At 35.8% G+C, this 129971-nt stretch overlaps 7 protein-coding genes, 1 long non-coding RNA gene and 4 pseudogenes across 9 annotated transcripts; 5 read left to right on the top strand and 7 right to left on the bottom strand.

Moving 5' to 3' along the window:
* Positions 1 to 9155: 9155 nt before the first annotated feature.
* On the top strand, positions 9156 to 11700 carry LOC149402034 (uncharacterized). Its single transcript, XM_089609678.1, has 6 exons — positions 9156 to 9414; positions 9504 to 9983; positions 10760 to 10804; positions 10891 to 10977; positions 11065 to 11175; positions 11258 to 11700. Exons 1-6 carry the CDS (start codon positions 9376 to 9378, stop codon positions 11507 to 11509), a joined length of 1014 nt encoding a protein of 337 aa, XP_089465804.1. The 5' UTR covers positions 9156 to 9375; the 3' UTR covers positions 11510 to 11700.
* Positions 11701 to 19062: 7362 nt separating this feature from the next.
* LOC149402033 (Leucine-rich repeat protein kinase family protein) lies at positions 19063 to 23504 on the top strand. The gene is made up of 2 exons (XM_089609518.1): positions 19063 to 20836; positions 22564 to 23504. Exons 1-2 carry the CDS (start codon positions 19063 to 19065, stop codon positions 23193 to 23195), a joined length of 2406 nt encoding a protein of 801 aa, XP_089465644.1. The 3' UTR covers positions 23196 to 23504.
* A 2549-nt stretch (positions 23505 to 26053) lies between these two features.
* On the bottom strand, positions 26054 to 29602 carry LOC149402032 (MLP-like protein 31 pseudogene; annotated as a pseudogene). The gene is made up of 2 exons (XR_016295996.1): positions 29264 to 29602; positions 26054 to 26403 (listed from the first exon to the last, which is right to left on the bottom strand). The product of XR_016295996.1 is annotated as an MLP-like protein 31 pseudogene (transcript).
* A 2955-nt stretch (positions 29603 to 32557) lies between these two features.
* Positions 32558 to 34961, bottom strand: LOC149402031 (MLP-like protein 43). Its single transcript, XM_089609694.1, has 2 exons — positions 34595 to 34961; positions 32558 to 33055 (listed from the first exon to the last, which is right to left on the bottom strand). Exons 1-2 carry the CDS (start codon positions 34863 to 34865, stop codon positions 32778 to 32780), a joined length of 549 nt encoding a protein of 182 aa, XP_089465820.1. The 5' UTR covers positions 34866 to 34961; the 3' UTR covers positions 32558 to 32777.
* Positions 34962 to 50173: 15212 nt separating this feature from the next.
* On the top strand, positions 50174 to 51771 carry LOC149402030 (uncharacterized; annotated as a pseudogene).
* Positions 51772 to 52179: 408 nt separating this feature from the next.
* On the bottom strand, positions 52180 to 53505 carry LOC149402029 (putative 3-hydroxyisobutyrate dehydrogenase-like 2, mitochondrial pseudogene; annotated as a pseudogene).
* A 1946-nt stretch (positions 53506 to 55451) lies between these two features.
* Positions 55452 to 56372, top strand: LOC149402028 (receptor protein kinase-like protein ZAR1 pseudogene; annotated as a pseudogene).
* Positions 56373 to 61330: 4958 nt separating this feature from the next.
* LOC149402027 (uncharacterized) lies at positions 61331 to 62335 on the bottom strand. The gene is made up of 3 exons (XR_016295980.1): positions 62180 to 62335; positions 61978 to 62081; positions 61331 to 61540 (listed from the first exon to the last, which is right to left on the bottom strand). It is a non-coding gene; the product is annotated as an uncharacterized LOC149402027 (long non-coding RNA).
* A 7398-nt stretch (positions 62336 to 69733) lies between these two features.
* On the bottom strand, positions 69734 to 73649 carry LOC149402026 (MLP-like protein 31). The gene is made up of 2 exons (XM_089609251.1): positions 73384 to 73649; positions 69734 to 70553 (listed from the first exon to the last, which is right to left on the bottom strand). Exons 1-2 carry the CDS (start codon positions 73574 to 73576, stop codon positions 70276 to 70278), a joined length of 471 nt encoding a protein of 156 aa, XP_089465377.1. The 5' UTR covers positions 73577 to 73649; the 3' UTR covers positions 69734 to 70275.
* A 15150-nt stretch (positions 73650 to 88799) lies between these two features.
* On the bottom strand, positions 88800 to 92197 carry LOC149402025 (putative 3-hydroxyisobutyrate dehydrogenase-like 2, mitochondrial). Its single transcript, XM_089609419.1, has 4 exons — positions 92003 to 92197; positions 90565 to 90885; positions 90332 to 90355; positions 88800 to 89735 (listed from the first exon to the last, which is right to left on the bottom strand). Exons 1-4 carry the CDS (start codon positions 92195 to 92197, stop codon positions 88932 to 88934), a joined length of 1344 nt encoding a protein of 447 aa, XP_089465545.1. The 3' UTR covers positions 88800 to 88931.
* A 1174-nt stretch (positions 92198 to 93371) lies between these two features.
* LOC149402024 (receptor protein kinase-like protein ZAR1) lies at positions 93372 to 94084 on the top strand (the record flags this gene model as incomplete). The annotated part of the gene is made up of 1 exon (XM_089609418.1): positions 93372 to 94084. A coding segment is annotated over one exon (501 nt), but the record flags the coding sequence as incomplete, so codon positions are not given.
* Positions 94085 to 96788: 2704 nt separating this feature from the next.
* LOC149402023 (MLP-like protein 43) lies at positions 96789 to 100483 on the bottom strand. The gene is made up of 2 exons (XM_089609250.1): positions 100193 to 100483; positions 96789 to 97334 (listed from the first exon to the last, which is right to left on the bottom strand). The coding sequence occupies exons 1-2, from the start codon at positions 100461 to 100463 to the stop codon at positions 97057 to 97059; spliced, it is 549 nt and encodes a 182-aa protein (XP_089465376.1). The 5' UTR covers positions 100464 to 100483; the 3' UTR covers positions 96789 to 97056.
* Between the last annotated feature and the right edge of the window lie 29488 nt (positions 100484 to 129971).

Raw genomic sequence — 129971 nt, 5'->3', positions numbered from 1 at the left:
CCCTCGGAAAGATATGCCATCTTTACTGACTACTCAGTAGACACGTTGTCCTTGAACTGTTAGCCGTTTTGTATAAACGATAAACATATCCCCCACTGATATCTCCCTGGCACAGGTTCTGTTCTCATGGTTATGTTCATTTTGGCCCTGAACATCAGCCTGGTTCTGCAAGAGTTTCTAAAGAATTAAGCCCAATTAATTCTCCTTCGAAGCGGCCCCACTTCTCTCTCACATAGGTGATTCTTTTGTCAAGAGTAATCCCACATTACTAGAATCATTAAAAGCTCTAAGCTTAACCTCGTACGGGAGTCACTGTTTAAGATTTAGGAATAGGACTAGGGGTTTTCCCCCACAGTGACCTCACAAAGCCATTGACAATTAGGTTGTCCCTTTGAACCAAGATCTTGGGATCTCCAGTCATCATGGTTGGGTTTCCTTTGCCTTGGCTTTATTTGCCATGGGCTTTAGCCCCATTCCTTTGGTTGTCTTCTCTACTTGGTCCCTATTTAACCCTTTGGTTAGCGGATCCGCAATGTTCTCTTTGGACCTAACATAGTCAATACTAATGACACCAGATTAGAGAAGTTGTCTAATGGTATTATGTCGTCGACGGATATGTCTAGACTTACCATTATACATCACATTATGTGCCCTACCAATAGCAGATTGGTTATCACAATATACACATATTGCAGGCATCGGTTTTGTCCAATTAGGAATATCCTTCACAAAGTTCCTTAGCCATTCGGCTTCTTCCCCACATTTATCCAATGCAACAAACTCAGATTCCATCGTGGATCTCGTTATCACAGTTTGTTTGGAGGATTTCCAAGATATGGTTGCACCTCCCAGAGTGAATACATAATCACTCGTGGCTTTTGAATCTTGAATATCAGATATCCAACTTGCATCAGTGTAACCTTCAATTACCCCAGGATATCTCGTACAGTGTAGACCATAATCACGAGTGAATCGTAGATACCTCAAAACTCTAACGATTGCTTTCCAGTGTTCAGTACTTGGATTACTCGTATATCGAGCTAGTCTACTCACGGTGTAGGCTAAATCCGGTCTCGTGCAACTCATCAAGTACATGAGACTGCCTATCACTCTAGCATATTCAATTTGAGAGATGCTTTCACCTTTATTCTTAGACAAGTGTTGACTAATATCTATGGGAGTTCTCGAGACTCCAGAATCGTCATTTCCAAACTTGTCCAGAATCTTATCAACGTAGTGTGTTTGATCCAGTACAATCCCATCGGGTGTTCGGGTAATCTTGATCCCCAGAATTACATCAGCAATTCCCAGATCTTTCATATCGAACCTTGAGTTCAACATATCTTTTGTGGATTGGACCATACGATCATTACTCCCCACTATGAGCATGTCATCTACATATAAACACAAAATCACATATCTATATTCAGTGGTTTTAATGTACACACATTTGTCACACTCGTTGATTTTAAATCCATTTGACATCATCACGTTGTCAAATTTCTCATGCCATTGTTTTGGGGCTTGTTTAAGGCCATAAAGCGACTTGACAAGTTTACAGACTTTCTTTTCTTGTCCACGTGCGATACAACCCTCAGGTTGATTCATATAGATCTCTTCTTCGAGATCTCCATTAAGAAAGGCTGTTTTTACATCCATTTGATGAATTTCAAGATTGCGTAATGCAGCAACGGCAATTATCAATCTAATAGACGTTATTCTCGTCACGGGAGAATAAGTATCAAAGTAATCAACACCCTCTTGTTGTTTATACCCTTTGATTACCAGTCGTGCTTTGTATTTATCAATTGAGCCATCGACTTTCATCTTCCTCGTAAAGATCCACCTAGATCCAAGCGTTTTACTTCCAGGAGGAAGATCAACCAACTCTCAAGTGTGGTTTTGCATGATAGAGTCTATTTCACTTCTTATGGCTTCTTTCCATAAGTGACCCTCAACAGAGTTCACGGCCTCTTTATAATTTAGAGGTGGACCCTCCAACATATAGGTGAAATAATCAGAACCAAATGATTTTTCTACCCTCGCTCGCTTACTTCGTCTAAGTCCCTCAGACTCTATCTCTTCTTCGGACTCTTCATCATTATCGTGAGTTATTTCCTCAATATCCTCAAGAGAATGGTTTGATGAACTTGGTTCATCTTCCTTAGACTTATAAGGAAATACATGTTCAAAGGACGAAGCATTTTTAGATTCCATAATCGAATCATTGTGTATATCGGGGTTTTTCGAGTCATACACAAGGAATCTATATGCATTACTATGGTGTGCATACCCAATGAAGATACAATCTACAGTTTTTGGTCCTATCTTCATTTTCTTAGGAGCGGGAGCCATTACCTTAGCCAAGCACCCCCACATTCGCAAGTATTTATAAGAAGGTTTCTTTCCTATAAATAACTCAGACGGAGACTTATCCTCCTTCTTTCGGGGTATCTTGTTCAGAAGATAATTTGCAGACAAGATCGCTTCCCCCCACATTTCTTGGGGTAACCCAGAACTTAACAACATCGCATTCATCATCTCCTTGAGAGTGCGATTCTTACGTTCGGCCACGCCGTTTGATTGAGGAGAATAAGGTGGAGTGACTTCGTGAATAATAACATGTTGTGCACAAAAGGCACCAAAAGGTTCAACATATTCACCTCCTCGATCACTTCGCACTTTCTTAATCTTCTTATTAAGTTGATTCTCAACTTCCAATTTGTATATAACAAATTTCTCAATTGCTTCATCTTTGCTTTTAAGCAAATATACGTAACAATATTTTGTACAATCATCAATAAAAGTCACAAAATACTTATTACCACCTCTCGTGGGCATGAACTTTAAATCACATATATCGGTATGGATTAAGTCTAGAGATTCATTACTTCTTTCAACACTATGAAATGATGTTCTTGTGAGTTTTGCTTCAACACAAATTTCACATTTATGATTTGAGTCAATATTAAACTTTGGAATACATTCCAAATTAATCAACTTTCTCAGTGTGTCATAATTTACATGACCTAGTCTACCATGCCATAAATTAGACGACTCAATCATATACGAGGAAGAAGAAGCTTTATTAATATCTTTTGCCTTGATGGCCATTACATTCATTTTGACCATGCCATTCTTGACATAGCCCTTGCCCACATACATGCCATTCTTAGACAATACAAGCTTTTGAGACTCTAAAACCATCCTAAACCCATGGTTATCTAGCACAGTCCCAGAAATCAGATTCTTCCTCATATCAGGCACGTAGAACACCTTGGTGAGCTTCAATTCCTTCCCATAGGTCATCTTCAAGAAGACTTCTCCTTCCCCCTTGACTTCAGAAGTGGCAGAGTTGCCCATAAACAACCTCTCTCCATCTCCAGGTAGCTCAAGGGTGGAGAAGGAGTCAGTGCAGATGTGGCGGGTTGCTCCAGTGTCCAGCCACCACTCCTTCGGGTTTGAGTCAACCATGTTGACTTCGGAGACCACAGCGACGAGGAGGTCATTATCATCCTCCACTACATTGGCCTCCTTGTTCTTCTTCGGCTTTCTACAATCCACAGCTCGGTGACCGACCTTGTTGCAATTGTAGCATTTACCAACAATCTTTTGTTGGCCCTTCTTCTTGAACGTCCCACTCTTGACTCCAAGCTTGTGGGCGTGCTTCTTCCCCTTCGAGTTCTCGCCATGTTCGACGACGTTAGCTCGCTCGGAGACGGTTCTTAGTCTCCTATCGGATCCTCGGTTGTCTTCTTCGGAGGCGAACAACCAAGTCCTCAAGACTCATCTCCTTTCGCTTGTGCTTGAGGTAGTTCTTGAACTCCTTCCACCCAGGTGGTAACTTCTCTATCACGGAGGCAACTTGGAAAGACTCGCTAATGGTCATTCCCTCGGCTTGAACCTCATGAAAAATGAGTTGAAGCTCTTGGACTTGACTTACAACGGTCTTTGTGTCCACCATCTTGTACTCAAGGAAGCGACCCACAATATACTTCTTGGAGCCCGCATCCTCGGTTTTATACTTGCGATCCAACGAATCCCATAGCTCTTTAGAAGATACTTTAGAGCTATACACGTTGTATAAAGAGTCGGCGAGACAATTTAACACGTGGTTTCGACAAAGATAGTCGGATTCGTTCCACCCCACATAGGCCCGAAGCACTTGTGGGTCGGCTTCACCCTCTCGAGGAGTGGCCGGAGGATCTTCGGTTAAAAACCGTGCAAGTCCGATGGTTGTCAAAAAGAAAACCATCTTTTGTTGCCAACGTTTGAAGTTGAGCCCATCAAACTTTCCAGGCCTCTCGGCCGGCATCACCGTGGGAGGCCCTCGAGCCACGCCCACGTTTGAACCATCTAGGCCCAAACCCGCCATAGGTTGAACAAGACCCGCGGGTCCGTTCCCGGCCGTAGCCGCCATCGAGCCTTGTCCCAGAACCACGAGAATGTGGCCGATGTTGATTTGGTTTGGCGAGGTGTTCACCACGGAGGGGTTGTCTCCAACGTTCCCTCCAACATTCACATTCATCGAGTCGTTGTTGTTCACGTTAGTCATATTTTCTACAAAAGAAAATTTGCAAGTTAGTTATTTTCAACCAAATTCGAACACAAATCGGAAACAAAAACTGGAAAACCGAAAATCAAGGAAAATAATTATATTTCCCTTCCTCCACGCAACCTGTCTTCTAAAAGTAAAAAGCTTCAAGATTGTTAGCAATATTACATAAATAATATTGATATAGACGAATAAAGACAAATTGCTTGTTAGGAAAATACACGTAAATAAATTACAAAAAACCCGGTTACACCTTTGTACTAAGAACCGGAGAAAACAAAAACAGATCGGAAAAGTCGAGGCCCGTTGGACGGTTTCCTTGAAGCTTTTTATCGCCCTCCCACGGGTGCTGGAATTCGTGAGCGAAAGCCTCCCAGGATACAACGACTTCAGAGACAAGTTGAGCACCAACCACTTGACTCTCTCAGCGAACTAGAACCTGTGAGAATACTATCACCAAGACAAAGAATATTTTCTTGGGGAAAGAGGATTTTTCTCTATGTATATTTCGGTATACTTCCGTATGTATGAATGAGAGCTTAAACCTCTTTATATAGGCCAAGGCAGTGAGGTTTGAATTCCAAAACGTCCAGCCATAAAGGCAAAAACGCAGGTCATTACACCCAGTAATTACACAGTTTCAAACCATTCAGAGCGTCCAACGTTTCCAGCATTAATGGCATTGAACACAGCCATAAAGTGCGCTTAAAGCCCAAAAACCGTAGGCTTTAATTCGTCACTTCGTCTGGTCGAGCTCGTCCAGTTCGACCTCGCCAGTCGAGCTGATCAGTTCGACCTCGCCAGTCGAGCTGATCAGTTCGACCTCTCCAGTCGAGCTGATCCAGTTCGACCTCTAGTACGTTGGTCTCGCCCTTGTCGAGCTGAATGACTTCGTCAATACGTCCAGCTCGACCTCGCCTAGTCGAGCTGATCCAGTTCGACCTTGCCAGTCGAGCTTATTAGTTCGACCTTGCCAGTCGAGCTGATCAGTTCGACCCTGCCAGTCGAGCTGATTCAGTCCGACCTCTCCAGTCGAGCTGATTCAGTTCGACCTCTGCAGTCGAGCTCACCCGGTCGACCTGAAGTGACTCCGTCACTTCGTCCAGTTCGACCTATCTAGTCGAGCTGCCCAGCTCGTCCTATCTAGTCGAGCTAAGTGACTTTGTCCAGCTCGCCCCAGCTCGTCAATTTCTCATTCAACTTGGGTCCGATTTTGGCAAACAAAATCAGCCATCCACATGTTAATAAATATTATTTATTTATTTATTAACTTTATTCCAACACTTTATTCCAACAAATAAATAATATTTATTTATTTATTAACTTTATTCCAACATAGTTATTGTTTTATTTCTTAATTTTATCTATAGATTCTCCCAAATTAATGACACGACGACCTGCGTGAGCTGAGTGATCGAGGGCAGATGAGCTGAGACCTACACGGTCAGGAAGCCAGGTGTCCCTTGGAAAGCTGGGAGTTACGATTTTTCTAAGAACAATTTTGAACATCATAATTTTATAGAGGTCCCTTAGAAAAATTATGTCACGTCACATGTGTTTTATATTTTACCCGATAGATATATAAAATTCTCGATTTAATAGCCTAAACAACATGATATCACGTACAAGAGGTTCGCAAAAGGTAGTCAAACACAAGCTTCTATCCTAAAATTTTTAGATAAATTACAAGAATACCTCCTGAACTCGAAGCTCGGTAACAACTCACCCCCTAAACTCGAAATTTCCACAAAAATACTCTGATCTTTCAATTTTGTTGAATTGCGCCTCTTCCGTCTATTATTTTCAGTTACCATCCATGACAAACCCACGTTTTCGACACGTGACCCATCAGTGAGGTCAAATTATTTCATTTTATTATTATTATTATTAACATTAATCCAAATAATAATTTAATCTTTAAATATATAGACCTGCTAAATCAAATCTCTGTATTTTATTTAAGAAATAAAAAAAAGTAGATCTGAATAAGCTCAAAATTCCCAGATTTCCTATTTCTTCTACTTCTTCACCGACGTCTCACCATGGGTGGCGATCACGACTTCGCACCCTTGTCTGATCTTGAAGCCCTGCTCTTCGATCGACTGACCGCCCACGATCGACACCACTCTGATGCCGAGATAGTGCGCGAACTTGATGGTCTCGTCTTCGATCTGCTGTGCGAGCTCGGGGGTCGGCGCCATCACCACCACATCTTGCTCTCCTCCTACTTTCTCATCGACCGAGGGATCTTCGAGCCTTTCTCATCCCAGCGCGGAACCCTCGCCCGAACAAGAGCTGAGCCTCGTGGGGGTTCTGGTACAGCACGTTCATGTCCTGAGACGTGTCTTCTCTGTTTTCCCAGTCAAAGAGAACCCGAACTTCTCGATGGGCTTGATCACGCGCTTCTTCGGCTTCTTCGATCCCAGATACTGCTCCTTTATCGCCGCAAGCTCTTTCTCTTGCTCTCGCCCGATTTGCTTCGCCTTGCCTTCGTCTTCGCGCTCTCTCTCGCGATTCTTCCTATCGGAATCCCAGTCTCGATCTCTTTCCCTATCTCTGTCTCTGTCTCGAATAGACCTATTATCCCTATCTTCTGTTCCTGGAACTCATCTTGGCGGCGCTGGAGAGCCAATTGCTCGCGCTGTTCCTTCGTAAGGAACACTGGCTTCGGGAGTCCGCCGGCCGAGGTCGGCTTCGACGGGTCTTCCAACGGTCGTTTCATTGAGGGCTAGGGTTTGCTCTGAAGAAAATCTCCGAATCCGACTTTGCTCTGTCCAAATGGAACAGAGATGATTAGAGAGGATAGTTGGGGATCTTTTCTGATGTTCTGATGTTCTCGAAGCTGAGTAAGAGTGAGAGTTATTGAGAGGGATGATGGTTTATTTAATTATTTAAGCAATATTATTAATTTTCCCTTCAAATAATAATCACGTGAGAGTCATGTGCTCATTTTAACGGAATATTTTTGACAGAAGGGGCAATACTTTAACAGAATGAGAGTTCAGGTGATTTTTTGTGACTTTTTCAAGTTCAGGGGGCAGTTCGTTACCGACCCTTGAGTTAATTTATCCAAAAAAAAAAATACAAGCTTCTATGAAATTCTTTTCGAGAGCGATGCACGAACACAATTTTTTTACTTTTTTTTTTTTAAATCCAATTCGTACAATCGAGCTATCATAATATATTACTTATCCGAATATAAGTAGATGCTAAAACTGAATATAATCATAGAATAAAAAATAAAATAAAAACTGAATATAACCATAGAAAGAAAGTACTCTTAACCCAAATTTTTTTGTTAACTTTCACTAAATAAGAAATTATGTTTTCTTAATCTAATTTAAATAAGTCTTGAAATCCAAGTTCATAATATCTCGGTTGATTTTCTATCTAGACCATCTCCAATGAGTATCCTCAAACTTCAAAATGAGGGTTTAAAGGCCTTTTAGATGTTGCATATTAGTGCTCAATATTTAATAATATTATACTTTCATAAATTTTTTTAATTATCAAATCTATACTTTCATACATAGTATTAAAACATAGTCTACATAAAATCAAATTTTAATTAAACATAGATTAAAACATAAATTACACTCAACTAATAATAAAATAAAAAAAGTTACATTTTAATAAACATAGACTACATGGAAAATTACACACATATTAGTCGGTTTTAATTTTATTTAGCATAGTTGTATCTTGTGATTTTTTAAAAAAATTTGAGTACTAGTGTATTAAATTTTGTACTCTTTAATTATAGTTTTGTGTTAATTTAATTTATTATTCGTATGTGTGTGTTTTTTTTATTCATCCACTAGTAAATATATCAATTGATTAAAAAAGATCTAATTAAAAATATTTTTATGTTTATGTACCAAAAAATAAATCTTTTCACTAAATTTTGTAAAATAAAGTAATTTTTAACAAGTTATACAAAGAGTAGGGCTATAAATAATTAAACCATAATTTTTTTTGAGGATCCAAATAGTGCACCCTCAAATATGAGGGTGCACTATTCAAAATCTCATAATGAAAGTTTAGAGTTCTTCATTGGAGGTCCAAAAATCTTCTTTGAGGGCCTCTATTGAAGATGCTCCTACCAAGAGTCCCCACCTTCATAAATTGACTATTATTATTGCATACGCAGCTGTCGCACCTCCGCACTCACTCCATTAATTCATGGATGCCCAAATATCTCTACTTCTAGATGTGCAATAAATAATAAATACACACTCACACTCTTTTTGTCCTAATTAATTCTGCACAAAGTCTATAACAAGGGTTTTAGATACTATAGATAGGTTAGAGAAGGTTACCCGCCCCTAATTTTATTATATGTTTATTCTTATTGCAATCTGGATTATGATAATCATAACAATACCAATACCAATGTCCTAATCCTATTAGCTTACTTTCCTCCACCTAAACTAATTAGCATATTCCCCTACATTTCATTACCAGACGTAGTCTATTATGGTCCAGGTACTTACCTTCTAAAACTGTCGGCTTCCAACTCTTTTTATTTCTATTTTATTTTACTTTTAATTTTATTTTGTTATTGAGAAAAATAAATAAAAGAGGCCCCAGAAGATGAAGCAGCTAAATAATTTTGTGGTGTTTCCAAATTTTAGTGTGCTTTCGGTTGTGTGGATTAGAAGGTTGTTTGATTTCCATCTTTGTGGGTCAGTTGTAGAGATTTTATTGGGGAATTCAATGTCATTTGGTGTACATATCACATCACATATATACAAATAAATACAAGCGGATTTAATTAAGTTCATCATCAATTTTCCAGTTTTGCTCTCCACACGACGAACATGTCCCTTGCTAAATTCTCCTCCTACTTCAATAACCCAGTAAGTCATTACCATCGCTAAACATATATTTATCTTTTATTTTTCTTCTATAGATGTACATTTATATATCTATACATCGGCATGGACAGATTGCGGAGTTGGAGGAGGAGATAGGGAGGCTTGAGGTGGAGATTGTGAGTATGGAGCGCCGTCTTCTCGATCTCTATCGGACGGCTCTTGATGCTCGGATCATGAGCCCAATCGATATCGACGGTCCAAAACGCACAGGCCGTCGCAGCCTAGCGGACCACCTTGGTGGGGCCCGGAATGAATATCCGGACGCCAATCAACTTTCCGAGGAAATCTTGAGCTGCGTGGCCTCGGCATACTGCAAGGTCGGGGGCGGTATTACCGTCTCGCCCCTATCGTCATCATCGTCGCCGCCGTATGATATGATCCGTGTTATCGATGTGAGACTCGACGATGAACGCACTTTCAACCAATCCGCGGCAGCGTTGGAACGGTTGAGATCACTAGTGAGGAGTCTCGAGAAGGTGGATCCGAGGAAGATGAGGAGGGAGAGTAAAATCGCATTTTGGATCAACATCCACAACGCTCTGCTTATGCATGTGAGTTTTATTTATTATCGCAAATCGTACTATGGTGTCTTAGACCTGAACTATCTAACACAAGTGAAGTTTTTAAACAATAAAGAGTAATTATTTGTGTTCGTAAATATGTTTTAAGCGAAGTTTGAAACACTGCTTACAACTGTACTTTAGATTTTATTGGTAATCTGCGTATCGCTTAAGATATATCGCGGTTTTAAACATACCGTAACTATATATACATAATCTATTATATATATATTACATATAAAAATAAAAAATTATAATTAATTTTAATAGTTGTGGTATTTAAGATAAACATGTGGTATTTGATAAAATGTTAGTTTAAAAGTGCGGGATCTGCGGTATTTTATAAAATGTGTGGTATTTACAGTAATTAGAGAATTTATGCGGTATGTAAAGAATATCCCGGAAAACAACCCGTTTTTGCGAGATATTAACATATCGCTCCCCGCGAGTGTACGTACAAGAAACGAGAGCTCGCGCGAGATTTTAAATTTTGGTTTTAAATTCTTTTGGTGTTGAACTCATTGGGCAAAAAAGTATAAACACAAATAAAGAAAAGCTTATAATAAAATAACTTTAAGGTTTTAATTTTTGGTATTTGTAAATTCTATATTATTCCTTTTTAAAAAATGTAACTTCTACATTTGGTCTCTTTTTAGGCTTATTTTTTTGAAAGGTCACTCCTTTTAGTCTTTAATTCTAGCACTGGGCCCTAGTGATTGCACTGTAAAATGCTGAAAGGACTAAACTTAGTTTATGGGGATGTGCAGGCATATTTGACGTACGGAATCGGCAATCGTGCTTCGGCGTTTAAGGTAACCAAGTAATTTTTAATCAAAGATACAAAAATCACAAATTTTTTTCATACAAAATCTTTTAATGTAATGTTTTATTTTTTCAGGCAGTATACAACATAGGCGGGCACAAAATAAACGCGCAAATCATTCAAAGTTCAATTTTGAGAATCCGATCGCAGAACTCGGAACGGGTTTGTAATAATAATCTTTTCTCTAATCAAATATTTGGTGCGATGTTGTCGAATAATACACTGATACATTTTCGAACCCGGTTTCAGTGGCTCCAGGGACTACTCTCTGGAAAAAACGGCAGGCACGAGTATGCGTTGGACTGTCCAGAGCCACTTGTTCATTTCGCACTTACCTCCGGCGATCGCTCGGATCCTCCGGTATTTGATGTTTCCAATCTAATCTAAACTAGCATGTAGTTTGATCCCAAACAAACTCTTGATTTTTTATTATTTTGTACAGGTTCGAGTGTACACGGCGAAGGATATATTGGGCGAGTTGCGAGTGGCTAAGGAAGAGTTCATAAAAGCAAGAGTTGAGATATTGAAAGAGGAAAAGGAAACCAAGGTTTTGTTTCCGAGAGTTCTCTACTTTTATGCCAAAGACGCGTCTGTAGACATGAGAAGTAGGTTGGTCCAGTGGTTGCCCCAACAAAATAACAAATTTGGTTATCTAATCCATCAACGTTTGGCCAACAATATTGACTCAGCATGATTAGCTCTCCCTAATACAGGAATACATGCATATTATAATGGGTCCATTAGCTATATAGTCATATTTACATTTTAACAATATTGTTATGTAGTTAACTTTTCGTAAATACTAAGTAAATGGTCACATCTATGTATTCATACGCGTAAATTGACTTAAATATTCCACTCTTTTATTTCAATGAAAGGTAAACCAAAAATTACAAAGTTATGCTTATAATACGAATTGAAAACAAAAATTATTAGACTAACTATTCTAGTCAATAAGCACATGTATTTTTCTCGTTGCAAAATACAAAGTTATAATCTTAATTCTATCTAATGGAATAAGAAAAAGTAACTTATTTAAATATAATTAATATAACAAATAACTAAGCATACAAAAACCTCTTCAGATGTAATAAAAGAATGATTAAAAATATTAAAACAGAGTGTCTGAAATTAATTACAAAATCTAAATCCAACTATAAAAGAGACTGAAGATAGATGAAAGAAGATATTTAAAGACAAAACTCGTCAATTATTAACAAAAACGAAACCACCTTACGAAGCAAATCGAAGAATATCTCCTCATACATACTAAATTTCATTATGGTATAAAATAAAAACCAGGAACTCGGAACAGAAGAATTAACATATGATGTGGTTACATTTTCATAGTTGATCAACAAACATAGTGCTTATCGAAGTACATAGCAAATACATTATTACTAGGGGTGTAATCGGATTCGGTTAGTCGGTTTTTTCGCGTATTGTCAACCCGAACCGGTCAACTAAATTTTTAGATTTAAAACTCAAACCAACCTGATCAAAAGATAAAACCAAACTAAATCAAACAAAAAATAATCGGGTTGGTTTTTTTGGATTATTTTTCTCGACACATGACTTTATAAATCGAATGAAATCATGTGTGTTTATCATATCTAACACGATATGTCAAATAAAATCAAAATTTTGCTTATCTTTAAAAAATGTACACATTAAAATTAAATTAAAAATACTTTTAATAATCAATTCTTCATGTATTCACAATTAATAAATATAATAATAAGTATTCTTTAATTCCATTGTAATGTTTTTAATTCCTCATGAAGATGTAAGCTAGTTGGTCGTAGGAGTGAAGATAGGAAAGTGAAATAAGACCAAAGAGAATCTTTTCTCGAATGAACTAAGAGTCTATTTTAGTACTTTTGTGGAAGACTGGATTTTCAGCAATGTGAAGTGCCGCTTGATTATCACAATGTACACTAGTTGGTGCTGATGGAGGAAAACTAAGTTCGGATAAGAGAGAAGTGAGCCATTGAATTTTTGAAGTGACCGCAACAAGAAAACGATACTCAGCTTCAGCAAAAAGATTGAGCAACAATAGGTTGTTTCTTAGATTTCCAGTGAATTGGACTAGAACCAAACATAGTTAAATATTCCGTAGTTGAGCGGCGAGTGGTGGGATAACCAACCCAATATGAGTAAGAGAAACCGAAAAGTGAAAGGAAACCGGAGGCAGATAGAAATAAAGACCGTTGCCAACAGATCATTTTAGATAACGAAAGTACTTTTGGATTTGACTTTTGTCGCATCCAAAAGTCCAAAAGTCGCATCCAATGGTCAAAATGGATGCGACAAAGTCCCATCCAATAGTCCGCATTTGTTGACATTGGATGCGACTAAAAGTGGAGGCTTTTTTATGCGACTTTTTGGATGCGACAAGTCACATCCATTATCGCATCCGTAGCTATTCACTTTGACGGGATATTAGACTATTGGATGCGGAAAGTCGCATCTAATGATATATATATATTTAAAAAAAATTGAATTAATATTTACTAAATAAATAAGAAGATATTATTAATCGAAATAGGTATTCTAATTAGAAAATAAATTTCTTATAAAACGTAATATAAAATATTTTACATTCGAGGTGTTTTGTAAAATAAAATTAAACTAACGTTTTGTTCGCTAACAATAAATATACTACTTCTTCCGCGCTTGAAACCACTTTTCCGATATGGTGGCGTCAACTTCAGGAATGTCAAATATCTCAATGATTGCATTTCTCAACGATTTTCCATTCGCCACATTTGACAAGGTCTTTTATGTAAAAAAAAAACTTGATTCGCCCGAGTCGAGAGTATGTACGCCTCGTCCATAAACCACTATTTCGCGGTATAAGCACTTGTCGTTCCACAAATCATATCATCGTACACTCTTCTCCTCGCATCATACTTGTCACCATACCAAATGCATTTGAATAATACGACACGACAATTATATCTATAATTCAGCACGATGACGTCTTCCATCCGATCGTAGAAATAATACTCATCCACGGGCACACATACACCGCTGTTTTGAGTGATTCGTTGATTATCATGACAACAAGTGATGAACTTGACGCCGTCAACCACACAGCTCGGATACTGATGGACGATTTGAAATGACCTGGCAGATAACGCATAGAGCTCTTCAGACACGTCAGAACCACTAGCTTTCAGACCCGGGGACTAGTCGCACCCAATGCTCGTCGGAAGCTAATGACCGAATTTGTCCTTGTGGAAGTGCGAGGATTTCCTAAAAATAACCTAAGATTGTTAACAACATATTGAATATCAGGACGCGTAACTGTCAGATATAAGAGGCGTCCGATGAGTCGTTCCCAAGAGGTATGGGTGTGATTAGTCTAAAGAGAGATTGTCCCCGACCATGAGCGGTTAAGCCTGTGGTGCTAAATGGAGTAAATTTTACCTGAACCTGAAGAAGATAGCATGATTCTGTCTCGAGAAAAACCAATGCCATGACTCCAAAAGGTTCTTGTGAAAACTACGATGAGAAGTACTACAACCCAAAATCCTGAGAAGCTCAAGTTAGTCACACAAAAGGCGTAGCCTCAACCCCCAAGAGGTACCAACGAGCGTAGCCAAAAGAGTGACTAACTTGAGCTACAAGAGGTTCAAGTTGTTGCACTGCTCAAAGTATACTTCACTTGACGCCAAGAAAGTTGGGCCAAAGTTGAGTTCAGTCATCCTCCCCAACCACCTGCGGCCCATACCAGATAAACTTTAAGGATTCAGAGAAAAGCTCAAAGTCAGATCCATCGCGATCCAGAAAAACATTGCTCCAACAAGTTCAAAGTCAGATTTCTCGCGATTCGGACGAGCGCACACCAAGGTCATTGACGAAAAGGCAAAATAAAGAACTCCAGCGAGACAGTCAAATTTCTCGCACGACAAGTCGAACGAGAAAATGTGGGGATAATGTCGGGCTAGATTTTTTGGGACCCAAAACCTTAAGGCCCGCTCCAAAATAAAGGCCCAAAGCCTTCCTTCTGCCAGCCTTCACATGCATGACATGCTCAAGACATGCATGCCACCTGCCATCCTGCCACGTGCCAGCTGCCAGCCTTCCTTTCCGCCTCACTCTTCCTCTCACCCCTATTTGGCCACAGGCCCACATGGGCTTCCCGCCTAACACTTCTTTTTGTGCTGGGAACAAGGCTTCTCACTTTTTTTTTTTAAATTGCATCTGCCCAAGACCGAATTTACTCACCCATGAGCATTTTCCCACATCCTTTTGAAGCCATCTCGGTTGGAACCCACAAAGCACAATCTCAAAAACCCTCAACACAATCTCAAAACACTATAAATACCCCCTTCACCCAACCATTTTCTCTCAAGAAAATAAAATTTTAAGCAAACTCATGCCAAATTTCTCTCTCACTTCTCTCTTTTGATTATTCTCCCACAAGAACACTTTAGACAAAAAAAAAACAAAGAGAAAATAATAACACAAGAAAAAGAGAAACAATTTTCTTTCATCTCATCTCATCTCTCTCACCTAAAAAATAAAGAGAAATATTCTACTTCCATTCTCTCTAGAATGGGAGAAGAAATATTTACTCTCTCAAACAAACTTTCTCTCAAAAATCAAGGCTAACCAAGCCAAATTATATACCCTCTCCAAAAGTGTCAAAGAGCTTGAGAAACCAATTCTCATGTTCTTCATTTAATAAGGAGAATATCTCACCACATACTCCACGTTTTCTCTTTTCTTAGGAAACCACAGAGACGAACTCACTTTTGGCATGAAGTCGAGCAAGGAACCCACAACACGATTTAAGGACTCTCTGAAGCTCTTGGACGCGTTAGGCCCCGTGCTAACCTTTCTCGAGCCCTTTGGAATCCCGAAGATAGATTTTGGGCTCATCCAAGACTAAAAATGTGACTAATCCAAGCACACCACGTGTGCACAAGTGTTATCCAAAAAACGGCTTAACAAGGATCATCGAGGGTTTGTGTTCGAGATGCTGCCGTGTGCGAAGGCGTTGGAAGCGAGTTTAGGGTACATAATGTCATTGGAGTTGAGGATCAGAAAACGCCTCCACGAAGCCACGGTGGAAGACTTATTATTTGTGGTGGAAGACTTGTTATTTGTGGTGATATCCGGAGAAGAACAAGGTTGCAACGTGGATTGCATAAGAATTCATTCAGAGCAACACAACACTTTAAATTCAGGCCTTACATGTAGGAATTCAAAAACTATAATATTTTGAAGTGAACTTAGTTTTTCACCAAGGCTTTCGGCGCGTCAAAATAACTAGTTCTCATTTCGGAGGGCCTGGCAGAAATCGAGTAAATAAGAAGCAAATTAACTACTTACTATGAATCAAATTCTAATTCATCATGATGATAAATTTTTGTTGGGATAATGAATTAAAAAAAAAACACAAATTTGATTTGAATCGAGTAAATAGACATTGCACTATTAAATGAATCGAGTAAACAATTTTTAGACTATTCTTGCACCGTTTTGGCTACTAAAAAAATTGCTATATTTTATATTTGATTTTATGATAATAATCAAGAACAAGAACAAAATAAGTTCATTTACTATATTATTATTTGAAATGGTTTGGAATCAAATATTTTATTATCACAGTTTCATATTAGCCACTTCTTTTATTAAAAAAAAAAAAAAACCTTACAAATAAATTCATCAAAAAACATTTTAAGAAACAAATTTTGTTTTTAAATTCCCGGAATGAGAATTTCTGGGCTCTCAAAAAATTTCATTATGGGAATACCCGGATTCTGGTCCTTTGTCGGCACAAACCTTCTATTCTGGCTAGGCTAGGACCGGAATATATAAGTGTTCGACCGGATCTAGAGATTTGGTACCGGTCTGTATGAGGTACAAGGTCCTTTTTATTGGCTGAGTTAGCCACTGAGAATTAATAAAAATCTTCCATCTGTTCGACTGTTCCTCGAAAGAAAATAACAAGCTCTCTCTCTCTCTCTCTCTCTCTCTCTCTCTCTCTCTCTCTTATATAGAGTTAGCTTCTAAGCATGTACTCATGATTAGTGTAATCTAAAAATCAAAACTGCACGTTTTTCCCTCAAATATAGTAATCATATCTATAAATGATCGGTAATCATGTTTTAAGCCACGCATTTTTTTTATATATGCTGTGCGATGTGGATTCAATCCATTAAATATAGGACTCATGAAAAGGAAAGCGGTGCACATTACAATGTGTAGTACGAGACATGCTTATAAGAGTGGTAGTGGGACTGAAAGTGGAGTTGGTTGTGAGAAAATGACTTGTTCAACCTAATGTTTCAAACGGAGCATAAATATTTAAATAGGAAAAACCTATTTTTATCGTCCTACTAGTCTATTTATATTACTAAAATTGTTGATAATTTAAATTGTAAAATAAGGCATCTCCATATTTTTTTAAGGGCATTTACTGTTAAATGTGGATTGAATTTACGACCTCTACTTTATTTAATGGCCACTAGACCAAGCAAGATACTATAGGACATCTCCATTATAGTACAAAACAAATTACATAATAGCTCATTATTATTTTTTTCTTATTGAATAAATAATTTACATTGTAGTTACCCATTAACTTAGATACATTTTCATGTTAATCGAGCTTTTTTTTAATATATAATTCAATTTTTACATCATACGTTATATCATCGAATCACACTCAAACTTACAAAATCACATATTGAAGTACCGCTACTGATGTCATATCGGGACTCTGATTTTACTGCTATCCCGGGAGATACCAATGGTTTACCGGGATATGCAGTGAGAGTATAAGGGTAAACTGTACCGATGAAGTTACTGTTACTGACGTGATAAACCGATAAACATTAATATTTGTTAGTTTTAAATGTTGAACTATGTGGATGATGCTTCCACATGTCACCAGAATAATCAGTGAAAGTTGTGGTGGAGAGTTTTCGTTGTAAGCGGAAGATCCTTTATAATATGGGTATGAGTATTCCGCGGGAGATTGTGGTGATAGTACTCGTGCAGATGATTGTCACCCATAAAATTTTAAAAAATTGGCCCAAATTTTTTTTTTTTTTTAATTTAGAAAAAATTTGACCTGATTTTTGGGATTTCATTAATCGATCCGATTTTCTGCTGGTTATCGGAGGTTTCTCCGATATCTAGCGGTTTTGTTCATACCGCTATTGGGAAGTGTCAACAACTGGTATACCGACCGTTTTTCTCCCGGTTTCCACGGTATTTCAATCTCTGCTCATAACTAGTCACGATTCTCGCTTGAAAACTAGTTATAACTTATAAGTGTGAATGAATCACACTTATCAATTCATCGTCCACATCAGAGGGGGCTTGAGATTGACCCTTGGATTCGAGATTGAGGATAACTGTGGGAAAACTAAGGCTTCCACTACTGACGACAAAAACGCCATTTGGGAAGCATTTACTATAAGCAACCGATAGTTCCTTGGTCCTGAGTCCTGAGACTCACATCAGACTAAACTTGGCTATTGAAAGGAAACGGAAATACCATTTCCGTTAGTGTGCCTTCCGTGGCTTAACGGAAGTGGTATTTCCGTTAGACATTTTTTTGCCTTCCGAATCTTAACAGAAATTGTATTTTCCGTTAGGCATGATGAAAATAGAAATTTCCGATAATGATAAAGCAAAACGTTTTTGGACCTTTGATTCAGTACGGTTGCTTGATCCAAGGGTTCATATCTTAAAAAAGAAAAAAATAAATAAAAAAAACATCAAAAGAAGAAGTCGATCACCTGACCAACTCCCAGTTCCGTCAAGTGTCGGAAATCGCCTTATCAATTTTCGTGGCACATCGAAGTCGATGCTTCCATCAGACACACCAAACCATTCGGCACGCTTCCTTCCGTTGTCTTCCGTGCTGAATGTCAGGATGACATCATACAAGAAAAGGTTAAAATCGAGTGATGTCGGAAAGACATTGTCGAAATATAAAAAATATACGAGGCTCTTCTAGGTCGAGACAATGCCTCTAGTCAGCAGTTTGTTCGAAATAGGTTAAAGGGTTTTTAACCGTGGCGAGACAGAAAAATAGGAGGGAGGATAGATAAATAGTAAATACTAGACATATTTATTTTAATTTGCATAAACTATTGATTCAATAATCATTACATTTACACCAACAAGAACAGCAAAATTAAAAGAAATACAAACACCAAACATAAATGATGAAAAACATTAATTATCACGACATTATTACTGAGTAATCAGTAGGTGTGTATGTATATATGTATGTATCTATCTATGCATTGCTTCTCTTCTACTTCCATCTTGTTCCGTTGGAAAGTCGTCTGTATGTGTCTTTGGCGGGAAGTGGGTCCCACCAATCGAAATCCCGTCCATCCCAAGTCTCTTTCTCATAAATACCATCCTCTCTCCAACTACCTCTCAAATATCATCTCCACAAAGACGCCCTTATTCTTACATCTTACTCCATTTCCACTCAACACTCTCCAACTCTTTTTTTTTTTTTTTTTTCTGATTCACAAGACTATGCGTCGCCGCCGTACATTTCCTGATCAGTTCATTCTCTTTCCGGTTTTGCTCCGAATCCTCTCAGTTGCGCTTTCTCTCACTCCGGACGGACTCTCTCTCCTCTCCCTGAAGTCCGCCGTGGACCCCGCTTCCGCCGCCGCGTTCTCCGACTGGGACGAGAAAGACGCCACGCCCTGCAAATGGTCGGGGGTCTCCTGCGCCAACATCTCCGGCGGCCCCCGCGTCGTCGGGATCGCCGTCGCCGGAAGAAACCTCCGCGGCTACATCCCGTCGGAGCTCGGGAATCTGATCTTCCTCCGACGACTCAACCTCCACGGCAACGGCCTCCGAGGCCCCATTCCCTCTCAGCTCTTCAACGCCACGTCACTCCACAGCCTCTATCTCCACGGCAACAACCTCTCCGGAGAAATCCCGCCCACGATCTGCAACGCCCCGAGGCTCCAGAACCTCGACCTCTCCAACAACTCGCTCGCCGGCGGAATCCCGCCGGAGCTCGAGAAATGTAAGCATATCCAGCGCCTGATTCTCGCCGGGAACAAGCTATCCGGTCAGATTCCGTCGGGGCATTGGCCGGCGAGCCTGATCCAGCTAGACCTCTCCGACAACGAACTCTCCGGACGCATCCCATCGACCCTCGGAGAGCTGGAATCCCTCTCCGGGACCCTGAACCTCTCGTTCAACCACCTCTCGGGGAAGCTTCCGAAATCGCTGGGCGAATTGCCGGTGACCGTGAGCTTCGATCTCCGTCACAACAACCTGAGCGGAGAGATACCGCAGAGCGGGTCGTTCACGAACCAAGGCCCGACCGCGTTCCTCAGCAACCCTTTCCTCTGCGGCTTCCCTCTCCAGAAGCCCTGCCACGGAGATCAGAGAGTCAACTCGCCGGAGTCGAACCCAGCCTCGTTCCCGGGGCAGAAGAGAGGCCTCACACCAGGGCTGATCATCCTGATCTCGCTCGCCGACGCGGCCGGAGTGGCGTTCATCGGCCTCGTCATCGTCTACATATACTGGAAGAGAAAGGACAGTGCTAACAATGGGTGTAGCTGCGCGGGAAAGAGGAAATTCGGCGACCAAGGAAGCGACAGAACGCGGCTCTGCTGTTGCTGCGTGACCGGCTTCGGGCACAACAACGAGGACTCGGAGGCGGAGGAGGATCGGCCGCCGGAGGAGAAGCCGGGGACGGGGGATCTGGTGGCCATCGACAGAGGCTTCACTTTCGAGCTGGACGAGCTTCTGCGAGCTTCGGCGTACGTGCTCGGGAAGAGCGGGCTGGGAATCGTGTACAAGGTCGTGCTCGGGAACGGGATTCCGGTGGCCGTCCGGCGACTCGGCGAGGGCGGTGATCAGCGCTACAAGGAGTTCGCCGCCGAGGTTCAGGCCGTCGGAAAGGTGAAGCATCCCAATGTGGTGAAGCTCAGGGCTTACTATTGGGCTCCGGATGAGAAGCTTCTCATCAGCGATTTCATCTCCAATGGCAATTTGACCACTGCTCTTCGAGGTAACCTTTTTTTCTGTCTAATTCAATTCATTAAAAGGCCTAAACTTTCCTTGTAATTCAATGCCGTAAAATTGGACTGCAAGTCACATTTCTTTTAGTTCGTTCAAGTTTTGTTGTCCTTTTGCTGTTCGTTTGAGTCACATTCTGGGAGAAAATAAGGACTTTATTATGGTCTTGAGAGAGAGAGAGAGAGAGACTTTTTTCATGGCCGGGAAATTATTATACTATACATTAGTGGGCTAACTTCAATCAATTATAGCGTTTACTAGGGATTGCATAGGAGGGAAGTGATAATTTATATTTAATCATAATGTCTTAGTACAACAAATCATATCCATGTGGTGTAGTGATGACATGAAGCATGAGTAGGTAGAGTGGCAGATTATGATGGACTTAAATTTCTCTTTACTCAACAACCCCAAAGATTCTTTGCCTTTACCTTTTAATGTGGGAGAAATTGATTTCAAGAATTTTCCATTAACAACGTCTGTTTAGATCCTCTTCACTACATTACAAAGCTAGCTCAAATCCTCAATACCAAATCAAGAAACAGGAATATTTTACTTTTTGGTGGGAGATAAGAACAAAAACAAAAGTTCAGATCCCATGTGTTAGTGCCGCGACTGTTTCGGAAGTTATTTTAAGTTTTTGGTAAATTTGAAAATAATTTTTTGATATGGGATAAAGAGATCTAACTTATGGTTGGTCAATTGGCCTTCTTTAGAGGAGGTCAATTTGGCCTCCTCTAAAGAATTTTTTTATGCCCACGTAGCTCGGTAGGGTAGGTAGGGATGAATTGAGATGAGCATGGGCTGGGTTTCTGGGTATGAATGTAATGTGGATTACGAAGATGAACGGTTTTGTATCATGGTCTGTGGGGCCCATAAAATAATCCAGGTCATGCCTTTTGGCTCAGGGCATTGTGTTTCTTTCTTGATGACATTTCATTTATTGATGAATTAAATTCACGTCGACTTTCTTTTGCTTTATCTCTTTTTTCTTTTTTCTTTTCCGGAGCTCTTTTTGGTGTTTTGTTGTTCAGAGAAAATTTGAGTTTAAATTTCAAGTGACGATCAAAGTTGCTTTACTCAAGTCTGTCTTTATTTTTGTCTCTTGTGAACTTAACAAAAAGCCTGAAAGTGAAACTTTTGTTACTATGAAACAGAGGTTCTGCTTTTAATCACAAAAAAATTTAAAAAAATTCTCTAAGCAAAAGTATTTTGTTATTATTGCATCTTCAATTTTCATTGTGTGGACTGAGGTGCAAGCTTATAAAAGTCTCTCTTTCTCTCATATATAATATTTATAAAAAATTTAGGTAACTAGCCAGACGTTTGAGATTGTTATATATTTAACGTTTGGTAAATATTTAATAAATAGTCACAAACATTACGTGTCATTCATGATTTATGTCAATTTAAGCGTGTAAATACGTGGATGTGACTATTTATCAAACGTTGACTAAATAACAATCTCAAAGTGTAAATATGGTTATATATACATAATGGATTCATATATATAACTAAAAAAAACGATTTTCCAGTCAACCTCCATTCAGGTAGTCATTTAAATTTTCTAGAATTAAGCTACTAGCCACAAAGTTCGATCTAAAATCATGAAAAGTTTCGATGATATATATATATATATATATATATATATATAATATATATATATATATATATATATATATATATTTGTTTTAACACTTGATATTGGTAAATCCACAGGAAAAACTGGCCAACCAACAAACATCCTCTCATGGTCCACGAGGCTAAGAATCGCCAAGGGAACGGCGAGAGGATTGGCCTATCTCCACGAATGTAGCCCAAGAAAGTTCGTCCACGGAGACATCAAGCCCTCGAACATACTCCTCGACAACGAGTTCGAGCCACACATCTCCGATTTCGGCCTAAACAGACTCATCAGCATCACCGGCAACAATCCCTCCTCCGGGGGATTCATCGGTGGTGCCTTGCCCTACCTCCAATCGGCCCAGCCTGAGAAATCCAACAATTACAAAGCGCCCGAGTCCCGTGCCCCCGGAGCTAGGCCGGGCCAAAAGTGGGACGTGTATTCTTTTGGGGTCGTTTTGCTCGAGTTGCTCACAGGCAAGTCTCCCGAGCTTTCGCCCACCTCGTCGAACTCGTTGGAGATTCCCGACCTAGTGAGGTCGGTGAGGAAAGGGTTCGAGGAGGAAACTCCGCTATCGGACATGGTTGACCCTATCTTGCTTCAAGAATTACATGCCAAAAAAGAGGTGATTGCGGTTTTTCATGTGGCATTGGCTTGTACCGAGGCCGACCCCGAGATCCGACCTCGGATGAAAACAGTGTCGGAGAATCTCGAGAGGATCGGGTAATGACATCAGAAATTTGTCGTCTCAGAGATGTGGAATCGATCATAGTGAAGCATGATTTTTTTTTTGGTAGGTAAATAATTGTTATTCCAAATATTTTTCTTCCCCTTTTTCTGCTTTAATCAAAGTATAGCTATTATGGAAATACAACTTATTTTTCCTGACCATTCACGAAATTGCATTCCAATTCTAGCAATTTCAAGGTCTCCCCTTAAATTACAAACGTAGGTTCATTTTGTACTATAAAATTCTATATACGCGCAATCTTTCTAGCATGTTTGCATTTTTCTCCACATGAGAATGTTTTCTTAATAAGTTCTTATATATCTCATTTAGTGTGATTGAATTATTAAGCTAAACATCTCTGATAGACAAACATGTTTGGAGATAAATACTTCGTCTTTGTTAAAACTTGTCGTTTCATGTTTAATATCGAATACAACAAATAGTAGAAGGCTAAAAAGATATACTTGTTGGGGGAAAAAAAAACCTGAAAACAATGCAAAATATGATTTTCCTAACTTTCTTGTGAACAATTAAATTAAATAAGTCAAATCAAGCAAGCCAAAGCAAAAGCAAAAATAAATAATCAACGCAACAAATTTTACTGTCCAATACCCTCAAGACAAGTCAAGAGTATAAATCAACAATAAACCTTTCATTAACAATATGATATTTATACTAAAGTCATCTTCAACTGTTAGGGTATATTTGGTTCAAAAGTGAAACTAGAATGAGAGTAGCAATTACTGGCAATAGCAATAGAATGGAATAGAAATGGCATTACATTGTTTGGTTTAAACTTTTCAGGTGAATAGAATAGAAAGTCAAATTTACAAATTTAACCACCCTCAACTGTACCATCTTAGCTTATCTTCTTAAAAAAATTAAAAAGAAAAAAAAAATCGGCGAACTGATAGTTTAAACCATGGAATCCTTGTTCAGACCGATGGTTTCGGCGACGACAAGATCCACAAATTTTCTTGCTCCGACTTCTTTGAATCTGATAGCGGTAATTGTAATTTACCGGCACTCTCCCCGCACCTGAACTCTCCGTGAGTTTTGATCTGAAGTTTTTTTTTTTTTTTTTTAGCTTGAAAGTTTATGACGGTCAAGTTCAGAACAAGTATAAAAAAATATATTTTTTTAATAGTTAGGGATAATTTTGGAAAAATTGATAATGGAATGCCTACTGTATCTATTATGTGATGGAATGAAATTGATGTAATAACCATTGTGTAGAATCCTGATTCCAAGGTAAAAAAAAAATCTAAATAATTAATTTTTTTGGAATCCATTGGAATGGGCCTAAATCCCTCCAACTAAACATAGCCTTAGTGTCTATGGCTTACATGAATATTATGTAATCATTGTTTATAAAATTAATAAAAGAAGCATACATTTTTTATCATATATATGAATAAAAATAGAGTTGATTTCATCGAATTAAAGTAACATAACATTCATCCATACCCTTAGTCTTCTGCAATAACTATTTTGAATATTTATATCACAATATGAAAAATTCAAGCCTGGGTGGAACACTTAAATTGATCGGTGATTAATTTATGTTTAAGTAGCTAGATCATAAATCGCATATGCGGTTCACAAGTGTATGTTCACTTAGTGGTAACATTCTGTACATATAAAATATACAAGACTATGACAGATCTTAACTATGCATTGTTTACGATGCCGTTACGACAAACATGTCAGGGTAACAAATGATGGTTACAATGGAAATAGATCTAAATCCTGAAGTGGTCCTAGACATCACCGTCATATCTTTAGTTTCTTTGATTCATTCGCTCATACCTAGAAACGATGTCATTGTTGATGACAAGTTGACATGGTTGACGTCTGACTTCACGTATCTTACAAAGGTTGCTGGCTGTGGGTATTTGTCATTTTGTGTCAAAGCCCATTCAAGACACCATAGTAGAACTTTGCAACTTTCTTAAGTTCTTAATTAAGTTCTAAAACATTGCCAATAGATGATCTCGAGAAAGCGCAAGATGCTAACATAAAAATCCTGTGCAAGTTGAGAACCAATTGCTTGGTGACAAGCACGATGCTAAGAGAAGAGTACGTAAGGATAGCATTTTTAGAATGGCAAGTGCTTATGTTGTCAGGCCCGGCCCAACCATTAGGCCATTTAGGCAATTGCTTCGGGCCTCATAATATTTGGGGAAAAAGGTCCAAATTTGACGTTGAAAAGTCAAAATTTAGAAAGAAAGAAGCATCGTTTCATGCCAATTTGACCCAATTGTTTTAGACTTGTTCTGCGTGTGAATGAAACTGAAAAAGAAAGAAAGAGCATAGGATTTGAATTGAAAAAAAGCTTGCTGGTGAGATAAATTAAGCGGTGTAATTTATTAGACTATCACAAATTTGGAAAAAAAAAATTAAGTTCTTTCTTTCCTTATTTTTTGTTAGAGGGTTTGATTTTTCAAGGTTTTTTTTAGGCAGTTGTGATTTAGTTAGATTGATTCTTTTTTTTTTGTCTTAATTTCCTTCTAATCACATAGTATAATTTGAAAATATGCTTCGGGATAGTTTAAAAGGCCTAATTTTTTATTTTCATCTAAGGCCAGATAATATATTAGGCCGGCCCTGTATGTTGTAAGAATGATTCATGAACGAGCCATTTATAGTCGTGTCTCAAACAAAGCAAGTATTTTATGTGAATGGCATTAGATTTGTCAAGATTGGAATATTGCTAAAGATTGTATTCATCTCGGTTTGTGTGGGACGTTGCTGATAGACTATAAATTAGGAAGCATACAAGTACATAGTAGCTAAATAATAACACCAATATATATCTTAAACATGTAGAGAAACAACAGTAGCTTATCAGTCATTCATGTGTAGAGTATTACAAACCATGCATAATATGCTTCAATAAGCTGAACACAACTTGAAACATCAAACAAAATAAAATCTTGAAGGAGGTGGACATCGAGATCTTTTGTAACTTCATTCAGATATTCCACAAAGGTGTGGGGATCCACGATATCGCCGTGGTGTTTTTCATACTCGACGATCCAGTGCACCACACTTCCCTCACCATCAGATTTGGGGGTCACTTGAAGGGTGAGCACTATTCTGCTGTAGTGCTCCGTCAGATCTCCTTCTATCACTCTGAAGGTTATCGAATTTTTCTCGTCATCGATCGCCTCGATTACTTCCTTAGTTTTTCTGGGTTTACCATCTGAAATAACAATATATGCATGTATATGTGAGTTAATTTGTTACGTACAAACTTGAGAGAGTACTTGATACATTATGTAAGGTTATGAGTTGTTACAACTTGTATAACTATTTAATTATTGTAAATTGTGAGATAAAAATTCCTACTATAGACATTACTCCTAAGACTTTTTTATTTTCGGAAAAATTATATAAAATAATTATTTGAAACTAACCGACTAATAAAATTGACTAGTAAAATAGTCAAAGTTTCAAATTTTTAACAATATAGTCAAAATTACGTTGTCAAATTTTTTTTTTTGGCACCAAATTAAAATGTTTTACGATTATTTATAAGCAATTTCTTACTTTTAAAAAATTCAACCTAAAATTTAAAAGGCTTTAAAATCTGATTATTGTACATTTTGGATATTTCATTAATTTTAAATAAGTTTTTACTACTTTGCAAATCTATTATTTTAAAGATTAAATTTGTTATTTAACTAAATCACCTTTTTATAAAATATTACTCCTAACACTTATGACACAAATATAATCCATTTAAGATAACTGAGATATACTATATCCAGCGGGGCATGTTTAGCCTCAAGGTTTATCTAGTGAAATAGTTTAAACTTGTTAGCACCAAATTTTCATAATTTATGTTCACTTTGCGATTAAATTTGTTAATAAAAAGTGATAATTTGTTTATAGATGTTCTAGTAACAAAAACATTTGCAACGTACTTTTGGCTGTACAATTGAAAATTTTAAACTTTAAATATTTTGCTAGTCAATTAACTTCAAATAACTATTTATTTTTTCCACTGAATTATCAATGTGATTTTACTAGGGATAAGAATTTAGTCTGGACATAAAACACAAAACAGTTGCGATACAATATAAAGCGGATTTTGATCTCAATATATAGATCGATCTTAATTGGATCGAACACGTTAACATGATTAAATAATAGGTCAAAAGACACGATTACGATAACACGATTAAAATTTAATTAATACGATTATTAAATGGTTGACATGAAACACGATTATGACCCGCATGAATATGACCTAATTAAACACAACTATTATAGTACATATATATATATATATATATATATATACATGTATACATATATAAGTATAAATATAACTATGTATAAATGTGATGTAAAATTATAATTATGAAAACAAGAGATAACATTGTTACTACAAATAAAATAATATAAATAACTATATGGTTGAGATTTATATTCACGTAGATTTATGTTTATATTCAATTTTAATTAATTTTAAAAAGTCATAAACAATTTTATTTAAATTAAATATATCATATATTCAACTTTATTTAATTTTAAATCTTAAAGTCATATTCAATTTTAATTAATTTTAAAAGTCACACACATATATATATATATATATATATATATATATATATTTTATTTGAAATCAATGATATCATAAATTAATCTTTCGTAAAGAGTATAGTATTTTTTGGGTAGTATAGCAAAATAGCCAAAATGAAACTATGAAATTTGTTTTTAGTCTACGTTTCACAATTTTTAGGGAAATAGTCAAAGAGTTTATGTGACAATAGTTAAGGTCTGATTTGCCCTTATTTATTAACAAATTCGTCATTTTCTCTCTTTTACTTTTTTCCTACACTTTTTTTACATAAAAACTTCAAAAAACCATATCTATCTCATATGAACTCGAAATTGAGTGATTCTAAATCTTACGGATTCGTGACGCCGAGATCTTCAAAAATAGATCCATTATGTTTGATGAAAAATCATGTTTAATACCATAGATGTAGAAAAATCACGTTACTACCTTAAATATGGAAATAACTGAAATTTTTTGAAATTATCGACATAAATATAATTTTTCATCAAACACAATGGGTCTATTTTTGAAGATCTCGACGCCACGAATTTGTAGAATTTGAAATCACTCAATTTCGAGTTCGTATGAGAAAGATACGAATTTTTGAAGTTTTGATGCAAAAAAAATTATTTAAAAAAAAAGTAGAGAGAGAAAGTGACGAATTTGTTAATAAATAAGGGTAAATAAGACCTTAATTATTTCCATATAAGTCATTTGGTTATATTCCTAAAAATTGTCAAACATAGGCTAGATCCAAAATCACATGTTTAAAGTGGCCTAGTTAGTTACAAATCTCGTTATTTTTTTTACTCATGAATTTATTTACTTGGTGTATGCATGTATATGTATGTATTTGTTCTTTGTTCTAGTGATCCTATTTTGAGTACTATGTATTTACTTGGTGTATTATGTTCGTTAAGACTTTTTTTTCGTTTTCTATAATTTAATCACAATGAATTGAGTCCGAATATTTAAATATAATTAAAACACGATTAAATAAATTATTTAATACGACTATTAAATGGTTTAATTTAAACGAATATAGATCTGTAAAAAAATATATACGATTGGATTTGGATCTAAACTTCAAACATAATTAATAAATGATCAGATTTTATTTTAACAGTTATTTTTCAAAACACCGACTACCACTACACGATTAAGATATGAGCACGCCCAAAATGTCAACACTTTAAAAATATACAAATAGATCAGCTACAACCAAAAACCCACAAACTCAATGTCAGAAAAAAAAAATCGTACGAAGGAGGAAAAAAAATAAAGCCATACGAAACAAAATACGAAGGAGTTTTCAATCCAAAGAAATAATCTGTTTTTAGTTAATACTCTTATATAAAATCAACAAATTAACTCTCTCTCTCTCTCTCTTGTGTCCGTGTGTGTGTATATATATATATATATATATATATATATATATATATATATATATCAACTTAGTGCGTATGGAAGTTAACTACTTTCTTAACCTACTTACCGTGGAAGTAGTTCCATTCGATAACTGCTCCGACGGTCCCCCATTCGCCATCGTGCAATTCACAGCCATGAACATTTTCAGTGGTGCTGTGGATGTGGTTTGGTTTGTGTTTGAACATGTTGTGGAATTGCTCACATGTTGCTTTGATATCCACATCAAGCTCAAGCTTCCCACACAGATCCTCAGACGCCATTTTATTTCTCCAAGAAATTTGATTGCTATTTCGATTTTCAATATAGAATAGATAGGGACCTCTTCGCCCTTCGTACATCAGAAGATATATATTTATAGCAGCTATATTATATGCAAAGATATTCAAGCTTTAAACGTGGGGTAGCATATTTATCTCGACTTAAATATAAAAATTTAGATTTTTGCAAGATATATACTTAAAATTACATATTTGTTAAAGTAAGCGGTGACGTGATGGATCTAGAAAAATGGATCATCAAGGGCACACATAAATTTTTTATAAATATTTATTATACAATTTTCAACATTTTTTTAGTTAATTTTGAAAAAAAATCTTATAAAACAATTGAAGATCAATAATGAATACGATTATTACTTCTTAAAGCTGAATAATGGAATAATTATTATAGTTGATCGATGTACGATATTGAAAGTTCAGATCTACCGTATAATCTGTCTTGTTAGGTGTTGTTAAGAACAACTGCAAGAACAACAAGCAACAGATAATAAAAACAAGTAAATGACACCAAGAGTGGTAACCCAGATCGGCCTCAAATGCCTACTCTAAAGGGATATGTATCCCGGTGAAAAGAGTAACTCCACTAGACAATAGAATGAGTACACGACGGAATACAATTGATGATCACCTTACACTATTCCTAACTCCAAGCTATTCTATGGTGTTATTAACCTAGGCTCCCACTAGATTTGAGCTGCCCTCACTTTTCACTCTTACACTCTCCCAGTGTATCAGTGTATAACAAGAACAACAATAACAACAACAACTGTAAAACGCTAGGTTTGTCTTCGCCGAAAAAGAACCAAAACCTAGAGAACCAAACGCATACACTTTTCTCTTGAAGAGATTATTTCGGAGTGTAAAGTGTGATCCCCTTTCCTAGGGTATGGCATTCTCTTTTATATGAGAAAAGAAAAGATAATGTCCTATGATCATATTCCAGGACAGATGGCGCACATCAGGACGATGACAATTAAAAAGCTGTCAGCGAGGCCACGTTGTTTCCTGGCATAAAGTGATGAAAAATGTTCTGTACGATGCTAGAGACAACAATAGGAACAATAAAGTTGCCTGAACCAAAACATCAACCTCAATGTAACAACAATCTCCCCATTTGGCTTTGAGAAGGCAAAACTCTATACCTGCAAAACTGAGCGATCAACATACGCCATACTGTAAGATCACTCATGTAACAATGATTGACAGAGGAGAACAAGGCACTGCAAGATTCACTCATGTCACAGTGACTGACAGATGAAAGCACAAACACATAACATAGCAACTATAAGATAGCTGGGGCTTCAGACCCCAAGAACTCATGTATCACCTTTGGAGAGAACTTGATGCATTTGTTTCTCACAAACACCTTTAGGAACTTTGGAGAAGTGGCGTCATCGACTTGGTCTGGCAAATTCACAATGAATTCTCTCACAAGCCCAGCATGATAGGATCCCACAGAGGTGACTGAGGAGAACAGCCCGACATCCTTGAGAAGATCAACTATATATGTCTGTATAGGTACGCGCCTCATCAGACAGCACATGCTCGGGAGCAATGCTGCGAAGAATGACGTATTTCCATCTGCTGGCATTCTGGATCGTATGGAAGGATATGCCAGTGATAGGAACGTCAGGGACTTCTTGCCTTGAAGTCTTCTTCTTCTTATTCTCAGAGGGTCTTTCCTCTTCGACCTCTTCTTCCTCCATGATGTTCGTGACATGATCAGTCACGTCCTCCTCTTGACCTTCTTCCTCTGGAACTTCGTTGTTGGTCTTCGTCTCAGGCTGCCTCTTTCTCTTCTTGGGCTTCAACACCTTTTTCCCTTTCTTCTTCATCAGTTTCTCTCTCTTTTTGGGGGATGGCACAGGAGCAGTCTCTTCTTCGCACTCAGGAGGGAGACCAATGCTCATCACTTAAAAGTAAAGATATGCATATCGATGTGGCATTAGATCAATTAAAAGGTCTTGTTTCATATTTTGAGAGTTATAGAGAAAATGGATTCACATCTGCCATGATTTCGGCAAACGAAATTGCAAATGAGATGGGAGTAAAATCTCAATTTCGTGAAAGATGTGTGATTCGTAGGAAGATACAATTCGATGAGCCAATAGTTTCCGATGATACTAAATCTCTTGAAGAATCATTTCGAATTGATTATTTTTTATACATGGTTGATCAAGTTGTTTCCTCAATTCAAATTAGATTCGAGTAGTTTCAAGAGTATGATAAAAATTTTGGATTTCTTTTTGCTTTTGATAAGCTGAAATTATTGGACGAAAATGTTTTGAAAACATGTTGCTTGAATCTTGAAAATATTTTAAAACATGAGGAATCTTCGGATATTGATGGTTTAGACTTGTTTTAGGAATTAAAAATATTAAGAGTTGTTTTTCGAGAACAAACTAATGGTCCAATTGAAATACTTGATTACATAAAAAAGGTGGATTCTTTTCCGAATACGTGTATTTCTTACAGAATATTATTAACCATTCCTGTGACTGTTGCTTCTGCAGAGAGAAGCTTTTCAAAGTTGAAATTAATAAAAACTTACTTGAGGTCAACGATGTCACAGGAACGGTTATCTGGATTGGCTATGTTGTCTATTGAAAAGGATTTTTTGAAAAATTAGAATATAATGATTTGATCAATACTTTTGCATCGCAAAAGTCAAGAAAAGTAAAGTTTTGAAGTTGTGTGTGTGTGTGTGTGTTTTTTTTTTTTATTTGCAGGTTTCTCATGTTTTGTGTTGTGTGAATGAAGAATCTTGGAGCGAAGAGTTTGAAAATGAAGTTCATGGTAGAGATAGTTGTTGACAAACATATTTTTGTTGAATATTTGTACTATGTAATGGTATTATACATGATTACCATATTTGAAATTTATTTTGCGTGTGTTTAAAAAGGCCCGATTTTGTATCTTTGCTTTAGGCCTCTAATTTCGTTAAGCCAGCCCTGAAATATTGCTAAAGATTGTATTCATCTCGGTTTGTGTGGGACGTTGCTGATAGACTATAAACTACGAAGCATACAAGTACATAGTAGCTAAATATATAATAACACCAATATATATCTTAAACATATAGATAAACAACAGTAGCTCATCAGTCATATTATTTAGGACATATATATAGATTATTACAAATCATACACAATATGCTTCAATAAGCTGAACACAACTTGAAATATCAAACAAAATAAAAACCACACACATACAAATAAGATCAACACACATAGTTTCTAACGAGCTTGGCCTTTATTGGAAAGCAAATAGATATTAGCTCGTTAGAGTATGGAATTAAACTCATCACGAATCTTGAAGGAGGTGGACATCGAGATCTTTTGTAACTTCATTAAGATATTCCACAAAGGTGTGGGGATCCACGATATCGCCGTGGTGTTTTTCATACTCGGCGATCCAGTGCACCACACTTCCCTCACCATCAGATTTGGGGGTCACTTGAAGGGTGAACACTATGCTGCTGTAGTGCTCCGTCAGATCTCCTTCTATCACTCTGAAGGTTATCGAATTTTTCTCGTCATCGATCGCTTCGATTACTTCCTTTGTTTTTCTGGGTTTACCATCTGAAATATAACAATATATGCATATATATACATTATGTAAGGTTGTGAGTTGTTACAACTTGTATAACTATTTAATAATTGTAAATTGATTATGAGATAAAAATTCCTACTACAGACATTACTCCTAAGACTTTTTTATTCTTGTAAAGGAAAAATTATATAAAATAGCTATTTGAAACTAATTGGCTAGTAAAATAATCAAAGTTTCAAATTTTTTTAACAAAATAGTCAAAATTACGTTGTCAAATTTTTTTTTCTCACCAAATTGAAATGTTTTACGATTATTTATAAGCAATTTATTACTTTAAAAAAAATTCAACCTAAAGTTAAAAATGTTTTTAAATCTTATTATTGTACATTTTGGATATTTCATTAATTTTAAACAAATTTTTGCTATTTTGCAAATCTATTATTTTAAATTTGTTATTTAACTAAATCACCCTTTTATAAAACATTAATCCTAACACTTATGACACGAATATAATCCATTTAAGATAACTGAGATATACTATAAAACATTAATCGTAACACGTATGACACGAATATAATCCATTTAAGATAACTGAGATATACTATATCCAGTGGGGCATGTTTAGCCTCAAGGTTTATCTAGTGAAATAGTTTAAACTTGTTAGCACTAAATTTTCATAATTTATGTTCACTTTGTGATTAAATTTGTTAAAAAAGTGATAAATTGTTTATAGATGTTCTATAAAAAGTAACAAAAACAATTGCAACGTACTTTGGCTGTACAATTGAAAATTTTAAATTTTAAATATTTTACTAGTCAATTAACTTCAAATAATTATTTTTTTTCCCACTGAATTATCAATGAGATTTTACTAGGGATGGGAATTTAGTCTGAACATGAAACACAAAACAGTTGCGACACGATATAAAGTGGATTTTAATCACAATAAATAGACCGGTTCTTAATTGGATCGAACACAATAACATGATTAAATAATCAAAACGACATGATTACGTTAACATGATTAAAATTCAATTAACATGATTATTAAATAATCAACACGAAACACGATTATGACCCGCATGAATATGACTTAATTAAACACACAACTATTATAATATATATATATATATACATGTATATATATACATGTATACATATATAAGTATAAATATAATTACGATTAAAACACGATTAAATAAATGATTTAATGCGACTATTAAATGGTTTAATTTAAGCAGCCGTGGATCTGTAAAAAAATATATATGATTGGATTTAGATCTAAACTTCAAATATAATTAATAAATGTTCGGATTTTATTTTAACAGTTATTTTTTAAAACACGACTACCACTACACGATTAAGATATAAGCACTCCCAAAATGCCAACGCTTAAAAAATATATAAATAGATCAGCTACAACAAAAAACCCACAAACTCAATGTCAGAAAAAAAAAATGTATGAAGGTAAAAAAAAAAAAAAAGCCAAACCAAACAAAATACGAAGGAGTGTATATATATATCAACGTAGTGCGTATGGAAGTTAGCTACTTTCTTATACTACTTACCGTGGAAGTAGTTCCACTCGATAACTGCTCCGACGGTCCCCCATTCGCCATCGTGCAATTCACAGCCATGAACATTTTCAGTGGTGCTGTGGATGTGGTGTGGTTTGTGTTTGAACATGTTGTGGAATTGCTCACATGTTGCTTTGATATCCACATCAAGCTCAAGCTTCCCACACAGATCTTCGGACGCCATTTTATTTCTCCAAGAAATTTGATTGCTATTTCGATTTTCAATATAGAATAGATAGGGACCTCTTCGCCCTTCGTACATCAGAAGATATATATTTATAACAGCTATATTATATGCACAAAGTCATACTTCATCTTAGAGAAGTCTAACGCTACCATTAATCATATGTGACATTATTCACTTGTCAAAAAAAAAAAAGAAAAAAATGACATTATTCAACAACTGGCAACAACTATTATTGCACTGCCCGTCATTATATAATAAATATATTTTTACGGATCCATACTCCATATCTTATCGGATCTAAAAATAATAATAATAACGGAATGAAATAAAATAAAATAAATTTCTTAATTTATGTAAGTTTGACGATTTCAAAGATTGTGTATCCTGATATCTTGAACTTTAAATTCCTTTAATGTCAATATCTGACATTTCTTATATAAATTATAGTATAATTATAACGTAAAGCAAAGCCTTCACCTTTCTACTTTCTAAAAGTCTCTTTTAAAAGAAAACTATAGAATTCTCTCAATCATATGCATTTTGTTTGTCACTCCTATCTCTATTTTATGATTGACAGTTTAGTCGTTGTGATCAAAGTTTAAAGTATCGTAATCGTATCGCAAATTCAATTATATTTGTTTATTTTTTATCGTACTTGATATACCGTGATATTTAATAAAGATATACAGCAAACAATTACTTCAATAAATAAATTAAAATTATTGATTTACACAGTATTTGTTAAATTATCGCGATATCTGCGATATTTACTCAAATAATAGCGGTATTTGAGATATTTTATAAAACAATTGCAATATTTACAAAATAATTTGCAATATGTGTGAAATTTGCTAAAAGAGAAGACATTTGCGAATTATACCTTAACTGTTACCATGGGTTTGTAAGTTGCGGAATCCGCGCAAAAATTGCGGCGATTAAATCCTGGATCGTGATAACCAGCCATTGTTGTTTAGAAAAAATCAATTAATTCTTTCGAATTTTAGTCAAATGATGGATGTTTATTCTAAATTTTCAAATTTATTATAATCATCCCCGCAATTTCTTGTTTATCATTAAATTACCCACTCATTTTTACAAATCAGTAAAATATATCTTTACTTTAAATTTAAGTTGACTTTTACCTTTGAAATTATCATGAGTTTAGTTTATCCCCTAAATGCTCATCTGTGAAATTCAATAGGATCTATGGATCAATCCAAGGTTTGGCTTTCTTGGGGTTCCGCCCGGGAACCAGACGGGTTCCGGTGAACCGGAGGGGACCGGGACGGGACAGACAAAAACCGTTTCCATGAACTGAACCCAGTCGAACCGGACCAGAATCCTCTGGACCGGGTCTCGTTTTGCCTTTAAATACTTTGCTCCTCATTTCACGAAACCTTATTGTTCAAAGGCTGAAATCAACGGATGCCGTCCTGACCGAATACCTTTTCTTCTCTTCTTCATTTGCTCAAATTCTGGTCGGATCCCGCAAATTCGTTGTCCTGGTGCTTCCCGCCGGATCCCGCTCACCGCAAGCCATTTTTGTCCAGATCCCGGGGAACCCCAGAGGTATCATCCGAGGTTTTCATTTTTTAGGTTTTTTTTTTCAATTTTTTCTTATGAATTGATGATATTGTTGAATTTAAATTAATTTTGATATTATTTTATTATTGTCATGATGAAATTGAATTAAAATATTGATTAAAATTAATTTGATGGTTATTGTGATTGTTATGTTGATTTTTTTCGTATGAATTGATAATTATTGTGATGATATTGTAGAATTTTAATTAATTTCGAGATTATTTGATTATTGTAATGATGATGGTCTTGAAATGTTGAATTAATCTTCATTAGATTATGAATTGATGATTATTGTCATGATTAAGTTGAATTAAAATGTTGATTAAAATGAATTTGATAATTATTGTGATGGTTATGTTGAATTGAAGTTAATTTGATGATTGTTATGGTGATTTATGAATATGTGGAATTGAAATGATCAATGATTATGAGGTATGGCGTCCGACTCGACATACAAGTATTACGACCCCGTCTAAGGACGACCACGTGCACACAAATGCAAGTTTTGCAGGCACATCATTGGAGGTGATGGAATCACTCGTGTGAAGAACCACTTGACGAACGTGGACAAGACCAAAAGTATTAGGTTTTGTGACAAAGTTCCTCCTGAAGTAAAATTGGAAATGCAAGAGTTACTCCTCGGGAACTCTCAAAAGAAAAAGCAACGTCAGAGTTTGGGTGAGTCGATACGAGAAGACCTCTGAAAAATTCTAGGGGGGGTCGAGACTCTGACGAAGACGTAGACGAAGAGCAGGAACTTCGTCACGTAATGAAGAGCTCCCGAGAAGCACAAGCTGTCGAACAGTGGCGGAAAGAAGTGAAGGTCCCGGTGGATCCGCCGGAACTCCTGAGATAAGAAGATCTGTAACGACCGCACCGTCATTGTACCGGAGCGATAGTGCGCGCCAAATGAGAGTGGATGAAGCGCAACCCGGCATCAAGAAGAGGTTGGTCAAAGCCATCGGCCGATTTTTCATTCACTCGCAAGTCGCTGCAAACAAGACACTTGACCACCACTTCCTGAACATAATTTATGTTTCCGATGAAGTCGGTAAATAAAAACTTTTTATATCGATTTTACAAGTATAAATTGCAAAATTTTGTATTTGATATATTGATCTTATTTAACTGTAGGACCGAATGTCCCGGTGCCAGCCCGAAAGACATTCACGGTTGGATCCTCGACGAAGAGGTACGAGACATGCGAGCGTATGTCGAAGAACAAAAGGTCAAGTGGCAGACGTACGGATGCCCTATCATGGCAGATGGATGGATGGGACTCACGAGATTAAGCATAATAAACATTATGGTTTATTGTGGTGGGTCCGCCGTGTTCCTGAAGTCAATTGACGCGTCCGACAAGATCAAGAGTGCGGAGTACCTCAATGGGATACTCTCCGAGGTGATTGAACCAGTGGGACCCGAGAACGTCGTACAGACCGTCATCGATAACGGGTCGAACTACAAGTCTGCGGGGAAGAAGCTGATGAGGAAGTACAATTGTACTGGACCCCTTGCGCCGCACATTGCCTAGACTTGATGTTCGAAGATATCGGGAAGAGGCCAAGTGTCGACAACATGGTGAAAGTGTTGGTGATTAGTTCACCTTAATAACCGTGCGGAAAATATAATTACGCTACTCGAAAGCTAATTAAGGTGGTTATTAAACAAGAATCTATAAGCTAATTGTTACTATAAAAGTATGAGAACGAGCAAGCAACCGATAAAAAAATTAGATTAAGCTCTAGTGAACTTACACGTTGGGCTCACGAATTGAATCTTTAAGCTTTGACAAATCCGTCTTCAGTCTTTATAAGACTACTCCTTCATGTTGTTTCTGAAACTTCGGGATCAGCTTCAAGCCGTCGTTTATGACACCGCTGTCTTCCGAAACATAATCTCCGAGACTAATAGGAAATATATGTGGGCACAATCTTTATCTCACTACGACCTTGAACAATGAATTCAGGTCGCACCGTGTTTATGGGATTGGAATAACGGAGTTCCGAGGGCAAGGGAGAGAAAGAAATTTTCGTCCATCACAGAGAGGGAATGGATGAAAATTCTAGAGCAATTAGGTACATTATTTTCTATTCCCTTGAACCCCTATTTATAGTAGTAGAATGGGGAGGTTTTAGGAAACCCTAGTCTCCAATTAAAGATCAACCGTTAGATCTTTATTTAAATTCCTACTTTCTCTCTTAACCCTTAGATCATAATCTAGGATATATTATTCCATAATATTTTCCTTTAAATAAGAAATCTATTTATAAAAAAAAAGTAATATTTAATTCCCTTTTAGATAGTGAGATAATATTAAATCTAATATTATCTCCTATATATTAGAAATTTAAATATAGAGAGAATAAAGGCAAATGTCTTATTTCCTTTTAAATATTACTCTCTCTTTATTTAATACATGAAAGACAAAAGTTGGGCGTTTTCCCGATATACCCAATATGGGTATTTCGAATTTCATGTGCCCATGAGCAAAGGATTTCGTTTTTGGGCGTTTTCCCAATATACATGGACAAATTAATTGCTTCTCCATGGACCAAGGAATTTCGAATTTTGCAATGCCCATAAGGCCCAATTCAAAATTCAATTAAATATTTACTTGATCCAACAACAAATAATTAACCACTATAAATAGTTAATTCGACAAATAAACAAATTTTCGAATGTATGCTCTAATCATATTACAACATGTGAGATTATAATAAAAATATTATTATTAGAAAGTTCTTATTCGTCTTTATCGAAGCCGAATCGGGGACTATGGACCCAGTAGTTTTCGTCTCTTATAAGTTTGGAAACAAATTTCCTAGTTATAGAGCGATAGAGTGGACTTCTAGTAAGGAATCCTAGATCTTCATGTTCAAGGAAGAGCAGTATTAGTGTATAAAAGCACAAGGTACATACTCGGACAGTTTCCTATTTTCTATTCGGATTCGAGTGTGAACTTCAACTCACTCGAACACTTGAAAGTTTGAGATTAAACATCTTTTCTTTTTCGGCTCGTCTACGGGGAGACCTCCCACTCAAATTTTCAAGAGCATATAGATTTTGAACATACGTGATATAGATATAGTTTTGGAAAAATTTTGAAAACTTATTTGATTTGGATGACAAAATATTTTCAAGTTTGAAAGCAAAAACGGTTTTTCAAAATTTAAACTAGTTTTGTAAAAATTCAATTTCAATTAAACTTTCAAAAATCAAAACATTTTAATATTTCACATTATGTTTATTATCTTATAAAAAAACAATTTTGCTGAAGGATATTTTCTCATTATAGTTCTATAACTCATGGAGTGGGGTCCTAAATCCGGAATTCAATAATTCTAAAAAACTTGACTTTGGGAACAGTCGCGCACCTCGGAGTAAAATCGCCATAACTGGTGGCTCCAAGGTCCTTTTGACCTAAAACAATTTCATTGGAGAGAGGACAAACAGACCTTTAATTTGATTTAAGAATCATTAAATTTCGAATTTTGAGCAGAGAGTTATGCCACTTTTACTGCGGGTTTTTCTCGAACTCGAAAAAAACTGGAAATAATTAAAGTTTGGACTTGAGTGCAAAAGAATCGAGTGTAACGGAACATTTTAGAGAGTTGTTAAAACTTTTATATGTGTTTTATTAACATGGTAATAACATAGTATAAAAGTAAATAACAAAAAACGTAAAACGAAACGAGTAAATAAACGAAACTAGCAAGACAATATAACTAGTCACAAAATTACCCGAAATTTCTCAAACTTAAAAAACACATTTATCTTAATCGGCCAGGCACATCCACAACCACAAAGCGAATTCTATTCTTTTGAGAGCATTTCTTTCCACAACGCGTAGGAAATAACAACCGCTCAACAAAAAAAAAATAATAATAATAACAATCGCTCAGTCATGTGTAATAATGTTTACTGTGACGTATAACAACTCAATTAAACATAATTTTACGATTCATCACTTTGATAAAAATAAAAATAAAACTAATGCAGATATGCTTAAGATGATTATTGTAATAAATACTTGAATTTGTTTTCCGTAAAATCTATAGCTCAAGAGAACAAAAAAAGAAATTAAGAAAGAAGGTTTAAACACAAAAAAACACTAAATTTAATAAGATATGATGATTTAGTTCACAAATATTAATTAGCGAAAAACATACCCAACTCCGATGGAATGTGGTCCAATAATTTGGCCTTCGTCGTCTTGCAACAAGTAGGTCATAGCCCCGTGGTAGACTCCGAGTTCTCCTCTTGCCAGCGTGGCATAGTGGAGCCCGCTCTCCAACCCTTTTCCGGCTCCTTCCACGCCGATCAACCTCACGTCTTTGTATCCAACGAACTCGTGTAATAGGCCGAGCGCGTTGGATCCACTGCCAACGCACGCGATTAGCACATCTGGTTTCCGCCCAAACTTCTCCACGGCTTGCCTCCTCGTCTCCTTCCCGATCACCGACTGAAATTCCCGCACCATGCTAGGGCACGGGTGCGGGCCCACGACGGTCCCCGAAAGGTAATAGCTAGTGTCCAAATTATTCACCCAATTCTTGAAGGCCTCCGACGTGGCATCCTTGAAACTCCCTTCAACTGACTTGACCTTTCAGTTCACCAAGTAGTGTCAATCATATGAGTTATTGGCTTAGAATAAACGTTTCTTAAGTTGAACATTTTAAAAATAATATTTATTTTAAATCATTTCAAAAATAATAAAAAATTAAAAACTTTTAGAATTGATTCTAATGTGTTTTAATAACATCCCAAAGTCATAGAAAATCAACATGATTTTTAATTTAAAGGCACGAGCAATAAATTTTTTAAAAAAATCTAAGGTAACAATCCTAACTTGTCAAAAAAACGAGTAATCTTTCGAAAACAATTTTCAAGCTCATAGTTTTAATTACATGTACATGCTTATCTTTGACCATAGCTCTGATACCATTTGTTGGAATTGATCTAGGGTAAGAAGAGATTTAACGCTTCGAGCAAGCGGCGGAAAATAAAAAATTTATTTTAAACAAGTAAAACGATTTTACTAACATAGACAAAGTGCAAGCACATGTTATTATTAAAACTATCTAAAAGCGATTACACGTTTAATAACCTTTGTGAAGCTTGATCGTTGAGAAGCTTGTGGAGGTTTAAACGCTCGTCACCCCACGCAGCTCATCTTTCTTCGTTCTTCGAGAACTCGAGTAACCACAAAAGTTTCTATCACATAAATCACTCGAGGTAAGAAGGAATTAGTGTGTGGGCACTTTTAAACACGACGACTCAAGAACAAGTCTAAGAGTCGAAGAGCTAAAACACTAGGTCAAATGTGGACCTAGGTGCCGAAACAAAAACGAAAAGAACTAGAGAGGGAGAGGGAGTTGGGCGGCCACAAGGTCTAGAGAGAGAAGCTCTCAATATCTAACTTATGTGGAATGAGAAAACAATGAGAATGAGGGCCCTATTAATAGGAGAGGAATTACCTTCAATAAGGTAGTTTCCTCTTCTATAGAATATCACATATTCATGAGCAAATATTTCCCTTATTCCTCTTAAGTCACATGGCCAAGGAGAGCTTCTAGAAGCCCTTGGATTTGTTTCCTCTTTTGTTTTGCTTCTCTCTTGCCTATAGTTGCCGCCCACTTTCTTTCCTCATAGAGGAAATTTGTTTCCTCTTTTTCTTTTGGCAAGTATCTTCATACACCAAAAATTTTGTCTCTCTTCCTTGGGTTTGGACGGCTAAAAGAGCTTCGAGAAGGTGTTTCTATATTTTTCTTCATTTGTTCATGACAACATAAAAAAAGCCCATTAAGAATTTTCAAGTAAAATTCCATGAAATGAAATTAATTCTCCATGCCCAAAAATCTTATCATGGCCGAGTATTTCATTTTTCATCATATGACAATGTCAAAAAAATTTATTGACATTTATTTCGTCCTATGTCCAAAAAGACAAAAATACTCTTTAGACAATTTTCGTAAAACTTGTCTAGTTCTTTTTTTTTTTAACTTAGCTTCTAGTTTAACTATTCGTACTCGATATGACTTGTGATAGTGACCTCATGGATCCAGATGAACAAAACTTGAGCTAACACACTTGGACTCAAAAATTCACAAACTTTTCCCAAGTTTAGCTTAATGTCAACTGACTCCATTAAAGAGTAGATACTGAGAATCTCTCGGTTCAAATGAATTTATTTTCTACTCAAGAATTCAACTTAATTGCGATGAGTGGATCCACTGAATATTATCTATGTTTACCCTTCATGAATATCATTAACTAGTCGGGATAGTCGGGATTTACAAAATTACCATTTTACCCTTTTAGCTGTTATTTCCTCAACTCCTTTGTCGCTTGTGAATAAGTTAGAAACAATGTATTGACGAAGAGCTAACAAGTCACATTAATTCATCCAAAAGAGTCATGACTCAATTTGGATACTGGCCAGTTCATTTATTCACATTCCAAGGAACAAAGCATGAGGTGATATACATTGCATTTCAGCAATCTTGTACATGAATTCCATATCTACGAGAACTTCAAAAAGTTATTTATGACATCTTCATAACTTAGTACTTCACCAATAGGTCATGTTCAGAATTACATAGTGAATCCGAACTCTGACTTTCTCAAATGAGAATACGTAAGCTATGAAATGACATGTCTCATTTCAGAATTGAGGTAAGCATGACCCAATTCATACGTAGTGACTCCGAGGCATAAGAGGTTAAATGGTTTGTTCTTATTCTGTCTCTAGAAGTGCACTGGTCAATTCAGTACCTTCAGAAGATACCTAGAAGAACTATAGAGTCTTCAACTCTCAATGTCCCATAACCAGACATCATAGATTCTCCTAACAATCGTACTGAGATCAATAGTCCTTTGATCCCTAGATTGCGAATATATCGTTTTAAGCAAGCCATGAAGAGTTTGTTCATGCAAATCTACATTTGTCTCTTCATATATTGTTTGGTTTGTTTAAAGACTAAAGAATACAGATTATCATAAAGCTGCAAACAGACAAGGAAGAATGAATGAACGTTTCAACTTTTATTAATGATTTAGCATTTACAAGCAAGAGTCTTCATGAGACTATATGACATCAAATGTACATAAATAGACACTACTACTCTTCTTGTGGGCACCATTGACAACAGATGTACATCAGATGTCAACAATTAACGTCTATTATTGACATCTGATGTCAACAATTGAGGAGTGAGATATGAACGGGATATGGAGAGAGTTGGTGTGAGTTGTAAGAAAAAATTTGTGGATGGTAAAAAGGTAGTTGTACATTTGAGTTAGTGGCATTTGTGGCCAAATTATGACTTTAGTGGGAAATTGGAAAAAGATAGTGATTTAGTGTAGATGTGGCAATTTCTCAACAAAAAATTCAAGTGAATTACATATATACCACTTAATACTTTAATTATAATGCAAAAGTGATGACAATTTTGTAATTTTAGTACACAAAACATCAATCCTTCCTCTCTATTTTAATTTATACCAAACACACAAATGGATAGATTCTAATCTTTCCTCACATTATACCAATCAGCTTTTTAGAAATTTATAATTCATCACTTTCTTTTATTTTCTTTTCCATCTTAGTTAATCTATCCACCCATTTTTCTCTCCTTCCTACCAAACAAAGTCGTGGTTGAGTAGGCCATCGTTGGTCATTACCAAGTGATCTGATAACCCTACCTACCTACCTACTATACAAATATCTGAAAAAATGTATTTAATTTAGAAACAAACAATTTAACAAAATTATGTGAAAAAAACAATGACCTCACGGGGATTCTTGACAATAATGATATCGTACAGGGAAACAAACACGGAGTGTAGCGATGCGGAATGACAACGAACCGCATCGATGAGGTGGCGGCAAGGAACATTCCTATGGATTCGTAGGAACATTTCCATATGAGGCGCCCGATTTGATCTTTAACTCGTTCGATCCTATCGTCTTGAGGGCCAGGCGTTCATCTCGAGAGTGACCTCACTATTGTCTTGCTTGACATAGTGGTTGTCCAGCTCGTCGTCGACTACGACGATTTCGTTTATTTGTCTCGAGTAGGCTTGAGTGTTCGAGACCATGGCACCGTTGTGCATAGAGGCACCTCATTTGGAGACACTATTGTTGTCAATGGTGCCCACAAGAAGAGTTGTAGTTTTTACTTATGTACATTTGATGTAAAAAGTCTCACGAAGACTCTTGCTTGTAATTGCTTATTTATTAATAAAAGTTGAAACGTTCATTCATTCTTCCTTGTCTGAAGCTTTATGATAAAACCTTAGTCCTTAGTCCATAAACAAACCTAACAACATATGAAGAGACAAATGTAGATTTGCATGAACAAACTCTTCATGGTTTGCTTAAAAGAATATATTCACAATCTAAGGATCAAAGGACTATTGATCTCAGTACGATTGTTAGGAGAATCTATGATGTCTGGTTATGAGACATTGAGAGTTGGAGACTCTATAATTCGTCTAGGTATCTTCCGAAGGTACTGAATTGATCAATGCACTTCTAGAGACAGAATAAGAACAAACCATTTAACCTCTTATGTCTCGAAGTCACTACATATGAATTGCATCATGCTTACCTCAATCCTTAAATGAGACACGTCATTTCATAACTTACATACTCTCATTTGAGAAAGTCAGAGTTCGGATACACTATGTGATTCTTAACATGACCTATTGGTGAAGTACTAAGTTATGAAGATGTCATGAGTAACTTTGTGAAGATCTCATAGATATGGAATTCATGTACAAGATTGTTGTAATTCAATGTATATCACATCATGCTTTGTTCCTTGGAATGTGAATAAATGAACTGGCCAGTGTCCAAATTGAGTCATGACTCTTTTGGATGAAACAATGTGACTTGTTAGCTCCTCGTCAATACATTGTTTCTAACTTATTCACAAGCGATAAAGAAGTTGAGGAAATAACAGCTAGAAGGGTAAAATGGTAATTTCCTGACTAGCTGATGATATTCATGAAGGGTAAACATAGATAATATTCAGTGGATCCACTCATCACAATTTAGTTGAATTCTTGAGTAGAAAATAAATTCATTTGAACCGAGAGATTCTCAGTGTCAACTTTTAGTGGAGTCAGTTGATATTAAGTTAAACTTGGAAAAAGTTTGTGAACTTTTGAGTCCAAGTATTTTAGCTCAAGCTTTGTTCATTTGGATCCATGAGGTCACTGTCACAAATCATATCGAGTAGGCATAGTTAAACTAGAAGCCAAGTCAAAACAAGAACGAGACAAGTTTTACGAAAATTGTCTAAAGGGTAATTTTGTCCTTTTGGACATAGGATGAAATGAATGTCAATAAATTTTTTGACATTGTCATATGATGACATATTATCACTCGGCCATAACAAATTAATTGGACCTTGATGATTAATTTCATTTCATAGAATTTTACTTGAAAATTCTTAATGGGCATTTTCTTATGTTATCATGAACAAATTAAGAAGCATCTAGAAGCCCATTCTAGATGTCTTGGCTGCCCAACATAGAAAGAAAAAAGAGAGATTATTTTTTGCATTAATGTATGAAGATACTTGCCAAAAGAAAAAGAGGAAACAAATTTCCTCTATGAGGAAAAGGGGATTTCGGCCAAGCAAGAGGGAGAACAAAAGAGGAAAAAAAATCCAAGGCTTCTCGAAGCCTTATTTGGCCGTGTGACTTGAAGGGAAGGAGAGCAAATTTTGATCATGAATATGTGACATTCTATAGAAGAGTAAACTATCTTGTTGAAGGTAATCCCTCTCCTATAAATAGAGCTCTCATTCCCTTCATTCTATTCATTCCAAAGTTTTAGAGATTGAGAGCTTCTCTCTCTAGAACCCTTGGCCGCCCCCCGCCCACTCTCTCTCTCTCTAAGTTTTCTTTCGTTTTTGTTTGGGCACCTAGGTCCACATTTGACCTAGTGTTTTAGCTCTTCGAATCTTAGACTTGTTTTTGAGTCGTCGTGTTTAAAAGTGTCCACACTTTAATTCCTTTCTTTCTCGAGTGATTTTTGTGATAGAAACTTTCGTGGTTGCTCGAGTTCCCGAGGAGAGAAGAGAGACGAGCTGCGTGGGGAGATGAACGCTTCAACCTTCCTAAGGCTTCTCAACGTTCAAGCTTCACAAAGGTTAGTAAACTAATAATGCTCTTTAATAGTTTTAGTTTAAATGTACTTGCTCTTTGTCTAGGTTAGTAAAATTGTTTTACTTGTTTAAAATAACATTTTTAAATTCCGCCACTTGCTCGAAACGTTAAATATTTTCTTAACCCTGCTAGATCAATTCCAACAACTATGGGGTCTGATCATGGCTCGTCTGTTGAGGATCTCGTGTGAGATTGAGGTATGTGTATGGCGAGAACACGTAAGTGTTTTTGTGCCCTCTCATTCTAGCGCAAAATATTAACGCTAAGTTTCAAGCTATAGCACTTGAGATCCGTTCGCGGTTCAACCCAAAGCCGGACCCTAAGGCATGCAAGACCTGTTTCATTAGGCAGGATCTCGGTAAGGTCTGCGAGACTTGCCTTTTGAGGCTGGGTCTCGTCCGTAGCCTGCGAGACCTGCCCTTTTGGGATGGGTCCTGCCCGTAGTCCGCATGACCTTCACGAGGTCTCACACCGTCTTTGTCGGAGATTGACTCTGTGGTGGTCATGAATGATTCATTTCATTGTATTCTGTTGTCGCCGTTTGTAATTATGAGGGGTGGTTTTCCACCATATAACAAATAGATTGATGAAAATATTTTTTAAATGATATCATAATTTTCTCTGAGAGTATATTTAGAACGAGTAGTTTCTCTATATTTGGTATCAATTGCGATCTTTACTTTATAACAAGATTTGAACAATATAAAGTATTCAGAAAATATTTTTTTAACTTTTATGATATTAAAGTTATTGGTTTCAAGATATACTAAGGAAAAAAAAAAGTTTATTTAACCTTTCGAATATTCTTATGCTACGATGAATATTCTAATGTAGATGGCTAATATTTATTTTTTAAAATTAAAAAGACTAAAGAGATGTTTTCCAAAAAGATGATAGTATGTCAATGGTAACAATCAATTTTTTAAAAAATAATTTTTTAAAAAATAATTATTTTCTTGTAGGATAACGTTCACGACTCCGGTTATCTTTGTTTTCACAATAATATGAATGAATATATTAACGTATTATTTGAGAGTATCTATGTCCCAAGAAAGATGTTATAGAGTTAGATAAATTTGATTACATAAACTATTTAAATCTGATTTCTTTGAAATAGTTGGTACATATAGTTGGTGTTGGTTTCATAGAAATTATCAAATTAGTTGACTAATGTTAGGAGTCTCTAGAATAGAAGCTAACGAGACTTGTAAAAGTCGCGAGTTGCTCATCCCATTACCAATTCGTTTTGAGATGGAAATCTATGATACTTTTACGTGGTATCATAACAAGCTTAGTTGGCATCCGATCTAAGTCATTGAGATTCGGCTCAAGATAATGATTCATTCTTTAACAAACCTTTATTTTGTGGAGGCATGTCAATTCTCCATGAAAAAGATAATGAACAAGTTTATAAATGTTATGGGTTGCTTCTCTCATTACTCTTACTTAGTATTCCAATTTCGGTTCAATGTAGTTTGCATGGACTAATTTTACCATCAAAATTTACCACTCTAGGCAGTGTCGGCCTTGGGCTAAGGCGGGCTAGGCCCAGGCCTAGGGCCCCATATTTGGATGGGCCCAAAACAAAAATTCTGTATTTAATCTGCTCTCCGCCTCCGCGCGACCCAAACGAACGACGGAACGAGTCTTTCACTGCGCGCGACCCAAGACAACCCTCTCCTCCGCGCCGTCTCCTCTGCCTCCGCGCGACCTAAACGACCCTCTCCTCTGCGCCATCTCTTCCACCTCCACGCGACCCAGACGAACGCCGAACGCGCCATCTCCGCACGACCCAAATGACCCTCTCCTCCGCGCCGTATCCTCCGCCTCCGCGCGACCCAAACGACCCTCTCCTCCGCGCCATCTCCTCCGCCTCCGCGCGACCCAGACGAAGGCCAAACGCGCCATCTCCGCGCGACCCAAACGAACGAGCTCCGCCTCCGCGCGACCTAAACAAGCCTCTCCTCCACGCCATCTCCTCCGCGCCGTGTCAAGTCCGACCGAGCGCTGCTAAATCAAGGTGAGGAATTAGAAAATTCTACCCAAATTTTTACTTGAAAATTAGGGATTTGAAATATTGAGAATGGTTTAAAGAAAATAGTTATGAGCTTGGCTGATCCAGTGATCCTTCTGCAACTGAAAATTGTAAATCAAAATATATAGATGATAAATCAAAAGTAACGATATAATACTGCATATAATTAACTTTCTCATATTATCAGTCTGCAAAAAAGTATAGATGATAACTATTTTTATGTATGTAAAAAAGTATGCTTTTATGTATGTATGGATTTGAAATATTGAGTCCTGGCTGATCCTTCTCTCTGGTTTGGATATATGTGAAAATTAGGGATTTGAATGGATATGAGCTTGACCTGGCTGCTTAGATTTGAGATCGAGTACACATGACAATTAGAATTCGCGTGTGAGCTTGGCTGCTTGGATTTGAGTTTGAGTATACACGGGACAATTAGAACTGGAGTTTGAGTTTCAGTGTACATATCAAGCAATTAGAATTTGCTTTAATCTCATTCGTCAAGTGAGTATACAGAAATTAGAATTTGTATTTCATTATGCTTTTTTTTGCATTTTATATATTTATTAACTTATTTTTAATTGTTTTCACCAGTTAATTTAAAGAGATCAATTAGAAGATACAAGTAGGGTGCAGAAAAAAGAAAAGAAAAAGAGAAAAAAGAAGTTTTACATAAGAGTCAAATTGGTTCTCTCGATAAGTATTTTAAAAAAGATATGGTTACGGATGAAACAAGAGCTGAAGTCGGGATTGAGAACGAACAAACTAGTCAAAACTAGAACGAGAACGAATAAACTAGTCAAAACGAGAATAAGAACGAGAACGAGAACAAGAACGAGAATGAGACCCCGAATGAGAAGGATAAAGAAAAAGAACACGATAATGAAATAGGTTCCATTTGTTTTAACGAGGATGATCCGGCGAATTGGAAGCAAATAAATCAAAGTCTTATCGATTTTCTTGTTGAAAAAGGTCCTAAAAGAAACATTGATATGAGATTTCCTAAAGATGAGTCTGATAGAAGTTTCTCTTTAAGTCATTATTGGCAAGTTTTACCGAATGGAGAGAGAAAAGACAGGAGGTGGTTGGTGTATTCAACTTCAGTCGATAAAGTTTTTTTGCTTTTGCTGTAAGTTATTTGCAACGAATCGTCATAATGTAGGCCTCTTAGGTGATGGAGGTATAAATGATTTGCATAATATTTCTGCACGACTTTATAGCCACGAGAAAAGTAAGTTACACGTTGACGCTATGGCTAATTGGGTGGATTTGGAAAAAAAGGCTTAAACAAGTGTCAACCATTGATTCGAGTTTACAAGAACATATCAACAAAGAAAAAGAACATTGGAAACAGGTTCTACAAAGGATACTTGATGTTTTAAAAAGGCTTGGGAGAAATGATTTGGCATTTCGCGGGGATAATGAAAAAATATATGAAGAGAGGAATGAGCTTTTTCTACAGATGATAGAATTGCTTGCAGAGTTTGATCCCACGATGCAAGAACATGTTCGCCGTATCTCGAAAAATGAAATTAATTATCATTATTTGAGTCACAAAATTCAAAATGAATTGATTCAATTGATGGCAAACGAGGTGAAACTCTCAATTATTTCTACAATCAAAGAAGCAAAATATTTTTCGGTTATACTTGATTGTACGCCGGATGTTAGCAATGAAGAACAAATGTCTCTAGTAGTGAGGTGTGTGAATATTTCCAAAAATCCAATTGTGGTTGAAGAATTTTTTATAGAGTTCATAAAGGTAGATGACACTTCAGGACTTGGACTCTTTAATGAACTTCTTCATGTTTTGGAGGCTCTTCATCTTAATGTTGATGACATAAGAGGGCAGAGATATGATAACGGTGCTAACATGAAAGGAAAAAATAAAGGTGTACAAAGTAGAATGCTTGAAAAGAATCCTAGAGCATTTTATTCACCTTGTGTTTGTCATTCTCTAAATCTTATGCTTTGTGATATGGCTAATTATTGTCCCAAAGCTGTGTCATTTTTCGGTGTCATACAACGAATATACACATTATTCTCAGCTTCTATGAAGAGATGGAAAGTCTTTAATGATCATGTGAAAGATCTCACTGTCAAGCCATTGTCGGAAACACGTTGGGAAAGTCGCATTGATAGCGTTAAAGCAGTAAGATACCAAGCACCGCAGATAAAAGAAGCTTTAATGTTTTTGGCAAATAGTAATGAAGATGCCAAGACAAAAAGTGATGCTGAGACTTTAGCCGTATACAATATCCAGAATTATGAGTTCTTGTTGGCATTAATTATTTGGCATGATCTGTTATTTGTTGTTAACAACGTGAGCAAATTTCTCCAAACTAAAGATATGAAAATGGATGTTGCCATCAAAGAATTAGAAAGTCTACTTGGCTTTTTGAAACAATACAGGGAAATTGGATATGATCAAGCTAAATTGCAAGCTACAACGATAGCAATTGAGATGGATATAGAGCCCGTTTTCATTGAAAAACGAAGAGCACAAAGGAAAAGACAATTTGATGACAACGCTAGTGACGCGCTCTCACAATCCGAGGAAGAGTCCTTCAAAATTAACTATTTTTTCTACATTGTTGATCAAGCTATATCGTCATTCCATAGCAGGTTAGATTATTTAATATTATTATTCAATACTTACTATATCAACAAATATTTTTGTTCATAATTAATTGTCATAATTATCTTTATCAATAGGTTTGTACAGTTTCAGGATTTTGAAAAACAGCTCGGGCTTTTATTTGATTTGAAGAAATTAAAGGTCGCCGATAAACACACTTTAAAGAGTTTTTGCGACAATCTTGCATCATCGATGGAGCATAATGAGATTTCAGATTTAGACAAGAATGATCTCTTCAAGGAACTGGAAATGTTGAGCCGTAGTGTCCCGGAAGATATAAACATAAAGGACTTGGATTGCATTTATCCAAATGCGTGGATCGCTTACATAATTATGCTAACTTTACCGGTCACGTTTGCCCAGCAGAAAGAAGCTTCTCCAAGTTAAAATTGATCAAGTCTTATCTTCGTTCAACTATGTCGCAAGAAAGATTGAGCGGTTTAGCTACTCTGTCTACTGAAAAAGATATGGTCGAGAAACTTGATTATAGGAATTTGATTAGTACTTTTGCATCTAAAAGTGTTAGACATGTTATGTTTTGATGAATGAAAAACTTGATTATAATTTTTTTGTCTTATATTTAATTTTTTATTGTTATCAAAAGGCCCCAAAATGTTTATTCACCTTAGGGCCCCGGATGAGTTCGGGCCGGCCAAAACTCTAGGTATGTAAGATAAACAATGCAAGGATAGTACAACAGAACCACTTGTTTTTTTTATGTTAGAACACAGCATCAAAATATTTTCTCACTAGACCTCAAGATTAAAGTCGGTACCCCTCATTGACCGGTGATTCTATTTTACGGTAGTAATGGCAGTTGATGGAAATCTAGACGGAAATTTTAAAGTATTGACTTCGAAATTCTTTGGTTCGCAACATCAATTTATAGTATCGACTTCAAATTCAGTCCAACTTTCAGTTGCAGGACGGTGGCTGCTGCAAGAAAAAACTGGCAAAACATATGCAGCATTCATTCATTTATCACACAACCACATAAGAAATGAATCTCTAGTCATGCCAAATTCTAAAAAGAAAAACAAAAACATCAGTCTGAATTCCCATTAAGTCTGTCAATAACGGTGATGAGACCGTGAGTCCCAAGCTTGCCGTCCCCATTGGCCACCATAGCCGAGAACAACTGCTTACAAATGGCCGCACCGGGCAATACAACGACTCTCTCGTCGCCTTCTCCGCCTCCGACGAAACCCACTCCCATACCCAAGTCCTTGACCATATACTCCGCAAACCCGCCCGGCCCAAAGTCCCGATCCACCATCCTCTCCCCGAAGAGCTCCATCACCGCCGACCCGGCCGCCCCGCCCCGAACGGCGCCGAGGAACCTCTTCCGGTCCAGCCCGACCCGACCCGCGAACGCCAGCCCCTCGCTCAGCCCCAGCAGGCTGCCGCCCACCGCGATCTGGTTCGCGATCTTGCAACTCTGCCCGCAGCCGGGCCCGCCGACGCGCGAGGCCTGCCCGAGGACGCCGAACACCAGGGCGAGCCACGTCACCACGCCCTCGTCGCCTCCGGCGAGGACGGCCAGCCTGCCCTCCCTGGCGCCGGCGTCGCCGCCGGAGACCGGAGCGTCGACGGACCAGCAGCCGCGGGCGGGCGCGCGCGGCGGAGGAGATCTACCGGGCCAGCGCGGGGCTGCTGCTGGTGCAGTCGACGGCGACGCAGCCCGGGGAGAGGGCGGAGAGGAGTTTCTCTAAGACAATCTGTCGAACATCTGGTGGGTGGCCGAGCATGGTGAAGACGACGTCGCAGGAGGCGGCGAGGGAGAGGAGGGAGTCGGCGACGATGGCTCCCTGGGATCGGAGGAGATGGGATTTGGATGGGTCGAGGGCGAAGACGGTGACGGAGTAGCCGGCGGAGAGGAGTCGGGAGGCCATGGCGCCGCCCATCACGCCGATGCCGATCCACCCGATTCGGGTCTGGCCTGGACTTATGGGGATTGGGTAAAGATTCCTTACCATCATCACACACGGAGAGGAACAGATCGCGGTGCTCCCAAGTGGAAATTGTAACGAGGAATCATTACAACTGCAAAGGTTTAGTTTTTTACAAAGTGAACAGTAATTTGTTTGAAAAAGAAACTTTCGAGCAACCAAGTCCCTTTAAGCTTTAAAAGTTACGTTTTGAAAACATATATATAATAATAATTATTATTATTATAAGTAAATAAGTCATCAAAATTTAGATTTGTCAAATAGAGGATTTTTTTATAAATTTTAAATAAATAATCATTAAGAATTAGCACAAATGAAGTTCAAAATGTGTTATAGATCAAAGTTCAAAATCAGTTTTGAAATCAACTTATTCATTTTGGGCCAAATTTTCTTTTATAGCCAAAATATTGTATTTGAGCACACACCTACAATGCATCTCTAAATTGAAGATAGAGATAGAGATGACGTTGCAATACATCTTCAAACATATCTCTATTCTTCATATTTAGAGATGAATTGAATAGTGTATCTCTAAATATAGAGATGCACTATTCCATCTCTATATTTGCTCAAAAACTTTAAAAAATTATATTAGTAGCCCAAAATTTAATGTATAACTATAATTTAATACTTTATATGTATTATGTATCTATTTGTAAATTATGTGTATTCTAAAAATTATTAATCAAAAAACAAATCGAACTTGAAAAAAAAATTAAAATTACTACAATGGAAATCACAATATTTTACATAGACAATTAAAAAAAACATCAAGACATTTAAAAATTACATAATTAAAAAACTTAAGTCACAATACTACATAGACAACAAAAAAAAAAAATGAGATCAAGACACAAATATAAACTCAAAGACACAATAAATAAAAACAAACTACTTAGACTTATATGAAAGTCTAATAGCTCGGAAAATCACTTCCAGAATCTCCAATATTATCAAATATTATCCCAATCACATTCGTGGAATTAGAAGTATCAGATTGTTGTAGTTGTTTCTCACATATTTTATGTATAACACGTGCTTGTTCTTGAATAATATAAGCACGTCGGCGTGGATCAGAAATAGTATTTGGGTCTTGTATCATGATTTTGATCTCCATATCTTTCTTTCTGGGCTCCATGTCTTCCGCTTTCATTTCCAAGAGACGACGTGCAATTTCCAACTGTTGCTGCTGAGCTTCTAATTGTGTTTGCTTTTGATAGTTGCTCTGTTTCAATAACTCTTTTAGTTCGTCATCGCGTTCTCTTTGTAATTTTTCACTAGCTGAAGTCTCTTGGTGCAATTTTCTCTTAAGTTTTACCTTTTTCACCCCAGTTGGTTGAGTTGCGAACCACCAGATGTGTCGTCATCTAAATTAATTGAAAAAGAGGAAATTCCCAGACTTGTCTCACACAATTTTTCAATTGTTTTCAGCACAACAATTATAATATGCATTCGGCATCTAAGAGAGTCGAGGGTACGATACTCCTGACTCTCTTAGTTCTTGGATGCGACCCCATAAACATTCGGCATTATTAAACCTACCGGATATAGGGTCTTGTGAAATTTCTAAGTAGGCCATATAAAGGGATATATCTTTTGAACTAGAATAACCAGAACCTCGACCTTCCATTTTTAGGATGGAAGGCAAGTGTTTGGAATGGAAGTGAATTTTTTGAGACAAGCTTGTATTTCATAATGAAAGTGAATGTTATGAAAATGCTTGTATCTCTGAATGGAAGTGAATGTTATGAAATGACTTGTATTTATAGAAAAAGTATGAAGTAGACAAACGAATCTCGTTCTTTGGATTAGATTTCTTTATCTCAACTATCACATTTGGATTAGATTTCCTTATTTTATCTATGAATTAATATCTTGTGGTGTGTTTTATTTATTTTTATTAATATAATGCATTTACTTATGTTGTAGTGTGTTTTATTTTATTTTATTATGAAATGTAATATTTTAATTTATGTACTCTATTTTCAATTAATATATTGTCATATTTATGTAATTAATGAATATATTTATGTAATTAATGAATATTTTCAAACGTTGGCTAAATAGCAATCTCTGGCTATATATCTAATGGATTCATATATATAACTGAAAAAACAATTTTCTAGTTAACCTCTATTCAGGTATAGTCATTTAAATTTTCTAGAATTAAGCTACTAGCCACAAAGTTCAATCTAAAATCATGAAAGTTTCGATGATATATATATATATATATATATATATATATATATATATATATATATATATTTGTTTTGACACTTGATATTGGTAAATCCACAGGAAAAACTGGCCAACCAACAAACATCCTCTCATGGTCCACGAGGCTAAGAATCGCCAAGGGAACGGCGAGAGGATTGGCATATCTCCACGAATGTAGCCCAAGAAAGTTCGTCCACGGAGACATCAAGCCCTCGAACATACTCCTCGACAACGAGTTCGAGCCACACATCTCCGATTTCGGCCTAAACAGACTCATCAGCATCACCGGCAACAATCCCTCCTCCGGGGGATTCATCGGTGGTGCCTTGCCCTACCTCCAATCGGCCCAGCCTGAGAAATCCAACAATTACAAAGCGCCCGAGTCCCGTGCCCCCGGAGCTAGGCCGGGCCAAAAGTGGGACGTGTATTCTTTTGGGGTCGTTTTGCTCGAGTTGCTCACAGGCAAGTCTCCCGAGCTTTCGCCCACCTCGTCGAACTCGTTGGAGATTCCCGACCTAGTGAGGTCGGTGAGGAAAGGGTTCGAGGAGGAAACTCCGCTATCGGACATGGTTGACCCTATCTTGCTTCAAGAATTACATGCCAAAAAAGAGGTGATTGCGGTTTTTCATGTGGCATTGGCTTGTACCGAGGCCGACCCCGAGATCCGACCTCGGATGAAAACAGTGTCGGAGAATCTCGAGAGGATCGGGTAATGACATTAGAAATTTGTCGTCTCAGAGATGTGGAATTGATCATAGTAAAGCATGATTTTTTTTTGGTAGGTAAATAATTGTTATTCCAAATATTTTTCTTCCCCTTTTTCTGCTTTAATCAAAGTATAGCTATTATGGAAATACAACTTATTTTTCCTGACCATTCACGAAATTGCATTCCAATTCTAGCAATTTCAAGGTCTCCCCTTAAATTACAAACGTAGGTTCATTTTGTACTATAAAAATTCTATATACGCGCAATCTTTCTAGCATGTTTGCATTTTTCTCTACATGAGAATGTTTTCTTAATAAGTTCATCTGCTTCTTATATATGGATTTGGTGTGATTGAATTATTAAGCTAAACATTTCTGATAGACAAACATGTCTGGAGATAATTACTTTCAGTCTTTGTTAAAACATGTCGTTTCATGTTTAATATCGAATACAACAAATAGTAGAAGGCTAAAAAGATATACTTGTTGGGAAAAATTAGCCTTCTACTTTCATGTTTCATGTTTCTTTTAGACCGTTTTGGACCGGACCGTCTTAGACCGTACCGTTTTAGACATATTTTTTTATTAATTTTTTTTTTAATTTTATACTAAACCGGAGGTTTGGTCTAAACCGCGGTTTTAGACTTTTTAGATCGGACCGGACCGTTTAAAAGTTTAAATCGGACCGGACCGGACCGGTGAAATTTTAAACCGTTTAAAACTGGACCAACGGTCTAAAAACCAACGATTCGGTCCGATTTACGGTTTTACCGATTTTTTTGCGCCGCCTAAGACAAGAGTACAAATCCAATGGCCCCGTAGATCTTTTCATAAACCTTTCATTAACAATATGATACTTGTACTAAAGTCATCTTCAACTGTTAGGGTATATTTGGTTCAAAAGTGAAACTAGAATGAGAGTAGCAATAGTAATGGCAATAGCAATAGAATGGAATAGAAATGACATTTCATTGTTTGGTTTAAACTTTTCAGGTGAATAGAATAGAAAGTCAAATTTACAAATTTAACCACCCTCAGCTGTACCATCTTAGCTTATCTTGTTAAAAAAAAAAAAAAAAAAAAATTGGCGAACTGATAGTTTAAACCATGGAATCCTTGTTCAGACCGATGGTTTCGGCGACGACAAGATCCACAAATTTTCTTGCTCCGACTTCTTTGAATCTGATAGCGGTAATTGTAATTTACCGGCACTCTCCCCGCACACTCTCCGTGACTTTAGATCTGATTTTTTTTTAGCTCGAAAGTTTATGACGGTCAAGTTCAGAACAAGCATAAAGAAAAATGTTTTTTTTAATAGTTAGGGATAATTTTGGAAAAATTGATAATGGAATGCCCATTGTTTCTATTATGTGATGGAATGAAATTGATGTAATAATCAGTGTGTAGAATCCTGATTCCAAGTTATATAAAAAAAAAAAAACTAAATAATTTTTTTTTTTTGGAATCCATTGGAATGGGCCTAATTCCCTCCAACTAAACATAGCCTTAGGGTCTATGGCTTACATGAATCTTATGTAATCATTGTTTATAAAATTAATAAAAGAAGCATACATTTTTTATCATATGAATAAAAATAGAGTTGATTTCATAAAATTAAAGTAACATAACATTCATCCATACCCTTAGTCTTCTGCAATAACTAGTTTGAATATTTATATCACAATATGAAACATTCAAGCCTGGGTGGAACACTTAAATTGATCGGTGATTAATTTATGTTTAAGTACCTAGATCATAAATCACATATGCGGTTCACAAGTGTATGTTCACTTAATGGGAACATTCTGTACATATAAAATATGCAAGACTATGACAGATCTTGACTAGATGCATTGCTTACGATGCCGTTACGACAAACATGTCAAGGTAACAAATGATGGTTACAATGGAAATAGATCTAAATCCTGAAGTTGTTCTAGACCTCACCGTCATATCTTTAGTCTCTTTGATTCATTCGCTCATACCTAGAAACGATGTCATTGTTGATGACAAGTTGACATGGTTGACGTCTGACTTCACGTATCTTACAAAGGTTGTTGGCTGGGTATTTGTCATTTTGTGTCAAAGCCCGTTCAAGACACGATAGTAGAACTTTGCAACTTTCTTAAGTTCATAATTAAGTTCTAAAACATTGCGAATGGATGATCTCGAGAAAGCGCAAGATGCTAACATAAAAATCTTGTGCAAGTTGAGAACCGATTGCTTGGTGACAAGCACGACGCTAAGAGAAGAGTACGTAAGGATAGCATTTTTAGAATGGCAAGTGCTTATGTGGTCAGACCCGGCCTAACCATTAGGCCATTTAGGCAATTGCCTTGGGCCTCATAATATTTGGGGGAAAAAAGGCCCAAATTTGACGTTGAAAAGTCAAAATTTAGAAAGAAAGAAGCATCGTTTCATGCCAATTTGACCCAATTGTTTTAGACTTGTTCTGCGTGTGAATGCAACTTAAGAAAAAGAAAGAAAGAGCATAGGATTTGAATTGAAAAAAGCTTGCTGGTGAGATAAAATAAGCGGTGTAATTTATTAGACTATCACAAATTTGAAAGAAAAAAAATTAAATTCTTTCTTTCCTTTTTTTTTGTTAGAGGGTTTGATTTTTCAAGGTTTTTTTTAGGCAGTTGTGATTTAGTTAGATTGATTCTTTTTTTTTTTTTTTTTTTTTTTTTGTATGTTAATTTCCTTCTAATCACATGGTATAGTTTGAAAATATGCTTCGGGATAGTTTAAAAGGCCTAATTTTTTATTTTCCTCTAAGGCCACATAATATATTAGGCCGCCCTGTATGTGGTAAGAATGATTCATGAACTAGCCATTTATACTAGTGTCTCAAAGAAAGCAAGTATTTTATGTGAATGGCATTCAGATTTGTCGAGATTGGAATATTGCTAAAGATTGTATTCATCTCGGTTTGTGTGGGACGTTGCTGATAGACTATGAATTACGAAACATATAGTAGCTAAATAATAACACCAATATATATCTTAAACATATAGATAAACAACAGTAGCTCATCAGTCATTATTTAGGACATATATATATATATATATATATATATATATATATATATATATATATATATATATATATATATATATATATACTAGTCTGAAACACGTGCTTCGCACGTGGTGACTATAGATAACTGGTAAATTTATTTTAAAATAGTGTTATAGGAGAATCTTGAACTTTTTTCGAGCGGTATTGCACACCATATTTTTAAGGAATTAACTATCCTGAATTTGTACATTATTTGAATGGCGGGTAATGTTAAATATTAACTTGGTGTTATAGGAGATTTGGAAGGCTCGTTGCAAGAGCTGTCATGACGATGTTGATATGAATTATCTCTATAGAAAAAGGCTACTATTATGAACTATGACGATCTTCAATACAATCGACAATGTACTTTATTATACACGTAAAGCATAAATATAACATTATCCATTTTGATGAAATCATTCGGGACATTGCTCCAAGTCCCTCTGCTTGGTTAAAGTAGTTATCTCATCCCGATAGTTTGAAACTTATAACTAATGGTTCTTTTTCCGATGGAAAATGTACGATAGAGGGCTTAATTATTCATAAACAGTGTTGGCGATTTGCATTGCCTGATATATTGGTTCTATTATGGCAAACTCTAATTTTGTAGTTGAAGTTAAAAGTTTAATTTGGAGTATTCACTTATTATCTCTTTATTGGTGGATATATATCAATATATTGAAAGTGTAACCAAGTGATGATTGATGCCGTTATCGGTAATTCTCAGTCTCCGTGGTTGATGGGATGCATATGGAATTTCACAACGGAGGCGCTCAAAAACATGAAACATTGGGAGAGGAACTTTGCGGCGAGTTCTTTAAGCAACATGAAACATAAAATAATAATATTCAACCATGGTTTTGGCATTAATTAAATAAGCTAATCACGTTTGAAAAATGCTATAAATAACTTAATAATCAAGCCACAAACCGACAAAATCTTTATCCGATCACGATCAAACCTGAATAAGCTACACAAGCCACACAGACTTGAGCAACCCTGTTTTATTGCAAATATAGAATCCCCAAAATTAAGTACTTGAAACGGTTGAAGAATTTGATAATCGGAACCAGCGAGCTAGATATAAGGGAGTAATGTTGTTGGAGAGCTAAACAAGATCTTTTGTTCTTGTAGAGCAACATCTGACATGCATAGAATTAAAATAAAATAAAAATAACAAATGAAAGATTACAATATCATTCCAATCTAAAGCAAACCCTAAATCTTCTGGAGCAGGCAACAAAGGACATCATAGTAACTGTGAATTCAATTGATAAATAAAACTATGAATTCAAAATGAAATTGAGAGAGATAGACTTGTTGTCAGCTGGTATCAAGCAAAGTCGCACCAGAGCCCAGCAAAAGCAGCAGTGCATAAGGAATAAGAGAAATACATACGAGGTTGAGTAAAAGAAATTGTGTTGATATGGTTTTATACGCACCCTTTCTAAATGTGAGAAATACATATGAGGTCGAGTAAAAGAAATTGTGTAATTAAAGTAAACTTTATTTTGAAAGAAAAAAGACTGAAATTTTATAACTTTAAACTGAAAAATATGCAAGTGAGAGCCTCTTAATATAGACGAAATAAGATTCAATCCCAATGAACCCGATATTTTTTTATGGAATTTAGTCTTCGTACAAGAAAGTAACACCAATAAAATGACGATGTGCCAATGTAAGATTCCGCAAAATAAGAAATACCGTTGCGGTTTACCAATAAAATTTTAGGAAAAAACATCAGACCTTCAGCACAACGAACTAACGGATTCAATCCAACCCAAACTTTTTATGGCACAAAGTTTCTCGTCCTTTCTGAAAACGTAGCTTTCTGATGTCAAAAAAGTGGTTCCAGCGTTATCCACAATCTCGTCTAAAAGACGGGAGAAAGTAGCTTGAACATTGAAAGCTCTGCAGAGGTTACCACAAAACAGAAAGAAAAAATGTGTTATCAATACTTCGCACGTGGTGATTATAGATATTAGTTGGTAAATTTATTTTAAAATAGTGTTATGGCTTCTTAATACATGTTAAATTTTTTTACCAAAATTCATCAAAGTAAAATTCAATTGAAAAATAATATGAAATTGTACTATCTATCCATGACCGTGGGAGTAAAATATTTCATAATAGAAATAGAAAAGAAAAAAAAATCAAATTAAGAGATAATAAATTTGGATTCTTCGTCGTACTCAGCCGCAAAAAGATCCAACAGGTAGGAACCCATCTCCGCCTTGTAGCTCTTGTCCTTGCTCCTCTCCGCCTCCTCCGACTTGTTTAGAGTCCTCCGGATGATTGCCTCACATTTCGGGATCGGCTTGTCGTCTTCCGCTCCGAACACGTTCCTTGCGTTCAGAGGAACCAACTCTCGGAACCTGTAAAAAAGAAATGGTACATATGACTTACAAGATCGCGAGCCACTCATTTCATCACTTTGGTTTCGAAAATAGAACCAAAATGACTTCTGACCTTTATTTTACATGTAAATTTTACTTTCTAGAACCCTAAGATTGTGTATTCCAAATTCCAATTAGCTACTCGTAATAAACATCATTTGTCACGGTACATCATATTCATCAGAAAAGATAAAGGACTATTTGTTAGTTGAGATTCTTAGTTATTCATTTTATTGCAGTTGGCTTTTAAAAATTGGTTCAAGTACTGTAAACCCATGAAGAGTGAGACCAGATTGGATACATAATTCTGAGAAAAAGAAAAAAAAATTGATACAGAATTTATCAACTCTCATTCACTGTTTCGAAATGGGGAAGTTTAAATATCCCATCTTCAAGCTTTATCCCTAATGACTCACCTAATGAAGATGTCGGAGGGGTCGTCGACGGTGCAAAGTCAATCCTCGATGATATCTTCACCAAGAACACTCTTCCTACAACATTCCAAGTGCCAATTGTCACCCTACAACAACAAAGAGTCCCCCGAACATCGTACCAGTGAGAAACCCCTGCGATTGAAACATCGCAAAAAAATGGTAAAAGGGCTCGGAAGAACAAAACCTCACGTCCTTCGTGTTTATGTGCTAAGCCCGGAGCGTCTACGATTTTTCTCTCAAGTGTTGTAGACACCCCTTCGAAGAAGCCGCAATAATTTCACTATTAAAAGAGAGAAAATTTTTGCATGGGCTAGCGTGAGAGAGAAGGTGGCCACAATCAGGACGGTCATGTCTTGCAAGCTGAGCTACGACTTGACCGGCGAGAGGATCGACTTGACCGCGAAAGGAACAATTACTCCTCTCTGGATCTTCAGCTCTTCTTGAGAACTGCAAGTCTCGGTCTTTGTCAATTGTTTTGTTTTTCGTAATCAGAGAAAAAGGAAGAAAGAAAGCAAACTCTCAAGCTCACACTACACCCATCGCAAAAAATAGCAAAATCAAAAGGCACAAGTAAAAAATTCCAGAAAAACTCACAATATTAGTCACGTGTCTTCCTCCAAATTTCATCGTAAAGCCATGAGAACACTCAAAATCGTCACAAAGTGTTCACTCATTCAAACACTTCTACCATATATCACAAAATGAAAAAAAATGAATTAGATACTATACAAACTAATACCATAAAGCCAAAAAGACATTAAAAAAATCCAACCTGATCCTCGGTGGGGGCAATAATTCACACATTTAGATAACGAGTTTGGATCGCTTCACTAACTTTTGGAGAGTTGTTGCAGCAGAGTATGAGACGGCAATAAGCACTATATTTTTCTATTGTTCTTCGCAGAGAGTGTTGTGCTTCTCTTGAGAGCCTTTGCATATTCTTAGCGCGTGCTCTTCAAAATTTTATCTGACATAGAACACTCAAGTCAAGAGAAATCCAAAAAAAAAAAAAAAACAAATACAATGACAATCAACAATTCTTAACGCGTGCTCTTCAAAATTTTATCTGACAAAGAACACTCAAGTCGAGACAAATCCAAAAAACCAAAAAAAAAAATAATAAGAAAGACAAATACAATCAACAATTTTGAATGATGGTTGAATCTAAAAAAAAAACATAATTTCAAAGTATCAAATCAGTTTTGAATTTCAAACCCAAAAAATCCAAAAACCCCAAATTTGATTTCAAGTGAAACATTAAACAATATAAAAAAGCTGCATAACACTTGCACCAAAGAAACCCCTGTGTGTTTCACCTAGAAACCAAATGTAGTCATTAAAGATGTTTACTAAATCTGGATTGCATCACGATTAATGGTACTGAGAGAGTGTGCAAGCTTGTGTTTGATATACAACAATATTCATATTCTTTTACGACCCCAGGTCCTTCCTCTCTCCCTCTATGTAATTTCGGAAGTCTGGATAAATACAATTATTTAGCAAAATAGCCAAATCAAACTTTTAAAATTGCTAAATAGCCAAAGTTTTGTAAATACTAAGTAAATAGCCAGATATCATTTAAGACACTTCTAAATTTACCAAAATGCCCAGACTTTCCCGCCCATAACACACGGTTGACTTGAAAAAAAAACAATAAAATAGGTAACGTGATTCCGAGAATCGAGGGAGTAATAACTGCATTTAAAACCGATCATCTCCCCACCGATTTTTACTCTACCATTAAAAAAAAATCGCTCCCAGATTTATTTTCATAAACCAGCTCCTCTCTCCGACGAACTGCAATTATTTTGGCGACTTCCGACGAACTGTAACTATTTTTCAGACCAGCTCCTCTCTCCGGCTGTAACAGGAATGCATGTGTGATTTTTTTTCGATTGGAACTCTTATTTATTAATGTTCAACCTCGATTTACATATTAAAATTTTTAAAATTTTTTTTTAATCGATTTTGAAATTAGATGGTATTGAACATTCCTCTCCTTATGTGTAATGAATCCGTGGATTATTGGTCATTAATCCTAAAATTTACACAAAACTCTTTTCATCACAATGAAATTTGGGGGATCCAACTATGGTGATTTAAATACAAAATCATGTGTCATTCAGTGATTATTATGTTTATTGTAAATCCTTTTGACTGTTTAAATGTTGTTGGAACGGGTTTGATGTATAAATCTTGATGTGTTATATCTATATCTTGATGCGCAATAAAATAAAATCATGTATCAGTGTGTTAGTTTTCCCGATATACCATTGTGAATGCGTTTAGAAAATTGGGTGTTTGGGTGTTAGAAGAAAAAATTGGAGTCGACATATTTTGCAGTAAATCTGAGTAAATATTGGATAGTCTAAGTTATTTGGACCTTTTCTTTATTTACACATATTTACTGCTGAGTTTGGATGTTAGAAGAAAATAATAGTAGTCGACATATTTTGCAGTAAATCTGAGTAAATATTGGATAGTCTAAGTTTTTTGGATCAAATTTTTATTTACACATATTTACTGCTGAGTTTGGATGTTAGAAGAAAATAATAGTAGTCGACATATTTTGCAGTAAATCTGAGTAAATATCACACAATCTAAGTTTTTTTTACCTTTTCTTTATTTACACATATTTACATCTCAAGAAGAACGGCGAACCAGTTGCAGTGAAGCTTGCCATCAATGAGAGACCAAAACGCGTTATAAAGAAACCAGCAATGCTACATTCACCGTATGTCACGAAGAAGAAAGTAACAAAGCAGGTTGATGAGAATCCAAGCAGCCAGCCTAGTTTCTCACTCAACATCGACGATGTCTAAACCGTTTATCTTGCTTTTTAATTCACCATCAGGATTTCAAAATTTATTCTATTACTTAATGATGTGTATTTTGAGATTTATGTTTGCTAACTCTTTTGGTACTTTGGATTCTTCGTTAATCCAAAGAAACATATATATGAGTAAACTTTGTCATTACTAAGACCTATATATTTTGATGTTATTGGTTAAACTGAAACATGACTTATGTAAATCTGGGTAAATAACCTATCGACGCAAATGTAAATGAACACTCAACCAACATTATTTACATTAGTTTACTGATCCCTACAGAAATCAAGAATGCAATATAAATCTGGACGAAAAATATAAGAATAATATATAAAAAGAAACAAAAAAATTACAACTGCCACGTCCATTTAGTTCCTAAAATAAATGGATCATTAATAGACTAAATCCTGTTCACACTTATATCAGGAAATACAATTCCAAAAATTTCGGGAATTAATTTCATCCGAAAATTCAAATTAGTAATTCAAAATTCAAATGCTCATGGGCAATTTTCGGAAATAAAAAAACCTATTATTGGGCCACGTCATCGGAATGGCTATTTACTTAGTATTTACAAAACCTTGGCTATTTAGCAATTTTAAAGGTTTGAGTTGGCTATTTCGCTAAATTACCGGGATAAATATTAGTGGAGATCAATTGTGGGTCTCTCCCCCTCTCTCTCTCTCTCACACTCACTCTATCCACACGCTCATTCAAATCTCTCTCTCTCTCAGTCTCCATGAATTTCCCAGCCCAAGCTTCTAGATTTTTAATTTTCCTCTTTGTTTCCCTACCAATCTTACAGGTTACGGAGCAAGATTGTCCTTATTTACTCGTCTATAGACCCCTGGTTCCAGCAAGAAAACCCTAATTTTATCTGACAAAGAACACTTAAGACAAATACAATCAACAATTTTGAATGATCGTTGAATCTCAAAAAAACAAACCTAATTTCAAAGTCATCAAATCAGTTTCAAATTTCAAACCCAAAAAACAAAAAAATAAAAACCCTAAATTTGATTTCAGAAAGTTCGACCTAGCCACAGAATCGAGAAGAGATGACAAAAAATTCCATGTTATCCATTCAAATCGTAGAATCCAAATTAAAAAACCCTAAAACACTCTGAAAAAGCCACGAAATTCGGAAAAAAAAAAAAAAAAAGAACTCGAGGCTTTTCTGACCTCTAGTCAAATATGGACTCTGGTTGTTTGATTCCATGTTCACCTCACTGAATGTCGGCCATGCCCTAAAAAATCAACGATAAATCCCAATAAACACCGAACCCTCTTTCTGAGTAAAAAATAGAAGAAGAATACCTTTGAGATAAATGCAATCCGACCTTTCTTATTCTTCAATCTTGGATTCTCTCTCTCTCTCTCTTTCGGTCTCTCTAGGCCCGAATTAATGTCGTCGACGAAGACTCAGTCGAGACACCACAACGTTGTTTCGGAATGATATAGCAAGAAGGAGACAAGGACGGAGCTACCTTCCTTCTTCGTCGGCGACAATGACGGAGCTGAGGTCGGCTACGGGGAGGGAAGGGGCTTGGCGCAGGCGGGCGAGAGCGGATGAATTTTTTGAAGTGATGAATTGATTTGTGAGTTGTGACGATCGGAAAGGAAATGGTTTTTTTTTTACGATTGGAATTAAAGATAAGAAAGGGTTTTTCCTTTGTTTGATAAATAATTAGGATACGAAGAGTTGCCTCTCTAAATGATGAAAAAAAAGCTATGATGATATACCATTGTGAATGCGTTTAGAAAATTGGGTGTTTGGGTGTTAGAAGAAAAAATTGGAGTCGACATATTTTGCAGTAAATCTGAGTAAATATTGGATAGTCTAAGTTATTTGGACCTTTTTTTTATTTACACATATTTACTGCCGAGTTTGAATTTTAGAAGAAAATAAAAGTAGTCGACATATTTTGCAGTAAATCTGAGTAAATATTGGATAGTTTAAGTTTTTTGGATCAAATTTTTATTTACACATATTTACTGCTGAGTTTGGATGTTAGAAGAAAATAATAGTAGTCGACATATTTTGCAGTAAATCTGAGTAAATATCACACAATCTAAGTTTTTTTTACCTTTTCTTTATTTACACATATTTACATCTCAAGAAGAACGGCGAACCAGTTGCAGTGAAGCTTGCCATCAATGAGAGACCAAAACGCGTTATAAAGAAACCAGCAATGCTACATTCACCATATGTCACGAAGAAGAAAGTAACAAAGCAGGTTGATGAGAATCCAAGCAGCCAGCCTAGTTTCTCACTCAACATCGACGATGTCTAAACCGTTTATCTTGCTTTTTAATTCACCATCAGGATTTCAAAATTTATTCTATTACTTAATGATGTGTATTTTGAGATTTATGTTTGCTAACTCTTTTGGTACTTTGGATTCTTCGTTAATCCAAAGAAACATATATATGAGTAAACTTTGTCATTACTAAGACCTATATATTTTGATGTTATTGGTTAAACTGAAACATGACTTATGTAAATCTGGGTAAATAACCTATCGACGCAAATGTAAATGAACACTCAACCAACATTATTTACATTAGTTTACTGATCCCTACAGAAATCAAGAATGCAATATAAATCTGGACGAAAAATATAAGAATAATATATAAAAAGAAACAAAAAAATTACAACTGCCACGTCCATTTAGTTCCTAAAATAAATGGATCATTAATAGACTAAATCCTGTTCACACTTATATCAGGAAATACAATTCCAAAAATTTCGGGAATTAATTTCATCCGAAAATTCAAATTAGTAATTCAAAATTCAAATGCTCATGGGCAATTTTCGGAAATAAAAAAACCTATTATTGGGCCACGTCATCGGAATGGCTATTTACTTAGTATTTACAAAACCTTGGCTATTTAGCAATTTTAAAGGTTTGAGTTGGCTATTTCGCTAAATTACCGGGATAAATATTAGTGGAGATCAATTGTGGGTCTCTCCCCCTCTCTCTCTCTCTCACACTCACTCTATCCACACGCTCATTCAAATCTCTCTCTCTCTCAGTCTCCATGAATTTCCCAGCCCAAGCTTCTAGATTTTTAATTTTCCTCTTTGTTTCCCTACCAATCTTACAGGTTACGGAGCAAGATTGTCCTTATTTACTCGTCTATAGACCCCTGGTTCCAACAAGAAAACCCTAATTTTATCTGACAAAGAACACTTAAGACAAATACAATCAACAATTTTGAATGATCGTTGAATCTCAAAAAAACAAACCTAATTTCAAAGTCATCAAATCAGTTTCAAATTTCAAACCCAAAAAACAAAAAAATAAAAACCCTAAATTTGATTTCAGAAAGTTCGACCTAGCCACAGAATCGAGAAGAGATGACAAAAAATTCCATGTTATCCATTCAAATCGTAGAATCCAAATTAAAAAACCCTAAAACACTCTGAAAAAGCCACGAAATTCGGAAAAAAAAAAAAAAAGAACTCGAGGCTTTTCTGACCTCTAGTCAAATATGGACTCTGGTTGTTTGATTCCATGTTCACCTCACTGAATGTCGGCCATGCCCTAAAAAATCAACGATAAATCCCAATAAACACCGAACCCTCTTTCTGAGTAAAAAATAGAAGAAGAATACCTTTGAGATAAATGCAATCCGACCTTTCTTATTCTTCAATCTTGGATTCTCTCTCTCTCTCTCTTTCGGTCTCTCTAGGCCCGAATTAATGTCGTCGACGAAGACTCAGTCGAGACACCACAACGTTGTTTCGGAATGATATAGCAAGAAGGAGACAAGGACGGAGCTACCTTCCTTCTTCGTCGGCGACAATGACGGAGCTGAGGTCGGCTACGGGGAGGGAAGGGGCTTGGCGCAGGCGGGCGAGAGGGGATGAATTTTTTGAAGTGATGAATTGATTTGTGAGTTGTGACGATCGGAAAGGAAATGGTTTTTTTTTTTACGATTGGAATTAAAGATAAGAAAGGGTTTTTCCTTTGTTTGATAAATAATTAGGATACGAAGAGTTGCCTCTCTAAATGATGAAAAAAAAAAGCTATGATGATATACCATTGTGAATGCGTTTAGAAAATTGGGTGTTTGGGTGTTAGAAGAAAAAATTGGAGTCGACATATTTTGCAGTAAATCTGAGTAAATATTGGATAGTCTAAGTTATTTGGACTTTTTTTTATTTACACATATTTACTGCTGAGTTTGAATTTTAGAAGAAAATAATAGTAGTCGACATATTTTGCAGTAAATCTGAGTAAATATTGGATAGTCTAAGTTTTTTGGATCAAATTTTTATTTACACATATTTACTGCTGAGTTTGGATGTTAGAAGAAAATAATAGTAGTCGACATATTTTGCAGTAAATCTGAGTAAATATCACACAATCTAAGTTTTTTTTACCTTTTCTTTATTTACACATATTTACATCTCAAGAAGAACGGCGAACCAGTTGCAGTGAAGCTTGCCATCAATGAGAGACCAAAACGCGTTATAAAGAAACCAGCAATGTTACATTCACCATATGTCACGAAGAAGAAAGTAACAAAGCAGGTTGATGAGAATCCAAGCAGCCAGCCTAGTTTCTCACTCAACATCGACGATGTCTAAACCGTTTATCTTGCTTTTTAATTCACCATCAGGATTTCAAAATTTATTCTATTACTTAATGATGTGTATTTTGAGATTTATGTTTGCTAACCCTTTTGGTACTTTGGATTCGTCGTTAATCCAAAGAAACATATATATGAGTAAACTTTGTCATTACTAAGACCTATATATTTTGATGTTATTGGTTAAACTGAAACATGACTTATGTAAATCTGGGTAAATAACCTATCGACGCAAATGTAAATGAACACTCAACCAACATTATTTACATTAGTTTACTGATCCCTACAGAAATCAAGAATGCAATATAAATCTGGACGAAAAATATAAGAAATAATATATAAAAAGAAACAAAAAAATTACAACTGCCACGTCCATTTAGTTCCTAAAATAAATGGATCATTAATAGACTAAATCCTGTTCACACTTATATCAGGAAATACAATTCCAAAAATTTCGGGAATTAATTTCATCCGAAAATTCAAATTAGTAATTCAAAATTCAAATGCTCATGGGCAATTTTCGGAAATAAAAAAACCTATTATTGGGCCACGTCATCGGAAATAAAAAAACCTATTATTGAACAATCTATGAATAGTGATTTTGTGATTCTGACTTATAATATATATATATATATATATATATATATATATATATATATATATATATATATATATATAGATTATTACAAACCATACACAATATGCTTCAATAAGCTGAAACACAACTCGAAACCTCAAACAAAATAAAAACCACACACATACAAATAAGATCAACATATATAGCTTCTAACGAGCTTGGCCTTTATTGGAAAGTAAATAGATATTAGCTCGCTAGAGTATGGAATTAAACTCACGCAACTTGAAGGAGGTGGACATCGAGATCTTTTGTAACTTCATTTAGAAATTCCATTAAGGTGTGGGGATCCACGATATCGCCGTGGTGTTTTTCATACTCGACGATCCAGTGCACCACACTTCCCTCACCATCAGATTTGGGGGTCACTTGAAGGGTGAGCACTATTCTGCTGTAGTGCTCCGTCAGATCTCCTTCTATCACTCTGAAGGTTATCGAATTTTTCTCATCATCGATCGCTTCGATTACTTCCTTAGTTTTTCTGGGTTTACCATCTGAAATAACAATATATGCATGTATATGTGAGTTAATTTGTTACGTACAAACTTGAGAGAGTACTTGATACATTATGTAAGGTTATGAGTTGTTACAACTTGTATAACTATTTAATTATTGTAAATTGTGAGATAAAAATTCCTACTATAGACATTACTCCTAAGACTTTTTTATTTTCGGAAAAATTATATAAAATAATTATTTGAAACTAACCGACTAATAAAATTGACTAGTAAAATAGTCAAAGTTTCAAATTTTTAACAATATAGTCAAAATTACGTTGTCAAATTTTTTTTTGGCACCAAATTAAAATGTTTTACGATTATTTATAAGCAATTTCTTACTTTTAAAAAATTCAACCAAAAATTTAAAAGGCTTTAAAATCTGATTATTGTACATTTTGGATATTTCATTAATTTTAAACAAATTTTTGCTACTTTGCAAATCTATTATTTTAAATTTGTTATTTAACTAAATCACCTTTTTATAAAATATTACTCCTAACACTTATGACACAAATATAATCCATTTAAGATAACTGAGATATACTATATCCAGCGGGGCATGTTTAGCCTCAAGGTTTATCTAGTGAAATAGTTTAAACTTGTTAGCACCAAATTTTCATAATTTATGTTCACTTTGCGATTAAATTTGTTAATAAAAAGTGATAATTTGTTTATAGATGTTCTAGTAACAAAAACATTTGCAACGTACTTTTGGCTGTACAATTGAAAATTCTAAACTTTTTAAATATTTTGCTAGTCAATTAACTTCAAATAACTATTTATTTTTTCCACTGAATTATCAATGTGATTTTACAAGGGGATAAGAATTTAGTCTGGACATAAAACACAAAACAGTTGCGATACAATATAAAGCGGATTTTGATCTCAATATATAGATCGATCTTAATTGGATCGAACACGTTAACATGATTAAATAATAGGTCAAAACGACACGATTACGATAACACGATTAAAATTTAATTAATACGATTATCAAATGGTTGACAGGAAACACGATTATGACCCGCATGAATATGACTTAATTAAACACAACTATTATAGTTTATATATATATATATATATATATATATATATATATATATACGTGTATACATATATAAGTATAAATATAACTATGTATAAATGTGATGTAAAATTATAATTATGAAAACAAGAGATAACATTGTTACTACAAATAAAATAATATAAATAACTATATGGTTGAGATTTATATTCACGTAGATTTATATTTATATTCAATTTTAATTAATTTTAAAAATTCATAAACAATTTTATTTAAATTAAATATATCATATATTCAACTTTATTTAATTTTAAATCTTAAAGTCATATTCAATTTTAATTAATTTTAAAAGTCACATATATATATATATATATATATATATATATATATTTTATTTGAAATCAATTATATCATAAATTAATCTTTCGTAAACAGTATAGTATTTTTTGGGTAGTATAGCAAACTAGTCAAAATGAAACTATGAAATTTGTTTTTAGTCTACGTTTCACAATTTTTAGGGAAATAACCAAATAGTTTATGTGTCAATAATTAAGGTCTGATTTGCCCTTATTTATTAACAAATTCGTCATTTTCTCTCTCTTACTTTTTTCCTACACTTTTTTTACATAAAAACTTCAAAAAACCATATCTATCTCATATGAACTCGAAATTGAGTGATTCTAAATCTTACCGATTCGTGACGTCGAGATCTTCAAAAATATATCCATTATGTTTGATGAAAAATCATGTTTAATACCATAGATGTAGAAAAATCACGTTACTACCTTAAATATGGAAATAACTGAATTTTTTTGAAATTATCGACATAAATATAATTTTTCATCAAACACAATGGGTCTATTTTTGAAGATCTTGACGCCACGAATTTGTAGAATCTGAAATCACTCAATTTCGAGTTCGTATGAGAAAGATACGAATTTTTGAAGTTTTGATGCAAAAAAAATTATTTGAAAAAAATTTGGAGAGAGAAATTGACGAATTTGTTAATAAATAAGGGTAAATAAGACCTTAATTATTGCCACATAAGTCATTTGACTATATCCCTAAAAACTGTCAAACATAGACTAGATCCAAAATCACATGTTTAAAGTGGCCTAGTTATTTATAAATCTCATTTTTTTTACTCATGTATGTATTTACTTGGTGTATGCATGTATGTATGTATTTGTTCTTTGTTCTAGTGACCCTATTTTGAGTACTATGTATTTACTTGGTGTATTATGTTCGTTAAGACTTTTTTATCGTTTTTTTATAATTTAATCACAATGAATTGAGTCCGAATACTTAAATATGATTAAAACACGATTAAATAAATTATTTAATACGACTATTAAATGGTTTAATTTTAAACGAATATAGATCTGTAAAAAATATATACGATTGGATTTGGATCTAAACTTCAAACATAATTAATAAATGATCAGATTTTATTTTAGCAGTTATTTTTCAAAACACCGACTACCACTACACGATTAAGATATGAGCACGCCCAAAATGGCAACACTTTAAAAATATACAAATAGATCAGCTACAACCAAAAATCCACAAACTCAATGTCAGAAAAAAAAAAAAAAATCATACGAAGGAGGAAAAAAAATAAAGCCATACGAAACAAAATACGAAGGAGTTTTCAATCCAAAGAAATAATCTGTTTTTAGTTAATTCTCTTATATAAAATCAACAAATTAACTCTCTCTCTCTCTCTCTCTCTCTCTCTCTCTCTCTCTCTCTTCATAACGTAGTGCGTATGGAAGTTAGCTACTTTCTTAACCTACTTACCGTGGAAGTAGGTCCACTCGATAACTGCTCCGACGGTCCCCCATTCGCCATCGTGCAATTCACAGCCATGAATATTTTCAGTGGTGCTGTGGATGTGGTGTGGTTTGTGTTTGACCATGTTGTGGTATTGCTCACATGTTGCTTTGATATCCACATCAAGCTCAAGCTTCCCACACAGATCTTCGGACGCCATTTTATTTCTCCAAGAAATTTGATTGCTATTTCAATTTTCAATATAGAATAGATAGGGACCTCTTCGCCCTTCATACATCAGAAGATATGTATTTATAACAGCTATATTATATGCAAAAGATATTCAAGCTTTAAATGTGGGGTAGCATATTTATCTCGACTTAAATATAAAAATTTAGATTTTTGCAAGATATATACTTAAAATTTCATATTTGTTAAAGTAAGCGGTGACGTGATGGATCTAGAAAAATGGATCATCAAGGGCACACACAAATTTTTTATAAATATTTATTATACAATTTTCAACATTTTTTTTAGTTAATTTTGAAAAAAATCTTATAAAACAATTGAAGATCAATGAATACGATTATTACTTCTTAAAGCTGAATAATGGAATAATTATTATAGTTGATCGATGTTCGATATTGAAAGTTCAGATCTATTGTATAATCTGTCTTGTTAGGTATTGTTAAGAACAACTGCAAGAACAACAAGCAACAGATAATAAAAACAAGTAAATGACACCAAGAGTGGTAATCCAGATCGACCTCAAATACCTACTCTAAAGAGATATTATTTGATGGTAATGACGGGTTTTGATGAACACCCCTAGTTGGCAATTTAAAACTCCATAATTATTTGAGCAATTGTACTGATATATTGACACCAACATTTACCAATATTATACTATAATAATAATATATTTATTGTTATCTATTTATTTTTATCTTATTTGAGCAATTGTACTGATATATTGACACCAACATTTACCAATGTTTTACAAATATATATATATATATATATATATATATATATATATATATTACATATATTGCTTAGGGACATGAAAATAATCTTATATAAAGTACTATATTTTTTTATGATGTACTAAATGTGAGCAACTCTTAACATTTTTTTTTAAGAAGTGTGGATGTTACCATGAGATTTGTTTATCTAAACACTCACGTATGGCGGAGGAAAATCATTGTTACATATTTAAAAATAAGGTGGAAAATAATTGAATAACCATCTCATCAAATATATAGTAATTTCAGTTGGTATCCGAGAAGGACACTCAATTCATAGAGTGTGATCTGATATGTCTACTAACGATTATGTTTTGAAATGATCATAAAGGAAGGACAAAGCATAGGTCGACCTCTACTCTTGGAGGGACCCGATTATGGCTACTTGAAAGCAAGCATAAATTTTTTCTCAAAGCGATCGATGAATAGCTTGACGAGTTGTTCAGAATTCTTAGTGTGATCCAATCGTAACAGATGAAAAAGGTGTTACCACTTTGAAGCCGGAAGACAAGTGGACATAAGATAAAGAGAAAGCTACTATTGAGAATTCTAAAACCATGAATGTCATATTTCTAGCAATTGATAAAACCATCTTCAAGTTTATCTCAAACTGTGCGATTGTCAATGAAGCACAGGATATCCTTTAAATTGTTTAGGAAGGAATGATAAGGTCATAACATCTCGCATTCAGATGCTCATAACCGGGTTTGAAAATTTGAGAAATTTTGAGAATGAAAGAAGATGAAACACTCTATGAGTTCAATGTTATGTCTCCTGCTATTCTCTTTTCGTTATTATTATTTTCCACCTTATTTTTAAATATGTAACAATGATTTTCCTCCGTCATACGTGAGTGCTTAGATAAACAAATCACATGGTAACATCCACACTTCTTAAAAAAAAATGTTAAGAGTTGCTCACATTTAGTACATCATAAAAAAAATATAGTACTTTATATAAGATTATTTTCATGTCCCTAAGCAATATATGTAATATATATATATATATATATATATATATATATATATATATATATATATATATATATATTTGTAAAACATTGGTAAATGTTGGTGTCAATATATCAGTACAATTGCTCAAATAAGATAAAAATAAATAGATAACAATAAATATATTATTATTATAGTATAATATTGGTAAATGTTGGTGTCAATATATCAGTACAATTGCTCAAATAATTATGGAGTTTTAAATTGCCAACAATACATATGCGTACTCCATTGGAGAAGTTGATGTAACTTGAGCGTGAAAGTTCAATTGAAGATATGATCAAAATAAATAAATAAGCGGTGGGACGTCTCGATACAATTTATTTCTTCTTTAAATCATCCACTCAATTTATTGCACAAAGTCATACTTCATCTTAGAGAAGAGAAGTCTAACGCTACCATTAATCATATGGTCTTATCTTATATGACATTATTCACTTGTCAAAAAAAAAAAATGACATTATTCAACAACTGGCGACAACTATTATTGCACTAATTATATGATAAATATTATTTTTACGGATCCATACTCCATATCTTATCGGATCTAAAAATAATAATAATAATAATAATAATAATAATAAGGAAATAAAATAAAATAAAAATAATTTCTTAATTTATGTAAGTTTGACGATTTCAAAGATTGTGTATCCTGATATCTTGAACTTTAAATTCCTTTAATGTCAATATCTGACATTTCTTATATAAATTATAGTATAATTATAAGGCAAAGCAAAGCCTTGACCTTTCTAAAAGTCTCTTTTAAAAGAAAACTATAGAATTCTCTCAATCATATGTATTTTGTTTGTCACTCCTATCTCTATTTTATGATTGACAGTTTAGTCGTTGTGATCAAAGTTTAAAGTATCGTAATCGTATTGCAAATTCAATTATATTAGTTTATTTTTTATCGTACTTGATATACCGTGATATTTAATAAAGATATACAGCAAAGCATTACTTCAATAAATAAATTAAAATTATTGATTTACACATTATTTGTTAAATTATCGCGATATCTGCGATATTTACTCAAATAATTGCGGTATTTGAGATATTTTATAAAATAATTGCGGTATTTACAAAATAATTTACAATATGTGTGAAATTTACTAAAAGTGAAGACATTTGCGAAATATACCTTAACTGTTACCATGGGTTTGTAAGTTGCGGAATCCGTGCAAAAATTGCGGTGATTAAATCCTGGATCGTGATAACCGGCCATTGTTGTTTAGAAAAAATCAATTATATCTTTTGGATTTTAGTCAAATGATGTATGTTTATTCTGTATTTTCAAATTTATTATAATCATCCCCGCAATTTCTTGTTTATCATTAAATTACCCGCTCATTTTTACAAATCAGTAAAATATATCTTCACTTTAAATTTTAGTTGACTTTTACCTGTGAAATTATCATGACTTTAGTTTATCCCCTAAATGCTCATCTGTGAAATTCAATAGGATCTATGGATCAATCCAAGGTTTGGCTTTTTGGGGGTTCCGCTCGGGAACCGGACGGGTTCCGGCAAACCGGAGGGGACAAGGACGGGACAGACAAAAACCGTTTTCGTGAACTGAACCCGGTCGAATCGGACCGGAATCCTCTGGACCGGGTCTCGTTTTGCCTTTAAATACTTTGCTCCTCATTTCGCGAAATCTTATTGTCTCGAGGCTGAAATCGACGGATCCCGTCACGACCGAATACATTTTCTTCTCTTCTTCATTTGCTCAAATTCTGGCCGGATCCCGCGAATTTCGTTGTCCCTGGTATGCTTCCTGCCGGATCCCGCTCAGTGCAAGCCCTTTTTATCTAGATCCCGGGGGACCCCAGAGGTATCATCAGAGGCTTTCATTTTTTAGGTTTTTTTCAATTTTTTCTTATGAATTGATGATTATTGTGATGATATTGTTGAATTTAAATTAATTTCGAGATTATTTGATTATTTTCATGATGAAGTTGAATTAAAATGTTGATTAAAATTAATTTGATGATTATTGTGATGGTTATGTTGATTTTTTTTCATATGAATTGATGATTATTGTGATGATATTGTAGAATTTTAATTAATTTCGAGATTATTTGATTATTGTCATGATGATGGTCTTGAAATGTTGAATTAATCTTCATTAGATTATGAATTGATGATTATTGTCATGATTAAGTTGAATTAAAATGTTGATTAAAATGAATTTGATAATTATTGTGATGGTTATGTTGAATTGAAGTTAATTTGATGATTGTTATGGTGATTTGTGAATATGTGGAATTGAAATGATCGTGATTATGAGGTATGGCGTCCGACCGGACATACAAGTATTGCGACCCCGTCGAAGGACGACCACGTGGATACAAATGCAAGTTTTGCGGGCACATCATTGGAGGTGATGGAATCACTCGTGTGAAGAACCACTTGGCGAACGTGGACAAGACCAAAAGCGTTAGGTTTTGCGACAAAGTTCCTCCTGAAGTAAAATTGGAAATGCAAGAGTTACTCCTCGGGAACTCTCAAAAGAAAAAGCAACGTCAGAGTTTGGGTTAGTCGATACGAGCAGACCTCCGAAAAAGTCTAGGGGGAGTCGAGACTCTGACGAAGACGTAGACGAAGAGCATGAACTTCGTCACGTAATGAAGAGGTCCCGAGAAGCACAAGCTGCCGAATAGTGGTGGAAAGAATGTGAAGCTCCCGGTGGATCCTCCGGAACTCCTGAGATAAGAAGATTTGCAACGACCGCACCGTCATTGTACCAGAGCGATAGTGCACGCCAAAGGAGGGTGGATGAAGCGCAACCCGGCATCAAGAAGAGGTTGGCCAAAGCCATCGGCCGATTTTTCATTCACTCGCAAGTTGCCGCAAAAAAGACAATTGACCATCACTTCCTGAACATGATTCATGTTTCTGGTGAAGTCGGTAAGTAAAAACTTTTTCTATCGATTTTACAAGTATAAATTGCAAAATTTGGTATTTGATATATTGATCTTATTTAACTGTAGGACCAAATGTCATGATGCCCCGCCCGAAAGACATTCACGGCTAGATCCTCGACGAAGAGGTACGACACATGCGAGCGTATGTCGAAGAACAAAAGGTCAAGTGGCAGACGTACGGATGCACTATTATGGTCGATGGTTAGACGGGACTCGCGAGATTAAGCATAATAACATTATGGTTTATTGTGGTGGGTCCGCCGTGTTCCTGAAGTCAATTGACACGTCCGACAAGATCAAGAGTGCGGAGTACCTCATTGGGATACTCTCCGAGGTGATTGAATAAGTGGGACCCGAGAACGTCGTACAGATCGTCACCGATAATGGGTCGAACTACAATTCTGCGGGGAAGAAGCTGATACGGATGCACTATTATGGTCGATGGTTAGACGGGACTCGCGAGATTAAGCATAATAACATTATGGTTTATTGTGGTGGGTCCGCCGTGTTCCTGAAGTCAATTGACACGTCCGACAAGATCAAGAGTGCGGAGTAACTCATTGGGATACTCTCCGAGGTGATTGAATAAGTGGGACCCGAGAACGTCGTACAGATCGTCACCGATAATGGGTCGAACTACAAGTCTGCGGGGAAGAAGCTGATGAGTTAGTACAACTTGTACTGGACCCCTTGCGCCGCACATTGCCTAGACTTGATGTTCGAAGATCTCGGGAAGAGACCAAGTGTCGACAACATGGTGAAAGTGTTGGTGATTAGTTCACCTTAATAACCGTGCGGAAAAAATAATTACGCTACTCGAAAGCTTATTAAGGTGGTTATTAAACAAGAATCTAGATTTACTTGTGTGTACTATAAAAGTTTGAGAGCGAGCAAGCAACCGATAAAAAATTAGATTAAGTTCTAGTGACACTTACTCGTTGGGCTCACGAACTGAATCATTAAGCTTTGACAAATCCGTCTTCAATCTTTATAAGACTACTCCTTCGTGTTGTTTCTGAAACTTCGGGATCAGCTTCAAGTCGTCGTTGATGACAGCGCAGTCTTCCAAAATGTAATCTCCAAGACGAATAGGAAATATGAGTGGGCACAATCTTTATCTCACTACGACCTTGAACAATGAATTCAGGTCGCACCGTGTTTATGGGATTGGAATCACGGAGTTCCAAGGGCAAGGGAGAGAGAGAAATTTGCGTCCACCACATAGAGGGAATGGATGAAAATTCTAGAGCAATTAGGTACATTATTTTCTCTTCCCTTGAACCCATATTTATAGTAGTGGAATGGAGAGGTTTTATGAAACCCTAGTCTCCAATTAAAGATCAACCGTTCGATCTTTATTTAAATTCCTACTTTCTGTCTTAACCCTTAAATAATAATCTAGGATATATTATTCCATAATATCTTCCTTTAAATAAGGAATCTATTTTAAAAAAACAATATCATATTCCCTTTTAAATAGTGAGATAATATCAAATCTAATATTATCTTCTAGATATTAGGAATTTAAATATAGAGAGAATAAAGGCAAATATCTTATTTCCTTTTAAATATTATTCTCTCTTTATTTAAATCATGAAAGAGAAAAGTTGGTCATATTCCCAATATACCCACTATGGGTATTTCGAATTTCATGTGCCCATGAGCAAAGGATTTTGTTTTTGGGCATTTTCCCAATATACCCACTATGGGTATGGACAAATTAATTGCTTCTCCATGGGCCAAGGAATTTCGAATTTTGCAATGCCCATAAGGCCCAATTCAAAATTCAATTAATTATTTACTTGATCCAACAACAAATAATTAATTCCATTATAAATAGTTAATTCGGCAAATAAACAAATTTCCGAATGTATACTGCTAATCAGATTACAACATGTGAGATTATAATAAAAACATTACTATTAGAAAGTTCATATTCGTCTTTATCGAAGCCGAATCGGGGACTATGGACCCAGTAGTTGAAGCTTAACGAATCCGATCAAAAAGACGAAATAGTCATTTCTCTTTTTCGATCGATTCGTCTAATTTTAGTCAATACTCCACCGTGTAAGCTAAGATTGAACTCTCCTTTAATACTGGAATTATATTTACTCATCGTGACGAGTGTCCACTGATATAGTCAGTACGTGATCAAGATCCTCCAGGTTCAACAATAGATGTCTACTGTTTACATATATGTCTACTATCAATGTCAACAATAGATGTCAATTGTTGACATCTATAGTTGACAAATATTGTTGATGAAATTGATTAAAAAAGAAGAAAAATTAGTACCTTCAGCTGTGGCTTCGTCGTCGTGTTCTTCCTCACAATGTACTCCTCGGCGCCTAGGGGTTTGAACTCCAAATCCTCGGATTGGAAATCGATGTTTTGGAATTTGATGTCAACGACATGTGTCACCAATTTCCACCGACGCAAAAGTAGAGATGCCATCTCTGAAACTTTCTCGCAATACGAGAGAGACGTGAGCACGAGCATTGTTTCAAACGCCCATATCTGTAATGGATACAGAAATGAAGGGAAGTTGATCTTTCCTTTAGAGGCTGCCTTGGAGGAGACGTTCTTTATGTACTTCCTGGCACAGTCCAAGAAGAACTTCCAGACCACGTTACCCTACGGATGGGAGTTAAATTGGTCTAGGTCTTCTACCAACCTCACGTATGCCCAGTCTGGAATGTTGGTATGTGGTGCGGCAGCGAGAAGCACATTGATGAGAAAATGTAGAAGCAAGATCTTCACTCGCTTCTTCAGATTTTGTCAACCCTTGCTCTCTTTGAGCTGCGAGGTTAGCACGCCATGAGTCTTGTACGTCCCGTTGTTGAAGACACTCGTGAACGATCCGTCTTCAACAACTTCTGTATAGCTGTCGACTATACAAAGACCCGTGATCTCCGCGAAATGGTGGATGGTAAAGGCCCGAGGTTCACCCTCGAGCTCAATGAAGAGCGCATCCTCACTCATGTGCCCTTCAAACTGACCGACCCTCATCAACAAGTGGTTGATAATCTTGGACGACCTGTTGATCTTTGGGAGCTTCAAAAACTAGCCGAAGCAAGACTCTTGAAAAAGAGCCGTCTCCTCCGCTGTCATGTCAGCGGCTTCTTCGAATTTATCTAGTTAACCATAAAAACTGAAATTATTGTCCACTATGTCCCCGAAGACCTCTCCCATCCCTGAAAACCATTACAAAAAAAAAGAATGAGAAAATCAGAACACAACCTTCAAACACTAAGATGGCAATTGTTGACATCCATATGTCAACAACTGGATGTTTGTTGACATTGATGTAAACTATTAATGGCAATTGTCGATATCTATACGTCAACAATTGATACCAGTTGTTGACATATAGATGTCAACGATTGCCATCAACAGTTGACATCAATGTCAACAAACATCCAGTTGTTGACATTGATGTCAACTGTTGATGGCAATTTTTGACATCTATATGTCAACAACTGGATGTTTGTTGACATTGATGTCAACTATTGATGGCAACTGTTGACATCTATAGGTCAACAATTGATACCAGTTGTTGACATATAGATGTCAACAATTGCCGGTTGACATCAATGTCAACAGACATCTAGTTGTTGACATTGATGTCAACTGTTGATGACAATTGTTGATATCTATACGTCAACAATTGATACCAGTTGTTGACCTATAGATGTCAACAATTGACAATGGTATCAATTGTTGATGTATAGATGTCAACAATTGACATCAACAGTTGACATCAATGTCAACAATTGGTTCAACAACAACAATATTCATTCAACAACAACAATATTCAATCAACCCAATAACAAAATCGAGATAGCCCAATGCAAACCAAGATAACCCAAAACTAGTTAACCAAAACTAAACCGAAATTAAAACAAGTCTATCCCCAAATCAATCAACAAATCAACCGAAAACCCCCAAACTAACCTGAATATTGGCGAACTTGGGGGGTTGCTCTTCTTCCTCAGCGTCAGACGTAACAAGCATGGGCTTCACCTTCCCACGTCGAGGCTTCTTCGCCGAACTCTTCACCGGTTTAGGTGAAGTTGTTGTTTTTCTTTTCCGGGACGCTTTGGGTGAAGACAGTTTGGGTGAAGACGGCGAGTCCTCCGGCGCCTTCGTCTTTGTCCGAGGACTCCGTCTAACAACTTTATTTAGTTTTTTCCCGGGTTGTTTGGGTGATTGAAAGTCGTTATTGTCCATTTCCGGGACGGTTTAGGGTTAGGATTTGGGGGTTCGGTGAGAGAGGGAGATTGCGACAGAGCACTACAACAAATCTCACCATTACCGACGATTTTTTTCGTCGCTAATGACCCCATAATCGTCGCTAAATCTCTTTAGCGACGATTTTTATCGTCGCTAAATGCCCGTGCCTAAATATATTTAGCGACGAATTAATCGTCGCTAAATATTTACCGACGATATTACCGACGATTAAATCATCCCTAAATGTTTAAACTAGGAGTTTTTTTTAATTATTTATCGTCGCTAATTCCCGCGGGTGAATTTCGCGCGCGAATTAGCGACGATTAAGTCGTCGCTAATACGTTAATTTTTTAATAATTAGCGCTAATTACAAACTTTTTTTTTCAATTTCTAAAATTATTAATTTTTATCGTCGTTAATTATTTATTTTTTATTTTGTTTTTCGTTTATGAAATTCTAACATTAAAAATCAAATAAAAATCAAATTATATTATCGAAATGAACTTATATATAAAATACGATTACGATTTCGATTATCGACAAATATGCAAATAAAAATCTACTATGTACAAAATATGTAATAAAACACTAGTCGCGACCTTTGCTTCGTCGTCCCGCCACTCGTTTTCCCCCGCCTCGACGTGAAACGCTCTTCTGCTGGCGCTGAAACTCTGCATGGTGCGGCACAAAATCCTTGTCAAGACAAGTCACACAACCAAACACGAATCAAACTATAACTTGTCACAAAATCCTTAGACTTGTCATAAAAATTTCTAGACTTGTCATTAAAATTTTCTAACTCGTCATAAAATTTAAATTTCAACTTCAAGATTAACTAGCAAAAAGCCGAGCCCGAACAAAAAAAAATCAATCTCAAATCATTATTCATTGATTTCAAAACTCAACTGTCAAATCCATTTTCAAATTAATTCCTAATCCAATCACAACTTCAAAAATCGAACGCGAAACGGAATAATCACATTTCATCAATCTCATCAAAATCACAAACAAGCGAATCCTCATCAAAATCACCAAAATAAATAACCCGCGGCTCAGAATCACAAAACGCAATCGGTCAAGACAAGTCCTCGGCCAAAAATAACAACACGGCTAACTCAAATCCTCGGCCAAGATAACACATGGCAAAAACGAGCACTCGGCCAAGACAACAAACAAGTCTCAATAATTCGAAATTCACAACAATCATCACAGCCTCATAATCAACAGAATTTTAAATAGCATTCCAAACAAAACCTCAAAATTCACATCTCCAACACAATTCCAAACCAAAATTCGTCCAAAAAAATTCAACAAAAATTAAAACATGCCCTACAATCATCACCCAACCATTAAACACTCTCATAAACGTCTCATGATCACAAACAAGCCTTAAGAAATAAAAAAGCCCAAAAAATTAACAAATATTTATAAAACTAATTTCAATATTTATAAAATTTATAACAAATATATAATTCATTTATAACTAATTACTTCATTTATAATTTATAAAATTTATAACAAATATATAATTCTAAAAATATAAATTATGTAAATATAACTAATCAAAATAAATTTATAACTAATATATAACTAAAGTTATATATATATATATATATATATAACTAATATATATAACTAATTAATATATTAATCCTATATATATAAAGTTTAAAAAAAAAAAACTTACCGATCACGTACGGCGAGGGAGAGCGCGCGTGGCCAAAGAAGAGGAAGCGGCCAAGGACGGCGTCGGCGGGGAAGTGGCTATGGCGTCGGCGGCGGAGCGGCGGAGGAGCTGCAATGGGAGAGAGAGAGGCCGGTAAGGAGAGAGATGTGAGGAGAGAGAGAGAGAAGTGAGGAGAGAGAGAGAGTTACCGGGTACGACGAGGTCGGCGTCGGCGGCACACGGCGGAGGAGGGCACGGCGACGGCGGGAGAGAGAAAAAGAGAGAGAAATCGATTTAGGTTTGAGAAAGAGAAATGGGGAAGCTGGGTCGCGATCTGGTATTTAAAGACATTTAGCGACGATTTTGTCGTCGCTAAATGATTTCATTTCGTCGCTAAAAGAACTTAAATCGATATTTCATTTAGCGACGATAAATCCGTCACTAAATCATTTCGTTGTAATTAAATGTGAGGGATTTTTCCCTCTTTAAAATTCGTCAAAATTCAAAAACATTTAGCAACGATTAAATCGTCGCTAAATGATTAAAATTCGTCGCTAAATCATTTCGTTGTAATTAAATGTGAGTGATTTTTCCCTCTTTAAAATTCGTCAAAATTCAAAAACATTTAGCGACGATTTTATCGTCGCTAATTGTATAGCGACGACAAAAAAACATTTAGCGACGATATTATCGTTGCTAATTATTTTCCCGGGAACTTAGCGACGACAAAAAAGAATTAGCGACGATAAATTCGTCGCTAATTATCTTTGCCGCCAAACTTTATATTTTTGGCACCAAAAAATTAGCGACGATAAAATTGTCGCTAAAAGGGTGATTAGCGACGATTTATTAGCGACGATTAAGTCGTCGCTAATAGTTTCGTCGCTAAATGTGGTATTTCTTGTAGTGGAGGGAGAACACGAGAATGAGAGAGAGCGCGAGGATGAGAAAGATGGAGAGAGAACGCGACAGATGATGGAGGAGGGAGAGTGGAGATGACGATGGTTAGACGGGGAAATGAGGAGAAGTGTGCGGTTTTAGGAGAGAAGAGTGACAGTTTGAGGAGAGAGAATTTTGAGGAGAAAACGAGGGATATGAGCGGGAATAAAGATGAGCGAAAATGAGGAGTGAGATATGAGCGGGATATGGAGAGAGTTGGTGTGAGTTGTAAGAAAAATTTAAGTGGAGGGTAAAAGGGTAGTTGTACATTTGAGTTAGTGGAATTTGTGGCCAAATTATGAATTTAGTGGGAAATTGGAAAAAGATAGTGATTTGGTGTAGATATGGCAATTTTTCAACAAAATATTCAAGTGAATTACATATATACCACTTAATACTTTAATTATAATGCAAAAGTGATGACAATTTTGTAATTTTAGTACACAAAACATCAATCCTTCATCTCTATTTTAATTTATACCAAACACACAAATGGATAGATTCTAATCTTTCCTCACATTATACCAATCAACTTTTACGAAATTTATAATTCATCACTTTCTTTTATTTTCTTTTCCCTCTTAGTTAATCTATGCATCCATTTTTCTCTCCTTCCTACCAAACAAAGTCGTGGTTGAGTAGGCCATCGATGGTCATTACCAAGTGATCTGATAATCCCTACCTACCTACCTACTATAGAAACACCTGAAAAAAAGTATTTAATTTAGAAACAAACAATTTAACAAAATTATGTGAAAAAAAAAACAATGACCTCACGGGGGTTCTTGACAATAATGATATCGTATAGGGAAACAAACACGGAGTGTAGCGATGCGGAATGACAACGAACCACATCGGTGAGGTGGCGGAAAAGAACATTCCTATGGATTCGTAGGAACATTTCCATATAAGGCGCCCGATTTGATCTTTAACTCGTTCGACCTTATCGTCTTGAGGGCCAGGCGCTCATCTCGAGAGTGACCTCACTATTGTCTTGCTCGACATAGTGGTTGTCCAGATCATCGTCGACTATGAAGACTTCGTTTATTTGTCTCGAGTGGGCTCAAGTGTTGGAGACCATGGCACTGGTGTGCATAGAGGCACCTCATCTGGAGACACTATGGGGTCTGACCATGGCTCATCTGTTGAGGATCTCGTGTGAGATTGAGGTATGTGTATGGCGAGAACACATAAGTGTTTTTGTGCCCTCTCATTCTACCGCCAAAATATTAACGATATGTTTCAAGCTAGCACTTGAGATTCGTTCGCGGTTCAACCCAAAGCCGGAACCCTAAGGCATGCAAGACCTGTTTCATTGGGCTAGGTCTCGGTAAGGTATGCGAGACTTGCCTTTTGAGGCTGGGTCTCGTCTGTAGCCTGCGAGACCTGCCCTTTTGGGATGGGTCCTGCCCGTAGTCCGCATGACCTTCACGAGGTCTCACACGGTCTTTGTCAGAGACTGACTCTGCGGTGGTCATGAATGATTCATTTTCTTGTATTCTGTTGTCGCCATTTGTAATTCTGAGGGGCGGTTTTCCACCATATAACAAATAGATTGATGAAAATATTTTTTAAATGATATCGTAATTTTCTCCGAGAGTATACTTAGAACGAGTAGTTTCTCTATATTCGGTATCAATTGCGATCTTTACTTTATAACAAGATTTGAACAATATAGAGTATTCAAAAAATATTTTTTTTAACTTTTATGATATTAAAGTTATTGGTTTCAAGATATACTAGGGGAAAAAAAAAGTTTATTTAACCTTTCGAATATTCTTATGCTATGATGGATATTCTAATATAGATGACTTATATTTATTTTTTAAATTAAAAAGACTAAAGAGATGTTTTCCAAAAAGATGATAGTATGTCAATGGTAACAATCAATTTTTTCAAAAATAATTTTTTTAAAAATAATTATTTTCTTGTAGGATAACATTCACGACTCCGGTTATCTTTGTTTTCACAATAATATGAGTGAATATATTAACGTATTATTTGAGAGCATTCCCAAGAAAGATGTAATAGAGTTAGATAAATTTGATTACATAAACTATTTAAATGTGATTTCTTTGAAATAGTTGGTATACATAGTTGATGTTGGTTTCATAGAAATTAGTTGACTAATGTCAGGAGTCTCTAGAATAGAAGCTAAGGAGACTTGTAAAAGTCACGAGTTGCTCATCTCATTAGCAATTCGTTTTGAGATGGAAATCCATGATACTTTTACGTGGTATCATAACAAGCCTAGTTGGCATCCGATCTAAGTCAGTGAGATTCGGCTCAAGATAATGATTCATTCTTTAACAAACCTTTATTTTGTGGAGGCATGTCGATTCTCCGTGAAAAAGATAATTGAAATTCTGATTCGACGCACAGACAAGATGTCGCACACAATGTGTTGACAATGTGTCCGACAACTTGCTTGAGCACAGATTATGGATAAACAACAAAACAGTGCAGTAAACAAAGTACACACGATATGGTTACCCAGTTCGGTGAAACACACCTACATTTGGGGGCACGCTGCCAGTGGAAAGGTTTTTCACTATCTTGTAGTCAATAGTACACACAAGGTTTATATCTAATTACAATCAACAAATCAATAAAACCTAGAGACTATTACCACCAGTGATCACCTAGTCAGGGACTCCCCCTGAATTTGAGCTCTGTCTCAATTCCACCCTTCGAGCAACCTCCTGGCTCGGATGACCTTTAGTCTTCAGCTGTACGTGAACCTTCAATCACGAGAACACAAAACCCTACTCTCACAGACACTCAATCTTTGTGGAATAGTGTTTGAGAGAAAACACCGCTTATCACCAAAACACACAGCCTCCCAGTCCGCCGGTCTTGCACGTCTAAGAGCTCTGAGTGTTTGATGAAAAACGTCAAGGCTGCTAAGGGGAAGCGTATGGCTTTTATAGCAGCTGCACAATCCTGGAAGGTATCTCGGGTTTCCTTACCCGGCCTCAAGTGAATATCACAAAGTAAAGACTCCAGCGAGGCGTATAATGTGCAATGAAGACAGCAGCAGCGAGATATCTTGAAATGAAGGCAGAAGCGAGAAGATATCTCGAAGTAAAGACAGCAGCAAGGCAATATTTCTTAATCAATTCACCAGCGAGGCAATCTGTCAAAACCGGAAACTTGCCTGAAAAAGAGTCTGCACACAGGAGGAAAGATGTCATACCAAAAGAGGAAACATAACGACCGACATCTTTCCACACATCTTGCACTAAAAAATAAAGCCAATAAATAACGTATCAACAATAATGAACAAAGTTTATAAATGTTATCGGTTGCTTCTCTCATTACTCTTACTTAGTATTCGAATTTCGGTTCAATGTAGTTTGCATGGACTAATTTTAGCATCAAAATTTACCACTCTAGGTATGTAAGATAAACAATGCAAGGATAGTACAACAGAATCACTTGTTTTTTATGTTAGAACACAGCATCAAAATATTTTCTTAGTAGACCTCAAGATTAAAGTCGGTACCCATCATTGACCGGTGATTCTATTTTACAGTAGTAATGGCGGTTGATGGAAATGTAGATGGATATTTTATAGTATTGACTTCGAAATTCTTTGGTTCGCAACATCAATTTATAGTATCGACTTCAAATTCAGTCCAACTTTCAGTTGCAGGACGGTGGCTGCTGCAAGAAAAAACTGGCAAAACATATGCAGCATTCATTCATTTATCACACAACCACATAAGAAATGAATCTCTAGTCATTCCAAATTCTAAAAAGAAAAACAAAAACATCAGTCTGAATTCCCATTAAGTCTGTCGATAACGGTGATGAGACCGTGAGTCCCAAGCTTCCCGTCCCCATTGGCCACCATAGCCGAGAACAACTGCTTACAAATGGCCGCACCGGGCAATACAACGACTCTCTCGTCGCCTTCTCCGCCTCCGACGAAACCCACTCCCATACCCAAGTCCTTGACCATATACTCCGCAAACCCGCCCGGCCCAAAGTCCCGATCCACCATCCTCTCCCCGAAGAGCTCCATCACCGCCGACCCGGCCGCCCCGCCCCGAACGGCGCCGAGGAACCTCTTCCGGTCCAGCCCGACCCGACCCGCGAACGCCAGCCCCTCGCTCAGCCCCAGCAGGCTGCCGCCCACCGCGATCTGGTTCGCGATCTTGCAGCTCTGCCCGCAGCCGGGCCCGCCGACGCGCGAGGCCTGCCCGAGGACGCCGAACACCGGGGCGAGCCACGTCACCACGCCCTCGTCGCCTCCGGCGAGGACGGCCAGCCTGCCCTCCCTGGCGCCGGCGTCGCCGCCGGAGACCGGAGCGTCGACGGACCAGCAGCCGCGGGCGCGCGCGGCGGAGGAGATCTCCCGGGCCAGCGCGGGGCTGCTGCTGGTGCAGTCGACGGCGACGCAGCCCGGGGAGAGGGCGGAGAGGAGTTTCTCTAAGATAATCTGTCGAACATCTGGTGGGTGGCCGAGCATGGTGAAGACGACGTCGCAGGAGGCGGCGAGGGAGAGGAGGGAGTCGGCGACGATGGCTCCCTGTTTTCTGAATTTATAACCAAACAGTTTTTCTAAAACTGTTTTCTAGAATTTAGAATCAGAAAACAGAAAACAAAAATAGAAAAGTTAACCAAACAGGGGCTAAGTTTTTTTTTTTACTAAGTGGAGTGAGTAACTTGTTTTAAAAAGAAACTTTCGAGCAACCAAGTCCCTTTAAGCTTTAAAAGTTAAGTTTTGAAAACATATATATAATAATAATAATTATTATTATAAGTAAATAAGTCATCAAAATTTAGATTTGTCAAATAGAGGATTTTTTTATAAATTTTAAATAAATAATCATTAAGAATTAGCACAAATGAAGTTCAAAATGTGTTATAGATCAAAGTTCAAAATCAGTTTTGAAATCAACTTATTCATTTTGGGCCAAATTTTCTTTTGGGCATTGTAGCAAAATAGCCACTTTGAAACTATAGATTTTGTTTTTAGCCTATGTTTCATAACTTTTAGGGAAATAGCCAACGTACTTAGGTGTCAATAATTAATAGACTAATTTGCCCTTTTACTTAATCAAATGGAAATAATGAATATAATTATATCAAATAATAGGCAATAATAATATAAAATAACAGACAATTTCAAAATTTTTATACGTGGCGCGCTAATCTAGAACGGCTCACCAATAGGACGTTACTGTTGGGAACCTGTCAACACGGATAATAAACGTAAATTACTGGAAATTATCTCATTCTCCACATTCATTTAAGTAATTTGAATGGAAATAAATGGAAATAACTGTAAATAAATCATCTGTAAACAACACACTCAGTACTATTTTTTATAAAACTAGATCTGAGATCTGGGTTGAAAAAAAAACCCAGATCTGGTTTCGAGGAGAGAGAAAGAGAGATGCAGCGGTGGAGTCGCTCATCTGGCAGGCGGAGGAGAACCGCACGGCACTGCTGCGGACCCACCGGCAGCGGCGCGTCTCCGTCGGGGGCCGGTCGTCCCAGACGCTCCTGCGCAAGGCCGCCCGCGAGACCAAGTACTGGAGCGCGTGCGCACCGCCATCCACCAGAAGCGCGCCACCGCCGACAAGAAGCGCCTCGCCCTCCTCGACGCCGACCGCCGCCGCGCCCGCGTCTCCCGCGTCCTCCGCGTCGCCAACTCTTCGGTGTTTCTGATGCCGTCGGGGATGCTCGGGATGTTGCTCTCTCTGGTCGACGTGTTGCCTCTGTTCTCGAACACGGGTTGGGGTCAGAACGCGAATCTAGCGTTCTTGAAGAACCACATGGGAGCGAATTTCGTGAAGAGGCCAAAGCCTTGGGCCGCGATCGTGGACCCTAAAAGCGTTCACTCCGGCGATTTCTTGGCGGTCTCGAAGATCCGCGGGTGGTGGGGCGGGTTCGAGACGCTGGAGGAATGTGCGCGCTGTCATTAAATTTGACAAAAATTGGTCATGGGAAAAAAATAAGAGATCTTGAGAGTTGAGATTCGCTTTCCCACGTGAGAGATTTTGACACAAGTTGGTGATATGGGCACTATAGCACGTGGATACTAGGTTCAAAATCTGATAACTGCCTCCTACGTATTAGGAACTATTAACGCACAAAAAAAGGAAAAAAAATATGCTAATTAAAAAACTGCCTTAATTATTGAGGACAAAAAAGTAAAAAATATTTTGCCACCTATTACGTTTGGCTATTTCCCTAAAAATCTCCAAACATAGGCTAGATCCCAAACCAAACGTTTTAGGTGACCTAGTTACTTAGAAAACTCTTTTCTTTTATAGTCAAAATATTGTATTTGAGCACACACTAAGAGCAACTACAATGCATCTCTAAATTGAAGATAGAGATAGAGATGACGTTGCAATACATCTTCAAACATATCTCTATTCTTCATATTTAGAGATGAATTGAATAGTGTATCTCTAAATATAGAGATGCACTATTCCATCTCTATATTTGCCCAAAAACTTTAAAAAATTATATTAGTAGCCCAAAATTTAATTTATAACTATAATTTAATACTTTATATGTATTATGTATCTATTTGTAAATTATGTGTATTATAAAAATTATTAATCAAAAAACAAATCGAACTTGAAAAAAGAAATTAAAATTACTACAATGGAAATCACAATATTTTACATAGACAATTAAAAAAACATCAAGACATTTAAAAATGACATAATTAAAAAACTGAAGTCACAATACTACATAGACAACAAAAAAAAAAAAAAACAAAAAAAAAAAAAGAGATCAAGACACAAATATAAACTCAAAGACACAATAAATAAAAACAAACTACTTAGACTTATATGAAAGTCTAATAGCTCGGAAAATCACTTCCAGAATCTCCAATATTATCCCAAACACATTCGTGGAATTAGAAGTATCAGATTGTTGTAGTTGTTTCTCACATATTTTATGTGTAACACGTGCTTGTTCTTGAATAATATAAGCACGTCGGCGTGGATCAGAAATAGTATTTGGGTCTTGTATCATGATTTTGATCTCCATATCTTTCTTTCTGGGCTCCATGTCTTCCGTTTTCATTTCCAAGAGACGACGTGCAATTTCCAACTGTTGCTGCTGAGCTTCTAATTGTGTTTGCTTTTGATGGTTGCTCTGTTTCAATAACTCTTTTAGTTCGTCATCGCGTTCTCTTTGTAATTTTTCACTAGCTGAAGTCTCTTGGTGCAATTTTCTCTTAAGTTTTACCTTTTTCACCCCAGTTGGTTGAGTTGCGAACCACCAGATGTGTCGTCATCTAAATTAATTGAAAAAGAGGAAATTCCCAGACTTGTCTCACACAATTTTTCAATTTTTTTCAGCACAACAATTATAATATGCATTCGGCATCTAAGAGAGTCAGGGGTACGATACTCCATAGATTCACAAAAATTTTCTTGGATGCGACCCCATAAACATTCGGCATTATTAAACCTACCGGATATAGGGTCTTGTGAAATTTCTAAGTAGGCCATATAAAGGGATATATCTTCTGAACTAGAATAACCAGAACCTCGACCTTCCATTTTTAGGATGGAAGGCAAGTGTTTGGAATGGAAGTGAATTTTTTGAGACAAGCTTGTATTTCATAATTGAAGTGAATGTTATGAAAAGGCTTGTATCTCTGAATGGAAGTGAATGTTATGAAATAGCTTGTATTTATAGAAAAAGTATGAAGTAGACAAACGAATCTCGTTCTTTGGATTAGATTTCTTTATCTCAACTATCACATTTGGATTGGATTTCCTTATCTTATCTATGAATTAATATCTTGTGGTGTGTTTTATTTATTTTTATTAATATAATGCATTTACTTATGTTGTAGTGTGTTTTTTTATTTTATTATGAAATGTAATATTTTAATTTATGTACTCTATTTTCAATTAATATATTGTCATATTTATGTAATTAATGAATATATTTATGTAATTAATGAATATTTTCAAACGTTGGCTAAATAGCTATCTCAAAGTGTAAATATGGCTATATACCTAATGAATTCATATATATAACTGAAAAAACAATTTTCTAGTCAACCTCCATTCAGGTATTGTCATTTAAATTTTCTAGAATTAAGCTACTAGCCACAAAGTTCGATCTAAAATCATGAAAAGTTTCGATGATATATATATATATATATATATATATATATATATATATATATATATATATATATATATATATATATATATATATTGTTTTGACACTTGATATTGGTAAATCCACAGGAAAAACTGGCCAACCAACAAACATCCTCTCATGGTCCACGAGGCTAAGAATCACCAAGGGAACGGCGAGGGGATTCATCGGTGGTGCCTTGCCCTACCTCCAATCGGCCCAGCCCGAGAAATCCAACAATTACAAAGCGCCCGAGTCCCGTGCCCCCGGAGCTAGGCCGGGCCAAAAGTGGGACGTGTATTCTTTTGGGGTCGTTTTGCTCGAGTTGCTCACGGGCAAGTCTCCCGAGCTTTCGCCCACCTCGTCGAACTCGTTGGAGATTCCCGACCTAGTGAGGTCGGTGAGGAAAGGGTTCGAGGAGGAAACTCCGCTATCGGACATGGTTGACCCGATCTTGCTTCAAGAATTACATGCCAAAAAAGAGGTGATTGCGGTTTTTCATGTGGCATTGGCTTGTACCGAGGCCGACCCCGAGATCCGACCTCGGATGAAAACAGTGTCGGAGAATCTCGAGAGGATCGGCTAATGACATCAGGAATTTGTCGTCTCAGAGACGTGGAATCGATCATAGTGAAGCATGATTTTTTTGGTAGGCAAATAATTGTTATTCCAAATATTTTTCATCCCCTTTTTCTGCTTTAATCAAAGTATAGCTAGCTATTATGGATATACAACTTATTTTTCCTGACCATTCACGAAATTGCATTCCAATTCTAGCAATTTCAAGGTCTCCCCTTAAATTACGAACGTAGGTTCATTTTGTACTAAAAAAATTCTATATACGCGCAATCTTTCTAGCATGTTTCCATTTTTCTCTACATGAGAATGTTTTCTTAATAAGTTCATCTGCTTCTTATATATGGATTTGGTGTGATTGAATTATTAAGCTAAACATTTCTGATAGACAAACATGTCTGGAGAAAATTACTTTCAGTCTTTGTTAAAACATGTCGTTTCATGTTTAATATCGAATACAACAAATAGTAGAAGGCTAAAAAGCTATACTTGTTGGGAAAAATTAGCCTTCTACTTTCATGTTTCATGTTTCTTTTAGACCGTTTTGGACCGGACCGTCTTAGACCGTACCGTTTTAGACATATTTTTTTATTAATTTTTTTTTTAATTTTATACTAAACCGGAGGTTCGGTCTAAACCGCGGTTTAGACTTTTTAGACCGGACCGGACCGGACCGTTTAAAAGTTTAAATCGGACCGGACCGGACCGGTGAAATTTTAAACCGTTTAAAACCGGACCAACGGTCTAAAAACCAACGATTCGGTCCGATTTACGGTTTTACCGATTTTTTTGCGCCGCCTAAGACAAGAGTACAAATCCAATGGCCCCGTAGATCTTTTAATAAACCTTTCATTAACAATATGATACTTGTACTAAAGTCATCTTCAACTGTTAGGGTATATTTGGTTCAAAAGTGAAACTAGAATGAGAGTAGCAATAGTAATGGCAATAGCAATAGAATGGAATAGAAATGACATTTCATTGTTTGGTTTAAACTTTTCAGGTGAATAGAATAGAAAGTCAAATTTACAAATTTAACCACCCTCAGCTGTACCATCTTAGCTTATCTTGTTAAAAAAAAAAAAAAATCAGCGAACTGATAGTTTAAACCATGGAATCCTTGTTCAGACCGATGGTTTCGGCGACGACAAGATCCACAAATTTTCTTGCTCCGACTTCTTTGAATCTGATAGCGGTAATTGTAATTTACCGGCACTCTCCCCGCACACTCTCTGTGACTATAGATCTGATTTTTTTTTTTAGCTCGAAAGTTTATGACGGTCAAGTTCAGAACAAGCATAAAGAAAAATGTTTTTTTTTTAATAGTTAGGGATAATTTTGGAAAAATTGATAATGGAATGCCCATTGTTTCTATTATGTGATGGAATGAAATTGATGTAATAATCAGTGTGTAGAATCCTGATTCCAAGTTACAAAAAAAAAACTAAATAATTTTTTTTTTTTGGAATCCATTGGAATGGGCCTAATTCCCTCCAACTAAACATAGCCTTAGGGTCTATGGCTTACATGAATATTATGTTATCATTGTTTATAAAATTAATAAAAGAAGCATACATTTTTTATCATATGAATAAAAAAGAGTTGATTTCATAGAATTAAAGTAACATAACATTCATCCATACCCTTAGTCTTCTGCAATAACTAGTTTGAATATTTATATCACAATATGAAACATTCAAGCCTGGGTGGAACACTTAAATTGATCGGTGATTAATTTATGTTTAAGTACCTAGATCATAAATCACATATGCGGTTCACAAGTGTATGTTCACTTAGTGGGAACATTCTGTACATATAAAATATGCAAGACTATGACAGATCTTGACTAGATGCATTGTTTATGATGCCGTTACGACAAACATGTCAGGGTAACAAATGATGGTTACAATGGAAGTAGATCTAAATCCTGAAGTTGTCCTAGACCTCACCGTCATATCTTTAGTCTCTTTGATTCATTCGCTCATACCTAGAAACGATGTCATTGTTGATGACAAGTTGACATGGTTGACGTCTGACTTCACGTATCTTACAAAGGTTGTTGACTTCACGTCTGACTTTGCAACTTTCTTAAGTTCATAATTAAGTTCTAAAACATTGCGAATGGATGATCTCGAGAAAGCGCAAGATGCTAACATAAAAATCTTGTGCAAGTTGAGAACCGATTGCTTGGTGACAAGCACGACGCTAAGAGAAGAGTACGTAAGGATAGCATTTTTAGAATGGCAAGTGCTTATGTGGTCAGACCCGGCCCAACCATTAGGCCATTTAGGCAATTGCTTTGGGCCTCATAATATTTGGGGAAAAAAAGGCCCAAATTTGACGTTGAAAAGTCAAAATTTAGAAAGAAAGAAGCATCGTTTCATGCCAATTTGACCCAATTGTTTTAGACTTGTTCTGCGTGTGAATGCAACTTAAGAAAAAGAAAGAAAGAGCATAGGATTTGAATTGAAAAAAGCTTGCTGGTGAGATAAAATAAGCGGTGTAATTTATTAGACTATCACAAATTTGAAAGAAAAAAAATTAAGTTCTTTCTTTCCTTATTTTTTGTTAGAGGGTTTGATTTTTCAAGGTTTTTTGTAGGCAGTTGTGATTTAGTTAGATTGATTCTTTTTTTTTTGTGTGTTAATTTCCTTCTAATCACATGGTATAGTTTGAAAATATGCTTCGGGATAGTTTAAAAGGCCTAATTTTTTATTTTCCTCTAAGGCCACATAATATATTAGGCCGGCCCTGTATGTGGTAAGAATGATTCATGAACTAGCCATTTATACTAGTGTCTCAAACAAAGCAAGTATTTTATGTGAATGGCATTCAGATTTGTCGAGATTGGAATATTGCTAAAGATTGTATTCATCTCGGTTTATGTGGGACGTTGCTGATAGACTATAAATTACGAAACATATAGTAGCTAAAAAATAACAACAATATATATCTTAAACATATAGATAAACAACAGTAGCTCATCAGTCATTATTTAGGACATATATATATATATATATACAGATTATTACAAACCATACACAATATGCTTCAATAAGCTGAACACAACTCGAAACCTCAAACAAAATAAAAACCACACACATACAAATAAGATCAACATATATAGCTTCTAACGAGCTTGGCCTTTATTGGAAAGTAAATAGATATTAGCTCGGTAGAGTATGGAATTAAACTCACGCATCTTGAAGGAGGTGGACATCGAGATCTTTTGTAACTTCATTTAGAAATTCCATTAAGGTGTGGGGATCCACGATATCGCCGTGGTGTTTTTCATACTCGGCGATCCAGTGCACCACACTTCCCTCACCATCAGATTTGGGGGTCACTTGAAGGGTGAACACTATTCTGCTGTAGTGCTCCGTCAGATCTCCTTCTATCACTCTGAAGGTTATCGAATTTTTCTCGTCATCGATCGCCTCGATTACTTCCTTAGTTTTTCTGGGTTTACCATCTGAAATAACAATATATGCATGTATATGTGAGTTAATTTGTTACGTACAAACTTGAGAGAGTACTTGATACATTATGTAAAGGTTATGAGTTGTTACAACTTGTATAACTATTTAATTATTGTAAATTGTGAGATAAAAATTCCTACTACAGACATTACTCCTAAGACTTTTTTATTTTCGGAAAAATTATATAAAATAGTTATTTGAAACTAACTGACTAGTAAAATTGACTAGTAAAATAGTCAAAATTTCAAATTTTTAACAAAATAGTCAAAATTACGTTGTTAAAATTTTTTTTTTGCACCAAATTAAAATGTTTTAGGATTATTTATAAGCAATTTCTTACTTTTAAAAAATTCAACCTAAAATTAAAAAGGCTTTAAAATCTGATTATTGTACATTTTGGATATTTCATTAATTTTAAACAAATTTTTGCTACTTTGCAAATCTATATATTATTTTAAATTTGTTATTTAACTAAATCACCTTTTTATAAAATATTACTCCTAACACTTATGACACAAATATAATCCATTTAAGATAACTGAGATATACTATATCCAGCGGGGCATGTTTAGCCTCAGGTTTATCTAGTGAAATAGTTTAAACATGTTAGCACCAAATTTTCATAATTTATGTTCACTTTGCGATTAAATTTGTTAATAAAAAGTGATAATTTGTTTATAGATGTTCTAGTAACAAAAACATTTGCAACGTACTTTTGGCTGTACAATTGAAAATTTTAAACTTTAAATATTTTGCTAGTCAATTAACTTCAAATAACTATTTATTTTTTCCACTGAATTATCAATGTGATTTTACTAGGGATAAGAATTTAGTCTGGACATAAAACACAAAACAGTTGCGATACAATATAAAGCAGATTTTGATCTCAATATATAGATCGATCTTAATTGGATCGAACACGTTAACATGATTAAATAATAGGTCAAAACGACACGATTACGATAACACGATTAAAATTTAATTAATACGATTATTAAATGGTTGACATGAAACACGATTATGACCCGCATGAATATGACCTAATTAAACACAGCTATTATAGTATATATATATATATATATATATATATATATATATATACATGTATACATATATAAGTATAAATATAACTATGTATAAATGTGATGTAAAATTATAATTATGAAAACAAGAGATAACATTATTACTACAAATAAAATAATATATATAACTATATGGTTGAGATTTATATTCACGTAGATTTATATTTATATTCAATTTTAATTAATTTTAAAAAGTCATAAACAATTTTATTTAAATTAAATATATCATATATTCAACTTTATTTAATTTTAAATCTTAAAGTCATATTCAATTTTAATTAATTTTAAAAGTCACACATATATATATATATATATATATATATATATATTTTATTTGAAATCAATGATATCATAAATTAATCTTTCGTAAAGAGTATAGTATTTTTTGGGTAGTATAGCAAAATAGCCAAAATGAAACTATGAAATTTGTTTTTAGTCTACGTTTCACAATTTTTAGGGAAATAGTCAAAGAGTTTATGTGACAATAGTTAAGGTCTGATTTGCCCTTATTTATTAACAAATTCGTCATTTTCTCTCTTTTACTTTTTTCCTACACTTTTTTTACATAAAAACTTCAAAAAACCATATCTATCTCATATGAACTCGAAATTGAGTGATTCTAAATCTTACGGATTCGTGACGCCGAGATCTTCAAAAATAGATCCATTATGTTTGATGAAAAATCATGTTTAATACCATAGATGTAGAAAAATCACGTTACTACCTTAAATATGGAAATAACTGAAATTTTTTGAAATTATCGACATAAATATAATTTTTCATCAAACACAATGGGTCTATTTTTGAAGATCTCGACGCCACGAATTTGTAGAATTTGAAATCACTCAATTTCGAGTTCGTATGAGAAAGATACGAATTTTTGAAGTTTTTATGCAAAAAAAATTATTTAAAAAAAAATTAGAGAGAGAAAGTGACGAATTTGTTAATAAATAAGGGTAAATAAGACCTTAATTATTTCCGTATAAGTCATTTGGTTATATTCCTAAAAATTATCAAACATAGGCTAGATCCAAAATCACATGTTTAAAGTGGCCTAGTTAGTTACAAATCTCATTATTTTTTTTTACTCATGTATGTATTTACTTGGTGTATGCATGTATATGTATGTATTTGCTCTTTGTTCTAGTGATCCTATTTTGAGTACTATGTATTTACTTGGTGTATTATGTTCGTTAAGACTTTTTTTTCGTTTTTTATAATTTAATCACAATGAATTGAGTCCGAATATTTAAATATAATTAAAACACGATTAAATAAATTATTTAATACGACTATTAAATGGTTTAATTTAAACGAATATAGATCTGTAAAAAAATATATACGATTGGATTTGGATCTAAACTTCAAACATAATTAATAAATGATCAGATTTTATTTTAACAGTTATTTTTCAAAACACCGACTACCACTACACGATTAAGATATGAGCACGCCCAAAATGTCAACACTTAAAAAAAAAACAAATAGATCAGCTACAACCAAAAACCCACAAACTCAATGTCAGAAAAAAAAATCGTACGAAGGAGGAAAAAAAATAAAGCCATACGAAACAAAAGAAGGAGTTTTCAATCCAAAGAAATAATCTGTTTTTAGTTAATACTCTTATATAAAATCAACAAATTTAATCTCTCTCTCTCTCTCTTGTGTCCGTGTGTGTGTGTGTGTGTGTATATATATATATATATATATATATATATATATATCAACTTAGTGCGTATGGAAGTTAGCTACTTTCTTAACCTACTTACCGTGGAAGTAGTTCCACTCGATAACTGCTCCGACGGTCCCCCATTCGCCATCGTGCAATTCACAGCCATGAACATTTTCAGTGGTGCTGTGGATGTGGTGTGGTTTGTGTTTGAACATGTTGTGGAATTGCTCACATGTTGCTTTGATATCCACATCAAGCTCAAGCTTCCCACCCAGATCCTCGGACGCCATTTTATTTCTCCAAGAAATTTGATTGCTATTTCGATTTTCAATATAGAATAGATAGGGACCTCTTCGCCCTTCGTACATCAGAAGATATATATTTATAGCAGCTATATTATATGCAAAGATATTCAAGCTTTAAACGTGGGGTAGCATATTTATCTCGACTTAAATATAAAAATTTAGATTTTTGCAAGATATATACTTAAAATTACATATTTGTTAAAGTAAGCGGTGACGTGATGGATTGGTAAATGTTGGTGTCAATATATCAGTACAATTGCTCAAATAATTATGGACTTTTAAGTCTTCAAAAAAAAATATGGACTTTTAAATTGCCAACAATACATTAAGTATGCGTTGGAGAAGTTGATGTAACTGCGTGAAAGTTCAATTGAAGATATGATCAAAATAAAAAAATAAGCGGTGGGACGTCTCGATATAATTTATTTATTCTTTAAATCATCCATCCCCTCAATTTATTGCACAAAGTCATACTTCGTCTTAGAGAAGTCTAACCTACCATTAATCATATGGTCTTATCTTATATGACATTATTCACCTGTCAAAAAAAAAAAAAGAAGAAAAAAATGACATTATTCAACAACTGGCAATAACTATTATTGCACTACCCGTCATTATATAATAAATATATTTTTACGGATCCATACATATCTTATCGGATCTAAAAATAATAATAATAATAATAATAAGGGAATAAAATAAAATAAAAATAATTTCTTAATTTATGTAAGTTTGACGATTTCAAAGATTGTGTATCCTGATCAATGTTCAAAATATCGGGATATATCGTCGATATATCGTTTTTTGAAGAGTCTCGGTGAAATATCCGTTGTAATCGTTATCGTTTTATAAATATCGATGATATATTGACAAAATATCGTTTATTTAATAGTTAAAAAATCCAAAATATCGACAAAGTATCGTCTAAATTTGAAAATATCGTTTTATTTGTTTGTTTTTTATTTTTATTTTTTACTTTATTTTTTATTTCTTATTATTTATATATTTCACTTAATTTTACTTAGTATAATGATATTATCAATATTTTTTATTTATATTTTATAATACATATAAATATATGTATGACAAATAACGTATTATATATATATATATATATATATAATATCTATACTAAATTACTAATAGACTAAATAATTAAATATATAATACTATTCTTTTTTATTATTTTAAAGTATATTTGTAATGTAGTAGAAAAAATATTATAATTTCTTTGAAAAAAAATTATTTTATTACATTTTTTAATATTGAGAAAGTAATGTAAATATTAATAATGTATATCTATAAGAAAAAAGTTATAGGTATATTTTAAATTTGATTTTTTTATTAGAAATTTGAAAATATAAACAGTGGTACATATTTTATTATATTTTGTTATAAGATTTTTGTCGATATATCCGTCGATAATCGATATATCATCGATATAATTGGTAGTCGGTATTAAAATTGTTATAGAATATCCGTCGATATATCCGTCGATACTCGATATATCCGTAAAATCAGAACTTCGGTATGGGTATCGATATCGTTATTTTGAACATTGATCCTGATATCTTGAACTTTAAGGCTCCGTTTGGAACCCGGAAAATATGAGGGAAATGAAAATGGAAATCTTTCCTATCTTACTTAAGTTGTTTGGATTGAGGAAAATATGGTAGAAAAAAAATATGATGGAAAATGCGAGGAAAAATATATAAATAAAATGAGGATTTCATTTTCCTTCGAAAATCAAATGGAAAATGAGAATCTCTCCACATTTGTCTATGAGGGGATCACATTTGTCTAGGGTAAAAATGTAAAACTTTTTAAAAATGGACAAAAAATGTAAATAAAAAAATTTAAGGGGGGCTAATTAAAAAAAATCATGGAAAAAATGAAATTTTTTTAAAAGAATGGGTCAAAAGTGTAAATTTTTTAGGGTAAAAATGTAAAACTTTTTAAAAATGGACAAAAAATGTAAATACAAAAATTTAGGGGGGCTAATAAAAAAAATCATGTTAAAAATGAATTTTTTAAAAAAAAATGGGTCAAAAGTGTAAATTTTTTAGGGTAAAAATGTAAAACTTTTTAAAAATGGGCAAAAAATGTAAATAAAAAATTTAGGGGGCTATAATTAAACAAAATTCATGGTAAAAATGAAATTTTTTTAAAAAAAATGAGTCAAAAGTGTAAATATTTTAGGGTAAAAAATGTAAAATATTTTAAAAATTGGCAAAAAATATAAATAAAAAAAATTTGAGAGAAAGGGGGCTAGAGCCCACCCTGAACTTGAGTTAGCTCCGTCCCTAGTCTCATCGCTACTTTCCCGTCAATTTTCTCTTATATTTTTTATGACTTTCAAACACAATTAGAATTTTGACTTTTTCTATTATTTTCTCTTACATTTTCATTTTTTCTATTATTTTCACTTTCTCTCGTATTTTCCGGGTTCCAAACGGAACCTAAATTCCTTTAATGTCAATATCTGACATTTCTTATATAAATTATAGTATAATTATAAGGCAAAGCAAAGCCTTCACGTTTCTACTTTCTAAAAGTCTTTTAAAAGAAAACTATAGACTTCTCTCAATCATATGTATTTTGTTTGTCACTCCTATCTCTATTTTATGATTGACAGTTTAGTCGTTGTGATCAAAGTTTAAAGTATCGTTATCGTATCGCAAATTCAATTATATTAGTTTTTTTTTTTTATCGTACTTGATATACCGTGATATTTAATAAAGATATACAGCAAAGCATTACTTCAATAAATAAATTAAAATTATTGATTTACACAGTATTTGTTAAATTATCACGATATCTGCGATATTTACTCAAATAATTGCGGTATTTGAGATATTTTATAAAATAATTGCAGTATTTACAAAATAATTTGCAATATGTGTGAAATTTGCTAAAAGTGAAGACATTTGCGAAATATACCTTAACTGATACCATAGGTTTGTAGGTTGCGGAATCCGCGCAAAAATAGCGGTGATTAAATCCTGGATCGTGATAACAGGCCATTGTTGTTTGGGCCGGCTAAACAACTAGCCAAAACAACACCACTACTTTAAAATTATAGCCAAATTATTAACATATTTAGAAAATAGTCAATTTATCATGACAACATTCTAATATTTCAATAATATCCTTAGGTTAATATTATTAACTATCATAGTAAATAATATCGTTCATAACAAAAAAAATTAGTAAATCTAATTAACAATAACAAAAACTACAGTAAATAATATTTTTCGTAACAAGAACAACAGTAAATCTTATTTACCGTAACAAGAACAATAGTAAATATTATTTACCGTAACAAGAACAAAAGTAAATTTTTTTTACCGTAACAAGAATAAAAGTAAATCTTATTTACCATAACAAGAACGACAGTAAATCTTATTTACCATAACATGAAAAGTATCAGAGTTGAGAATTAGTTAATCTAACAGTAAATACGATTTACTTATTATTTATGTGAACAATCGTGGACAATAAATCTAACAGTAAAAGTATCAGAGATGATGATTAGTTAATCTAACAGTAAATACGATATACTAATTATTTTCGTGAACAATCGAGGACAGTATATCCGACAATAAATCATATTAACCATTGAGTAAATCTTTCGTTTCTATGACAAATACCGATTTACTACATATTTGTTAGATCACGCCGAGCGTTGATAACTGGATTCGAGGGTTAATCTAAAAGTAAAAGCATTCCTCATATACACTTTTGATAATTCCCACCACCGAAACAGTAAATCATTAAATCAGTAACGAGGGTTGAAGTACACTTGAAAAATATATACAAATACCAGAGATCATGAATCATAACAAATCGATAAATGTTTAGAGACCAATTCTTTTATCAAGAAAAAAAATAAAAAATAATATATAGTATATGCAATTCAAAAAAGAAGTGTGAAAACAAAAGAGAACAGAGTCGTTGACAGTTGACTCAGTGAGCATCGTTGTTGTCAGAAATTGAAACCAGAGGCTTCTCAATAATACCACATGTCTTTGTATCCACTTTCTCATCTAACCTAATCACCAACTTTCCGATCCCCATCTTCACAGCAGGGGTTTAAGCCCCCCTCAAAAAAAAAATTTGCACTTTTTGCCCATTTTAAAAAAAAATTACATTTTTTTCCCTTGAAAATTTATACTTTTGGCCCAATTTTTATAAATTTTTTACAATCAAGCCCCCCTGAATTTTTTTTTTCAAATTAGCTCCCCCTGATGGGTTTTTCTGGCTCCGTCACTGCCGCCACCGGACGTGGACGGCGCGTGACAACAACCGGCTCTGCAGCAGATCCCCCGCGGAAGCGGAGATCCCGCCACGTCATCGGCACGCCACCGGCGCGAATCTCAAAGAGCGACCGGACCACGTCGGACATCTCCGGCCGCTTCTCGACAGCGGAGCGGACGCAGCGGGCGGCGACGGACGCGAGCGCGGCGGCCAGGGAAGGGTCCGGCGGCGCCCCGATGCGGGCGTCGCATATCCGGGAGTACTCTCGGCGGCGGATGAAGGGCTAGAGTGTCGAGGGTTTGGGTTTGGGTTTGGCCTCTCTCTCTCTCAGTTACGGTTTTTTGACGTGCTCTGAGTCTTGTCTGATGAATTGGGGAAAAGGGCATTTTAGCAACATTATTTTTTTTGGGCAAATTGCTTAATAAAAAACAAACGCGGCTATTATTTTAAATGACCCTCATTAAATGGCTACTTCTTTACATTGTTGTTTAGAAAAAAATCAATTATATCTTTTGGATTTTAGTCAAATGATGGATGTTTATTCTGAATTTTCAAATTTATTATAATCATCCCCACAATTTCTTGTTTATCATTAAATTTTCCGCTCATTTTTACAAATCAGTAAAACATATCTTTACTTTAAATTTTAGTTGACTTTTACCTGTGAAATTATCAAAAGCACATATATCATGAGTCTAATTTATCCCCTAAATGCTCATCTGTGAAATTCAATAGGATCTATGGATCAATCAAAGTACTCATACAAATTGACTTTGACATATTCACTCCCAATTTAAAAAAAAAAATCATATTTACTCTAAATTAGGAGTACTAGGATAATAACTAAACCCACAATTTATGTGGTTTTTGGTAATTTAACAAGTAAAAGTCAACTAAATTTAATAATAAGGGATATATTTTTAGTGATTTATTAAATTGAGTGGTTAATTTAAGAGCCGGTTAGGTATCTAGCCCAAATTGGCCACCTCTTTTAAAATTCTAGTCAAACTATTACTTAAATTAGGTAACTAGTCCAATCCACTACCAAACAATATTATATTCCTATCTTACCCCTCATCAAATACATACCAAAATTTTCGCATCCGGCTCCAAATCCTTCAATCCTCCGATATTGCCTCCGAACTCTCCGTCGATTTCGAATCCTTCAATCCTTTGATATTGCATCCGACCTTATTTTCCGTCACCAATTTTCTGATTTCGCCACTTCCGAAGCCGACGAAGCTTCTCCGTTCTCAAACTTGGAAAAAATGGTAAGTAAATATGATTTCCAATTCGATTAACCCATAGAACACCATAATCGAAGCCCTACCCCGCATCTCCGATCAATTCTCTGTTAGATTAACTATAAAATATGGTAAATAATATTTCCAATTCGATTAACCCATAGAACACCATAACCGAAACTCTAGAACTTTAATGGTAAATAATATTTACAGTCGGACCATTCGATAGTAAATATTATTTATCATTCGAAAAAGCAAAATACTTGTCTCCAATTTGGCGAACGATTCCATGATTCAAATTTGATGATGAATAACTGGAAAAAATTTGGAATTGACAAACAAATAAGAACGAAGTTTTAAGAAACCAAAGAACCTAAACACCTACACTAGACAAACATAAACTAAGAAGGATTAAATGACTAACCTAGACGAACAGATAATATAAGAACAATAGAAGAACATCTACGAAATCGACGATCCTAAGCATCTATTCCAAATGAGTCGTCGAATATCCTGGTTGCAAATCTAGGATAATTTTAATCGTGAATAATATTTACTGTCGGACCATTCGATAGTAAATATTATTTACCATTCGAAAAAACAAAATACATGTCTCCGATTTGGCGAACGATTCCATGATTCAAATCTGATGATGAATAACTGAAAAAAATCTGGAATTAACAAACACATAAGAACGAAATTTTATGAAACCAAGGGCAATTTTGGAAGTATGAGAAATATGGGCTATTTCCCTAAATAAATAGATAGTTCGGCTATAATTTAAAAGTCCCCTCTATAAGTAGACTAATTGTTTATAAATCTCTTAATTTAATAATAAACAATAATTGGAGTGGACAATTATGATAGACTTGAAAAAGCAGGGTATATATGCAGTATTTGACTAAAATTCCGGACATACAATTGATATTTTCATGTTGTTGCTCTCTCTCTCTCTCTCTCTCTCTCTCTCTCTCTCTCTCTCATCATATCATACTTCGTTATCATTCTGGTCTATACTGTGTTGGAATAATGTTGAATAAATGGCTGATTTGTTGCAGCAATTTGAGTAGGGTCCACTCATCGAAATTGAATAATTCCAAGTGCTACGTATTCCTCGTAACGAGGGGTATAAGATTAATATTTGTTTTCCAAAATCGGACCGAGGATGAATGAGAAATTGACGCTCAAAGTAGGTTAAAAGAAACACGTTTATATTGTGTTGTGGAAGTGGAATTGCAAGAGTCCCACATTTGTTGCGGATGTGTGTCGTGGTAGTGTTTAAATACCATCATCTTTGATTAGTGGTCATCCAAGTACAAGAGAGGAGAGTGTGTGTGGGTTATCTCTTAACCCTCAAGCGCGCGCACACACACACGTGCGCCGCCGCCGAGCCGAGCCGTGCCCGGCCCGGGCCCGGGTCCGGGTTTCGAGAATTGTCTCGGTCTTGGGCTTGGGATTGGGCTTGTTTCTTATCTTTTTATTGCAATTTTCATTTCGGATTGGGCTTGGGCCTGCGCGCCACATGCATGCACGTGGATACCACTTTGCATCAGAAGCAAAACGCTTGTCCGTTGCTTGTAACATCACTTTTATACTGAAGTAAAGAGTCATTATTGGTGTTTATGGCAGACGTTTTTGGGAGCTGATGCTCAAGTCTCTACGCCTATAAAAGGCAGAGCCTTTCTCTCAATTGAAGAAACCAGAAGTTGATATTCCTTAATATTCCCTACTGTTCCCTCTCTCTCTCTCTCTTGTTGTTTCCATAAATTTTTTTCTTCTTTTGTCCGAGTTTGGTGATAGTTCTGCCTCGGTTCTAGTTCGTTGTTCGACGTACTCTGTGATACCATTGTTCGTCGAGTTTATCGTTGTATCCTGGGAAGCCTTGCTCAAGTGTTCCTATACCGGTAAGAGAGCAACAAAGCTTCAATTGGAAACTGTCCAACAATCCTCGATATTTTTCCTTTCTTTTTCATCTTGTTTCGGTGAAGGTTCTTTATTATATTGTTGTTCATCGTTATTTAATCTAGTTGTAATTTTTCGTTTCAATTTTTCCCCTTAATAATAATCTGTCTTTATTCCCAAAATAATTTTAATATTTCTAACATACTATATCAACCATCATCAACGTCAACGTTGTTACTGTTCTCTCCTTGTCATAAGCATAACCTACTATTGTCGTTTTACGCCGTTTTTTTAGATGAGGGATGAAGTTCAAGTTTTTTTTTATGATTTTTTTTACAATATTGGATTTTCCATGAAAAAGTAACTTATTGTGAAAATCGGGCCTTTATGATTTTGTATGAAATATATTATATAAAGGTTTGCAAAGTTGAAGGATGATTTTTTAAAAAAAGTTACAAAATGAAAAAAATTGGAAAGGGGATTTTGCACCAAATTTCTGATCGCATGTTGCACTAAATTATTTAACAAACTTGTTAATATGTGTTTAAATTAAATGCCAAGTAGATATTTGCATACTTGTGAGTTATTATAATTTGATCGGATGTTTGGCGAATATAAACAATAAAAATTAGGGTTCATTTGGTATAAAATCATATTTACACTTTGAGATTAATATTTAGTCGACATTTAATAAATATTTAGTAAATAGTCACATTCACGTATTTACACGCTTAAATTGACGTAAATATCCCGGTCTTTTATTTCAATGAAATGGCAAATCAATAATGTCTCATCATGTTTGTGTCTATTTACTAAATATTTATCAAACATTAGATATATAGCAATATCAAACGTCTAAACTCGTTAGTTACCTAATTTTTTGTAAAAATTATGGTGGTACCTAGTTTGAACTTGTAGTAATTCTTCACCATTTTTAAAGTGGAGGTGATCATAGGTTCAATCTCCATCAATAAGATACATCTTTTAAAAATGAAAAAATTAATAATAATTACGTTTTCAATATGAAATTTTTATATTGTACCATGTAATATATCTTTTATGTTGGCATTTCTATCAATCACTGATTTTTTGTCCAAAAACTTTTTTTTTCCATTGACTTACTTTTTCATTTTTTTTTTCGATGTTTCCATCCATCGTCAATATATTCCTAATAACCCTTGATATACATCATCAACCTAAAGTAGTTTCAAACTTTACTTTAAACCGTAACATTATCTAGTTTTTTTTTTCAAATGATAATAACAGTATGTAGTTGATTGAATTGAGAGAATCATCATTATTAGCTCAAGGAAACACTTGATTGAATCGTAAAGGGGTTTGGGAATGAGTGTTTTTGGTGATACAAGTCAGATGTAAAGAGAATCAAGACTGGAATTTGGTATTAGTTCTGAAACAGATTACAAACTTATTTACTCTTGGTTTCCATTGCGCTAGACTGGTAATTGGATAGTGTTGCTGTTCAATAAATTTGTACATTGAAGAATTCAAAGCAAAGATATCTGCAATAATAGTGTTATAAAGGAATTTCATAACACCGAAAAAACGCTGATCTGTATTGACAATCAAGGAAGTCCGATTCAGAAGAAGATCTATAACAATTATAGAGAAACGAACAAGATCATAAAGTAAGGTCTGAAGTTCACCAAACAGAATCGAGGAGATCGGATAAGTTGGTGAACTCGAAAACTAGTCAAACGCTAAAGTACCAGGATAAATGCCACGTCTCATATTGGCGTCGAGGAAACACAATTATCAAGATTTAACCGTTTCTTTATGATAAAAGAGAATTGTTATTACATGTGTTGTTAGACTATTTTTATCGGCAAATCTGTCTTGGCAAGATGTTTTGCAACATCTTCTATTATATGTTGAGACATTTTGGCCACTCTTTCCAAAATCTCGCGACATCAGTATTTTTGGGAAGTTTTTCGTTTGTCAAGACTGTCCACGTAAGAATTCTACATTTATTCTCTACGCATGAATGAGTATGGAAACCCTATTTCGACTTCCACAGAGGTTGACCACTACAAAAAGAAACATTCTACCCCTGGTGGTCTGGGATACATACATTCATACATTCTAAGTTCTTAGATGTGCAAGACTGACGGCTTGAGAAACAGTGTGTAGTGTGTTCTTGTAAACTTGTGTTATTCAGATCAGTTAGTGATAGAGTTGGGTTTCATATTTTGTGATTTATAGTCACCCTGATTGTAATCGAGTGAAACAAACACTTGGGGGGTATTTGAGTGGAAGTGATGAGAGCTTAGATTAAGGGAGAGTTTGAGTTGAAATTCACGGGTAGTAATAAAAAAGGAACCTTAAAATGAGGATCGTTCATATAAAGATTGTGTACTATTGACTACTTTTCATATAATGAATTTTCTTTCCACCTAAAAAACTACCCCCAAGAGTAAGTGACGTTGCATCGAACTGGGTTAACAATTGTTTGTGTTATTTACTTTAAGCACTTTTTTTATATTTTCTATCTATTGCTTCATAATAGATTGTCACACATATTGCATCTACATTGAGTGTGACATCTTGTCTCTGTCTAAACATAATTTAAATTAATACTAGAGCCAGGCACCCAGATCTACATCGTGTGTTCCTTGTGTTGTTAATGGTTTCTATTTAAATTGGTACTAGAGCAAGGCACCCAGATCTGTTAATCGTATACCAGTGCTTGATGAGACTAACTATGCCTACTGAAAAACTTGTATGTGTTCCGTTTTCAAATCTGTTGGCAATAAGAGTTGGAAAGCTATTATTAATGGTTGGTCTCCTCATACTGTTTCGGATGAAGAAGGATTTGTTGTTTTTGCTCAGCCTGGAAAGACTATAATAATGAAGAAGATGGGGTTGCTCTTGGTAACTCTTGTGCTTTCCATACTATTACAATTGTGTTGACAAAAATATTTTCAGACAAAAATCCTTGTTGTTGCCTGTGAGGGAAAGTCTAAAGTACGCATGTCTAGACTCCTGCTTCTCACAACCAAGTTTGAGAATTCGACGATGCTCCATGATGAGTCTATTTCTAACTTCAATGTATGTCTTTGATATAATGCCAATGAATCTATTGTTATGGGTGAAAAGATGTGTGAAAAGAAGCTTGTCAGAAAAATCTCGAGGTGCCTTATTAAGAGATTTGATATGAAAATGACAGCCATTAAGGAAGTGCAAGATCCGTCTAGGATGAAGGTTGATGAACTATTTGGATCTTTCTTGACTTTATAAATGGCTATCCCGATGAGAAGATTGAAACTATGTTTATTCAGAGACAATATCTCGCACATAATATAGAGCCAATGTATTCAACAATTTGTTCCGATGAAATAGATGGAAAATAAAAAGTAGTGCATACAAGTAAATGACATAAAGAATAGTAACCCAGTTCGGTGCATCGCCTACTACTCCGGAGGCAATTTGCCCAGTGAAAATGAAATTCACTATGTGAAAATAGTCAATAATACACAGTCATTGTATATGAACGATTTCTGCTTTAAAACCATTTTTCTATTACTACACGCAAATCTCAACTCATGCTTCACCTAAATTTGAGCTCCCTTTACTTCCACTCTCAAACACTCTCCCAAGGGTTTGGTAATCTTCGATATCAATGCTCGCGAATACTCAATCACAAAATTAAAAAATCCAAAACAACACTCAAACACTTTATGAGACATGAATAGCGTCTAGAGAGTCACACCACACATACCTCACAAATAGTTTCACAGTCTGCCGATCTTGCACGTCTTAGAACCCTAATTGTGTCAATGAGTGCGTCAAGAGACCATTAACACCAAAAACCTTTTATTTTATGGTGGTTAACACCTCTAGAAATTGAAATAGGGTTTCCTTACCCATTCAGGCGGAGAAAATAAGTGTAGAAGGTATTTCGCGTATCATCCTAGCTAAACAGAAAACTTGCCAGAAATACAGATTATAGGCACAACGGCCAAGATGTCTCAACATTGTTGGCATTGGTGCCCACGAGAATAGTAGTAGTCATTACTTCTATACATTTGATGTAATAAAGTCTCACGAAGACTCTTGCTTGTAACTGTTGAATAATTAATAAAAGGTGAAACTTTCATTCATTTTTCCTTGTCTGTTTAAAGCTTTATGATAAACCATAGTCATTAGTCCTTAAACAAACCTAACAACAAATGAAGAGTCAAATATAGATTTGCATGAAAAAACTCTTCATGGTTTGCTTAAAACAGCATATTCACAATCTAAAGATCAAAGGGCTATTGATCTCAGTATGATTGTTAGGAGAATCTATGATGTCTAGTTATGAGACATAGAGAGTTGGAGACTCTATAGTTCTTCCTAGGTATCTTCTGAAGATACTGAATTGACCAGTGCACCTCTAGAGACATTGTAGAACAAACCATTTAACTTCTTTTGTCTCAGAGTCACTATGTATGAATTGCATCATGCTTACCTCAATCCTAAAATGAGACATGTCATTTTGAGAAAGTCAGAGTTCTAGATTCACTATGTGATATAGACAAGACTTATTGGTTAAGTCACTACTACAAAACTAGGATTCTACAACGCTTAAAAAATGTTGTGGAATGATTCTACAACGCTTGTCAAGCGTTGTAGAATCCTGCATTGTAGAAGCTTCTACAACGCTTAAATATCCGGTGTAGAATCCAAGAGCTTTCTACAAAGAGCTTTCTACAACGCTTAAATATCCTTTGTAGAATCCAAGATTCTACAACGGATTTCTAAGTGTTGTAGAACCTCCTACAACGGTAGACATCCATTGTGCAATTTTCAAATAATTAAAAAACACTTGCCGCGGAAACGTATAATTTTCGCCGCGGCGAGATGATTCTACAACGGATATTTTATCCGTTGTAGAAGCATCTCGCCGCGGCGACAATTATACGTCGCCGCGGCGCACATCTCGCCGCGGCGACATCATATCTTAGCCGCGGCGAAAGGTTTCTACAATGCATATCTATGTGTTGTAGAAAGGGCAAGAATTTTTTTTAAAAAACTCGCCGCGGCGAGAGTAAGATTTCTAAGTTGCCTGTTCTCGGTATCTTTTCTTGCCGCGGCGAATAATATTTCTCGCCGGCGAGAATCATTTTTTTTAATTCAAAATCTGTTTTTACACGGTACCGAAACCCTTTGTAAAAAACTGGCACCTGAAAATAACCTTCAATCCAAAAAATAATATCTACATCTTCAAAACATTCAAAAGCAAATATTTACACCTACAACCAATCCAAAATTCAATAAGAAAAAAAACTAACTAATCATCACAGTTAATAAATGTTTGTACATAACTTACCCATTCTATTCCCTAACTCTCTCTAAATCCTCCTTTGTATACGATTTCTTATTTTCTAATTTTCCTACACCTCCTACGACTATATCGCGCATATAAGAAATCACAAAATACCCGCATTCCGTATTTCCAATTTGTCTCGGAGCGTCCCAAGCCTTGATGTACATTGATTGTCCATTACTATGGGCGTTTTGGTGCTCGAGCTTGAAATCCACAAGAACCCTATATAACACGGAGAATATAAGAGAAAAAACCACTAGAACGATTTATAATAACAATAATTTAAGAAATCAAAATATTACATTTTTATCAATCGAGTTAAATTGATTGGGATTTTATTTCTCAACGGGTCGAAGAACATAGCGCTATCTATCCAAAGGTCGAGGACAACAAGCATCCAATGATTATCTTTGTTATACGGCATCAAAACTAGTTCACCAAATTTGCATTGTCGTACCACGTTTCCAACGTCCTTGACTTGTTTTGACAAATAAGCGTCCTCGTCGTTGTTTACGATGTACGAACTTAAGCTCGGATTTATAAAACAATAGTTTCGAGTCTTCTTCGCCTTTTCTAGCCTCGAGCGTAGATAGCTATGACAAACAAGTATTTAGTTTATCAAAACACTAAATATTGAGTATTGATGTAAAAAACGCACATAAAGAAAACACTTACTCCATATAAACCGTTATGCTCCCCGCGCCAATTTCCAAGTATTGCAAAAAATCGGAAACATCTTCAAAGGACACCGGAATCGGGATAGCCGCTAGACTTGGACTAACATTGACCATAATCACATCCCCTTGCGGTAACATTACTTTGTTGGCATGTTGAGCGAGCAATCGATACTTGGGATTAATCACCTTGTACAAAATCTTCTTAGCACCGTCGATACTAGCTTCACTCTCAAAACCGAGCTTTGAGAGTTGTTTGACAACCGGACCGCGACTCTCTACTCCCGTGTCCATTTCTATCAATCTCTTTGGCCACGAGACAAACCCCCCTATAGCATCTTCAATGGTTTGAGCTTCTTCGGTGGGAATTGACAATTTTGCTTTTTTAATCAAAACCCCCAAAACGGTCACGCGTAAATTTCCTTCCTCCAAAGGTGAGAAGTGAACTACGCTCCCATTCATGTGCGCTCGCCCATTCGCAACATGAATTGTGCCTCCTTTCACAACATCATCAATGAAAAGAAGACACTCGACGCTTTCATCCGAACTCGGTGTCACAGGCGTGGTTGGATTCAATGAGCAACTAGCACGAACACTATTGAGTTTTTCCACAACGATAGGATCGATCTTCGGATGATCGCCAACATCGCCGTGTTCTAAGCAAATCACGAATAAATATCAATAATTTAATACCAAAATATTTAGCTTTATTAATAAATTAGATAAAAAAAAATAAAAATAAAAAAGAATGAACATACCTAAAGAGACCGCTTCATTGACGTCTTCTTCAATATTTGCCATCTCTTCATCATCAACAACCTTGTCGTTGAGATTCTCTTCCACACCCTCGACACTAGGCGACTCCATATAAGCATCTCCGACATTAATGCTACCATTTCCACTGAAGGCTTTCATCACCAAAGATTTCAACTCGCTCATCTCCCGACGCATCTTAATTACTTCTTCGTTCGGCATTGGAGGAACAAAACTCTTGAAACGCGAAGTGTGTTTGGATTGACCGCAAACTCGCGACGTTCCCAATGCTTCTTGCAAAATCCTCTTTCCTGATTCCGGCACCCATGTCCCTTGCGTTGCTTGTCGTGATAACGTTTTCTACACACAAAATTATTTGCAAATAAAATTACAAGATTAATTGTTATAACAAATGTAAAGTACTTACGATATTTTCTCCCATTAGTTTGTCTTTCTCATCCTTGTAGTTATCTACGTCTTTCATTCGCGAGTCAATCCAAAGTTCCTCTTTCGTAGGCCATTCCCCCGTTTCATTGTGCTAGTAAGAAGTAATTATACAATAATTAAAAAACAATGGCAAATTTGGAATAACTAAAAATAAATAAATGAACCTAACCTTTTCTTGATCAAGCTTTCGATATCCATTTCGGCCTGTTCGAGATTCGTACACACTTTTTTTCGATATTTGTTTTCCCATGTTCCGATGTTTGTTTGAACATTTTGGTTCGTCTATACTCAACAAATGCTATCCAATCTTCTTCGGTGACACTTGTGTAGAATTTCAAAACACAAGCCGGTCTCTTTAAGGCGATTGAATCGTTGATGATGTCTTTGAGTAGATCGTTGTATAACTCATGACGAACTAACCTTGCCGCTTCTCCGACTCTCATAAGGCAATCGTGCTTTTGTTCAATAGGAATCGTAAATCCTTCTAACATTTCGTTCCAAATCCGTTCTTTAATTTGATTATTCTCTTTACATCTCCAATCGCGCATCGAAAGTGGAACGTATTCTCTAGCTAGCACGCCAAAGTAACTAGACAACTCGTCACCCTCCTTACCCATTGGTTGTCCCTTATCATGAAATTGTACCATAATTTTTTTTTACCTAGACTTTTGACCTTATTAATCCGACTCATAAGAGTGTTTCTTCTTTTTCCTTTTTCATCGGAATTTAGCGCTAGCTGTCTTCTAATTTTTCTTTTACCACTATCGCTAGAAGTAGTAGTAGTGGACGACATTGAATCTAATAAACAAAATTCAAAACATAATCTCAATTTTCAACTCAAATGTAATCAAAATTTCAACTCAAATCCAATCACAATATCAAACTCATATCCAACAAATTCAAATCCAACAAATTCAAATCCGATCACAATATAAACTCAAATCCAATCCAACCAATCTAATCCAATCAAATCCAATCACAATATCAAACTCATATCCAACAAATTCCTAATGTCAAAAATATTCCTAACTTCAAATCAATATCAAACTCAAATCCAATCACAATATAAACTCAAATCCAATCCGATTCTAAACAAAAACACAATTTCAATCTCAATTCAATCTAATATAAAATATCTTCCTAACCTCAAATCAATATCAAACTCAAATCTAACAAATTCAAATCCAACAAACTCAAAACCAATACAATATCTTCCTAATGTTAAATCAATATCAAATTAACACTAAATGAGTCCATTAAAAATGTTAAAAAAAAATTACCCGGAGTTGGACGATCACAAGAGCGCCGAGATGAGGGCCGGAGAGTTAATGGCCGAAGGCGGCGAGGTGAGGTTTTTCGCCGCGGCGACAGAAGTTTTTCGCCGCGGCGAGTAATACTTTCGCCGTGGTAGACAATGTATGTTGCCGTGGCGAGGCCATGTTTCTAAAACATGGTGCTCTCGGTAAGTGTCTCGCCGCGGCGAAGACATTATCTCGCCGCGGCGTATGAGGCATGCCACGGCGGGATTTGTACTTTGCCTCAGCGACATAATTTTGTAGCAGTGGCGAGGACCTTCTACAACGCTTATTGAAGCGTTGTAGAAGGTCCTCGCCGCGGCGACGTATAAATGTCGCCGCGGCGAGTGACATGAGACTGATGATATATATTCTCATTTCTCGTCCTTTTCACTTAGAACTCTCATAATCTCACTCGAAAAAAGATTTCCAGCACATTTTTGACTCATTCTACCGCATCCTCGTTTACAAGTCTCATATACACATCCAAATCTTGTAAGTTTTTCTTTAACTTGTTCCAAATGTTGTTCTCTTGATAGTTTACTAATTAGAATGGGCAATTTTTTTTTGTATAATTAGGATTTTTCTATGAAGATGAGAAAGTGGATGTGGGAGAATAAATTGAACGAGATATATCGGAAAAGTGTAGATGAGTTTTGTGATTTTCCTAGAGAGAACATGGTAGATGTGAAATCTATTTGTTGTCCTTGTATTAAATGTGGAAATCATAGACATTTTTCGATTCATGTCGTTCGGACCCATTTGTTTGTATATGGAATAATGACCTCGTATCAAAGATAGTTCTACCATGGTGAGGTTTTTCGTTCTACGAAAAACGAGGATAACAATGACGTTGAAGATGATATTGATGATATGTACGGAATGATGAACGTTTTGGAGGACGATTTTGTTGAGCGACCGGAATTGTTTGAGTCCATGATGAATGATGCGGAGACAACATTATATGAAGGGTGTACAAGCTATTCGAAGTTTTCATTTTTAGTTACGTTATTTAATTTGAAGGCGTCGGGCGGTTGGACAAACACTAGTTTTACTCTATTGTTGGAAACACTGAAAGAAGCCTTTCCGAAAGACAATAAAGTACCTTTAAGTATGTATGAAGCAAAGAAGACTTTGGGTACATTAGGCATGAAGTACGAGAAATTTCATGCGTGCCCAAATGATTGTGTTTTATATAGACACGAGTATGAAGATCTAGATGAATGTCCGACGTGCAAAGAGTCACGGTGGAAGAAGGGTAAAATTCCATGTAACGGGGTTAAAGGAGTTCCAGTCAAGGTACGTACATTTTCATAACTTGATTAGGAAATACATGTAGCTCATATTCATTATTTATTATTGATTTTCTTTAAATATATTTCAGTCGTTATGGTACATTCCTCCAATGTCGCGCTTTCGTCGAATGGTTTGGCACTCCGAAAAGTGTATCGATGATGGTATGTTGAGACATCCTGCTGATGCATCACAGTGGAAATCATTCGATTTAGAGTATAAGGATTTCAGTGCTGATACTCGAAATTTGCGTCTTGGTCTAGCTTCTGATGGTATGAACCCGTTCAGCATGATGAGCAGTAAATACAATGTTTGGCCGGTTATACTTGTGAACTACAATCTCCCTCCAAAGTTGTGTATGAAGAGAAAGTTCTTGATGTTAACGCTTTTGATTTCAAGACCGAATCAACCAGGAAATGATATTGATGTCTATTTGGCACCGTTGGTCGATGATTTGAAGATGTTATGTGAGAAAAGGATGGAAGTCAAAGACGCTTACCGTGGAGATTCGTTCCACTTAAGGGCAATGTTAATGTGGACTATTAACAATTTTTCGGCCTATGGAAACTTGTCAGGATACTCTGTGAAATGCTCGATTGGTTGTCCGATTTGCATGAAAGACACATCTTCCATCCGTTTGAAGCATGGTAAGAAAACTATTTTTCTTGGTCATAGAATATTTTTACCAAGAGATTATTCGTATAGAAGATTGAAACATGCATTTGATGGAAATTCAGAAGAACGACCCCCTCCTAGAATTTTGTCTGGTGAAGATGTCTATGAGATGGTTAAAAACGTCAATGAAGTGCTTGGGAAAAGAAAGCGGAGTGCTACTACTAAAGAATCGTTCAAAGAGAATCCTTGGAAGAAGAAATCAATTTTCTACGACCTTCCTTATTAGGAGATGTTGGAATCGATCTAGGGTTTGAGAAAATAATTAACGCTTCGGTAAGCGGCGGAATTTAAAAAAATTTCTTTTAGAAGTAAAACAGTTTTTACTAACCTAGACAAAGAAGCAAGTACATGTATTTAAAAACTATTATGAGCATAGAAGTTTACTAACCTTTCTTGAAGCTTGAACTTTGAGAAGCTTTTAGAAAGTTGCAACGCTCGTCTCCCTCGCAGCACGTCTCTCTTCCTTTCCTCGGCACCTCGAGCAACCACGAAAGTTTCTATCACTAAATCACTCGAAAGAAAAGGAATTAGTGAGTGGACACTTTTAAACACGACGACTCGAGAACAAGTCTCAGAGTCGAAGAGCTAAAACCACTAAGTCAAATGAGGACCTAGGTGCCAAAACAAAAACCGAAAATAACTAGAGGGAGAGAGAGAGGATCGGCCACAAGGTCTAGAGAGAGAAGCTCTCAATCTCTAACTTGGATAAATGAAATGTGAGGAATGAGGCTCCTATTTATAGGAGGAGGATTACCTTCAAAAGGTAGTTTCCTCTTTTCCTATTGCCTTGCACGTCCAACATGCCTCATGAAGGCTTAGGATTTGTTTCCTCATTTGATTTCCTCTTAGTTGGCCGAAAATGCACTTTCCTTCTTAAGGAAATTTGTTTCCCCTTTTTCTTTTGGCAAGTATCTTCATACATCAATGCACAAAATAAACTCTCTTTCCCACTATGGCATGAACGAAATTCAGCCTTATTTTCCTTGGGTTGGACGAAATTTGAGCTTCTAGAAGGAGCTTCTAGATGTTTCTTCATTTGTTCATGACAACATAAGAAAAGCTCATTAAGAATTTTCAAGTAAAATTCTATGAAATGAAATTAATCCTCAAGGCCCAATTACACTAATATGGATGAGTAATATTTATTTCATTTGTCATCATATGACAATGTCAAAAAAATTTATTGACATTCTTTTCGTCCTATGTCCAAAAAGACAAAAATACCCTTTTGACAATTTTCGCAAAACTGTCTCGTTCTTGTTTTGACTTAGCTTCCAGTTTAACTATTCCTATCGATGTGATTCGTGACAGTGACCTCATGGACCCAAATGAACAAAGCTTGAGCTAAACACTTGGACTCAAAAGTTCACAAACCTTTTCCAAGTTTAGCTTAATGCCAACTGACTCCACTAAAGAGCTGACACTGAAAATCTCTCGGTTCAAATGAATTTATTTTCTACTCAAGAATTCGACCTAATTATGATGAGCGGATCCACTGAATATTATCTATGTTTACCCTTCATGAATGTCATCAGCTAGTCGGGATTTACTAAATTACCATTTTACCCTTCTAGCTGTTATTTCCTCAACTCATTTGTCGCTTGTGAATAAGTTAGAAACAATGTATTGACGAGGAGCTAACAAGTCACATTGTTTCATCCAAAAGAGTCAGGACTCAATTTGGACACTGGCCAGTTCATTTATTCACACTCCAAGGAACAAAGCATGAGGTGACATACATTGCATTTCAGCAATCTTGTACATGAATTCAATATCTATGAGAACTTCACAAAGTTACTCATGACAGACTCACAACTTAGTACTTCACCAATAGGCCTTGTTCGGAATCACATAGTGAGTCCGAACTTTGACTTTCTCAAATGAGAATACTAAGGTGTGAAATGGCATGTCTCATTTCAGGATTAAGGTAAGCATGATGCAATTCATACATAGTGACTTCGAGACATAAGAGGTTAAATGGTTTGTTCTTATATTGTCTCTAGAAGTGCACTGGTCAATTCAGTACCTTCGGAAGATACCTAGAAGAACTATAGAGTCCCCAACTCTCAATGCCTCATAACCAGACATCATAGATTCTTCTAACAATCATACTGAGGTCAATAGTCCTTTGACCCTAAGATTGCGAATATATCGTTTTAAGCAAACTACGAAGAGTTTGTTCATGCAAATCTACATTTGTCTCTTTGTAAGTTGTTAGGTTTGTTTATGGACTAAAAGACTAGGGTTTTATCATAAAGCTTCAGACAAGGAAGATTGAATGAACGTTTCAACTTTTTATTAATGAATAAACAATTACAAGCAAGAGTCTTCGTAAGACTATATTACATCAAATGTACATAAATAGACACTACTACTCTTCTTGTGGGCACCATTGACAACAAACTCCCACTTGACTCAAAGAAGATGTGAGTAGTCCTTTATGCCTAATCCCTCTCGATGTTGGTCGAAGACCATGTTCGCTAGGGCCTTGGTGAATGGATCTGCCAGAGATCTACTTCACCTCCACGTCTCCGCGTTGCGCGATCTCTCGAATCAAATGGTATTTCCTCTCAATATGCTTTAGAGCGCTTATGGCTTCTAGGTTCCTTTGAGTTAGCGACAGCCCCACTATTATCACAATAAAGGGTCATGGGCTCGTCGACGTTTGGAACAATTTCCAAATACTTAAGGAATTTTCTAAGCCATACAGCCTCTTTGGATGCTTCACAAGCAGCCACATATTCTGCTTCCATTGTGGAGTCAGCAATGCAAGATTGCTTAATACTTCTCCACACAACAGCTCCACCATTAAGGATGAACACAGATCCCGAAGTGGATTTCCTGGAATCCTTATCCGCTTGAAAATCGGAGTCGGTATATCCCGTCATAGTCAGGTCAGTACCTGAGTATGTAAACATCAAGTTCCTAGTTCTTCGAAGATACTTAAGAACATGCTTAACAGCAATCCATTGCTCGGGTCCAGGGTTGGATTGGAAACGGCTAACTACGCCAACGGCGAAACAGATGTCAGGTCTAGTGCAAAGCATGGTATACATGAGGCTTCCTACGGCAGAGGCGTACGGAATTTTCCTCATATCTTCAATCTCTTGTGCAGTCTTGGGAGACTGGTCCTTAGAGAGTGAAACTCCATGCCTAAAGGGTGTTTGACCCTTCTTGGAGTCTTGCATCGAGAAGCGATCCATCACCTTATCAATATAAGATTCTTGAGAGAGCGACAGGGTCCGGTTTTTCCTATCTCGAAAGATTTGGATCCCCAGATTGTACGCGGCTTCTCCTAGATCCTTCATATCGAATTGTTTTGCCAGCCAGACCTTAACCTCAGATAACTTACCCACGTCATTACCAATGAGTAGTATATCATCGACATATAGTACCAGAAACACAACTTTACCTTCGTGTATTAACTTGTAAACACAAGGCTCATCTATTGACTGTTCAAAGCCAAAGCTTTTTACAGTTTCATCGAATCTAATATTCCATGACCTAGATGCTTGCTTTAGTCCATAAATGGATTTAAGCAACTCACAAACCTTGGTCTCTTGACCTTTATCCACGAAACTGTCTGGTTGAGCCATGTAAATGCGCTCGTCAAGATTACCATTCAGAAAGGCTGTCTTGACATCCATTTGCCAGATCTCATAGTCGAGAGCTGCAGCTATGGATAGGAGTATGCGGATGGATTTAAGCATCGCGACTGGCGAGAAGGTTTCTTCATAGTCAATCCCTTCTTGTTGGGTATAACCCTTCGCCACAAGTCGTGCTTTGAACGTCTCGACGTTCCCATCAGGACCCCTTTTCTTCTTGTATATCCACTTACACCCTACGGCTTTAATCCCTTCAGGAAGGTCTACAAGTTTCCAGACATTGTTGACATACATCGAGTGCATTTCAACTTTCATGGCGTCAAGCCAAAGGTTTGATTCAGAACAAGCCATCGCTTGGCTATAGGAAACAGGATCATCCATGTCAGAGACGGCTACAAGAGAGTCTCCATAAGACATGTACCTGTCAGGCTTTTAAGTAGCCCTCCCACTATGTCTAAGTACTACTTGACGAGATTCTGATGAGTTAGGTTATGTTTCAGTTGGGGTAAGAACAGTTCTTACAGATGAGGTAGAAGCTTCCTCACCCAACTTTTCTTCAAGCACAATTTTGCTTCTAGGTTTTGCATCCTTCATAAAGTCCTCCTCAAGGAAACGAGCATTCGTGCTAACGAAAGTCTTATCGTCCTCGGGACTATAGAAAGTAAAACCTTTGGTTTCCTTTGGATATCCCACAAACAGGCACAATTCTTACCTACTAGCCAACTTGCTAGTCTTTTGCCTCAGCACGTGTGCAGGGCAACCCCAAATTCGGATGCGGCCAAGATTCACTTTACGGCCAGTCCATCGTTCATAAGGAGTACCAGGAACCGTTTTGGACGGAACTTGGTTCAGAATGTAGGCGGCTGTTTCAAGGTCATATCCCCAAAAAGAAAGAGGGAGTGATGAGTAACTCATCATTGATCTAACCATCTCCATAAGAGTTCAGTTTCTTCTCTCTGACACTCCGTTTTGTTGAGGTGTGCCAGGTGCGGTAAGCTGAGAAGCGATACCCTCTTCTTTAAGAAAGTCATCGAACTCTCCAGACATATACTCACCACCTCGATCAGATCGAAGGGTTTTGATCACTTTGCCAGTTTGCTTTTCCACTAAAGCCCTAAAGACCTTAAATACGTTAAAGGTCTCGGATTTGTGTTTGAGCAATAGACAAAACCATATCGTGAGTAATCATCGGTGAAGGTGACGAAGTATTCGTATCCTCCACGTGCCTGTTGGCTGAGCGGACCACATACATCAGAATGTATTAGTTTCAGCAACTCAGTGGCTCTTCGACCCTTATCGGAGAAAGGTCGCTTAGTCATTTTTCCTTCTATGCAGGATTCACAAGTAGGTAGTGAACCTATTGCAGAGGCTTGGAGTGGACCATCCCTCACAAGTCTCTTAATCCTATCTAGACTGATATGACCAAGTCTTAAGTGCCAGAGGTATGTTGATTTTGTTAGATCGGAGGATTCAGAAAGTTTGATCCTCTTTGGCTCCCTAATTAGATCGTTATCTATTTCGGTGTCTAAAAGAGAAGGTTGAGTGGGATAGATGTAGAAAAGAGCATTCTTCATACATGCATCAGTGACAAAAGAATTATCAGGAAACGAAATACGAATTCCATTCTTTATGAACTTTAAACAATAATCTTGCTCGAGAAGACGAGCAACGGATATTAAGTTCTTCCCAAAGGTAGGAACAAAATAAACATTATTCAAGTTTAAAGTGCGGTCTTCAAAAGACAGCGTCACGGATCCCACAGCCTTTGCAGACACCAGGCTCCCATCACCCCATTTGAAACAGAACTCGCCTTTCTCTAAGCTTTTGGTTTTCTTGAAACCATTCAAGGAACAACAAATATGGTTAGTAGCAGCAGAGTCAAGAATCCACGTTGATACATTATCAGCTACTAAGCATGCTTCGGTAACTAGTACAATACTATGTTCCTTTGCTTTGAGATAGGCAGGACAGTTCTTTTTATCGGCCTTGTGAGGTCTCTTCTTAGTTCTAGAGGCGGAGGCTTTTTGCCCAGTAGCATGTGCCTCTCCTTGATTCCTCTTTCTCTTAGTGAGACCTACAGCAGTATGAAGTCCCTTCATAAGCTTGGTAACAGTGTACTCCAGCTTGTTTATGAAGTAGTTCATCTTGGAGGTATCAAGAGATGCGGGGAGAGTTTCTAAGATCACATCTATGACATTCTTCCCATCAATCTCAGATCCTAGGATTTCCATTTTACTCAGATGACTAATGATCAATATCATAAAGTCTCCAACACGAGTCCTAGCCTTCATGCGACAGTTCATAAAATGTCGGACTGCTTGTAGCCTTGTTTGACGCCTTTGCCCTCCAAACATCTCAAGGAGATTGTAGAGCATTTCGGCGGCAGTCTCGATGTTACGATGTTGCTCTTTCAGCATATTGTTCATAGATGCCAAGATATAGCACCTCACAATCTCATCGGATCGAAGCCAGGCCGCTACGACGTCATTATCCTCTTGAGTTGAATCATCATTCGTCAGAGGAGGACACGGGGTGGTGAGTACCCATTTGTGCTTGTTAACGGTAGGTATTATGTCGAGGTTACGTTTCGAGTCTATGTAGTTTTCGTTTTCAAGTTTGTTCGAGGAAAGAATGAAAGAGAGAGAGTTGGGAGACATATTGCCTATAAAAGTTGAAACAAGTTTATGATTAGTCTTTGGTTTAGGATTTAAGTTTGTTTAAGACTTTATAAAATCCAAAGGTGTTATGAACGAAATGACACTTTACTCCTTCGAGGGAAGGCCGCAACGAGTCTCCTTTCATAAGTAAATGACTCATCATTAATGCATAGCCAAGATGTCAATACATCAATTTTGACTAGCCACCTTGTAAATTGGTTTGATCACTCACATCCTTTCGCAGGGCCTCGAGGGAGGATTACTAGGGATTGAGTCGAAGTGTGTAACCAACCACTTAGTCCAAAAGATTGACTTTGAAAAACAATCCGCCGAGGGGAGGTCTTGTCATCATCGTCTCACTCTCGGACGTAGCTCATTGAGCAATGATCAGAGCAAAGCGCCCTTGAGTACTCTCATTTAAGAGAGGGCCACGAGGGTGACTCTTAGTCCGGCGACACTTGCACTTTTCATTAGTGTTGGGGATCGTGGGTTACAAACAACAAGTATAACCCTCCCACTTAGTTTTTGGAGATGGTTCATCGACTCTTATAAGTTCGGAAACAAATTTCCTAGTTAGAGAGCGACAGAGCGGACAACTAGAAGAGAATCCTAGATCGACATGTTCAGAGCAGTATTAGTGCATAAAGGCACAAGGTACATACTCGATCTTTTCCTATTTTCTATTTCGGGAAAGTGCGTGAGGGAAGTGTGAACTTCAACTCACTCGAACACTTGAAAGTTTGAGATTACACATCTTTTTATTTTTCGGTTTGTCTACAAGGAGACCTCCCACTCAAATTTTCAAGAGCATATAGATTTTGAACATATGTGATATAGATATAGTTTTGAAAACATTTTGAAAATTTATTTGATTTGGATGACAAAATATTTTTCAAGTTTGAAAGTGAAAACGGTTTTTCAAAATTCAAACTAGTTTTGTAAAAATTCAATTTCAATTAAACTTTCAAAAATCAAAACATTTTAATCTTACACATCATGTTTATAATCATATGAAAAACATTTTTGCTCAAGAAAGTTTTCTCATTAGAGTTCTATAACTCATGGTAGTGGGGTTTGAAAATCCGGATTTCTAAAAAACTGGAGTTTCAGACAGCCGCGCACCTCGGAGTAAAATCGCCATAACTGGCGGCTCCGATGTCCTTTTGAGCCGAAACCGGTGGCATTGGACAGAGGACAGACAGAGCTTTAATTTGATTTAAGAATGATTATATTTCAATTTCTGAGCAGAGAGTTATGCCACTTTTAATGCGGGTTTACTCCAGCTCGAAGAAAAAGAAATAAATTAAAGCTTGGTCCTACTTAGGTGCGAAAAAGAATCAAGTGTAACGGAACGTTTTAAGATGTTGTTTAAAGCTTTTATTTGTGTTTTATTAGCAGGGTAATAACATAGAATAAAAGAAATAACAACATGCATAAAACGATTCAAGTAAAAATAAGAAACTAGCAAGATATCAAAACTAGTCACAAAATTTTACTCGAAATTTCTCAAACCGTTAAAACACGTTTTTCAATATAAAAAATTAAAAACTTTTAGAACTGATTCTAATGTGTTTTAAAAACATCCCAAACTCATAGAAAATCAACATGCTTTTTAATTTAAAGACAAGAGCATTAAATTAAAAAAAATCTAAGATTACAATTCTAACTTGTCACAAAATTAGTAAACTTTCGAAAACGATTTTCAAGCTCATAATTTTAAAAACATGTACATGCTAATCTTTGACCATAGCTCTGATACCATTTGTTGGAATCGATCTAGGGTTTGAGAAAATAATTAACGCTTCGGTAAGCGGCGGAATTTAAAAAAATTTCTTTTAGAAGTAAAACAGTTTTTACTAACCTAGACAAAGAAGCAAGTACATGTATTTAAAAACTATTATGAGCATAGAAGTTTACTAACCTTTCTTGAAGCTTGAACTTTGAGAAGCTTTTAGAAAGTTGCAACGCTCGTCTCCCTCGCAGCACGTCTCTCTTCCTTTCCTCGGCACCTCGAGCAACCACGAAAGTTTCTATCACTAAATCACTCGAAAGAAAAGGAATTAGTGAGTGGACACTTTTAAACACGACGACTCGAGAACAAGTCTCAGAGTCGAAGAGCTAAAACCACTAAGTCAAATGAGGACCTAGGTGCCAAAACAAAAACCGAAAATAACTAGAGGGAGAGAGAGAGGATCGGCCACAAGGTCTAGAGAGAGAAGCTCTCAATCTCTAACTTGGATAAATGAAATGTGAGGAATGAGGCTCCTATTTATAGGAGGAGGATTACCTTCAAAAGGTAGTTTCCTCTTTTCCTATTGCCTTGCACGTCCAACATGCCTCATGAAGGCTTAGGATTTGTTTCCTCATTTGATTTCCTCTTAGTTGGCCGAAAATGCACTTTCCTTCTTAAGGAAATTTGTTTCCCCTTTTTCTTTTGGCAAGTATCTTCATACATCAATGCACAAAATAAACTCTCTTTCCCACTATGGCATGAACGAAATTCAGCCTTATTTTCCTTGGGTTGGACGAAATTTGAGCTTCTAGAAGGAGCTTCTAGATGTTTCTTCATTTGTTCATGACAACATAAGAAAAGCTCATTAAGAATTTTCAAGTAAAATTCTATGAAATGAAATTAATCCTCAAGGCCCAATTACACTAATATGGATGAGTAATATTTATTTCATTTGTCATCATATGACAATGTCAAAAAAATTTATTGACATTCTTTTCGTCCTATGTCCAAAAAGACAAAAATACCCTTTTGACAATTTTCGCAAAACTGTCTCGTTCTTGTTTTGACTTAGCTTCCAGTTTAACTATTCCTATCGATGTGATTCGTGACAGTGACCTCATGGACCCAAATGAACAAAGCTTGAGCTAAACACTTGGACTCAAAAGTTCACAAACCTTTTCCAAGTTTAGCTTAATGCCAACTGACTCCACTAAAGAGCTGACACTGAAAATCTCTCGGTTCAAATGAATTTATTTTCTACTCAAGAATTCGACCTAATTATGATGAGCGGATCCACTGAATATTATCTATGTTTACCCTTCATGAATGTCATCAGCTAGTCGGGATTTACTAAATTACCATTTTACCCTTCTAGCTGTTATTTCCTCAACTCATTTGTCGCTTGTGAATAAGTTAGAAACAATGTATTGACGAGGAGCTAACAAGTCACATTGTTTCATCCAAAAGAGTCAGGACTCAATTTGGACACTGGCCAGTTCATTTATTCACACTCCAAGGAACAAAGCATGAGGTGACATACATTGCATTTCAGCAATCTTGTACATGAATTCAATATCTATGAGAACTTCACAAAGTTACTCATGACAGACTCACAACTTAGTACTTCACCAATAGGCCTTGTTCGGAATCACATAGTGAGTCCGAACTTTGACTTTCTCAAATGAGAATACTAAGGTGTGAAATGGCATGTCTCATTTCAGGATTAAGGTAAGCATGATGCAATTCATACATAGTGACTTCGAGACATAAGAGGTTAAATGGTTTGTTCTTATATTGTCTCTAGAAGTGCACTGGTCAATTCAGTACCTTCGGAAGATACCTAGAAGAACTATAGAGTCCCCAACTCTCAATGCCTCATAACCAGACATCATAGATTCTTCTAACAATCATACTGAGGTCAATAGTCCTTTGACCCTAAGATTGCGAATATATCGTTTTAAGCAAACTACGAAGAGTTTGTTCATGCAAATCTACATTTGTCTCTTTGTAAGTTGTTAGGTTTGTTTATGGACTAAAAGACTAGGGTTTTATCATAAAGCTTCAGACAAGGAAGATTGAATGAACGTTTCAACTTTTTATTAATGAATAAACAATTACAAGCAAGAGTCTTCGTAAGACTATATTACATCAAATGTACATAAATAGACACTACTACTCTTCTTGTGGGCACCATTGACAACAGGAGATACACTACGTCCGGCATTGTTTGGATGTTATGCACATCGAAAAAAATGTTTGCGAATCGCTTATTGGTACACTTCTTGATGATCCAAATAAATCAAAAGATGGAATAAAATCTCGATTGGATCTCAAAGAGATAAATATAAAAAGAATTTTGCATCCCGAGGAGGGGGGTGGGAAAAAAATAAAATTACCACCGGCAAAGTACACTCTAGATCGAAAGGAGAAGAAGAAGTTGTGTAACTGATTTGCTTCTATTAAAGTCCCCTAAGGTCATTCGTCAAACTATAAAAGGTTCGTGTCTTTGAAAGATTTGAGACTTATTGGAATGAAGACGCACGACTGTCATGTGCTGCTACAACAAATGTTGCCTCTTGCTTTGCGAGGAATTATGCCAAAAGATGTGAGATTCGCAATATCAAAGATATGTGTATTCTTTAACTAAATTTGCTCGAAGGTCATTAATCCAACTCGTTTGGATTTAATGCAGTCAAAATTGGTGAAAACTCTGTGCTTGCTCGAAAAGTTCTTTCCACCTTCGTTTTTCGACATCATGATCCACTTAACCATCCACTTGGTACGTGAAGTGAAATTAGGTGTGCCCGTATTTTTACGGTTGATGTATCCAATCGAACGTTATATGAAAGTGTTGAAAAGCTACGAAAAGAACTACAATAGGCCGGAAGAAGGCATAGTTGAAAATTACATAGCAGAAGAGTCAGTTGAGTTTTGTTCTGAGTATTTAGCTAAAACGGATGAAATTGGGGTACCCAAGAACACCAATTTTGATTCAAAAACTCTATCTACAGGTATTTTTTTACACTTTATTTGTTTATTTAAATTATATATGAGCGTTCTTTTTAAGTATTTGTTTCTTTATAGGTACTTATTCGAGCGTCAACCGAAAAGAATGGGAGCAAGCCAATCCATGTGCTAGACAACGTTTTCGAGGTCACGCCATTTGTGGATGTTCATTTGAATGAGTTGAGAGTGAATAATCCAAAGAAGGGTAGAAATGAAAAATGGTTGCAAGAAGAGCACAACCGTTTGTTTCAAAACTGGCTTGGAAAACGCTTATTTAAAGAGGCAGGACATTCATCTACGTTGAGTAAACTATCTGGCGGGCCTTCCTCAATGGTTACAAGGTACACTGCTTGGTCTGTTAATGGTTTTACATTTTACACAAGAGAACGAGACAACAAGCATCCCGTTCAAAATAGTGGTGTTACATTGTTTGCCGAAGCTTCACATGTTTCGTCGGCCAAAGATAAGAATCCAAAACCTGCTTTTATGAACTATTACGGATACATTGAAGATATTTGGGAACTTGAATATTGCGGGTTGCGAGTCGCATTATTCAAGTGCAAATGGGCAGACAATAATCACATTAAAGTTGATAATGAAGGAGTTACAGTTGTCGACTTTAGACGGATTGGCTACGAGAATGATTCGTTTATTTTGGCTTCGCAAGCAAGTCAAGTGTTTTATGTTTCGGATCCAGCCAATCCT

The sequence above is a fragment of the Urtica dioica genome, chromosome 3, assembly GCF_054948205.1.
Source record: "Urtica dioica subsp. dioica isolate 48M chromosome 3, U.dioica_male_clone48M_v1_H2, whole genome shotgun sequence".
NCBI lineage: Eukaryota > Viridiplantae > Streptophyta > Magnoliopsida > Rosales > Urticaceae > Urtica > Urtica dioica.
The sequence above is the reverse complement of the archived record's forward strand: the minus strand, read 5'-3'. Positions and strand labels throughout refer to the sequence as shown.

What these genes read in the sequence shown, in the direction of transcription:
- LOC149402034 (XM_089609678.1), top strand. Translation starts at nt 9,376, where the DNA reads ATGTCCCTTGCTAAATTCTCCTCCTACTTCAATAACCCA. An exon ending in ACAACGCTCTGCTTATGCAT is followed by an intron (nt 9,984 to 10,759) that starts GTGAGTTTTATT and finishes GGGGATGTGCAG; the next exon opens with GCATATTTGACGTACGGAAT. An exon ending in ATCGTGCTTCGGCGTTTAAG is followed by an intron (nt 10,805 to 10,890) that starts GTAACCAAGTAA and finishes TTATTTTTTCAG; the next exon opens with GCAGTATACAACATAGGCGG.
- LOC149402033 (XM_089609518.1), top strand. Translation starts at nt 19,063, where the DNA reads ATGTATATATGTATGTATCTATCTATGCATTGCTTCTCTTCTACTTCC. An exon ending in TTTGACCACTGCTCTTCGAG is followed by an intron (nt 20,837 to 22,563) that starts GTAACCTTTTTT and finishes GTAAATCCACAG; the next exon opens with GAAAAACTGGCCAACCAACA.
- LOC149402031 (XM_089609694.1), bottom strand. Translation starts at nt 34,865, where the DNA reads ATGTACGAAGGGCGAAGAGGTCCCTATCTATTCTATATTGAAAATCGA. An exon ending in CGAGTGGAACTACTTCCACG is followed by an intron (nt 33,056 to 34,594) that starts GTAAGTAGTATA and finishes GTTATATTTCAG; the next exon opens with ATGGTAAACCCAGAAAAACA.
- LOC149402026 (XM_089609251.1), bottom strand. Translation starts at nt 73,576, where the DNA reads ATGGCGTCCGAAGATCTGTGTGGGAAGCTTGAGCTTGATGTGGATATC. An exon ending in CGAGTGGACCTACTTCCACG is followed by an intron (nt 70,554 to 73,383) that starts GTAAGTAGGTTA and finishes TTGTTATTTCAG; the next exon opens with ATGGTAAACCCAGAAAAACT.
- LOC149402025 (XM_089609419.1), bottom strand. Translation starts at nt 92,197, where the DNA reads ATGGAGCCCAGAAAGAAAGATATGGAGATCAAAATCATGATACAAGAC. An exon ending in AGATGAGCGACTCCACCGCT is followed by an intron (nt 90,356 to 90,564) that starts GCATCTCTCTTT and finishes CCGTGTTGACAG; the next exon opens with GTTCCCAACAGTAACGTCCT. An exon ending in CCAACAGTAACGTCCTATTG is followed by an intron (nt 89,736 to 90,331) that starts GTGAGCCGTTCT and finishes TCTAAATTCTAG; the next exon opens with AAAACAGTTTTAGAAAAACT.
- LOC149402023 (XM_089609250.1), bottom strand. Translation starts at nt 100,463, where the DNA reads ATGTACGAAGGGCGAAGAGGTCCCTATCTATTCTATATTGAAAATCGA. An exon ending in CGAGTGGAACTACTTCCACG is followed by an intron (nt 97,335 to 100,192) that starts GTAAGTAGGTTA and finishes TTGTTATTTCAG; the next exon opens with ATGGTAAACCCAGAAAAACT.